The 144,179-nt window shown below is 48.8% G+C and overlaps 1 protein-coding gene across 1 annotated transcript; it reads right to left on the reverse strand.

The window, feature by feature from the left end:
- Positions 1-65,808: 65,808 nt before the first annotated feature.
- Positions 65,809-106,631, reverse strand: TMX2 (thioredoxin related transmembrane protein 2). The gene is made up of 8 exons (XM_078674093.1): positions 106,387-106,631; positions 99,063-99,123; positions 92,286-92,399; positions 87,621-87,697; positions 75,280-75,386; positions 72,368-72,433; positions 69,812-69,941; positions 65,809-67,358 (listed from the first exon to the last, which is right to left on the reverse strand). Exons 1-8 carry the CDS (start codon positions 106,573-106,575, stop codon positions 67,215-67,217), a joined length of 888 nt encoding a protein of 295 aa, XP_078530219.1. The 5' UTR covers positions 106,576-106,631; the 3' UTR covers positions 65,809-67,214.
- Positions 106,632-144,179: the final 37,548 nt, after the last annotated feature.

The following is a 144,179-nucleotide window of genomic DNA, read 5'->3' on the forward strand; positions in this document are numbered from 1 at the left end:
TGAAGTTAGGGCATGCAGGGGCGGAGACCCTTACCTCGGAATTCAGATAGTTCCTCCTTTAGTGGGGTTCCGTCGGCTCAAATCCGACCGACCAACCGTCGTAGGGGGCAGGTACCTTACTCTGTCTGGGTCATTTCACATTTAAATAGGAAGGCATTCCCGCGTCCGGTAATGGGAATCAGCGGTATTGCGGCTATCAACATAGATGACAGACACATATTCTGCAATAGACGGATGGGGGCCATCTTGGAACGGTGAATCGTAGTTTCATGGACATAAACAAGATATTTACATTCACTGTCTTGTTAGATCTTGTTATTATTTTTTTGAAAAAGGATTTTTTTCAAAAAATAAGGTGTCACGATAATTGCATGACGTTTATTAAAAGGCCTATGGGGTATGCCAATTTTTGTTTATTTCCAAGAGGGGAATTTAAGGCACAAGGCGGCCCCAGTGATTTTAATTACGAAAGCACCTTGGTGGAGGAGATATAAGAAGCGGGATAGCCGGAAATCCAATCATATATAAAGTACATGGTTGGATCTCTTCCAGAACCAAGGGGTGTCAGCCTCGTTGTTAATCCATTCAGTGAACCCCAACAAGGTATTGGAGATAAGTCCAATATCTGGATGTTACCTATCAAAGAGGTAGTTTACCCCCCCCCCAAAAAATGATTTTAGTTTCACAGCTCATGTTACTTAGGGTCGCTTTATAAGAATGCCTGGTGCCAAGGGCATTCTTCGTTCAATCCCTTCGTCACAGCATTAAAAAAAAAAAAGATCCAAAAGACCTCTCGTTTTTTCCGGAGGCCCACAAGGTCACTTCCTGGTGTGGCCTTTATTTTCTCCAGAATGAACCAGCGTAATTCAGATTCATTGTGATCTTTTTCCAACCAATGTGCTACAATGGGGGCTACGGTTTTCTTGTTTCTGATGTTAGACTTGTGCTCCCCTATTCGCACCAGACATTCTCTGCCTGTTTCCCCAACATAGGGGAGGTTACAAGGACAGAGTATCAGATAAATGATGTTACTGGTGCGTCAGTTGGTCATGGTTGCATTACGACGCACGGACACAGTGCGAGTGTTAGTACTGACATTTTCACCCACAATGGCTTGTGGGCAAGCATGGCAAGTCCCACATTTGTGGTTGCCATATATGGGTTCCAATTCGGTTAAGGAAGTTTGGGCATTTTCAGATATTTGGGGAGGCTTGCCTCTAACAGATGGTTTTTCATATTAGGGTTCTTTTTGAAAGCAAATATGAAAGAACTAACATCTTCAATGAAATGGCTCCTTTCTATGAGAACGTCAAGAATTGGAAGCGAAGCAGGAGCCTAGCTCGCGAGCGTAATGGTTGCCTTTTAGCTCGGCTCCCGCAGCCCTCCGGCCTGATCATGTATCCTGTATAATATCCTGTCTGGAGACGACACATTATCGGAGAATCGGAACTGGAACACCTCGCTTGTACTCACCATTTGGCCCGGAGGTTTCGACGTGCGGCGGCTCCGAAGTTGTGCCCTCCGCAAGACCGGGACCTCCGTGGAACCTAGACCGGGACCGAGCCTGTGGGGTCCGGCGGCTGTCGGCCCCGGTCGAGAGAGTGAACCAATGATGAGAGCCGTTGTGCGAGAATCCCGGCGATCCTGATTCGGGCCTGCCCTGGTGACCGCGCGGCCGATGTGGGTGAGATGCACCGGGGACTGATTCTGTGAAGGGGTCCTCCCCCCGCCGCTGCTCTGACCGGCGGCCCTGGACCTCTGCGCCCGGACTCTGCTTGTTGGGGGCGCCGGTGCTGGTGTAGGCGGAGACCCGCATTGGGCGGACATCCTTTCGGCACCAAGGCTGCCACTGCTGGGAACCCCCCGGAGCTCTGTGAAGTCCTACATTTTAGAACTGTTTTATTGGGGGTCGCGAAGGGCGGCGACTGGGCTGGCTTCGCGAAATGGCAGCCGACCCTCTGAAACATGAAGCGCCTTGTGGCGGCGGGCTTGGGTTGCCTAATTGCGCGGGGGTCCGGTCTGGTGAGCGTGAGCTTACGGTCAGAGATATCCTGGAAGCTCTGAGATCCCTGCGCGCATTCCTGGCCCCCGATGTCCCTGTGAGTCCGCCACGATCTGCCGCCATTTTGGGCGGCCGTTTCTTCTTGCCGCCCTCTTGTTTCAGTGACTCCATTGCCTCGCCCCCCTCGATTGCTGCAAGTGTTGCTGCCGCTGATCGAAGATCATTTTGTGTGCCGGTGACTTTGGAGCTCCCTGTTTTTCGAGGTTCTGACCCCGGGGACTTGGACATTGTGCCGCGGCCCTGTTCGGCTCGGATGCCTGGAAATATTGGTGGACTGCCGCCTGCACCTGCTCCGATGGCTTCGCCTTTGTCTGCTGCAGAGACCCCCTCGCCTTCCCAAGCGGCGAGGCTGACCTCCTGTTCTTCATCATCCGTACTGCGATTGCTGATGCATTTAAACTCTCTGCTCGGACTTTTGCTCACTTGCGGACCGATTTACCCCCCATGTCTACGTGGTAGTCAACATTTTTTTCGACTGTGTGCTGGTCTTGTATTGAGTATCTCATTTTACACTGTCATGTGGTGGGTGGAATTTGTGGTTCGGAAGGGATGGGGGTGATATACACGACTCCTGGTTGATTATGGGTATACGACTTAGTGGCGCAGTTGTTAGTACCCATAGAGCGGTGGGTGGTCCCCTCCTCTGTAAGTTTTATGGCGCTTGATGGGGTGTCGTCCTGGTCTGTTTTTGCTGCGATTGTCTGGGTGGGCGGAGGGCGGCGGCCGACCATATTGATTGCTGTTCTTATGCTCCTCCCTCCTGTTTTCTTTATTTCTGTTTTTGTTTCTTTTTGTCTCGTTCTTCTCTCTTTCCTTCTTGCTATATTTCGGGTTCTGGTTTAGGGCGACAGGCACGCTGTCTGAAGGGTAGGCCATAGCCTTCTACAGGGGTGCAGGGTGGGATGGGTGGGTTGGGTTCTATTTGTTGTTTGTTTTATGGTTCTATGGCCCTTTTGTATCTCTTTATAGTAATGCCGCGTCTGTCCCTGCCTCCCGTGGTGTGTTCGGGGTGGGGTGTGTGGCGTCGTTAACCCTCCTTTTATGGTTCGGTTGCTTTTCTTCTCGATTGCTGTACCCTCACTGGTGCTGATATTCCTGTTTTCTCCTGTACTCCCGCCACGGGACGCCTGTGTCGGCGTGTCTTCTTTCTTTCGTTATTGTATTTCATTTTTTTTTTTTCTCATTGTTCCGTCTTGTCCTTCTCCCCTCCCCCTCTTTCCCCCCTCTTCCCCCTCTTTTCCTCGCCCCCGTCCCCCTCCCTCCTTTTTTCTGGAGGTCACTATGACGGGTTAGTTTTGATGTAAGGTTTCTCCGATCCCTCTGTTCTGGCTTAGCTGTGGTTTGGGTGGTGGGCATTTAACGATGATAATGTTCAAGTGTCGATTATGTCTAAATTATCCCGATCTTCCTGTGTGAATTGTGTTGCCTCTCCTGTAATGCGGCCCCATACCCCCTTATTGTCGCTGAGGCTGGTTCTGGGACTTCGGACATCTCTATATTGAAAGTGAGCCTGTCGTACACCTTATCCCCATATTATAAAATTAACCTTTTTTGCTCCTGTGTCATGGCCCTCTGGTTCCTAGGTATATTCCCCCTTTTTATGATTGTATTGCCTCTGCTTTTTGTTGATTGATTCTGTAATGTTTGCCTTGGAACTTCTGATTGCTTTACGTATTGCGGCCGGCCGATTTGGTTGTAGGCCTAGACTTGTATATCCTTTTGACGCTAATAAAGGTTTAAAAAAAAATAAATAAAAAATAAATAAAAAGAATTGGAAGCGATTCATTGATGATGTTGTTTTCATTTGGAAGGGCACACAGGAGCTGATACTCTGTCCTTGTAACCTCCCCTATGTTGGGGAAACAGGCAGAGAATGTCGGGTGCGAATAGGGGAGCACAAGTCTAACATCAGAAACAAGAAAACCGTAGCCCCCATTGTAGCACATTGGTTGGAAAAAGATCACAATGAATCTGAATTACGCTGGTTCATTCTGGAGAAAATAAAGGCCACACCAGGAAGTGACCTTGTGGGCCTCCGGAAAAAACGAGAGGTCTTTTGGATCTTTTTTTTTAATGCTGTGACGATGGGATTGAACGAAGAATGCCCTTGGCACCAGGCATTCTTATAAAGCGACCCTAAGTAACATGAGCTGTGAAACTAAAATCATTTTTTGGGGGGGGGTAAACTACCTCTTTGATAGGTAACATCCAGATATTGGACTTATCTCCAATACCTTGTTGGGGTTCACTGAATGGATTAACAACGAGGCTGACACCCCTTGGTTCTGGAAGAGATCCAACCATGTACTTTATATATGATTGGATTTCCGGCTATTCCGCTTCTTATATCTCCTCCACCAAGGTGCTTTCGTAATTAAAATCACTGGGGCCGCCTTGTGCCTTAAATTCCCCTCTTGGAAATAAACAAAAATTGGCATACCCCTAGGCCTTTTAATAAACGTCATGCAATTATCGTGACACCTTATTTTTTGAAAAAAATCCTTTTTCAAAAAAATAATAACAAGATCTAACAAGACAGTGAATGTAAATATCTTGTTTATGTCCATGAAACTACGATTCACCGTTCCAAGATGGCCCCCATCCGTCTATTGCAGAATATGTGTCTGTCATCTATGTTGATAGCCGCAATACAGCTGATTCCCATTACCGGACGCGGGAATGCCTTCCTATTTAAATGTGAAATGACCCAGACAGAGTAAGGTACCTGCCCCCTACGACGGTTGGTCGGTCGGATTTGAGCCGACGGAACCCCACTAAAGGAGGAACTATCTGAATTCCGAGGTAAGGGTCTCCGCCCCTGCATGCCCTAACTTCAGCCCTCAGAGGTAGCTTACGCGACTAGCAAAACCGTATGTAAAACCAGCTTTCCTGCTTTATAATAGGAACCCCTGCAGACAAGAACGATCGGGACCCATGGTACCGCTATTACCGCACTTCGCCGATGGATAGCAGTCTGCAATCGTGCTCCGGTAAGCGACCAGTTGCTCAGCCGGCCTTTTTACCCATCTGGACTGCGGAACTCTAGATTAACCCACCCTACATCCAGATTAATGGCCATACAAACTAAAATTAGTTTTCTTCTCACCCGCTAGGAACCCCTGCTTGCGGCAATGAATACTATTTATGAAAATTTAAAAGCCATCTCTTACCCCCGGAAAACAGCTTGAAATCTTCCTGGGTAAGCAGCCAATCGTGTTGTGAAATAATTATTTGACAGTATAGGACCTCGGGTCATTAGACCGACCCTGATTTCAATAAAAATTAAAATAAGATTGTGGAATCTTCCTGTAAAAATCCAGCTACATGCTTAAATGGAGGGTTATACGGAAGCCTTAGTTCCCCCTCACTATGAATACAGAAATAAGTGCCCTAATGTACACTGGTGATTCGTCATTTATCTATGCACTTTATCAGCATTTAATGAGAAGGATAGTATGTGATAGCTCAATATACTATGTTTCCTCACTTCTAGCAGCCCACCTGAGTAGAGAGTGAAGTTCCTCACTAATCGTGCGAATAACCAACATGTTCTGACTAACACCATGTAAGTACTACGCTAGCAGTAAAACTTGGTTCTCTCAATAGATTAAAACTACCACAGATATTAGATAGGGTCAATTAAGTCATGTATAACTGGACATCTAAGAATGAACCCCCTGACCGCCAGAATAATGGGAAAGAGAATTTGATATGTTATTTCCTAATAGGTAAATCGAATCTATGCGCTCTAGAATGATTGTGTGTATGTTTGAGTGACGTTTAATTAGCCGCAATATGTGAAAAGTGATGTACCCAATGGTTCGCCTACATAAGGCTATCTAGTTGCCTTTCTTAGACCTCACCGAACGGGAAGTCTTCTCCAGGGAGTGCTTATAGGCAGTCCAGCTCTGCACAGTCACAAGAAGTTAACTATAGACCCATCCACTTAGAAATAATGTTTGGTTAAAAGCAGAAAGTAAAAAGGACATTTTTAATGTTATTGATATTCGCTAAATAAACAGAAAATGTATATATGTATGTTTTGAACCTGTACTTTGAATGAAGATCTAAGACACTGTTTTTATCTCTAGATGTCATGCCTGTCCCCCTCCCAGCTAACAACTTCTAGCCCTGACGAAGGTGTGGCCCCCCGGCCTATCACCGAAACGCGCGTCGGCTTGTGTTTCCAGGAAAACTACACACTAATCCACATTCATCAGGATCTCTTTATGTCGTCTGTTCCCTGGAAAAATACCCTGACCTATGCAACAAACTTAAACATCTTTATGTTGCAAGCACCAGGTCCATATTAGTGAATGAAAGTTGAATGAAAGAACACTAGAGTGATTGAACTGGAATGAGTGAATATAAGAGAATGAATGCTGTGTGGTATGTTACTGGGTAGGCCTTGCTACAGGTGTAGGACCATTCCTGTCTACTTTATCTTTTTGATACCTATCATGTGTATTGTATGCTGTATATATAATGTGGATTTAAACAATGTAAACTATACTTGCACCGTTTGATACAAAAAAAACTTCAAGAAAAAGAATAAATAAATTTATGTATTTAAAAAGAATATATTCTCTCTGAGTATATCTAGACTGAATTGACTCTTGTTTCGTGCAGTGCTGGCTCCTAGATAAACCACCCCTTTAAAATGTGTTGGATCCCCTCTGGGACCATTATATCATATGGGCAGGGTTGTTCTTTCCTGTTCTATTTACAAAATATGCATTTATGTCAGAGTGCAAGATGTCGACAACGTTTCGATCCCTTTAACTAAATGCTGGGATCACCTTCAGGACAAAACAAATAGGTGCCTGAGGCGATTAACCGTCAAACGAGGTTCTGGAAGGAGGGAGGAAAAAGAAAAGCAAAAGAGGGGGAGAGAAGGGGAAAAAAGAGGGGGGTTAAAAGACGGCGATTTGGAGCTTATCAATGAGTAAATTGCACATGGATAGTAAGGCATGCTGCAGTGAGGACTGTGTCTATTCAATTGTTACATATCTGTGCATGCGGTGGTTCAGGGGGGTGATATGTACTTAGAATTCAATTGGGGTCCATGCATTAATGCAGGAAAGGGGTGTTAATAAATTGACAGTTACCGGGGACTCTGAACTGAGTCAGAAAGGGATGCTAGGCCCAAGTAGATCTAAGAATGAGTCGCATGATGAGGCGCTGTGGAGGAGAAAATGTATTGATTTAGAATCACTAAGAGTGGGTGTGATTGGGGTAGAGGGGAGTGGTAAATGAATACGAACCGGGATATTTCTGCGGAGATGTGTGCAACAACCCGCAAGCAAGATTATAGCCATGGGCATGTCCACCGGTAATGAGGGAAATCCATGGATCTTTCCGACGAGCCGACCAGCCTGTCGCTGGTGGTGGGGCTGTGGGAGAAGAACCGTATTGTAAGTACCCAGCTCCAAACTTGCTCCTCTAAGGGCCTCTAGACTTATCACTGGCTCAAAAAGATACAACCACGTCATCATGGATCTCAAATCACTCAACTGGCTCCCTTACGAAGCAAGAATCCAGCTAAAAATTGCCTGCATTCATTTTTTTTTCATTAAACTTTATTCGGTTCTCAAAATAAAAACCATAAAAGTTACATTTTATCATTATAAAAACAAAGCGGAAGAAATATACACGATCAGAGGAGTACAATTGACCCGTAGATCAATCAGAAGTTTAAAGGAATGGTATACATCACATTATAATAAAATCCATTCTTAAAAATACACAGCATCCAGGTCAGTTATAAATCCAGACATTTCCTGTACCTTAAGGAGCATTTTAAAAATCAACAGTAAGCGGAATATGTTCAGGCTTTAAAAGTTGCAAATAGAAAAGAGTTGGGCGAACCTGCGAAAAGTTTAGCTTTTTTAAAAGGGATTTTAAAAACAACCTCCGGGGGGCTTCATAAAAATTACAAAAAAAGACAAAGTGTAGCAGGTCCTGCGGAGACACATTGTCGCAGCCACAGGGTGCTAACACCTGGCCTTTGTGGCTCCCCTTAGGTATTGCTAATAAAAGGTGGAAGTAATCCAGTCTAAACCTGACCAGCAGGAATCTCTCATGCATTGACAAAGGCCACATGAGATATGGCTCCATTGCGAGAGAAGTTTTAAGCATTAGATGTTTACGGACACCATTTTTCAACCGTTCCTGCTCCTCGCGTTTGATCAGCTTGCGCGTTGTGAAAGATTCCTTCACAAGGGCCACGTCTGCCTTGGTAATGCGGTCAGGTGTTAAAAAGAGGTCCAAACTAAAACACCCCTTTAGGTAATTAAGCCATGGTATTGCAGACATGTGGTCCAAGCTCAAGGACTCTTTCAATATTTTATGAGTAAGGACAAGATCTTTATTTAGCCAGCTTTTCAGCCAGAAAAGCAATGGGTGCAAACCCAGGGTGTCACTGATGTATGTAAGACCGGTTTCTTCATGAACGGAGAGGTTCGCTGCCCCTTGCGGGACCGCCAGCAACTGTTTTAAAAAACTGTTTTCGGTCACCAGGATCCCTTCCACTCTGGTGTATCCCCACAGCTCGCTCCCATAAGTGGCTATGGATACACTCCTGGATTGGTAGATTTTTAGCATTGCAGCCACGGGGCAGTTGCCCATTTTCGCTGAGAATCGCTGCGTTACACCTAGACACCTCCCCTCTCTTCTTCTTAATTAGGGCATCCCAGTTAAGACGATCATCCATTAGGACACCAAGGTAAGGCTCGCTCTGCCATAAACCCTCGAAATGAATCAAGCAGGATTTGCAGGCTTTTGGGGATACGCGCCAGGAGAACTGCGTCGTCTGCGTATAGCAAGACGGGCAGTCCCCTGCATCCCACGTACGGGAAATCAGCCCCAGTTTCCTGCAGGGTCCGGTCCAGATCATTAATGTATAAGTTAAAAAGAAAGGGGGCTAAGATACACCCCTGGCGTACCCCCCTTTCTGTATTAAAATCCCTTGTGACCCTTAGGTCTTGAGCGTACCTAATATTTGCCCTGGTGTCCCTGTGTAGATCCCTCAGAAAGTACACCAAGTTAACTTCAACCCCCATGGCCTCCATGGACTGCCACAGCCTTACCCGATTAACACAATCGAAGGCACAGGACAGGTCCATGATGGCCATGTAGATTGTTCCCTGGCAGGCAATGGTGTACTTTCCGAGGGTGAGGTAGAGATTGACACATTGTGCCACAGTTGAGAATCCTGGGCGAAACCCAAACTGCACGTCCGATATGATCTTATTCTCTTCCGCCCAGGTGCTCAATCTGTTCAGCACTACTCTTCCCACAACTTTTACCACAGAATCAATGAGGGAGATTGGTCTATAATTCGTGGTGCAGTTGCGATCTCCCTTCTTAAAAACTCGTACTATTGTGGACGTTTCCCAAGATTCCGGGCGCCCAACCTTTGCGGCCGCGTTCAACACAGCCAATAATACTGACGCCCACAGCGAGGGGTTAGATTTAAAAAGATCAGGAGGGACACCATCAGGGCCTGGAGCCTTCTCGCAGATAAGGTTAGTGATACCGTCCGCCACTTCTTGTGCAGTAAATACAATTTCGTTCCCGTACTGTGGGCTTGGCTGCAGCTCGGCCTCAGGTGTTAAACTTTTAAAAATGGCGCTAAAATGGGCCACCCATTCCTCCTCTGTTATGTTTGTACCTAAGTCCACAGGCTTATCTGTTAAAAAAAAGTGGACTATTAATAATGTTCCAGAATCTGGAACTGCTAGATAAGGTCAAAGGGCCCGATTCACTGAATGAACTTAAGATTCAATCCTACACTTACTACTATTTTGGTATTCACAGAATGCACTTACTATTTTTGGCATTCACAGAATGAACTTACTACTTTTGGTATTCACAGAATGAACTTAATACTTTTGGTATTCACAGAATGCACTTACTATTTTTGGCATTCACAGAATGCACTTACTATTTTTGGCATTCACAGAATGAACTTACTACTTTTGGTATTCACAGAATGCACTTACTACTTTTGGTATTCACAGAAGTTAGGATTTTGTCTTAAGTCTGTCTTAAGTCTGTCTTAAGTTTGTCTTAAGACAAACTTAAGACAAAATCCTAACTTCTGTGAAAACCACAAGTATTAAGTGCATTCTGTGAATACTAAAATAGTAGTAAGTTTAGGATTGAGTCTTAAGTTCATTCTGTGAATCGGGCCCAATGGGTCTAGAAGCTCTCGCCAGGTATCCTCCTTAAATTCCCTTTTGCGGATACTTATCTGCATTTTATAATTGGCACGTGTGGAGCGGATCAAGGCATTGTCCCTGGGAGTGGTTTTTAAAGCGGCCTTAAGTACTCTGGCTTGCCAGTAATCTTGCTCTGACCTGGGACAGATAACAGGGGCCCTACTTTGGCAATTATTCCTTTAAAGGCATTCATTATGCCCGGGGCTGTAGAGTCTGGGTTCAGGCAGTAAAATAATTCAGCCTTACAGGATTCTTGTAAATTTTTGTAGAAAAGAGATGGTGTTACCTGAGTCCATTTAAGGTGTCGCCTACCACTGGTAGTCTTAAGAGTTCCCACCACTTGTACAGACTCCTTCCTTTTTAATAAGTTCTCACCTAATCTAACACATACAGGGTTATGGTCACTAAAAGAGCTTTCCATGATTGTATAACCCAATACGTGGATATGGAAGTTTGTAGAAGTTAGGATGTGGTCTATAAAGGATCCACCATTACGCCCTTTAAAGGTCAGTATGTTTTGTGTGCTCAAAGGGGGTAGCAAGCTCATAGTTAAGAAAAGATCAAATTAATTGAGCATATCGTTTAGGGCATCCCCTTGTGTGGAGTGCTCAAAGTGTAGCCCCTTCAACCTCGGGCAGCCCATTTCACACAATTTGGAAAGTCCTGGGTCACCACATGGATGGACATTAAAGTCCCCCACAATCATTATGCTATTTCTTTGGGGACCACAGTGCCACTTAACGAATTTATCCAGCTCAGCTATCTTGCAGCCCTCTTCTCTATTAACCGCATTATAAAAATTGATCAGGCATAGGCTGAGATTTCCTCGTTCAATAACGATGGCCTGTAGGTCTCTATTTGTAGAGGAGAGGGACTTAATCCTACAATTCAGAGACAGTGAGGTAAAGATGACCAAGCCCCCCTTTGCTCTCCCTCTAGCTGCAGGGATTGAGGGAACAAAGAAGGCTTTATACCCCTCTAAGAAGAGATTACACTCAACCAGCCAAGTCTCCTGGAGGCATATAACGGAAAAATTACGTATAAACTGAACCCAAACTGGGTCTGAAAATTTGTCGGCAAATCCAACTATGTTCCACTATAGTACATTAAAATTATGGATCTTGCAAGGGGCTACTAAGGTATCTATATTTATGTCCTGGAGTGATGTAGTCATAAAAATTCCTGGCAGTTCACAGGCTGTTGCCCCTTTAACCAATGGTGGATCTGTTGGTGTTACACTAATTGGTTCCGCTAAAATTGTGAACGGGAACTCAGTACCCGACAGAGCTGTAAAAGTGTTTACAAATGGCTGGGTTAACTGGACTGGGTGGGCCCTGCTCTTACATAGTCAGTCACAATCATTTAATCGTGATAGGGCGTCAAATCTATTCTGTCCCTGGGTAAAAACACCCCAAGAGTTAGCCCTATCTCTCCAGTGGCTGGGTTTGCTCGGCCCAGCCTGTACCGCTAAGTTAGAGGACCCAAATTGATTTTCGGTGTTCTGGTAATAAACCCTGCTCTTCTCTACCCTATAAAAATATCCAAGGGGTAGTACTTGTATTCCTTGATCGTTATATAAAGGGCCAGCCGTGGCCTCCCCAAGAATTCTCTTGGCACAAGCAGGATTGCTGAAGTTCACCACTATGCAGACCCCCCTACCCAGTTTCCTGGAGCCTAGTACCCAGGCAACTCGTCGAACCATGATGATGTTATGAGCGATGTTAGGACCCACAGATGTGTTCCGATTCAGCCAATGCATTACTTTGTTTTTTAGCTGGTCATGTTCTTCTATTGCCCCGTTCATGAGTGGCGGGTCGTTTACCAGGATTACCACCAGTGGGGTCGATTGGGGGGGGGGCAGGTCAATGGTTACTAATTTATCAGGGACAGCGTTGACTTGTACCTGGTGCAAAACTCCTACCTTTTCCACAACTTTGGTCTTTGTTCCCGCCCTCTCTGCTAAGTCTATTTGTCGACCCCCCGGGGGTTTGTCCCTCAGCTCTGCTTCTTTATTACTTCTACTGTGATCCTGGACACAAGTAATTTGTCTGCTTAAGTCCTCATCCCGCCTCGTAGCAGGCTCCCTCAAGGCATCTGCGGCAGACGATACAGCTGCAGCTATACCTCCCGGTTGAAACGAGGATTGTATATATTTATGCTGAGCGGCTATAATCTGTTCAATGTTATGAATCTTCGTGAAAATTGGGCCTAGTTTCTCCTCTATTATACTGGTAAGTGTGGATTTAAAAACTTCTATTATTGAGGAGTCTGGCACTGTCTGTGCTACCCCACCTGAACATGACACATTGATTTTAGATTTTTTTAGCTTGACTACCCATTTCCTTACCCTTCCTTTTGGTGCCAGCAGCAGAGCGCCGGACCCCCCCCCCCCAAATGTTGTGGTGAGTTGTGCCTGGTAATAGCCCTGGTGTTACTACGGGTATTAATTACGGAACTTGTCCCCCCGTCCTTATTTACCGGGATAGGTTGGGTCGGTTGAGCAGCCCCTTGTTTGTTGGATATAATACCAACGGGGATTAAGGGAGTTGGTGTAAAACCCATCTCTGGCTCCACGCCTGGGGAAAGCACCACCATATTAGGGGAGCCGTTTACAGTGCCATGCGTGGAGGTAGGGTTTTCTGGTTCCCCCGTACAGATGGTGGGGTGAGCCAACTCTCCCTCTATTAGCAACCCTGTACATGTGGGTGGAGATCTTGATAGCCGCCTTTTAACCAATTCTATCTCCCTATTTATAACTGTGGCTGCCCTGGACAGGTATGCGTCAAGCGTGGTCTCAGAAGTTTTAATATTTCCCACTGCATCGTCCCGGTTTGCCTGTGTTTTACGCCTCACCATCTTTTCACGTTTGGCTTGTCAGGCGCCTCTACAATACAAAACGAACCCCCCTTGAGAAAGACAAACTTAACAAGTATCTATCTTAGGGGAGAGGGGTTGGCCTAACGGCTAAGGCGCTCGACCTCGGAATCTGGGTATGAGTCTCGGTAACGACGCCAAAACCTCCTGTGATTCTGTGCAAATCACGTAATCTCCCCGTGCCTACAAATGAAAGTGTGTGTCCTCATGTAAACCGTAACTTGTAACACGTGCAATGTAAAGCGCTCTGATACCCGGTTCGGGTCTAGTTCGCGCTATATAAAACTCTGCAAAAAAAAATAAGACAGTGCGTGAATACTATACAGTGCTACCCCGATACGGCACACCTAGGTTCCAGTTCCAGTTCTAGATCAAAATCAAACCCAGGTTAAAATTTCAGAAAGAGAAGTCCACAGTCACTGACCCACGATGATTTTGCTTCCTCTTTCAATTGGTCAAGGGGGTGGCCCAGCCCAGCCGCTGACGGGCGCAGACGGGCCCGCCCTTAGCCCGGGCACGCACGCGCCGCGGGAGGCGCAGAGTTGTCTTAAGCACCTCCGGGCGCTTCACGATGACAACGGTGGTGTGCGCCCCTCAGGGGACTCTGGGAGATGTAGTCTCGGGGCAGCACACGGGACCCAAAGCCTCCTTTATCCGACGAGAATGGGAGCGGGAGCTGGGTCACACAGTCATGGTATTTTCTTCCTGCTCCGCATAAAACTCACTTGAGAAACACCTTCTTTGCCTTTTTATTATTATCTGCGCCCCTTTAGTCTCACAAATCTGTGGTATAAGAAGCAGAAACTTTTCTATCTCCTCCTTTTTTTTTTCCTCTTACGCCTTGGAGGACCAATACCAGAGTGTTCACCAACTCAATTTAAAAAGGTGCAGCTTAACAGTTCTCGCCCCACTCTCCTTAAAAGAGAAACCATCAACAGTTACTGGCAGTGTACTCACATTAAGGTCTCCTGCCTCATGTTCGTGCAATTCCTTCTCCTTATCTTTCCTCTCAAACGTCCGACCAAATGATTAAGAGGCAGGCTTCGAACTTTTACTGCCTTCACCTGCTCAGCAAACAAGGGACCGGCAGAGTTGGGGTACAAAAGGCAGACTTTTAACCTTGCTGCCCTTTATCAAGCTGTCACGATTTCCTCAGGTCTCCGGTCGATTTGGGTCCATTTCGTTAAAAAACGGGACCGAACAGCATAATGTTTTGCCGCGACGAAAGGAAAAACCTGCAGTGTCCCAGCTCAGCGTCTCAGCGTCCCCGCACACCTGAAGCTCTGCCTGCACGACTCATAAAGCCCTCCATCACAATACCCCGAACTATCTCGCTCAGAAGCTCGAGCTCTCTGGTGGTTTCAGAACATCAAGAAGTTCCAACACCTTTCTTAAGAAACCTCAAAGATTCCACAAGAAGAAAACCTATAACTGTGCCTGCTCTGGGATCTGTGCCAAGGATCTGGAACTCACTACTTCCCAAAATCAGAACGAATCCCTTAATCATATCACTCAAGAAAAAAGCCAAGGAAGTCCTTATGAACAAGCTTCTTCCCTAGATCCCATGACTCTAGTCTCCTCGGACACTCTCATGATTACTGTAGGAAGGTGGATACCTGACTATGGTTACCCCAGATTTTTTTGCCTTGTGTTTAGCTGGTTTTCGACTTAGTTGGCCTGGGATCCTGCTAAATCAGGGCCCCAGGCTATCTGCTCTCTCTGTAAAATGGACTCCATGTACCCTAGATACATAACTAATTGGATATTGAGTCACCTTATCAGCCCCTGTATAGTGTACTATAGGTACCCAGGGCATAGGTGCACCCAAGGCTTACCAGAGGCTGCAGCATATCTTTTGCCACCCCTGGCTGGCCATCCAAACTGACAAAACTGGCTGATCACTCAGCTGGGGCAAGGTTGTGTAATCACCCCTTGCTTAGATATAGTATACCTATGTCTAACCTTATATCTGGACACATATGCACCTATATGTCACTCCTATGGCAGGCCTTAACAATCCTGAAGGCAGAGTGCTTGGTTTTATGTGAGATGGTGCTCTAGCATGAGCTGAACCTGTCTGCAGCTTTCGGAACCATGTCCTTATAGCTGTTCCAGGATATTGCCATACCATATACTCTTAAGTGCATTATATTCCTCGCGGTTATTGCTAACTTTAGTTTGGCTTTATCAAAACATGTCGTGTAAGGTGTCATACGCTTTGGAATACTACCCCCTCGCCAGTTCTGGCGACGGGGGTAGCATTCCACCCTTCTAGAGGGAGAAGGCATGTTACTTCCATTAATCCCGGTTAAAGTTAACCAGAGCCTCAGCATCACAAAATGGATGCTGCTGCCACAGACACAAGTCTGACCTCCTGCTGCTGGGAGCCCTTCCAGCGAGGGAGGCTGGACAATAGGTTTCCTGTCACAGGGAGGTGCTAGCACCACCCCAGACAGGAGATAGTGGATTGGGGCAGGGAGGGCTGAATGAAATGAGACACTGCCAGGGGCACACAAGGTGTCCCATGCATAGTCCAGTTCAAACCGGTGCTGGGGCACTCCAGCCCCAGCTCTGGTGCGAAACTGGACAAAGGGAAAGGGCTGTAACCACCCCTTCCTGGGCCCCACCCATAGGAGGGACCTAGCAGGTAATCCAGCCCCTTGATTTGGAATAAAGGTAGGAGCTGTGTCCTTAGACTTTAGATAATCTTGACTGAAACTCTGATATGAAACTCTGGACCCTTCGACATCCTACTTGACGCAGAAGACTGAAGAATCTCCCTTGTGGTCAAGGAGTGACCACCCTGTGCAAACAGGCACCATCAAGCGCTCAACGGTTTGCTTTATCGTTGCTCCCGCCGGAGCTCGAACGACAGAGCCTGACAAGAACCGGACTTCCAGACATCCAACAGCCTGATCCATAGCCACAGCAAAGCTGAGACCTGTGGAGGCGACGTGAGAAGTGGGACCGGCCATCTTGGAAAGCCCGCGAATTGCTTTCCGTGCAACTTCTGAGGCACCCTCGAAGTTGTGCATTGGGGATTGAGAAGTCCCAGCCCCAAGCATCCTTTGCACCGAAGATCACCTCTCCACACTCACCGAGTGCTGCGTGGGGCCCTTTTGCATTTTCCTGCTCGACGCGTCTGTCCGGTCACTTGCCCGTTGGCTCGTGGCCTCTGTGACGACGAACCTTTGAATTTTCAACGCTGGTCTGGTTGCTCCAGACTGGCCCTTGCTCCCCTGAAATGGAGCACCTGCTCAGACCTTGCTGGTCCGAGTGTTAAGCCATCTTCGAATCCTGCGTGGGTTGCATTTGCCAAGGCCTGTTGATTCCGAATCGAGAACCGACACCGCCATCAGCGAGAACCTTTGTGGGACAGTCCGTGCCCAGCTCCTGGTCGTCGTGGCAGCGGAGACCAGCTTCACGACATCACCTGATTGCAACCCGACATCGCCTGGTTCCTTCCTGGTCACTGGCTAGTGACCCAGACTCTGTCCCCTCTGCTTTCAGCTACTCTACATTTTCGATCCACCCTTGGATCCAACCGGACTCTTCTCTCCTGGTCGCCTGCAGCATCTTTTCTCCAAGGCTCCATAGAACTCCACGATGAAACCCGACGCACTTTGACACCTATGTACCCGCTTCCTGTGGGTGAGGTAACGCGAGTACTCCGGTGCTCCTGTGTAGGTATACTCTCCTAGTATCCTAGTTTCAAGTGGTTTAGTTCTAGTCCAGTCGGAAGACTCCTAACTCTTTAACTTTCTAACTTTACGCACCCATTGACTTCTATAGGTGCACGCGTGTGCATTTAGACACTGCACCCGGATCCTGTGGGCCTCCCACGTCCTAACTGCTGTTAGTCCAGTGTAGCCCCAGCGATTCCCAAGGCCCTAGGCCTTACCATTGTTCGTGACGTGGTACTTATACCACTATTTTAGTATATGGTTTTACGGGCCACCAGGGCCTATCCATATTTGTGCAACTTTTGTATGTTATATTAAGTTACTTGTTATACGTTATACTTCCACCTGGAGAAAAACAAGGACCGCAACACCACCGCCCTGCTGGAAAACCTCGCCAACCTCGGACTCAAGCAACTGGTCAACACCCCCACCCACTACGCCGGCCACACGCTTGATCCCGTCTTCTCTTCCAGCAAGTACATCACCTTCAGCCACGCCACCGGACTCCACTGGACCGACCACAGCTGCGTCCACTTCAGCTTCAAAAGAACCACGACCCACCACCACCCGCAACAGGTACCTCACAGGAATTGGAGCAAGATCACCGCAGACCAGCTCACCACCTCCCTCAGCCAGAGCCCACCCGCCAACACAACGGACCCCAACGAAGCAGCCCGCAACTTCACACAGTGGCTGACCGCCTGCGCCGACGACTTCGCGCCACTAAAGAACCCTCCCAGCAGACCCAGAAGCAAGAAGGCATCCTGGTTCACCGACGACCTCAAGGACTCCAAGAAGACCTGCCGCACCCTCGAGAAAGCCTGGCTCCTCGACCGGACCACCGACAACATGACCGCCCTCAAACACGCTACCCGCAAGCACCACCAGCTCATCCGCACCACCAAGAAGAAATCCCCGAAGGAACGACTGGACAACAACGCCCACGACAGCAAAGAGCTCTTCACTATCGTCAAGGAGTTCTCCAACCCCAGCACCGGCACCAACGACATCACTCCGTCACAAGACCTCTGCGACTCCCTCGCCTCGTTCTTCCACCGCAAGATCGCCGACATCCACAACAGCTTCGGCGCCCCACCCACGCACCCAACCGTCGAACCAACGCCCCCCACCGCCACCCTTCGCACCTGGACCACGGTGACCACCGAAGACACAACCCGCACGATGAACGCCATCCACTCCGGATCACTACTGTGTGTATATATATAATATATATATAATGTATATAATCTGTGGTATAAGAAGCAGAAACTTTTCTATCTCCTCCTTTTTTTTTCCTCTTACGCCTTGGAGGACCAATACCAGAGTGTTCACCAACTCAATTTAAAAGGTGCAGCTTAACAGTTCTCGCCCCACACTCGCCCCACTCTCCTTAAAAGAGAAACCATCAACAGTTACTGGCAGTGTACTCACATTAAGGTCTCCTGCCTCATGTTCGTGCAATTCCTTCTCCTTGTCTTTCCTCTCAAACGTCCGACCAAATGATTAAGAGGCAGGCTTCGAACTTTTACTGCCTTCACCTGCTCAGCAAACAAGGGACCGGCAGAGTTGGGGTAAAAAAGGCAGACTTTTAACCTTGCTGCCCTTTATCAAGCTGTCACGATTTCCTCAGGTCTCCGGTCGATTTGGGTCCATTTCATTAAAAAACGGGACCGAACAGCATAATGTTTTGCCGCGACGAAAGGAAAAACCTGCAGCGTCCCAGCTCAGCGTCTCAGCGTCCCCGCACACCTGAAGCTCTGCCTGCACGACTCATAAAGCCCTCCATCACAATACCCCGAACTATCTCGCTCAGAAGCTCGAGCTCTCTGGTGGTTTCAGAACATCAAGGAGTTCCAACACCTTTCTTCTGAAACCTCAAAGATTCCACAAGAAGAAAACCTATAACTGTGTCTGCTCTGGGATCTGTGCCAAGGATCTGGAACTCACTACTTCCCAAAATCAGAACGAATGTATGTATGTAAATGTATTGCGACTTATATAGCGCACGTATCACCCGAAGGCATCAAGGCGCTTGCTTAGGGAACCCGTCCTGGTATTCCCCTGTGAGATACCCCGGCAGGGTATCCACAAGGTGAAAGCCAGGCATCCCGCCGCGAGGGGCCGTAGTGGAGATTAAGCAAGCTATTGCCCAGAGTCGCAGAGTGTGACCCCGTGAGTCGAGTAGGCACCGGAGCGAGAATTGTCGAGTCCGTGGAATTTTTGAGCCCGAGTCCCGCCGAAGCGGGGAATCGAACCCTGGTCCACGGCCGATCTCAGCTTCCGGGTCTGCCGCCTCTAACCACTGAGCCACGCTTCTCCTTCCCTTAATCATATCACTCAAGAAAAAATACAAGGAAGTCCTTATGAACAAGCTTCTTCCCTAGATCCCATGACTCTAGTCTCCTCGGACACTCTCATGATTACTGTAGGAAGGTGGATACCTGACTATGGTTACCCCAGATTTTTTGCCTTGTGTTTAGCTGGTTTTCGACTTAGTTGGCCTGGGATCCTGCTAAATCAGGGCCCCAGGCTATCTGCTCTCTCTGTAAAATGGACTCCATGTACCCTAGGTACATAACTAATTGGATATTGAGTCACCTTATCAGCCCCTGTATAGTGTACTATAGGTACCCAGGGCATAGGTGCACCCAAGGCTTACCAGAGGCTGCAGCATATCTTTTGCCACCCCTGGCTGGCCATCCAAACTGACAAAACTGGCTGATCACTCAGCTGGGGCACGGTTGTGTAATCACCCCTTGCTTAGATATAGTATACCTATGTCTAACCTTATATCTGGAGACATATGCACCTATAAGTCACTCCTATGGCAGGCCTTAACAATCCTGAAGGCAGAGTGCTTGGTTTTATGTGAGATGGTGCTCTAGCATGAGCTGAACCTGTCTGCAGCTTTCGGAACCATGTCCTTATAGCTGTTCCAGGATATTGCCATACCATATACTCTTAAGTGCATTATATTCCTCGCGGTTATTGCTAACTTTGGTTTGGCTTTATCAAAACATGTCGTGTAAGGTGTCATACGCTTTGGAATACTACCCCCTCGCCAGTTCTGGCGACGGGGGTAGCATTCCACCCTTCTAGAGGGAGAAGGCATGTTACTTCCATTAATCCCGGTTAAAGTTAACCAGAGCCTCAGCATCACAAAATGGATGCTGCTGCCACAGACACAAGTCTGACCTCCTGCTGCTGGGAGCCCTTCCAGCGAGGGAGGCTTGGACAATAGGTTTCCTGTCACAGGGAGGTGCTAGCACCACCCCAGACAGGAGATAGTGGATTGGGGCAGGGAGGGCTGAATGAAATGAGACACTGCCCGGGGCACACAAGGTGTCCCATGCATAGTCCAGTTCAAACCGGTGCTGGGGCACTCCAGCCCCAGCTCTGGTGCGAAACTGGACAAAGGGAAAGGGCTGTAACCACCCCTTCCTGGGCCCCACCCATAGGAGGGACCTAGCAGGTAATCCAGCCCCTTGATTTGGAATAAAGGTAGGAGCTGTGTCCTTAGACTTTAGATAATCTTGACTGAAACTCTGATATGAAACTCTGGACCCTTCGACATCCTACTTGACGTAGAAGACTGAAGAATCTCCCTTGTGGTCAAGGAGTGATCACCCTGTGCAAACAGGCACCATCAAGCGCTCAACGGTTTGCTTTATCGTTGCTCCCGCCGGAGCTCGAACGACAGAGCCTGACAAGAACCGGACTTCCAGACATCCAACAGCCTGATCCATAGCCACAGCAAAGCTGAGACCTGTGGAGGCGACGTGAGAAGTGGGACCGGCCATCTTGGAAAGCCCGCGAATTGCTTTCCGTGCAACTTCTGAGGCACCCTCGAAGTTGTGCATTGGGGATTGAGAAGTCCCAGCCCCAAGCATCCTTTGCACCGAAGATCACCTCTCCACACTCACCGAGTGCTGCGTGGGGCCCTTTTGCATTTTCCTGCTCGACGCGTCTGTCCGGTCACTTGCCCGTTGGCTCGTGGCCTCTGTGACGACGAACCTTTGAATTTTCAACGCTGGTCTGGTTGCTCCAGACTGGCCCTTGCTCCCCTGAAATGGAGCACCCGCTCAGACCTTGCTGGTCCGAGTGTTAAGCCATCTTCGAATCCTGCGTGGGTTGCATTTGCCAAGGCCTGTTGATTCCGAATCGAGAACCGACACCGCCATCAGCGAGAACCTTTGTGGGACAGTTCGTGCCCAGCTCCTGGTCGTCGTGGCAGCGGAGACAAGCTTCACAACATCACCTGATTGCAACCAGACATCGCCTGGTTCCTTCCTGGTCACTGGCTAGTGACCCAGACTCTGTCCCCTCTGCTTTCAGCTACTCTACATTTTCGATCCACCCTTGGATCCAACCCGACTCTTCTCTCCTGGTCGCCTGCAGCATCTTTTCTCCAAGGCTCCATAGAACTCCACGACGAAACCCGACGCACTTTGACACCTATGTACCCGCTTCCTGTGGGTGAGGTAACGCGAGTACTCCGGTGCTCCTGTGTAGGTATACTCTCCTAGTATCCTAGTTTCAAGTGGTTTAGTTCTAGTCCAGTCGGAAGACTCCTAACTCTTTAACTTTCTAACTGTACGCACCCATTGACTTCTATAGGTGCACGCGTGTGCATTTAGACACTGCACCCGGATCCTGTGGGCCTCCCACGTCCTAACTGCTGTTAGTCCAGTGTAGCCCCAGCGATTCCCAAGGCCCTAGGCCTTACCATTTTTCGTGACGTGGTACTTATACCACTATTTTAGTATATGGTTTTACGGGCCACCAGGGCCTATCCATATTTGTGCAACTTTTGTATGTTATATTAAGTTACTTGTTATACGTTATACTTCCACCTGGAGAACAACAAGGACCGCAACACCACCGCCCTGCTGGAAAACCTCGCCAACCTCGGACTCAAGCAACTGGTCAACACCCCCACCCACTACGCCGGCCACACGCTTGATCCCGTCTTCTCTTCCAGCAAGTACATCACCTTCAGCCACGCCACCGGACTCCACTGGACCGACCACAGCTGCGTCCACTTCAGCTTCAAAAGATCCACGACCCACCACCACCCGCAACAGGTACCTCACAGGAATTGGAGCAAGATCACCGCAGACCAGCTCACCACCTCCCTCAGCCAGAGCCCACCCGCCAACACAACGGACCCCAACGAAGCAGCCCGCAACTTCACACAGTGGCTGACCGCCTGCGCCGACGACTTCGCGCCACTAAAGAACCCTCCCAGCAGACCCAGAAGCAAGAAGGCATCCTGGTTCACCGACGACCTCAAGGACTCCAAGAAGACCTGCCGCACCCTCGAGAAAGCCTGGCTCCTCGACCGGACCACCGACAACATGACCGCCCTCAAACACGCTACCCGCAAGCACCACCAGCTCATCCGCACCACCAAGAAGAAATCCCCGAAGGAACGACTGGACAACAACGCCCACGACAGCAAAGAGCTCTTCACTATCGTCAAGGAGTTCTCCAACCCCAGCACCGGCACCAACGACATCACTCCGTCACAAGACCTCTGCGACTCCCTCGCCTCGTTCTTCCACCGCAAGATCGCCGACATCCACAACAGCTTCGGCGCCCCACCCACGCACCCAACCGTCGAACCAACGCCCCCCACCGCCACCCTTCGCACCTGGACCACGGTGACCACCGAAGACACAACCCGCACGATGAACACCATCCACTCCGGATCACCGACCGACCCCTGCCCACACCACGTCTTCAACAAGGCCGACTCCACCATCGCACCCCAACTCCGGAACATCATCAACGCCTCCTTCAACACCGCCACCTTCCCGGAGAGCTGGAAGCACGCCGAGATCAGCGCCCTCCTGAAGAAACCTACAGCGGACCCCACCGACCTCAAAAACTTCCGCCCCATCTCGCTCCTCCCTTTTCCTGCTAAAGTCATCGAGAAGATCGTCAACAGACAGCTGACCGCCTTCCTCGAGACTAACGGATCCCTCGACCCCTCGCAGTCCGGCTTCAGAGCCAACCACAGCACCGAGACCGCCCTCATCGCAGCCACCGACGACATCCGGACCCTGCTCGACAAGGGGGAAACAGTGGCCCTCATCCTCCTGGACCTCTCCGCTGCGTTCGACATGGTCTGCCACCGCACCCTAGTCCAGCGCCTCAGCAACATCGGTATCCAAGAGAAGGCACTGGAGTGGATCATCTCGTTCCTCGCCGGAAGAACACAAAGAGTCCGCCTCCCCCCGTTTCGCTCCGAGGCCACCGAAGTCATCTGCGGCGTCCCGCAAGGATCTGCACTCAGCCCCACCCTCTTCAAAATCTACATGAAACCTCTCGCAGCCATCGCACGCCAGCACAACCTCAACATCATCTCTTACGCCGACGACACCCAGCTGATCCTCTCCCTCACCAGAGACCCCGACACCGCCAGAACCTGCCTACACGAAGGGATGAAAGACGTCGCCGAGTGGATGAAGGACAGCCGCCTGAAACTGAACTCGGACAAGACGGAAGTCCTCATCCTGGGATCTTCGCCCTCCGCCTGGGACGACTCCTGGTGGCCCCCAGCCCTGGGCACCGCACCCAAGCCAACCGACCACGCATGCAACCTGGGCTTCATCCTGGACCCCTCCCTCTCGATGACCAGACAAGTCAACGCCGTCTCCTCATCGTGCTTCAACACCCTGCGTATGCTTCGCAAGATCTTCCGCTGGATCCCGACCGAGGCCAGGAAGACTGTCACCCAGGCACTCGTCACCAGCCGACTGGACTACGGAAACGCCCTCTACGCCGGAACCACAGCCAAGCTACAGAAAAGACTCCAGCGCATCCAGAACGCCTCCGCCCGACTCATCCTGGATGTCCCCCGACGCAGCCACATCTCCAGCCACCTGAGGAACCTGCACTGGCTCCCCGTCGACAAGAGGATCACGTTCCGGCTCCTCACCCACGCACACAAGTCTCTCCACGACCTGGGCCCCAAGTACCTCAACGACCGCCTTACCTTCTACACGCCCACCCGCCAGCTACGGTCCACCAGCCTCGCCCTCGCAGCCGTACCACGCATCCGAATAGCCACCGCCGGAGGAAGATCCTTCTCTTACCTGGCTGCCAAGACTTGGAACTCCCTCCCCACCCACCTTCGGCTGACCCAGGACCATCTCGCCTTCAGGAAACAACTCAAGACCTGGCTGTTCGAGCCGTAGCATACCCCTCCCCCCAAGCGCCTTGAGACCCTCCCGGGTGAGTAGTGCGCTATACAAATGGCATGATTGATTGATTGATACGCTTGTGCCCCTGTGCTCATAAAGATTTAAGGGGATCTATTTAGAAATAAATACATATATATTTTGAATATATAACCTGTGTGGTGTCCTTTCATTTGGTATTAAAAGGTTTGCATATGGTAAAAAAGCTGGCTTCACATGCCCTCTTGAGTTTAGCCTAAGACTGCTTTTGTCCATGCTACCACTAGGCTAGCTGGTCTATAAGGTTGACTTTACAACCATCACACTGCCTGGTATTTTCAGTGGTCTGAACTATGACAATATGTTGTTTTTAATGACGGAACTATGATACTTGGTTGTTAGTGAATTTAGAATTTTTACTGAATATATTACTGTTTTAGTACTCTGCTAGATGACACTCTGTAAAGCATTTGATACCCGGAAGGGTCATGTTCGTGCTATAGAAAACTACTAAAGTAAATACATATAATAGGTGGTAAGGCATGGGGTGGGTGCTGGAAGGTCCTGTGCATGTGTGGTATGTCTTATCATGAAGATGAAATTAAGCGGTACCATCCAGTCCACTTGGGGAGAAGGAGGTGTTGCGGGGTGACCGCACTGGAGCCTACGAACCTGGAAGAGCGGGAAGGAAACTAGATAAAAGAGTGGTGGCTGGGGGCAACAGCGTGAAGTCTCAAATGGATGGACGAGGTGACGCGATGTCAAGCCTGGTATGATAGAAGCAGAATAAAGATAGAGGAGGGTGGCCATTTTGGAGTGGTGTATGAAGAGGTATTACCAGATTCAGCTGTATTATTTATAGACCGATATTTGACATTGCAAACAAGAGAATCAGATCTAAGAGTCATGTGCAAGGTACACATGATCTCGGATGAATAGTACATATTATTAGACAGCTGATCCACACATATTATTTGACATTAAACAATGTCGATCAAGACCATCAATTCATTCTGTTAACTGTATAATTAGCTTCACAAGGCTTGGTGGCTCAATATCCTTTTGTGTCTTCCTCTTAACCCCTTCGGCGCTGATGACGAGCTCAGCTCGTCATCAGTTGCGCCGCTCGCACGCTGATGATGAGCTGAGCTCGTCATGTAACGCGGCTTTTGAAAAAAAGCCGCGCAGCACGAAAATCGCCGCAGCGCGCATGCGGTTAATGTATCTCGCCCATTGAAGTAGGTGTCCAAATCTCTTGCTTCTCTTTTTCTTCTTCTTTTCTTCCTCCTTACTACTTTCTTCTCTCTTTTTCCTTTATTTTGTTAATTGATTTATTCAAGCAATACAACTGATATTTTTGAATTGTTTCTTTGCCTTTTAACATATTTTGATTGATATATAGATGTTATTCATGGCATTGATTTTATTTATAATGTTGATTGCCTATTCATTTATTGTTAAAAATGTTAAGCCGTATTGCATAATATGGTATTTTAATAATTTTTACTCCTTTTCTTAAAATATTAAAGATATTAGAACAAAAAACGGTATAATTAGAGAATGGCTCAGGTTCTTATTAGTACGGCCACTCATGATTTGCAAACATAAACAATTGGTCGACACATGATTTAACATTATATAAGGTTGATCAGAAACATAAATGCATTCTGTTAACTGTATAAGTAGACATTAATATAAGTTCCTATTGTTAGCGCCAAACTGGTGCATGGGATAGCTTACTTTGTAGAGGTGCATACTACGAACGGTTCGGTGTACTGTATTAACTCATTTACGGTAGGAAACCATTAGCGTGTACATGATCTGTAACAGGTTAAATAAGAGCAGTCCAGTCCTCCATTCGGTTTAGGCCAGTGTATAGAACCTCCGTTCGAAGAATCCATTTCAGTTCCTCCTTATTCAAGATTTGTTTAATGTCTGTTCCTCTGGGTGGTGGTTTAACCACATCGATAACTTGTCATTTTAGGGCAAAGTGGTCCACAAGGGGGGCCCCTTGAACCTTGCACCGAATGCGACTCCGGTGTTGGCAGATGCGGATCCTTACTTTTTGGGTTGTTTGGCCAATGTAGATCATGTTACACGGGCACAAGACAGCATAAATCACATTTGGAGTGTTACAATTGGAAAAACGTTCAAGCGAGATTATGATAGCATCAAACACAAATTCTTTCCTCTCAAGGGTGTACTGGCATGTAACACAGATCCCACATTTTGAGTGGCCCGTAAGGGGAGGACGAGCCCAAAGATCATTTAGTGTCTGTGTAGTTTTTGGGGGAGGGAGTGGCTAGCTCTGATAAGGTGGTCTTTAATGTTTTTATTTTTGCGAAATGCAAAAAGTGGGTGTTCCAAATTATAATCTCCGGCATTTAGTACTGGCCAGTGTTTGAGAATGCTTTTCGTCACTTTATTGGATATAGGGGAGAAAGCTTCCTCATCCTGTTAAGCATCTCCTCTACATCATCTCGCTGTTCGATGTGACCTGGGTCCTCCATGACCGCTTGTGCTGCGAAGTGTCTCTGCGCTGCGGTCGCATCGCTATGCAGGGCTGTCTCCAGACCCTGCAATAGTGTGTGCCGGATCAGGTCGCTGGTGCAGACTGTCCCTGAATCCCCTTTTTATTTTCTATCCTTTTCATCAATGGTTTCCAGAATAAACACCCACATGTGGCAACCTTCGTAAAGTTTGCATACGGTCCAATTCCTGTAGGTCTTGACTCTAAGGGACTAGTGTATGGTGCTTGTAGTCTGTTTCTCCATTATAAAGCTGTTAAATGTGAAGGTGGTACTTGCTCAATGAAGACAGCAGGGGAGGATTTGATTTATGTAGCGCGCCTTTACATTTTCAGAGTACGGCTCATAAGCGTGACCATGTGATACTGGTACCCCAGTGGAGAGACTTGTACACGCAGACAGGTGCCAAGTTGGTGTGCCTCCCCTTTAAGGGAGCTTGCCTTGTTGTGTAGGTTTTAGGACCCTAGTGTAATTGTCCCGATTCATGCCCTTATATAGGTATAAAATACTGTATCCTTATATAGGCATAGAAATCATAACCATATTAAGACATAGCCCAAGTAGCCCTAATACGGCATGGCTACTTCCACCAGTTCCGAAAATCTACAACGATTTCTTGGGAAAAACTGCCTTCAGCAGTCAGGGACTTCCCCCTGCATGAATATTAATTTATCCAAGAAATCATGGAGTTTTCAGAGAATTAAGTCTCCAGCTGACACACTGAGAGACGCTGTACTTTCTCCTGCCGAGAAATCCAGCTCCAGTGTTTCCAGGCTACCCTTGCGGGTTGCTGGGAAATCGAGTCCTGAGAGAGAGATACAAGACCTCCTACATTCTAAAACCAAGGTACGGAGCTGATTAGACCCTAAGAGAATTTATGGAATAGATTCTTGGCAAATAATACTGAAACTAAGCTACACCTCACTTACTTGTTCCCCTGTACTAGACCTAGGTTACGTACACCGGGGTAGGCGTATTTTAGAAGCACCAGTCGAGTACTTTTAGTCATTATTTATCACTATGTATTTTATGCATTTTAGGTATCTTATGGCTTAGAAACCATATCATGCTTTTACAGTATTATTTTATAATACTATTCGTATTATATGCTCTGTACTTTACAGCAAGTATTACGATTGCAGCAGTTAATTTCTTATGCTTGAGAAAGAAGACTGTTCAATAAATACCCTTTTATTGAAAACGCCCGTCTCTCTTTGTCTCTGCACCTCTGGTGAAACGAAGCATGCACAATTGACTGAGTGAAATAACTATCTATTGTTTCTGCGACTCTAGAGATATATTTCTTATTCTTGGGGAACAAAGTTGTCACGTTTTAAGCGGTTGTCAGAAACTAATCCCTTCTTGTTTATTCAAGAAAGTTTCTAGTGACCTCTGAGCTAGCTGGCACTCACAATTAAGTTTAATATATTCGATAGAGACCTAGTCGACTTCAGTCCTACGTCTAAACTACAGGATACACTATTCCAATGCGCAGAGCCTATTGGGAATATAGGAGCTACACTACAGCCTCCCTCTAGTGGGTGGGGCCTCGTAACTTACTCCGAAGGTCTTAGCAGTCTACAGTTGCTGGAACACCTCCGGCCGCAGGTGAAAAAGGACGTGGAGGCACTGGTGGTCTCTGGATGGCCGGGCTCTTCGCAGGCGGCAGAATCGCATCGCTGGCTGTACAGCGGTCCCTGCTGATGCTGCTGTCTGGGCCGTGGCAGTGTTATGGGGCAGCAACAGCTCCTTAACCTGCTGGAGAGTCCAGTCACTGCAGGCCCAGCTGTCCTCTGCTCAGCTCCCCTGGTGTGTGGTATACTTGTGTCGCTGAAAAACAGCATGCCCCTGCCTGTGCAGATCCCCCAAGCTGTGGTGGTGACAAAGTCGCGTCGCTGCACAGAACAGTGGTCCTTTGTCTGCACAGCTCCCCAGCCGTGGTGGTGACTATTAGCCTTGCCTCGCAATTGCTGGAGGTGCCCTGGGAATGCTTAGAGCCGACTGCAGCAGTTCTCCAGTGCTTCCCGAAGCCACAGCAGTGATCCCTGGATGGAGATTCAGTTGAGAGATATGGCGAGTCTTCCTGGTGCAATCGTGAAAGCTTGAAGTCCTGTGTGCTATTCTCCATATTCTTTACAATGTGACCCGGCGAGGGGGACAGAGTGCCTTTTAACCCGGGTCTGGTGGCTCAGTGGACTAATGTGTCTACTGCAGGGGTCTGTGTTCGACCTCATGGTCACAGGTTCAAATCCCGGCGGGTCCACTCCGGCTTTCATTTATCTGAGGTCGATAAACTGAGTACCGTTGGGTAACAAAAAACATCTGTTATTCAGCGCCAAGAGACCCGTAGTGGTGAATGTACCAGCCTGTCTCGTGCAGCATCGGTCGCTCCCCCTGGCTCCCTGCACACTGGGTATCGTAGCGCTTCAACCGCATTTGCCACCAGCAGTGTCTATGATCTGCATTTCTGTAGCGCTATTCAGCTGATCTGTTAGCCCACACCGCGCGAGTGTTAATTTTACCTGTAGCGCGAGTCTAAACAAATTTGCCTGCTGCGCTTAGCACATTTGTTGGTTCTGCCTGCTTGTAAGCCTTTATGTGCCTCTGCTCACTTTTGTAAGTTAATTGCCTACTTGTGCCGATCTCGCCGTGTCTGCGCTGTGATTTGCGGCCATTTTGTTTGTTGTTGTGCCTGCCAGCCCGCCCCTCCACCCCGATCACACCTCCCTGCGGCCCCTCCCTCGCCCCTCCCCCTCCACTATCCATAAATGCCAGATGCCTCAACGCGCAGCGTCCACGCGCTGCGGCCTCGCCGAAGGTGCGCCAAAAGTAAGCCCGTCTTCGCCTGTCCGCGCCTGGACCGCGCCCGTCCCCCTGCTCTATGCCGCTCCCAACCCCCCAGAGTAACTTATGATGCCGCTACTCTCCTCGCCCTCAACCCCGGACGCACCCCACTTTGCTGCGCAGCAACCCCAGGACGTACCCACGGCCCTTTCTCTTGCCTCTCCTGTAAGTTCAACTGCGTCAGGACCCTCACCAAACACACTTCCTCCACACACAGATCCGAACCCAACGACTTGAAATGCATCCTACTGAACACCCGCTCGGTCCACAAACATGCAACCGAACTCTGGGACCTAATCGACACCACGTCACCTGACATCGCCTTCCTAACTGAAACATGGATGAATGCATCTTCTGCCCCCGACATCGCCATAGCCATACCGAACACTTACAAGATCATTCGAAAAGACCGCACCATTAAAAATACTGGAGGAGGCATCGCCATCGTCCATAGAAACACCATCAAAATTACAACCAGCGAGGAGCCAAGATGGCGGCGGAGACGGACGTGTAGTCGCCCGGCTCCCCGAGCCTGTGATTCCTGCACAAATATCCTGACCTCGCTCCTGCCATAGCGCTACTGCGGGAGGACGAGTGAAACGCGCTGTTGCCGGGGGTGTTTCTCCGGTGCCCCTATCTGCCCGCCAGCCAGTAACATCGAGGTGCTGGCTCGATCGCCATTGCCGAGCCCTGGCACCGGACCCCGTGTTGGTCTCGTTCGGCCGGAGACGGCTTGCTCTCCTGTGGGCTGACCATCGAATAACTCTGCTATCCCTTCCCCGCCAACCTGGTGGCTGAGACGGCACCTGCATTAGCCCCCCCCACTGGACGGTGTGCGTTGACCGATTGTGGGTTTACATTGCCGTCCCTTCTCAGTGCGGCGCCGAGGTGAGTCGCGCTTCTCCTCTCCTGGCTGGCGCGGACCTGGCTGCTCGGCTCGCTTCTGTGCTTCTTCCTGTTGGAGCCCGCGCGAAGGGGACTCCTGTGTGTTATCGCTCGCCGGTGGCTGGCCCGAGTTACACTGAACACACGTCTACACTGTCCAGGAAGGGATTCGCTGAGGGGAACAGTGAGCTCATTGTGGTGCTTAACATGGCGGCCGCTCCATTTACGGAACTGGCGGACGGCGTCTAGTGCCCCGCACTGCCTCGCGAGGACTGTGGAACAAGTTGGTGCGCCCAGGATTATGGATGTGATAGATCACCAGCCCGAGTTCACCTATGCCTCCGTTGTTGCCGCGCTTTCTGACCTGAGGGCGGACTGGCACGAGTTTTTTCAAGCGCTTGGAGCGAAGCTGGATGAAGCCGTTATCGGATTGGGGGGTGCATTGGCTGTCGGCTCTTCTTGTTGCGCCTATCAGCCCCTTATTTGCATTGAAAGCGATACATTGTTTCCGCGGAACTGTGTAATGGGACAGCTTTCTCGCAGTGACTACTCAAACGGTCCGTCGCCAGCTTATCCGGTTGAGGTTACATTGTTTCCCATCCTGCCACAGCTTACGCAGTCGGATACTGTAACTCTGAGATTGTGCAAGACTCCGCTGGCACTGCAACTGCTCTCGCTGACTGTGAATGTCACGCATGATCCGCCCTCAGTTTCTTATTTTTTGCAACAACGGGCTGAACTTGGTACAGTGTATTTTTGGTTTGCCATCGATGTATGGGTCAGGCGGGGTCCATTTTATGCTTGGAGATCTTTGACTTGCAGAGGGCGGCCATCTTCCCATTTTGTCTATGCAGGGGCGGGACCTTCTCCGGGGCCATGTTCAGGGGGACGATTGAGATCGGGGGGGCTCCTGAGATCGGGACAGGGTTAGACGGGTTCCTGGTTGTAATACTTTCTTGCCAGGTGGGGATTTGGGTTGGAATGTTGTACGTACTGGCTGCTTGTATTGTATGTATGGTGTAGCTTGTTTTCCCCCATCTGTCTATATTATTGCTAGTGGTAGTTCTGTTCTACAATCATGGCGTCCTCCGAGATATTGTGACCTTTGTTACTGGCACAGTCGGCACCATATACTGGCTACCCTGATAAATGTGGGCTATCGGCTCCGCCACGTTCTCTTTGGTTCCTGTCTCCTGATCATGGAAGTTTATTGTGCCATGGGGGCTGTTTGTTTAGGGTAGCGTCCATTTTGCTCTCCTTTGTCTACGTTCTCACTAAGGCGGCCATCTTGTCCTTTTGTTCCGACTGGGGCGGGCTTCTGCTGGGCGTCATGGTGTAGTGGTCGCTTGCGACCTGATTTGCGCTGGAGATCTCCGGGGGTTCACTTTTGTTAGACTAGCTGGTACGATTTTGAACTGTACTGCCTCTCTGGCGTGTGTAATGATTATAGCTCCCCCCACATCTGTTCTGCTAATGGTGTCTATCCTGGTATTTTTGCACATGGGGTGGGACTGTGCTTATCCTGCTATTGCCCTTATGGACGGGGTGATCATTCCGGTACTGACTCGGGGACCCGGATGTTTCTGATTCACTTCTCCTTTTGGTAGTGTATTTCTCAATATTCTTGTTTCATTCGGTAAAGGGGGCTTTATATGGCTGGGGGACCGGGTGTCTTGTTAGTGATAGGGCTCCTCCCCCGTTTCCTTTCCTTTCTCTTTTGGGAGGGGTGGAATAGCTTGCTCTTTTCTTCCTCCCGATACTTCAAGTGTGAACATCTTTCTTTTCTTATCTTTTCTCCTTTCTCTCTTCTTCTTATTCTATATTTCGGGTTCTTTACTGGGCGACAGGCACTTTGCCGGGGGGGGGTAGGCCGTAGCCTCCGGATTGTTGTAGGGTGGGGGGGTAGATTTAGTTTTCCTCTTTTAGTTTCTATGGGCCTTATTTCTCTAATTTCTGTGCTTTCTTGTTCTGTTTTCTGTCCTGAGTCTGCAATAGGGGTTGGTAGGGAGCGGGTGGCGCTGAGGGTGGTGCGTAAAAGTGGACTGCATCTACTGTTGTTTTGTATGGTACTGCCATATTGACGGGGTGTTTTTCCTAATGTTGTTCTTATTGATGCCGCCTGCTCATGTTATGAAGCTACTGTCCGGACTCGGTTCTCCTTGACTCTATTCTTTATTGATTTATAATTCAATCGAAACTTTAGAAATTTAACCTTCAATGCTCCTTCTCCTTGGCGGCATAACTCCATTCAATGTACCTGTTACTAATTGCTGCTATCTTGCCTGATGCCGCTGTAGAACCACATTGCTCGCACCTGTGCTTAAAAATGCCCCGTGGCCGGCCTGATGGTTGTAGGCCCGTATATGTTCTCTTTTCGTGCACAATAAAGGTTTTCAAAAAAAAAAAAAAAAAAAAAAAAAAAAAAAAAAAATTACAACCAGCTCTGACGTCAATCTTGCAACCGCCGAACACCTCCACTTTCAGATCCACACCGACCCCAGGACCACACTTAGAGGAACCCTCATTTACAGGCCCCCAGGCACCCGATCTCAATTCGCCTCCGAGAACTACATTCTTCTAGGAGACCTCAACTGCCACCTTGACAACATTCTCGACAACAACACCACCACCCTTCTGGACAACCTGTCCAATCTCGGACTCAAACAACTTGTTGACACCCCCACTCACATAGCCGGACACACGCTCAACCCTATCTTCACCTCCAGCAAGCACATCTCCTTCGATCATACTACAGCCCTCCACTGGACGGATCATAGCTGTGTCCACTTCAGCTACAAAACAACCCTGGCCAACAACAGTCCACAACCCATTCCCCGAAGAAAATGGAACAAAATCACCACCGAACAACTCCTCACATCACTCAGCCAAAACACTCCCACCCTGACAACGGACCCAGACCTAGCGGCCACCAACCTCAGGCAATGGATTACCTACAGTGCGGACGAACTAGCACCCCTGAAAAAACACCAGTCAAAATCATCCAGCAAAAAAGCTCCCTGGCTCAAAGACATGCCGCACCCTAGAGAAGAATTGGAGAAAAGAACCAACCTCAGACAACATGGCCTCCCTCAAGACAGCCACCCGCAATCACCACCAACTAATCCGATCCGCCAAGAAATCAGCACTTAAGGACCTTCTCGACAACAATTCTCACAACAGCAAAGAACTCTTCAATATCGTCAAAGAATTCACCAACCCACCCGCAGCATCCAACGACATCACTAACTCCCAAGACCTCTGCGATGCGCTATCCTCCTTCTTCTACAACAAAATTGCCGACATCCACAACAGCTTCAAGAATACTCCCAATGACCAACTCACCCCACCCCCTTCAGATCCCACCCCTCCAACTAACTACCTCAACTCCTGGAACCCAATCACCATTGAAGACACCATTCGGCTCATGAACTCAATCCACTCTGGCTCACCTTCGGACCCCTGCCCCCACTACATCTTCAACAAAGCTGACTCCATCATCGTTCCCCAACTCCGCGATGTCATCAACTGCTCTTTCGACACCGCCACCTTTCCAGAAATATGGAAACACGCCGAACTCAGCGCCCTTCTGAAAAAACCAACAGCAGACCCCTCAAATCTGAAAAACTACCGACCCATTTCCCTCCTCCCTTTCCCGGCCAAAGTCATCGAGAAAGCCGTCAATAGCCAACTAGCAGCCTTCCTTGAATCCAACAACTCCCTGGATCCCTCACAAAACGGCTTTCGAGCCAAACACAGCACCGAAACCGCCCTCATTGCGGCGACCGACGACATCCGAGCACTTCTGGACAACGGTGAAACAGTGGCCCTCATTCTACTCGACCTCTCCGCCGCCTTCGACACTGTCTGTCACAACACCCTCATACAACGCCTCAACAAAATCGGCATACAAGGAAAAGCCTTAGACTGGATCATCTCATTCCTAGCCGGGAGAACACAGAGAGTCCGACTCCCCCCATTCCACTCAGAGCCCACCGAAGTCATCTGCGGCGTACCTCAAGGCTCCTCACTCAGTCCCACCCTCTTCAACGTCTACATGAGTCCCCTCGCCTCCATCGCACGCCAACACAACCTCAACATCATCTCCTACGCCGACGACACCCAACTAATCCTTTCCCTCACCAAAGACCCCAACACCGCCAAAAACAACCTTCACGAAGGCATGAAAGAAGTAGCCGAATGGATGTTACAGAGCCGCTTAAAACTCAACTCAGACAAGACGGAGGTGCTCATCCTAGGATCCTCCCCCTCAGCTTGGGACGACTCCTGGTGGCCTTCCGCTTTGGGATCTGCGCCCACACCCACAGACCATGCACGTAACCTTGGCTTCATTCTAGACTCCTCCCTCTCAATGTCCAGACAAGTCAACGCCGTATCGTCCTCCTGCTTCAACGTCCTTCGCATTCTCAAAAAGATCTTCCGCTGGATTCCCATCGAAACTAGAAAGACTGTCACCCATGCACTGGTCACGAGTCGACTGGACTATGGCAACACACTCTACGCCGGAATTACAACAAAATTGCAGAAAAAGCTCCAGCGCATCCAAAACGCATCAGCGAGACTCATATTAGACATCCCGCGCCAAGAGCACATCACCGGTCACTTAAAAAACCTCCACTGGCTTCCCGTCAACAAAAGAATTACTTTCCGCCTTCTTACCCACGCACACAAGGCCCTTTATAATCTAGGACCCGATTGCCTCAACACCCGATTGTCCTTCTACTATCCCACCCGCCAACTAAGATCATCCAATCAAGCCCTCGCCGCAGTCCCGCGCATACGAAAAACCACCATGGGCGGCAGATCCTTCTCCTTCCTGGCTGCCAGGACCTGGAATTCACTCCCCACCCACCTCCGCCTTACTCAGAACCACATCTCCTTCAGAAAAGAACTGAAAACATGGCTATTCGATAAAAAGTAAACCCCTCCCTCCAGCGCCTTGAGACCCTCTGGGTGAGTAGTGCGCTTTATAAATGCATGAACTTGAACTTGAACTTGAATGTGCGCTTTACAAATACACGTGTTATGTTATGTTAACCCCCTGATGCTTTTTTGGGGTGCGATGCAACCTATTGGGGGGTTCAAACCATCACCTGTGCCGCCACTGGTCCGTTATCTTTGCGCCAAACCAGGTGCGCTTTTGACCTTGCATTTGGAAAGCGGGAATACTTCCCATTTGATGTGGCCACCAGGCAGCGACCTTAACTGGGCAAACTGGACCTTATGGGTCCATGACAGCTGTTAATACGCCGGCCTCGATGCCCCCTTTGGGGGTGGCCTCTGCGATGAGGGCATCCCTGGCACCCAGACCTCAGATCTCGACTGACTTGTAAGACGGACTGCCCTGCTGTGCCAAGAGCCCAGCAAAGAAACGCCGTACCATCGAGGACTGCACTTACTGCACCGAGGGACCAGCAAAGAGAGGCTATACCATCGAGGACTGCACCTGCTGTACTTGGTGGCTAGCGAACTGCAGGACTGTGTCCGTCAAGTCCTGGTGTGAGAGATGCTGTCATCAGAGCCCAGTCAAGCCAAGAAACTCCAAGGGCCAGCTGACTGGCCTCCTGTTTGCAGCACTGGAACACAACAGGTGAGGAAGCCTGCGATGGCAAATTGGTACCCTAAAGTCTTCAACCTACTACCACCGCCAGCGTGCCGCACCAAAGACCAAGACCTGACGCACAGAGTTGCACTTGACCTGGGAATGCTGTTGGAGAGTTGCTGGGACCCTCGGAAGGGAATTTATTGACCCAGGAAGGATTAGCCTGTGACAGTGGGCAACTGGTAGTCCAGTGACGAGTAGAGTTCAGCCAAACCGGAGAGGACTTCGTAGGATGTCAACCCTGCAACAAGAACACCCTCACCATCTTCGGGGTCCGAGGAATCCCTGCAGAAAGACTCCTGTGGACTGCATCGCATCCCCAGCATCCTTCATCCCTTGCATCAGGACCACTCCATAGGGACCCATTGCGACGTGAAATCAGTGTCTGGAACTGGTGGAGGACTGCTTCTTCTGTGAAGGTAACTGTTCTTGAGGACCTTGCTGGTCCCCCTGACTAGCTCCCTGCCGGAGTTGGTCGCCCCAAGAACTTCTAACTGACCCCATTGACACTTACCTACGTTTTCTTGGAAGGCGTTTTTAAATGTCCAATCCGTTGAGTTTTCTGAGGCTTGTTCCCCGTTGAGTGATTTATTTTTGCTTGAAAAATCATTATCTCCGGAACCCTACAGTGGATCTTTTTTGTTCGATTGTCTATATTGTTATAAACATACAGTCTATTTTTTATAAATTGGTGTCGGATTTCAAGAGAGTCGATTTCTTCTTTAATTCTTTTGGTGTCGTTTAAATGCTTTACACTTGTTCCTTTATGTACGCTGTGTCGCTCAGTGCCACAGCTACAGAGGAGTGAGCTGGGGGATTGAAGACAAAACTTACTGGATCTAAATGTGTTGATAAGTGTATTACACGGTGAGATTGCACAACCACACCATATAATACACTTCATTCCCTTACAATACATTCATTTAGCTTTGAGTACCAAGTCGGGCTTAATGCATCAAATTGTTTGATACCTTGGAATGCCCACTTTGGTCACACTGTTCCACAGTTAGCACAAAAGAGGGGTCAGCATGTAAGTCTGCACGTGCCAATTGGGTAACCTAGTCTTTCCACAGTAAAAAACTATAACATTTTTACTGTCATAACATAAATTATTGGATCTGCCCGTGAAATATGCAGCACCCTGGCTTACGACTCGGTAGGCCCACCATTGGGGTGACGTACACATACACCAGGGGGAAGGCTGGCTTTGCCGTAGCTTTAAATGGAAAATTTGGGCCAGCAGTTTAAAACTGCTCTTCCAGTCTGCCGTGGCGGATCGGGAGACTCGTTTTACGTGTCACAACCAAGGGGTGCAACCAGTGCTGCAGTCCCTAGGGTGACCCTCTACCATAACCATACATGCCCGGGGGAACCCGGGGCACCATATACTAGGGACTTATAGGTAAGTTAGTTTATGCCAATTGGGTATCAGCAAATTCAAAAGACATGTTTTAGGGTCAAGGCACTGACACGGAGGCCTGGTTAGCAGGATTCAGTTCACTCTGAGGCGAAATACCTGTGCATCAATCCAAAAACGAATGGGTAACCATACAAAAAGAGGTATTTCCTTACATAGCCCCCCATCCAGATGAAAGGTGATAGGCAACTAACCTCTATCCTGGTAGTTATCATCTAACTGGAACAACTTGTAAAGACCATCTGCATTGGCATGGTCAGTCCCAGATCGGTGTTCCACTGTAAAGTCTGTAACCTGTAGGGAAATGGACAACCTCAAGAACTTGGGGTGCTTTTCTCTCACCTCCATCAGCCATCTAGATGTCTGGGGTCAGTTTGAACTCTGAAGTGAGTCCCAAACAAGTAGGTGCTCAGCTTCTTCAGGGACCAAAACACAGCAAAGGCTTCCCTCTGCTGCTCTCTGGGGAGGAGCCGCCTGCTTATGAAGGCAACTGGTTGATCCTGACCCTAATCATTCAGCCATGACAACATTGCCCCAATCCCACGTTCAGAGGCTCTGGTCTGAACAATAAATTTCTTACTGAAGTCAGGTGCCTTCAGGACAGGTGCTGAGCACAGAGCTTCCTTGAGGATGTCAAAAGCCTTTTGACACTGCTCAGTGCAGACCGGATTGTTTCTTGAAGGCAAGTTCAGCTAGTGGCACCACTATGGTACTACATTTCCCTTCACTAATCTCTGGTAATACATAGTCAGGCCAAAAAAAGGCCCCTACTTGGGTCTTATGAGCCATGAATCTAAGTTTGAATTCTTGAAATTCTGAAGGTGCTGAGCTGGCTTCAGCCCAGACTGCATGATCAGAGCTTCCTTTGTTCTCTCATAGTTCATTTCTGCTCAGTAACAGACATTGTCAATGACCGCTGGTCCTTCTGTGAGCATCGACTCATTAAAGTGGCTGTGTTAGAGACATTATTCAAAGCCTTGCTCTACAAGCGATTTCAAAACTCCCAAACTATTAAAAAATATCCTGGTCTTTTCCACATACATGTGCCTACGCTCTATTAGACCTTGGCAGGTACGTCTGCAGAATCAGAGGTAAACGGGTCGTCTCTCATGCCCTCGTTTCTTTTTTTTTTTTAAACACATTTTTATTGTTTTTCCATACATCCAAAAAAAAAAAAAAAACAGGGGGTGGGATGGGGGTTCAGTTACATACCCCAGACAGATAGCACTGTCACAGTGATTAATCAGGTTACCTGAGGCACCGGACAGGCACCGCCGAATGTCCATGCCAACCTTTCGGACACATTATACAAACACTCCAATAATCCTTCTCATTCATTGTTATGTTATAAGAGACTTATAACGCGCACAACTACTCTGGAGTATCCTGGCGCGAAACGGACTCAGACGTGTGAATTTCCTACCCCAACTAACCCCCCCCTCGCTTCTGCCTTCCCCACCCCACAGGCGTGTCACTTAGATGTGGGCTGCAAGAGGTCAGTAGGACTGCTATCTCAGTGGTTCAACGTATCGGAGTGGGGGTAGCTTCAGCTGGGTGTTGTCCGGTTTGCTGGTCTAGCGCCACCTCAGGACGCGAGGCTAGAGCACCTGATTGTCACAGAGCTACCCAAGTATTAGTCCGTGGCCACTACAGGGCCATCTATAGAGGCATCATCTGCTTCCTCTTCGGGGGATTTGAGTGTTACAACAAGCGCTTCCCAAGCTCTCGCCCTTTCCAGGGCCTTTTCATTCCCCGTTCGAGTCGCCAGTTGTACCCTAATCACTCCTTCACACTCGGCCCATGTTATGAATTCTGCTTTCCACCTTGGTAAGCTGGGGCCCTGTTCAGCCTTCCAATGTGTGGTAATGTTTCTTTTGGCCAGTATCAGACCCAAATCTAAGAATTTACTAGTGATTTTATTCTGTGATGTGTGGGGGAACCAGTGTAAGACGCAGTGTGCTAGGGTCGGTTCAAGCTCTCGGTCAGTGAGGTCTGATAGTTTTGTCGTGAACTCTTCCCAATAACTGTTGAGGAGCGGGCATTCTCAGAGCATGTGCTTAAAATCTGCCCTTTCTGCATTACATCTCGGGTCGGCTGCTGATTGGGCTGGGAAATATGTGTGTAGTTTTGCAGGGGTGATGAATGCTCTGTGTAAAATATGAAAGTGCACCAAGTGGAACCGTGCATTCCTGGTACCCTTTCAGGCCCTTTCCACTAGCTCTTCCACGTCTTGTCCGGGACGACCTCCCCTATATCAGCCTCCCATTTGAGTTTCAGGGCAGTCAGTGGGAGGAGGGATTCTACCGTTGTTAAAATAAAAGTTTGAGTCGGGGACAATCGATATTTGCCCGGCGGTATTGCCTCTGTGACCCTCTAGGTATTTAATCAATGAAGAGGCAGGCGCTGGAGACTGGAAAGCAGGAAACAAGGGTTTTATTCTCTCCGGAGGAGAACACGGCAAAACGGACAGCAGGTATCGTTCTGAGGTGCTCTAGCTACATTTCTGAGGCCTGGCCTCTTATACACTGTTTTATGACTTTATTGCAGATTACATATTCATGTTAAAGCTTTGATGTATGGAAAGACATTCCCGGAACTCCCCTTTGGGCCCGTTCCCACACACATTTACAGTTGAAGTCCCCACCCTAGTCACAACAGGTGATGAGTATCGCGCAGCTGGATATTCCGCCGATTCACGGAATGTGGGGGGTTTGATCGGATCTCATGGAGTGGGGGCTTTGATCAACCCGGGGATCCTTTGATGGGGGAAGCTTTCTATTGTGCGGGGAGGGGCAAGGAATAGTATCGGCAGAGCTGGGTGTCGGTCTGGGAACGGGGAAGACAAACGGGCACACGGGGAAAAAGGGGGGTTTGCATCTAAGGGCCGGGGATCATGAAAGGGAAGAAGGGAGGTGTCGCGCTGGGAACAGGATGAGGGCCTGGGGCAGAGCAGCGCCGAAGAGGGGTTTATGATTCAAGGCAGGTGCAAACAGGGGGGTTGGTCAGCGTGCAGGCTTAGTGAGGGCGAAGGGCTATGTCAGGGGCCAGCGGCATGCAAAAAGGGTTCGTTCTGATCAGGGCATCTTAAAATGGCGGGTGCGCACGACAAAAGTGTGGCATCAGGGGAAGAGGCAAGATGGCGCAGATAATGTTCACCAAACCGTACTAATTTTCAACAGTCCTCCCTTTAACATATTCAAGACATCTTGCTGGTTCATTTTCTACTCGGTTCTATTGTGGTGGGCATGAGAAAGAAAACGGTAGGAACCCTAGAAAAAGAGTTGTAAACAATACATTTTAAGATTTCTAGTTTTAGGAGGTGGACCTATTTGATAAACTTTGATAAACTTGTTCAGCAGGAAAGTCATAGTAATGCAATACAAAAACGATTCTGTAGCGTGAGCAGCGAGTACATTTCGTAATGTGAACTGGTAGGTTATTACATATATCGGATTCGGATTGGAGCATAATCAATACAATGGCGGCTGGGAGAGAAATGAGGCATAGCAGAAACGGTGATTGAGGACGTCAAATGTTCGAAGTTAACGAGTTCTCATTATTCTTTGTTGTCTTTCGTTGGCGCTGTGGAGCACCGGCGGTGGAGCTACAAGTCCAGCTCTATTCTAAGTTCTGCGTTGCAGGGCACGACCCCTTTCCTCGCGTTTCTGGTCAGAAAAAGGGTCTTTCTCGCCTGGCGTCCTTTTGGGATCAATAGTCAAAAGTTCAGGTGGAAGAAGAGTGTACAAACGAGTCCATAGGGTAGGTCGGAGGAAAAGGGGGATGGAGCAAGGCCAAATTAGGAACAAACTAGGGGAACGAGAGACTTCAGATAGGCGGGCGTGTGACCGAATTCAGAGAGCGGGGACTTGTCGGCAAACACTGGACATCGAGCAGGGGCATCAGGTCGGCCCTTTCTTCTCATGTTGTCGAAAACAGTGCCTCGTCCTGCAGCTCTTTTCTGTCGTGGTCTCGCCTTGGCTAATGTCGCAGGTGTTCCATAGTCTGCAGTCAGGCCTCGTGCTCCCACATCCGGTCCTTCTCTCCTCCAACAGCCGTACCTTTAAAGGAGTTTGGAAAGACAGTTTTTAGAGAATTTGCAGAGGAAGGTAGTCACAAAAGTCTATTTCTCTCCCAGCTCCAGGCAGAAACGAAAAATGTCCGTTATATTAGGGTTCACAATTAACATATAAATGACCGATGACGGGCCTGTTGGGTTTACTATGACTTTCCTTCACAATTATTTATTACAGTTTCGACAGTTCATCTGATGGAGACCCACCATTGTAAGACGAGCTTGACAAAGATATGCCGTTCTCTAGGGTTTTATATTTACCAAGGGTACTGTGTGCTATCGACATGGTACTAAACAGGTATTTTGCTGAGGGACGAACAGAGGCTAAACATTTCTTTTTATCAATGCGTCCTGTTTTTCAACTAAACATTTTTCACTTTCGGCAGGGTTCATTTCAACGATTTCTTCACTTTGGTCTAGCCTTTTAACCTTGTAAAACATCATTCTGGTTCCTACGTAGCTTCCTACGGCCTGATTACTTAATCAGAAAAGACAGGGGTTTTATGGGAAACAACTAGGGACATAGAAAACTTATGGTAAGGGCGTAAATCGACCCATCTCTCACAACCGGGAATGAGGGGTAGTTTCATAACTCCAGTTTGGAGCGGCTGATACAGGGGATGTAACAGGGGTGATCATTTTTCCTGCTTGGGTATTGCGACAATTCGGGGCGGGGAAGGTCGCGTATTCTGAGGTCCTTTTTTTTTACCATAGGAGCCGTTGACATGTAGTTCCCTTATTACGGGCCAGATTAGGGAACCTCTGTCGTCTTACCTGTCCTTTCCCTTACGGCCCAACCTCGGTTCATTGACTTCTAGCGGAAAAGGAGAGGTAATGACACGGTCTCAGGGTGATTGCATTAAAGACAAGTTTTTGTGCAAATACTGACGGTATTTGAAGCCAATTAGGTGGTGTGCTAGGGGTGGCAGTCTGCCAATTTCGGGGCTAATCGCTCGGAAGAGTGGGAGTGCAAAAATAGAGGGAGAGAGAGAGAGAGAGAGAGAGAGAGAGAGTGCAACGGCAGGCTAAATAGTACACGTGCAACAGAGAGGGTGGCAGTGTATTCAAGAAAGGCTATTTAGTGCATTACACAGTAAAGGACATTCACGGGTCTGCGTTAGAATCTTGTAATCATGTAGTTTGAGCATTAGTCAGGGTAGAGGGGACGTGCCTTGAGAAAAAGGAAAGAAGAAAGGAGGTACCATTTTGTCGCACTTTCTCGCATTCTCGGTCCTTCGACCAGTTGGGTCAACGCCTCAGTCACACACACACATTCTCTCATAGTTTCGCATCATACGTGACATGGGTTCATTCGTGTGGTCTGGTTTAAGGATGATCACTTTTTATCAGGTCATACTAATTTTACGGGTTTGTTCGATACGTGAGTAGTTAGTAGGCGTGCTTAGGCACCACCTTGCAGCGCTAGTCTGCTTCGTATATTAGACACGGCAAGGCTTCAGGTCTTCGCCACACCTCGGCTGTAATCTCTGATGTAACCTGCAGAGGGAGGGAAAAAGGGGGAGGGGAGGGAACAGCATTCGCGCATATTCAAATACATGGATTCAAGAGTCCTTTCCTTACCTCTTACTCGTCTTTCCTCCTCGGGGCAGAGTCCCCGGGGATATGGTTTCTGGAGTCGGGGGGGGGCAGTGTGTCCATATAGGTCGTGTGCGGGAAAACGTAAAAAGGAAACCAGAGGTGCCTAGTGCGAGGTATCTAGTCAAAAGATGTATCTCACTATCGGGATCCTTAAACCTCCTTCAACGCTGTGGCGTTCTAAGGTTCTTCGGTTCTTGGGTCAGCTCCGTTCCCTAATACCTTGGAACGTCGTACTTTATAACATTTACATCATTTCATTTCACCCTTCTTTTACATTCCCTCATTTACACCGTTCGTTTTACCCATCCTTGGAAGTCAAGGTCTTCCTCCACGCGAGAGTTCATGAGTCAGTCGCGTACTTTGAAGGCAGAGTGTCGTGTTGTCGATCCGACCTCCAGGGCTGGGCAACCATCTTCTTTCAACCTTAAAGAGAGAGCAGAGTAGGGTGCACAGAAAAGAACTTTCCCACCGATCCCACATTGTTAAAATAAAGCATGCAATACCCGTCCATAGTTTCGAAAACCTTTATTATTTAAAATCATTTCAGCACGTGGATTATGAGGGTGCGGTCGTATTTGGCCGGACGTGGCAATGGCTAAAGTGCGTACAGTGGGGGGGGTGTCGTTTGCAGCAATAAAAACATTGGAAAGTTTTATTCATTCATTTGTAAGAAACTAAAACGTCTATTAATTGGCTGGGGGTTCGGGGGCATTTATTTCATAATTTAGAAGCATAATCAGAATAGTTGCAATCAGATTTCCTATATGCATACCGTATGTGTGTGTCATAAATGGGGTTATACATCAGCTATAAAAATATAATACACCGTACATTTGTAATCAACATTTTTAACGGGATCCTTTCACACTGTTCGTCGAGTGAGCTCTCCTTGTCTTTTCTAGCCAAGTGTACAAAGGATCATATAAAGTCTCAGAACATCAAGTTTGTATTAGTGCGAAGGAACACCACGAGGTGTTCGCAAGTCCCTCTTGATACCGGCGCCATTTTGGGCGGGGCCGGCTCAGTCCGGAAGTAGCATCAGGGGGAAATGTTTCCTATTACTGGCAGTTGGACCAGAGTCCTTTTCGGCAGTTCTAGAATTCATGCTAACAGAAGGAGTGGCAATGTCATGTTTATTTCGTTGGCGATCAAGGCAGCCGTCCCTTACCGGAAGCCTGCAGAGGCCGAAGGCTCCGCCGGGGACCTTTGTAGAATCTTCAAGGCTGCGGAGATGCTGTCGGAGATGGGGGCTCGTGCCCCAGTGGGCAAGTGTCCGAGTTATATTGCTGGTCAAAGTTACTCTAGCGGCCGGGGCCCGCCTTCCAGCGGACCCAGACGCCATTTTGAGGCCCTACAGGGGCCACTCTCGTCGAGTTTGCAAGAGTGGAAGAGATCCTTCGGAGTGAAAGGAAGAGGTCTCTGTTTTGTGAAGGCGGGACGTTCGGCTGGGGTGCAGCTGTGATGCCCCCACCTGGGGGGGCGAGGGAGACTCGTTCGCGCCGTCTCCTTCTCCCGGTGCACTCCATGCTGCTCTTTTTCATCGCCCGCATGAAGGTCTCTCCACATCCGGTGTTCCCCAAGTCTTGTGCTCAGTGCTGTGGGAGTATGGCCACCTGTGGCGCGCATTCGGCGCGGCACGAGTATCGGTGCAGTCATTGCAGGTTCGGTGTTCCGAAAATATGGCCACCATTGCACGTTCGGTGCTGCGCAAGTATTGGGGCACCATCGCCTGACTGGGGGTGTTCGGCGTTGGGCCGGGGGCTGGGAGACCTCCTATCCGTGGAGGTGGCAGAGGCTCGTCCGCGTCGCCTCTCCCTCCCAGCCCAACTTGGACAAATTGTTGTGGAGGTACGTGCAGGACATCCCGCCGTCCAGAGCTGCTGCGGCTGTTACGGAAGGGAAAAGAAAGAGGTGCCTCGTTCTTCTCTGGACATGTGGCGGGACTACTTAAGTCTATTCAGGCCCGTTGCGGCTGGGCCGAGGAGACATGTGGCGGGACTACCTACAACTGCCCAGGCTGCTGGCTCCTGCCTCTCCTCCGGCTCCCCCCATACGTTAAGATTTCCTGACCAAGAGTTGGCAGCAGGGCCCGCCTTATATGGGTTGCCGCCGGTTGGGCGTAGCCGTAACCCTACCCTCCTTTGGAAGGTTCCAGAAGGTGGGGGGGGGGGTGAATGTTCTATTGACTTCCATGTTCTACAGTTTACCGTTCTTGTTTTTCTAGCGTTATTGTGTTTTTCCTTGTTTGTTATGTTAAAATAAAAGTTCGTGTTTATCAGTGGCTTACTGATTTCGTTTCCCATTTCTTTCTTTCCAGGTTGTTTCATGCTAAAATTTCTATTAACATAGTTTATGTAACATGGAAGCACGTGCAGGGAGATGACGCAGATTTACGTACACACAAACTCAGACGGGGAGGGTAGTAGAAAAGTATGGCACACAAGATCCATTGGATCCATCCAATAACCTCACGGACCCCCTTCCTGCTAACGCTGTCAAAGTCCTTACCCCGTCGCTCCTTCCACTCTGGACCAAAATTATCAACAGCTCACTTCAACAAGGGATCATTCCCGACTCCCTCAAAGTTGGACAAGTAACACCCCTGTTAAAGAAACCTACAGCCGACCCCTCTGACCTAAACAACTACCGTCCCATTACCAACATTCCGACTCTGGCCAAACTGCTGGAAAAATGCGCACAAATACAACTGACTAAACACATTACTCAATTTGATCTCCTCAACTCTCATCAATCAGGCTTCCGAGCTAATCACAGTACGGAAACTGCCATGATTCACATAATCGACGACGCCCTCCAAATCCTAGATCATAACGATACCTGCCTCCTCATCCTCCTTGATCTCTCCTCCGCATTTGACACCGTCAAACATGAGAGCTTACTCGAACTATTAAACACAAGAATGGGCCTATCTGGAACTGTGCTCAAATGGTTCACTTCCTTTTTGCAAAACAGGTCGCAGAAATTCAAGAGCAAGAACCTGATGTCCGCACCAAGACCCGTATCGCTAGGCGTACCACAAGGATCCTCCCTATCCCCAACTTTGTTCAACCTAGTTATGGAACCTCTCACCACCCTGCTGAAAGAATCCAATGTACACTTCCACATGTATGCTGATGACACCCAACTTTATCTCAAACTACAATCACCCAAAGACATCACGCTCTTGAACTCAACGATCAGAAGCACCCAATCTTGGTTGGCCGCTAATCATCTCAAACTCAATGCCCTAAAAACAGAGTTCCTTCTGATCTCACCTCCAGCGAAGATCACTACTGCACAAATGTGGCTTAAAGACCTAACGGCGCTCAATGTCCAACCCACCATCGTGGATTCAGCGAAATCTTTGGGCATAACACTTGACACCAATCTCAGCATGCAGGAACACATCAACAAAGCAACTAAGGGAGCAAACTACCAAATCAACACCCTTAGGAAACTTAAACCTTTCCTTCCAGCCAAAGACTTCCAGACGGCGGTACAATCACTAGTCATACCTCGAATAGAATACGGCAGCACCGCCCTCTGCGGTCTCCCCCTAGCTACTACGGCACCCATAAGAGCCTCTCTAAACGCCGCAGCGAGACTTATCACTGGATCAAAAAAACACTCACACATTTCCCCTGACTTCAAATCATTGAACTGGCTGCCGTTTGAAGCCAGAATACACCTGAAAATAGCTTGTTTGACCCACAAGGCTGTCCACCTGAGCTCACCTAGATACCTCGTTTAGAAGCTGACGATTTCTGGAGGCTCCAGAAACACTAGAGGCACAAACAACCTTTTGCTAAAGCCTAAAAGATTCCGCAAGGAAAAAACCTTTAAACGCTCTTTCTCAGGAATGGCTCCCAGGATTTGGAACTCGCTCCCCCCTGAAACAAGGCTTATCACCTCTACCATACTTTTCAAGAGAGAAGTGAAAGCGATCCTCATGGCTAAATACACTTGAACGACTACTGAGGAAAAACTACAAAGACTCGATACTCATCTGTACTACTTGTTCGAACCCTTGTACTTTTATTTTTGACTTTGAAATTGACTTACTTGACTGTTTTATGATATCACTTCAATGTACTGTTAACATGATTGATGTATCTGCGTATACATGCTCCCCTCCTCTGTAAAGCGCTCTGATATCTGCGAAGATCTTGTTCGCGCTATATAAAACTTTCAAAATAAATAAATAAATAAATAAGATCCAAAGACAAACATAAAACAGTGATTATTTGGCCAAAATTATCTTTTTCCGTCTGTCAATTTAGAGCTAGGCTGGGTTCCCGTTTTTATATTGTCCGACCTAGGAAAACTCGAACATGCCGCTGAAATCGTTCTGGCGGAACCTGTGCCATCGGGCATAATCAAACGTGGTGGTTCTATCTGGTCTGTCCGTGCGAGTCGGATTTTTCTTTGTCTCGCGCTTTTTCTCATTCTGCTGGCCTGTCATTCCTGTCGGCCCTTTGCCTTTACTCACGCTCAGTAGAGTCGGGCATTGGGCTTTCCAGTGTCCGACATATCTACAAAAAGCGCATTGGTCTGGCCCTAAGTCTGGCCGTCTTTTGCGTAGTGTCGGGGGATAACTTTTGGGTAGCGGTGTCCCGGGGTTGTCCTGTCGGTATATTTCTCTACCTGGTTTGTCTTCGTCTTTTCTCTGTCGTTGCATAGCCTCTCTGCGCCACATACCGAGACTGTCGAGCATAATAGGCGTTGTCTTATTATTGCGAAGGGCTATTTCCAACGTTTCTATTTTATCAAGGTCAAAGGATCCTGCCAGTGGCCACTGTTTGTCTTGGCTTTCTTTGGTGTACCTGTGCCACAATTTATTATAGGCTATGGTAACTAATCCATAGTTTATGAACATGTCCTTATTAGGGGTGCCTTCTAGTGGAGCTATATGGTCCACCTCTAATACACGGTCCGGGCTGAACCAGTTATCAATCAATGGGGAGAAGACAGACATGACGGCTCGTAACGAGGGACTAAAAAGTCAGCACTGCCTATCTTATCACTAGGTGCAAAGACTAGACAGAATATTCCTATTCTACGTTGTTTGCAGGCAGTGAATACCTCATGAACAAAAATAAAAAAGAGTAACCAATAACGAGGAACAATCAAACAATCAAATAAATAAATAAGATAGAGAAAGGACAATGGGGAGAGTAAGTAGGGCGCAAAAGTCTGCGTCCTCTACCCTTTCACTAACCGCAAAGAGGAAGCTGTTGTTTCCGGTTTGCAGACAGAGAATCTCCAGAAGACGATCTGCGAACAGTAGTTCGGGGTTAAAGAACCCGGTTAATCAGTGAGGGAGAGGGGAGTCTCCCAAAAACCGTTAAGAAATAATAGAGTCAGTGGGGGAGAAAGATAGGCGCGACGGTTACGTTACCTATCCTTCACCGTTTGCAAAAGAGAAGGAGCCTACTGTTTCTCCGCGTGCAGACAGTGAATCTCCAAAATAAGTTAACAAAGAGTAATACTAGTATATATTGTAAACAATCAAGCAATCAATTATTTTCGCATTCTGTCGTGTTTACACGACCTTACCCGGACCGTGTGGACAGTTTCTTGTCTTCCGAATCCAGCGCCCGTTCATCCTCTTTTTCTCGTGTTTCTCACGGCACTCCTAATGGTCCCCAGTCAGGACCGTAGATCACTCGAGAGAGGTCTGTTCGGAACTAGTGAAGTTCGGATGATCGGCTGCCAGACGAGGGTCTATTGGGCAAGAGCTCTCCCGATCGTTGCAGTCGTTCACTCTGTCGTCGGGACCTCTCCCACTGGATCCACGAGTCGCTGATGGGCCCCACGCTTGGGACGCCAATTGTTAAAATAAAAGTTTGAGTCGGGGACAATCGATATTTGCCCGGCGGTATTGCCTCTGTGACCCTCTAGGTATTTAATCAATGAAGAGGCAGGCGCTGGAGACTGGAAAGCAGGAAACAAGGGTTTTATTCTCTCCGGAGGAGAACACGGCAAAACGGACAGCAGGTATCGTTCTGAGGTGCTCTAGCTACATTTCTGAGGCCTGGCCTCTTATACACTGTTTTATGACTTTATTGCAGATTACATATTCATGTTAAAGCTTTGATGTATGGAAAGACATTCCCGGAACTCCCCTTTGGGCCCGTTCCCACACACATTTACAGTTGAAGTCCCCACCCTAGTCACCACAGGTGATGAGTATCGCGCAGCTGGATATTCCGCCGATTCACGGAATGTGGGGGGTTTGATCGGATCTCATGGAGTGGGGGCTTTGATCAACCCGGGGATCCTTTGATGGGGGAAGCTTTCTAATGTGCGGGGAGGGGCAAGGAATAGTATCGGCAGAGCTGGGTGTCGGTCTGGGAACGGGGAAGACAAACGGGCACACGGGGAAAAAGGGGGGTTTGCATCTAAGGGCCGGGGATCATGAAAGGGAAGAAGGGAGGTGTCGCGCTGGGAACAGGATGAGGGCCTGGGGCAGAGCAGCGCCGAAGAGGGGTTTATGATTCAAGGCAGGTGCAAACAGGGGGGTTGGTCAGCGTGCAGGCTTAGTGAGGGCGAAGGGCTATGTCAGGGGCCAGCGGCATGCAAAAAGGGTTCGTTCTGATCAGGGCATCTTAAAATGGCGGGTGCGCACGACAAAAGTGTGGCATCAGGGGAAGAGGCAAGATGGCGCAGATAATGTTCACCAAACCGTACTAATTTTCAACACCGTCATGCGTCTGTAGAGGCACGTCACTGCTTTAAATGCCCTCTTGATGTTTTCTTTCTGTAAGGCTACCCTCTGTCTCTCCAATTCTTTTGCTTGCCTTTTGTTTTCTCTTTTTCTCTTACCCTTCTTCATTCTTCTCAGGTCCATTCCTCGAGTCTCCTTTCCTCTGGTTTGTGGCAAGCTAATCTCGACTTCTCCCTCTTGGACTCCCTGGCTGTCTCCTCTTTTTCAGCCTTAGCTTCCTGTAGCACCAACTGCAAGTTCAAGGTCTCAGTCAGACTTAACCCTCCCAAGAGAATGATTCATGGAGTTGGAGACAGTGGTATTCTTGAAATCCAAGAGGAAATCGCCTCGGGAAACACTGGAAAGCAGATGTGGGGGCTACACTTTAGGTGTGTCTAGGGAAAAACCTGAGCTAAGGGACTAAGAGAGCCTGAACCCCCGGCACTCCTATACTTGGGTTTCTATGAAGTACCCTCCATAGAGTCCAACAGTTTCTTCCTTACCACCCACTATCTCTAAATCATCTTTTACAAAACCCACAAGGATTTCCAGAGTCTTGTTTGTGGGAGCCCTGTACCATCTCTTCAAACACAGAATCCTCAAGAGTGTTAAGAATAGGGTGTCAAGGTCTACTCCCGCCAACCAAATATCTGCCATTCAGCTGTGCAGGTAACATTTTTTGTGGATCATCCACAATGTTATGTCATAGCAGATTTGATGCGGTGTCCTGCACGGAAACCAGAATGAAATTAGTCAAATAGATGGAAATGATCGATGTGATTACAGAGTTGAATGTGAACACATTTTTCAAGGAGTTTCGCCACTGTAGGGCTATTGGAAATAGGTTGGAAGTTGTTAAGGTCAGTTTGGTCCACTTTTGCTTTTTTCAGCATGGGGGTAACTTGACCAGATTTGAGGCAGTCAGGGATGGATCCTTGAAGGAGGGAGGCGTTAACAATCTTGGTCCAGATAGTGTTGCAGGAATGATTGCCTCGAAGAATTTGGAGGGAAGAGGATCATTGAAATGTTTTGAGGGTTTCAGCCTAATTAGCATTTTGAGAATGGTGTCTTCATCAAAGGTTACAAAAGAGTTCCATGAGGCATTGTTTTGGGGAAAAAGGCTCGGCAATCACACTGGAACAGGAAGCTTGGGAGGAGAGGGGCAGGGTTGAGGGGGAATAAGATATTGTTTCAATGCCATCTGCAGGTAGATTCGCTTAGGGTCTGCCTTCTGCAGAAAGAAAGAGGCAAATTTGTCACAATTTGGTAGCGAATTGGGTCCAACCAGTGATTGAATGGGTGTGCAGTTTGATTGTGCTTTTGAGCTCAAACAGTTTTTGGGGTCAGTTACTGGCTATATCTAGTTGATTTCAGAAGAAATTAGCTTTAGAGGTTCAGGTGTTTTTTTGTATTATCTGCTCCTCAATGATCTCATGTGTTTGAGGTGATCAATGGACGGGTCAGATCTCCACTGATGTTCTGCTATTCTCACGATCTGTCTTTCTGTGCCGATACTACCATGGTACCGAGATTTTAGTGGAGGTTCTTTTTAGTTCACATGGAGCGACTGAGTCAAGAACAGACTCCATGGATCGAGTGTAGTGATTTGTGAGATCAAGGACATCTGTGATTTCTTCAGGGGGAGTCAGGATGTTGTGACTGTTTTATGAGGATGCTCTTAGAACTGCCTGGAAACCTCTTAGATTTTGAGTCACATTCACCAAAATCTGTGCAGGAGGAAAGATCATTTGGCTCAGTATTTTCCATATATTTCTTTAGGGCATACTTCTGAATTTTTCTTGTGAGAAATGGGCTAGTTTATTGCCATTCGGCAAGTGGTTCCAAGTGAAGGAAAATGCTACTTACCAGTATGCATCTGCTCTTGGCATGTAGGGCTGGAGAGCCACACACTAGTAAATAGATCGCCATCTGGTGGTGGGCCCGGATGATTACACTTTGTTGTTGTCTTGGAAGAGTCTTTGTCTGTTAGATGACGACTCCTGTAGATCGTAGTGCGCATGGGCATCATCTTCAGATTGTTTTTCGCCATTGGGAAAATGATGGAGTTGTATGAGTACAGAAAAAGACGTCCAAGTGTTGTGTATCTAATTAAGACATTACTGGAACAGATATAGGTAGCCGGGTGGGCGTGTGTGGCTCTGCAGCCCTACATGCCAAGAACAGATGCATACTGGTAAGTAGCATTTTCGGTTCGAGGACCACACACTAGTGCATTGATTGCATAGCAGTTTTCTCCCTTAGTGGCGACCACCGGTATCTGTTGCAGTAGTTTGAATTAATGTCTTGAGTACAGCTTGGCCCACACTAGCTTGTTGTTTTGCCTGCGCATCTACACAGTAGTGTTTTGTAAATGTGTGCGGTGTAGACCATGTAGCTGCTTTACAGATATCATCTAGGGGTATATTTCCTAGGAATGCCATGGATGCCCCTAATTTACGGGTGGAATGAGCCCTAGGGGGAATGGATAGAGTGTGTTTCGCTTTTTGGTAACACATTTGAATGCATTTAACAATCCACCTTTCAATCCCAGATTTTGAAATGGGATTACCTTTATGTAGAGGAGAAAATGACACAAACAATTGTTTTGTTTTATGAAATGGTTTTGTCCTATCAATGTTGTAGAGGAGCGCTCCCTTTACATCTAATGTATGTAGAGCTCTTTCCGCAACTGTTTGTGGTTGAGAAAAGAATACTGGCAACTCAATAGATTGGTTGAGGTGGAACGGTGAAATGACTTTTGGGTTTGTTTTAAGAACCACTTTGTTGTGATGGAGTTGTATGAATGGTTCTTGAATTGTTAATGCCTGGATCTCACTTACTCTTCTGATTGAGGTAATAGCAACTAAAAAAGCAACTTTCCATGTAAGGAACTATAATTCACACTTATGCAAGGGTTCAAATGGAGGACCCATAAGTCTAGTTAGAACAATATTTAAATTCCATACCGGAGAGGGGGGTATCCTGGGAGGAATTATTCTTTTGATTCCTTCCATAAACGCTTTGATGGCAGGTACTCTAAATAATGACAAATGTTGTCTGTTTTGAAGGTAGGCTGCTATAGCAGCAAGATGTAACCTGATTGAGGAGTACGCTAAGCTACATCTTAGTAGATGGAGCAGGTAACATCTGATGTTTTGTATAGAAACATCTAATGGGTTAATGTTGTTATTTGTGCAATACACAACAAACCTTTTCCACTTGGCTGCATAGCATGCTCTAGTGGTGGGACGTCTCGCTTCTTTTATGACATTCATGCAATCTGGTGAATGATTGAGGTATCCAAATTCAAAGACCTCAGGAGCCAAATCACCAGGTTGAGCTGCATTGGGTCTGGATGCATGATCTCTCCATGGTTCTGTGTCAGTAGATGTGGAGAGAGTTCATTTTTGATGTGGTACTACTGAGAGTTCTAGTAGTGTGGTGTACCACGATTGTCTTGCCCACGTTGGTGCTATGAGAATCAATGTGAGGGAATGTTGCTGTAGCTTGCGTACCACTAACTTAATTAGTAGGAGAGGCGTACGCAAATTTGTTTGACCAACTCATCCATATGGCATTGCCTTTGGACAATGGGTGTGGATATCTGGCGGCGAAGCTTGGGCATTTGGAGTTGCGGTGTGTGGCGAACAGATCTAACTCTAGTTGCCCCCACTTGTGAAAGAAAGGTTGAAAAACTTGAGGATGAAGTTCCCACTTGTGTATCTGTTGTCTTTGACGACTTAACAGATCTGCAACTTGATTTTTTTTTTTTGTAAAATTTTTATTTTGATTTGCAAAAAAAAAGAATAAACAGACAAACATCGGGCTGCGGAGGAACCGCACATTACTCCAGAACAGGGCAAATCATTGTGCATGCATCAGCAGTGACCCAGACTATATTACAAGCATATCCAGGCCAGGAGCGAGACCACATAGTAATTAGGACCACAGTACCAGTGGCCTACAAGCCTAGCAGTAGGCCAGGCCATCCAGGATAACCAGAGCTGCAATAAGCTGGGCCCCAAACCTCCAGGTTCCATACAAGCGGTGCAAATAAGCAGCCCGCGGACCCTCCACAGCCCATAAACCATGACAACCAACTGCCCCATCCCACCCCCACCCTCCCCCCTGGTAGTGACGCCATTCACTCATCATTCATTCCACATCCATATTACACTTGAAAGAGGTGCATCGATCTCAATGAAGCCGGACATACCGCCGAGGGTAACCCCTTAGAGAGAAAGTCCACCAGGGGACCCCACTGATATCGGAAGTTCTTATACTGGCCAAGGAAGATGTCCGCCACTCTTTCCAAACTGAGCAACCTCCAAAGTCGTGCATGCCATAGTGACACTGCCGGGGCATCCTTCTTTTTCCAGGCCGCAGCCAGCGTGAGTTTCGCAGCACCTAGGCATAGCCACAAAATCTTCTTATCGGCCCTGGTCTGATAGACAAGGCCAGGGTCACGCAGCCCTAGCAGAACACAAGCCATAGACTCATCAATGGGATAAGTCAGCACTTCCTTTATATGTGAGAGGATTTCCTCCCAGTACGGACGGATCACCGGGCAGTCCCACCAGATGTGGCGGAAGTCCCCCAAAAGCCCGCAGCCCCTCCAGCACTTATCCGAGGTCGCCGGGAAAATGCGGTGAAGCCTAGTCGGGCACATATACCATTGCATGACCGTCTTGAGGTGGGCTTCCCTCAGGTGCAAGGAATGGTTAAAGGTCGTCAGGTCTCGCCAAAGCGCCGACCATTCCACATCCGAGATATCGCGCCCCAGCATTTCTTCCCATTGCCCCATATAACGAGGTCGGGGAGCTACCGTCGATTTGAGCAACAACCGGTATATGAAGGAAATGGCCCCCTTCATGGCGGATGTGCGTAATATAAAGGTTTCAAAAGGAGTCGGCGGTCTCGTAGCCGCCTCCATCACCCCAGGTGACGTGGCCCAGTGAAGCAGCTGAACATGCCGGAATCGTTCAGTCTGGGGGACCCCATAATCTCTCACACAGTTAGCGAAAGTTAGGGTGTCCAGGCCGTGGAACAAATGGGTCAACGCCCGACACCCCCCCTCCCTCCACACCGCAAACGGCCCTTCATGAAGCGCCGGAGGGAAGGCCGGGTTGTAATGCAAGGGCGTAAAGGGCGAAGGGAACGTGGTCCAACGGTCGTCCGCCGCTAGTGAGTCCCACACCTTCAACACTGTGCTCGTAGGAGTGCATATATATGCGTTGAGAGGTCGGTCCTTCTTCGGTTTCCAGGCTAAGTCCCAGATCGACCTGCCGGCAACGCATCGGTCCATATGGAGCCAATGTTTCTCGGAGGTCTGTTGCGACCACTCCACCAACACTCGCAGTTGCGCCGCTTTGTAATATAACTGCAGGTCAGGGAGCCCGACTCCACCCTCAGGTCTCGGCCGACGGAGAACCGCATAGGAGACCCGTGCCTGACCCCCTTGCCAAATGAAGCGCAGTACTTGAGTCTTGAGCCGTCGAAAGAAATCGCTGTCTATGGGGATAGGCAATGCCTGGAACAAATATAAGAATTTAGGGAGGAGAACCATTTTCACGGCATGAATTCTGCCCAGCCATGACAGAAATTTCGGTTTCCACCTGTCCAATTCCGTCCGGGTCTTCGCCAACAAAGATGGGAAATTGGCCTGGAACAGCCCGCCCACTGTCGGAGTCAGATGGACCCCTAGGTAGACGATCGAACCAGTGGCCCAGGCCAGCGGAGTCAGCGGCCGTACCCGGTCCCTCTCGGCCTCCGAAAGGTTAAGATTCAGGATGTAGGACTTGCTATAGTTGACCTTAAAACCGGCCACGGCCTCAAACTCCAGTAAGACCTCCCTGATGAACTGCAGCGAGGTTTCCGGATCAGTAATAGAGAACAAGATGTCGTCTGCAAAGAGCGAAATCTTGTGCTGTTCCCCCGCGAACGGCAGACCTCTGATCCCGACGTGCTCCCGCACCGCTACCGCCAGCGGCTCGATGCTCAGCGCGAACAGCAGGGGGGACAGCGGACAACCCTGTCTAGTACCCCGAGCGTGAGTAAAGAACGCCGACGTATGACCATTCACCGCCACCCGGGACCGGGGGCAGCAGAAATTAGCCTTCACCATAGTGATGAAAGCCTCCGAGAAACCAAAGGCAGTCATGGTATTAAACAGAAACCCCCAGTCCACCCTATCGAAGGCCTTCTCGGCATCCAGGCCCACTAGGACCGCCGGAATACGAAATCTTTCTGCCTTTTCTATTAGATGCACCACCCGACGAGTGTTATCATGCGTCTGGCGCCCCTTGATGAAGCCAGACTGGTCTGGATGGATTAGCGCCGGCATAAGGTCTTGTAGCCTACGCGCCAGGATCGCCGAGTATAGTTTGGCGTCCAAATTAAGAAGCGCTATCGGGCGAAAGGAGGCGCATTGCGCTGGATCCTTCCCCGGCTTCGGCAAGACCGTAATCATCGCCTCCGCCAAGGAGCCAGCAGAGGAACCGGAGGAGGCCATGTCATTAAAAAGGGTGACTAAGAAGTCGCAGATCTCGGAAGCGTAGGATTTATAAAACACAGCGGTGTAACCGTCTGGGCCAGGTGCTTTGTGAAGCTTCAAGTTCGCAATAGCATCTAACACCTCCTCCCTGGTGATCGGGGCCCCTAAAAGCTCGTTCCATTCCCTGGACACCTGCGGAAGGTGCATACGCCCCAGGTACTCCCTCTGGGCAGCTGCTCCCAGCCTTTCCCCCCCGTATAGATCCGAGTAAAAGCGTCCGAAAATGGCCGCCTTTGTTTCGTCCCGGTGCTGCAACTGACCCACAGAGTCGCGGATCCCCCCAATGTACTCACGTTCCCGCCTGTCGCGAAGCTGTCGGGCCAGGTGCCTCCCCACCTTGTTACCACAAGAGTAGGACTGTCGGCCCAATCTCAGTAGCGTGAACTCCGCCCTGTTATTGTAGTGCGCCCTCAACTTCCCCCGTACCGCCGTGAGAGGCCGGAGGGTCACCCTCGAGGGGTTAAGTTTATGCGCCCGCTCGAGAGATGCCAGTTCAGCCTCCAGTGCCTCCCGATCCTTGCGGCGCAACCTGTTGAGGTGTGCGTTAAGGCTCAAGCACGTGCCCCTAACGGACGCCTTAAAGGCATCCCACGTGTTGGATACAGAGGTATCGGATGGCGGATTGAGGGTAAAGAACTCCCTAATGGCCACCCGCAGCGCCTTGTTAGACTCCTCGTCCCGAAGTACCGAAGCTGGGAAATACCATTTCCGTTGCCCGGTATCTGCCGACGACCAGCGCAGCGTAAGCACTAGCATGCTGTGGTCCGAGACCGAGATGGGCAGGATGGTGGAGTCAAGAACATCTCCTCTAAGAGCCTGGCTGAGGAATACATGATCCAATCGTGAATATGAGTGGTGTACATGAGAGAGAAATGTGTAATCTCTTGACGTTGGATGCATAAACCGCCACCCATCAACCAACCCCATTTCCGTAATCTTTTGCCGTGACAGCTCAGAGAACACACCAGTATCCGCCCTGCGAGCGCCTGAACAATCCAGCGCCCTGTCCCACACCAAATTACAGTCCCCCATGAGGAACAACCGCCCTTCCACAAAATCACTCACTTTATGCAGCAGGTCTTGCAAGAACTTATTCTGGCCAGTGTTAGGAACATACGTCACAACAAAAGTACAAAGCCTCCCCTGCACCAGCCCTTTCACCATCAACCAACGGCCCTCCCTATCCGTGCGTACCGCCACCGGTTGAAAAAGTAGCGAAGTATGGAAGAGGAGGGCCACCCCCTTATGCTTTGTGGACGCAGAGGATCTGTATATTAGGGGATATGCCTTATGCTTAAGACGCAGCTCATCTTTGCGTGCAAGGTGAGTCTCCTGAAGTCCCACTATGTCCAACTGGTGGTCAGTTATATACTTCCACACCTTTTGCCTCTTCTGCGGGGAGTTCAGCCCCTTAACATTCCAGGTCCCTAAGCTAACAGGCATCGTGAGACACCAAACTAGACTCCTCTATGACTCTGGAACCCGCCCACCACCCCCGCCAGAAGGAACCCTGGTCACAGCACATAAGAAAAGCATACTCCCGCCAACCCTCCTCCCCACATTCCCAACCTCGAACCCCACACCAAATCACCCCGCAACTCTCAAACCAACGGCGCCTCCCATCCACCCTCTCACCACCACATGATACAAGCCACAACACGTCCGCGTCACCACCAGAACCCCCCCACATCCCCAACCCCAACACCCCAAACAGCCCCCCCAAGACCCTCCCCCCCCCGGAAACCCCCACACACCCCATCCAAAGTCCACAAAAGTCCTCCCAGGGCTGGCGAGGAGACAGCAGCCGAAGTCCCCTGTAGGCCGAAGGAAAGGGAAACAGTGAAAGTGGAAACAAAACAGAAACAGAGAAGAAAATACTCATCAGTCCCAGTGGTCCACAGGTCACGAAGTTACGACCACGTCTGGGACCGGTCGGGAAGACCATCTCGGTTCCTCCCAAGGTCACGGTCTGGGGAGTCTTCTTCGAAAGTACATCCATTCACCCAGACCGGGGGGGTCCATGCCCCTCCAGCGCCGATCCGTAGTTTCAAGTCACCGTCACGCCGCTCCAGAGCTGGCCTGTGACGCCGGCACCGTCGCTGAAACCACTGATGCCACTGCACTTCCCCTCTCCTGCTGGCTGGCATCGCGGTCCGGGCGCCCCCTCGCCGGAGAGGACCCTACTCTATGCCACGAGGAGGACCGACGTCGCCTCCGAGATGGGGATGCATTCGACCCCTGGGACGGGGCAACCTCCTCCAAACCCAAGAGCTCCTTTGCCTCCCGAAGGGAGCGCATCTGCATCAGCCGATTCTGCCACCTGAAGATGATCCTGAACGGGTGCCCCCAAGAGTAGGCGATGTTGCGTTCCCGCAAAAAGGAAGTCACCGGCCGAAAATCCCTCCTCTTCTGAAGTGTAGACGCTGCAAGGTCCTGGAAAAGCTGAGGATGATGGCCCCTAAAGTGCAGCGAATCGATGGCCCTAGCCTTCCGGAGGATGCGCTCCTTCAATTGAAAGTCATGTACACAGACAAGGATGTCAGGGGGCGGCCCCCCCCCTCTCCTGGGCAAACCAACGCGATGAACTCTATCCATCTGGATATTCTTCACATCGTCCTCATCCAGAATCTGCAGCAACAGCTCCTGCACATAGCCTCGCAGGTCTCCCGACTCACCATCCCACGGTACCGCTTTAATGCGAATGTTATTCCGCCGGGAGCGGTTCTCAAGATCTTCCATGTGTGCCTGCAGGTCCAAGTTCTGCTCCGTGAGGCGAATGACATCTTGCTGGAGTAAATGGACATCATTGGCCGTGCTCAAATCATGGTCCTCAAGAGTCGCCACCCTTTCTCCAATCCCATCAACATCTCGCCGTACTTCCCGGAGATCAGAGGCCAGTTGCGCCCGCAGCTCAGAGATGTCCTCCTTAATGGAAGCAAAAAGTTCGGTCATAAAAGCCTTAGTGGCCGGGGCCTCGTCATCGGACATCCCGGCCGACCCACCTGCTCCGGGGGATGCCGGCTGCTGCGACGATCTAGCTGCGCCGTCCTTCAGCACGCGTCCCTTGCGGGCCTGGTTAGCCATAATGAATGCCGGGCGCCTTGCACCAGAGCAAACGCTCCACTGATCACCACCAGAACCAAGCAGCACCCAGATCCGGGCCTGCAGACGCAGCAGTTGGCCCCGGCGGGCAGTCCCACTCTGTGTCCGCCACACAGCTCCTGGCCAGAGGCTCCCAGCGAATCCCCGGCGCCCAGACACCAGGAAGTAGGGGTGCGCAAAGCCCAGTGGTCAAGAGGCCCCCAGTCAGCTACGAAAGCCCTAGAGAGGCGGTACACGAAGGCAATCCAGACAGCAAAAGTCCATGAGCGAGCGCCATGCACTCAAACAGCCGACTGAGCCAGGCAAAATGGCGGCGCCACGCTCCTCGACCAGAGCACCTCCGGGCCTCCAGGTATGCACCCCCAACAGCACCCCTAGTCCGCACCAGCTCGCAGCGTAGGACCGGAGCCTCCCCTGGAAGTCCTGGCACAGGCAATGGAGTCCAGCAGCTCTTGACCTGGCAAATGCGGCCTCTGGGAAGCGCCCGGGGCCTCTACCACACCTCCTGGCCGGTGCTCCCGGGCCCCCACACTTCTCGCCAGTCAGGACCTTCCGCCGCGCGGGTACACCCCCACAGCCAAGCGGCGCCGTGTCAGTCCATAGAAGGCCTCCAGGGCATGCACCACCCCAGGGGCAGTCACTAGGTCGCCGCCACACCAGGAGCCGGCAGCTCCCCCGACATGTCCCTCGATGGGCCCCTTCGGCCGGCCGGGCTCCCTCCGCACCTCCCCCGTCCAGAGCGGGGGGTCACTCACCAGGACTAGGTTTCCTGGGGTCCTCGCGGAGCCCGGTCCTCGCTGCTCCACAGGTGCACCTCCGGACCCCGGCGGGCTCAGCGGCGCCTCCCCACACCGAGGCCTCCGGGACCTCTCTGCTCTCCAGGTCGCCACTCGCCGGCACCCTCAGGCCCCACCGGAGATCGCAGCTGCCCCTCGCCGCCTCCGCCGACAGCCCGCAGCCCAGGCGGTCCGATGTCAGATGACCCAGGGCGGGGCGGGGCGCAAAATGGACCTCCTCCGTCGCGGTAGGCCCCGCGACTCGCCGGGCCGGCCTCCGCAAATCGAGACCGGGGATCCACAGGCCGCAGAGCTCCGCCGGTCCCGCAGCCTCCCTGAGCGATCTCTCTCCTCGCCGACGGCACCGCGCTCCACCGCAGTGTACCGGCGACCCCCGCCACCGATTAGGGGCCGAGCTGGGCACCAGGTGCCGCGCTATTAGCTGCTTTGCCGGATCGGCGCCGGAGAGACAGGGAAAAAGCGTCCTACTCCGACGCCATCTTGGCCACGCCCCCCTGCAACTTGATTTTGAACTCCTGTTAGATGTTCTGCTAACAGAAATATTTTTTGAGGAATGGCCCACCTCTATAAGCTCTGCGCCAGCCGGAAGAGCTGTAGAGAGTGTGTTCCTCCCTGTTTTTGGATGTAATACATGGCTGTCATATTGTCGGTACGGACTAGTACAGCCTTGCGTGATAGGTAATGTTGAAACGATTTTAAAGCTAGTAACTCCAGATGATTTATGTGGAGTAGCTTTAGTTGCGGTGTCCATGTGCCCTGTACTGTGTGTTCTTCCAAATGTGCTCCCCATCCTGTGAGAGATGAGTCTGTGGTTAGTACCACTTGTGGGACAGGCTCAACGAACGGCCGGCCCTTGGAAAGGTTTTTGGTGTTCCACCACTGTAGAGAGCGAGATCTGTTATTTGTTGTTGAGCCGGATTCCACTGACTTGCCAAGCACTCTTGTATGGGATGCATTTGGAGTCTTGCGTGTGGCACTATGAAGATGCAAGATGCCATCATTCCGATTAATTGCATGAACACTCGAGCTGGTAGTGAGTGTTGCGGCTGGAAGGGAGCTTGCATACTTTGTATCCTTGTTGGATTGGGGGATGCAATTGCGTATGAGGTATCTATTGTGGCACCCAGATAATGTTGAGACAGGGATCGTTGGAGATGTGACTTTTTTGATTTACTGTGATTCCTAGCTTGAGTAACAGGTAGATGGCCTGATGCGTGTGCTGTACACATTGGTGGTATGACTTGGATTTTATTAACCAGTCGTCTAGGTATGGGAAGACATGAATGTTGTCCCTTCTTAAGTGTGCTGCTACTACTGCTAGACACTGTGTGAAAACTTGAGGTGCTGTAGTTACTCCGAAAGGGAGTACTTTTAACTGGTAAAGATGACCGTCTAGTACGAACCTAAAGTACTTTCTGTGAGCTTGATGGATAGGAATGTGGAAGTAGGTGTCCTTGAGATCTAATGTGGCAAGGAAGTCGCTTTGTTTTAACAGAGGCAGAACCTGCTGTAATATGACCATATGGAAGTGGTCGGACTGTAGGTAAAGGTTTAGAGGCCTTAGATCTAGTATTGGTCTGAGGGAACCGTCCTTTTTGGGTATGAGAAAGTATAGGGAGTAAACTCCTGTGTTTTGATGGTGTTTTGGGACTGGTTCTATTACATTCTTTTTCAGTAGAGATGCAACCTCTTGTTTTAGGAGTGTCGGATGCTCCTGTGAAATGGGACGTTGTCTGGGTGGTATTGTTGGAGGAGTGGAAGTGAGCTCCAGGCAATAACTTGACTGAACTATTTGTCTTACCCACCTGTCTGTGGTGATGTAGTTCAAGACAGGTAGGAACTGTTGTAATCTCCCCCCGACAGGAGTGGAATAGTCTGGGGGGATGGGAGGGAAGTCACTGTTTGGGAGTAGAGGCCTTACGGTTGTTGTTGCCTCTGCCTCTACCTTTATTGTTGGTACCTCTATATCCTCCTCTGTAATAACATCTAATGGGCGAGGTTTGGGTGGGTGCTTTATAAGAAGAGGAAGTGTTGTCAGGTTGAAAACCTTTAGCGGCGCCCCTGTAAGAGGAGCGACGAAAGGACGCTCAGTGGGTCTGAGTTTGTAAGGCTCCCATGGATTTTGCCATATCAGTATCTTTTTTCATTTTCTCTAGTGCACTATGAACTGTTGGACCAAAAAGATGTTGCTGGTCAAAGGATTGATTTATACTGGCCTGTACTTCTGGCTTGAACCCAGAGATGTGTAACCAGGCATGCCTACGTAACAGTACTCCTGTATTTATTGCTCTAGCGGCTGTGTCAGCAGCATCTAACGCACATCGGATTGAGGTATTGGTAATAACCTTGCCTTCTTGTATTAGGTCAGAAGCCCTGGCTTTATATTGTTCTGGTAAATGTTGCATAAGTGTTTCTAACTCATCATAATGAGCTCGATCATATCTTGCAAACAAAGCTCGAGTGTTAGAAATTCTCCAGACATTGGCTGCTTGTGAGATGGTGCTTTTTCCTAAAGCATCTAAAAGCTTGGACTCCTTATCAGGGGGTGGAGAATCCCCTGTTGTCTGCGAGTTAGCTGTTTTCCTCACCGGTTGAGACTACTAATGAGTCTAATGGCAGCTGACCTTTGATGTATGCGGGTCATTGGAGCCGCTTTATACTTTTTTTCCAGTCTGGGATTAATTACCCTGGCTCTGACGGGGTCCTTAAATACCTCTGGTGCATGTTTTTACCACTCCATTAAGTATTGGTAGTGTGGTTGTGGTTTTATGTGACAACAGTAATGTATCCATAAGGAAGTCTTCTTCCACTGGATCTGTATGCAAGTCTACTGCATGAAAAGTAGCTTCTCTATGAATGAGCTGTGTAAACCCAATAGTGTCATCTGGGGGAGATGGTTAGAAGGGTATGCGTCATCTCATCTTGTGGCAGATCTGGTGCATTATAATCTTCCCAGGGATCATCGGATGGCCTAGGAACATTGTCTTGGTCATCTGTGTCATCTATGTGTTGCTCACTTTCTACCCTATGTGAATAATTGTCTTCATCGTCATCATCCTGTGGTGTAGGGCTATGTGTGATGGATGGTGAGTGTGCAGGAGAAATGTCTATTGGTATCTCTAGCAATGGTGAAGGAATTCTTATGGGGGAAGTTTGAGCATGTTTTTTAAGATGAACTGGAGGTGGCTTGGGAGAGTCCATTTTCCACTTTTCGGGCACTGTAAATACATGTCCAGTCTTTGGATGAATGCAAAGAGTCTTGTTTTGGATCTGGGTGGAAAAGCTCTTCTGCGGAAGTATCCTTTTTCAATGTTGATTTGTCTTGCTTGGGACTGAATTGCTTAGGAGGTTTTACAGTGTCTATTGCGGTCTGGAGCAGATCTTGGTTTCGGTTCTGAAGACTTGGGGGGTCATTAGGATGGCGGGCGGACTTTGTCCGGGACCGCCCGCTATAAGAGCGGGGGTCCAGTGGGGGCAATTAGGATGTTCCCCCCATAGTGGCAGGCGCATCCTGCATTCCTCGCATTGTGGCGGGCGGTGCACTCAGCAACGCCCGCCACAATGCCAGGAAGGCATGTTGTGCACTTCCATGCACAACATGGCAGGCATCGTGCGGTGCCTGCCATGTTGTGCATGGAAATGCTGGGGGGTACCATAGGTACCCCCATGTGCGACCCCACCACCCAGAGTACCTGGGGGCCCGCAACGGGCCCCCGTAGTGCATTCCAGCATGCCTTTCCGTAGCGGAAATGCCACCACGGAAAGGCATCTTTCCGCACGCATAGTAATATGGCTGGCTGTACACTGCCACCCTATTAAACCCTTTTCCGCCCGGTCAACTCGATAACCGGGCAGAAAAGCGTCGGACAGTCTTTCCGTCCGCCGCGGTCCCCCCCCCCCGCCATACTAATATTGCGGGGGGAAATGGGTGGCGGGCGGGTCGGATCACGGGCGGATCGCCACCGCCATGCGAGCGGTGGCGATCCGCCCGTGATCCCAATGGGCCCCTAGGTGTCATGTTTCTTTTTCGGATCAGAGCTTTTTAGATCCGGAATTACTGGTCCCGAAGCGCGTTTGGGATCATCGACCTTCGGAGCCGAAGTGTGTTTCGGTGCCGAGGTGGGCTTTGGGTCGACTTTTTGCGGAACCGGAGTGGTCTTCGGTTCGATCGACTTGAGAACCGCTTTCGGTGCCGAGCTTGTTTTCGGCTCGACTGGTTTCGGTACTGAGGGCTGCTTCGGTGCCTGTGTTAGTTTTGGTTTGAGGACCTTCTGCTTGTCGGGACCGACAGACTGACTCGAGCCAGAGTCAACTGGAGGCTTTTTTGGATTCTTCGTTGCCGAGCCAGAAGGTGGGGCGTCGGAAGTTTTTGGTTGGTGTACACCTGGACCCGGAGGTGGAGGTGGAGCTGAAGCCTGTCCCGGTATGGGGGGGGGTGGGGTGAACAGGGTCGACGCTTGCACTCACGACCTGTTGACCAGCTGGAAGAAGATCGTCGTCTTCTGATTGTCCCTCGGCTCCGGAAGCTGAATCCTCTGCTTCGGAAACTATGTCGTCCTGCTGTTGTTCTTCGGACTCTAGCTCGATCGGAGCCTCGTCAATGATGAGGTCTGGTGTCGATGAAGAGGACTGTGCCAGACTCTTCGAGCTCGACGGTCTCTGATGGTTTTCTTGGACCAGAACGAAGAGCAGGCCAGGCAATCTCGACTCTCGTGCTCTGGGGACAAGCACAGATTGCAAACCTCATGAAGATCAGTGTGGGGAAATTTGTGTCCACACTAAGGGCACTTCATGAAGGGTGTTCTTTCCATGAGCCAAAGGCCCAATGGCGCAGTTGGGCCCAACAGCCCTGACGAACGCTGGAATCGAGAAGCGCAAGCCTTTCTTCGATGCAGGTAACTGGAATTACTATCGAAGACGATACCGATGGTATGATGTAGGACTGGAAGTCGAAAGGAGATTGGTAACGGGACCGAACGATAAACAACCCGATGACGGAGAAAAACAATCTGACGATGGAGTCGATGCCCATGAGCACTACGATCTACTGGAGGAGTCATCTAACAGACAAAGACTCTTCCAAGACAACAACAAAGTGTAATCACCCGGGCCCACCACCAGATGGCGATCTATGCACTAGTGTGTGGTCTGCAGCCCACATGCCTCGAACAATTACTTTTGACAATCCCCTTGTGTTGCTGCCCATCTGGCCCTGTGGAATTTATGTGAGTTTTTTCTTTTTAAGAAATAGTAGAGAGGGTTACTTTAGTTCCATTGTTTACTTCAATGTGGTTACTAATTCTAAATGGCTTAATTTTGAAAAGAAAAAAAGGCACTTCACTGATATCACCCTCAGATAAGCACTTTAAAGAAGGGCTGTGCCCTCGGATCCCAGACAAGCCGAGATATTTGATGTTTATGACAATCAATGAAGATCCCAAGAGTCAGACGTACCTCAAACATCTAACTGTTCCCCCTTTTATATCCTCAGCAAACGCTTCATCTCACCGGTCAGCTGTTTGAGGCTCCACTGGCACGAGAGCTGAAGTGGAGCTGCACAGCTACATTCGGTCAGTGGTGAAGACCTGAAGCTACAATCTTCATTCTACAAGGAGGAAATCAGGACGCACTGAGAGAAAGAAAGGATTCCAGAGACTTAAGACATTCATCCATGATTTAATGAACTCCTCTGAAGGGAGCAGTGTGACAGGAGGCAGACATATTATTGCTTCTACATGAAACCATCTCGGTATCACACGCATTCAGCTCTCCCTTCCATTCTTCAACAGTGCTGTGATCAAAACCTGTGGTACAGCAGCACCGATCCCATCAGAGCCAGGGGGATACTGCGGCTCATCAGAAGTAACAGCACAATAACGTCCATGGCAGCTCTGAAGGATAGAGACGAGAGTGCAAGGCCATAAGAGGTGAACAAGTCACAGTCGCAAGCACTTCATTAAACTCCTCACCAATGGTGGCCAGCCTGGCAGACAGCCCTCACAGTCCAAGCAGCCCAAACAACCTGTCCAAAGGTGCAAGACTCACAATTCTGTTGAGCATTCCTCCTGGCAGCAAGGAAGGAGGACTAGGGGAGGGAACCCCCATACTGCAAAGTACCCTAGGGCGTGCTCCTAGGTAGAGGTGAAGCAAGGAAGGCTAAGCAAGGTCCAATAAATAAAACATACAAAGGTGGCAGAGCAAGACAACGCTTTAGGAGAGGTAGCCAGTAGAGGGCAGATAACTGGAAAAAGACACAGGAAAGTAGGGAATTTCCATCAGCCGGGTACATTTTTTCTTGCATTTGTAAGCTTCTCCGTAGGATTTCACATTTGTAATTTGTTTCCTGTCTTCCATTTGCTCTAAACCTCACTGCCTTCTTCATTCACAATGGGACAAATAAGGAATTAGCATCTTTCCCAGAGTAGCACGGGGCAGCTCATGGGACAGGCCACCCACCCAGTCCAGCAAAAGAATTTTAACAACAAAAACTATATTTACAGGCACCTGGGGCCCACAGATTGAGAGGGCTAAAAGAGAATCTAAAATACAAAAAAACTAACTTCTGACCGGGCTGCCACCGACTCGAACATACTGTACCCTAACCCCGCTGCCCCACCCAATACATACTCATTTCCCTACTACACATACGCCAGGCTCTGGGAGAAAAAAACATTTACAATGTAGACCCAATCCTATTTCAGGTGGAGAAATGAACCGTTCAGTAAGGAGGATACGGAAAAGGAGAATGCCACGTCACTCAGAAGGGGGCGTAAAACAGAGGGCTCACGGACATGTGTAAAGACTCATGAGGGAAACCATGTGCGCCTTGCTATGTGAACGTTAGTCTTGTAGGGATGGGGCAGAGGCCGGACAGACATCTGTTCAAATCAACAGGTGAAGAAACAGAACATAAATAGACCAAAACAAGTAATCTATCCCACCACCAGGCAGTGCAATAATCAGCAGACCACCTCGCCTCACCCGCCAGGGAGGGAGGGAGGGCCCACCATGATACTGAAAGAGGTGACGAGCTATGGAGAGGAAGGGGATGGTCCAGTTGGAAGCATCACTTGTCTTTCTTGCTTTCATCGGAGGGGTTCTCGCCAGGTTGGCACTCGGGCTCCTCCTCTTCCATAATCTCCCGTTGCTTGGGCAGTTTCTTGTATTTCTGGTACAACTCGTTCAGGTTGAATTCCCGGATCACGTTCTCCTAGTGACAGAGTACAGCACAAGCAGTCAACCATATACAGCAATAATTCATCTTCATAACATTATGTAATGCACTGTAATATAATGCATCTCCTGCCTACTCTGGACATACCCTGCACCCCAATCATGCTCACCCGTTGCCACCAATGTGTTAGCGTCATCTCCAACAACCTCCTCTCACTGCCCCCAAACTGGCCCTGGCTGAGTCAGCATTTCCACTACCCGCCCATTAAGCCCCACTATCGGACCTGCTCAGCGTCTTACAATTTCCAGTCAGCACCTCCACCTTTCCATGTCAGCGCTAGCCAATCCCAGTAAACATCTCTAAGTAGCTTTTCAAACGCAGCGGACCTCTCCCTTTCCTATAAAGCATCTTCGTCTCCCAGTCCCACAGTTCATTCAATAGTTTCCCCTATGTGCACATCATACAGCACATACAGATGTCTGGGCTGTTTTCCCCTATACGCACATACAGATGTCTGGGGAGTTTCCCTCATAAGCGCATAAAGATGAATGGGGTGTTTTCCCTATACGCACATACAGATATCTGGCTTGATTCGCTCATACACACATACAGATGTCTGGCTTGATTCGCTCATACACACATACAGATGTCTGGCTTGATTCGCTCATACACACATACAGATGTCTGGCTTGATTCACTCATACACACATACAGATGTCTGGCTTGATTCACTCATACACACATACAGATGCCTGGCTTGATTCACTCATACACACATACAGATGTCTGGCTTGATTCCCTCATACACACATACAGATGTCTGGGGTGTTTTCCTCACTGGGAGGGATGGGATGTTTCACATGTTTCTCTAAGTGGAGTCGTTTCCTGTCCCAAAAGGGAGAATGAGGGACAGGACCTTTAGAGGAAAGGAAAGCTCCCAGCACACATTTTTCAGTTTCTTTCCAAACCCCAGAGTGCAGCCTGTACCATCTGCTGGGGGACCAGGGAAGCTCAGCGTGCTGCTGCTGCTGCTGCTGCTGCTGCTGCTGTGAACCATCTTGGACTAAGTCCTCTTTGTTGTGCTTGAGCTCGGCACTATGGATTGGTGTGCCGCTGCCAGAGCACAGGGGCTGAGAAGAGAGGTCGAAGGGGCACTACTGTAAGACCCAGCATGTGTTGACTGATGGCGGAACACTACTGGACAAAGTTAGCCAGATCAAGCAAATACCAAGCCATGGATTCCACCAGAAGGTGGACAGAAATGAAATGATTGATTGAAAAAGGTTACGCACTTGTATAGCGCACGACTACCCGTAGGCATCTCGGCGCTTGTACGAATACCGCCGAGGAATCCTTCCTGGCCTTTCCCTGTGAGGAGCCCACTCCTGGGCACCCCCAAGGTGAAGTCAGGCATCCTCAGCGTTGTTGGGGCCGTTGTAGAGATTAAGCAAGCTATTGCCCAGAGTTGCAGAGTGGGACTCATGATTAGAATAGGCACCGAGGCAAGAATTATCAGGTCCGAGGAAATTGAGCCCGAGACCCGCCGAGGCGGGAATTGAACCCTGGTCCCGGGCTAGACCTCTGCATCAGGGTCTGCCGCTCTAACCATTGAACCACACTTCTCTACTAGGACAGGGCAAAGTCTCTTGGAGACTTTCCAGGCACAACATGTCCACATCCAAACCTACAACGTGTTCCAGTAACAGATTCCGTACAAAGAGGAAAGGAGCTAGTGGCTGCAGCTCCTGTAGAGTAAACCTGTAACCGTTGCCCAGAGAACATTAGTCAAAAGTTCTATGTTCATGAAAGTCGGATAACTTTAGCCACTTACTGCACCACCTATCCTACAGGTGAGGAGGGCAAGCTGTGCAAGACTTCAAAGAAGATACCTACGATTCTGGGTTCCCACACAAGTTCTTGGTAGTACTCGACTTGGTCGCCTCACCTCTGAAACACTTAATGGTCCAGTCAACACCACTGGTCTCCCTTATTTCGAGAGGAGCCTTCGATGCCTGTAGAGCCTGGCAGCACCGAGAATGGTGCTCCAGCTCGTGGTAGCAAATCATAAGCAAATGTAATCCCACGGTGTATTACTTATCAATCTTTCTATTAGTAGGGCCTGCGGTTTCTGATATACATCAAGGCACCAGAACAGTGGGGCTGGCACATGGTTCCATAAGGGCTCGACTGCCACAGATTCTGAATGAGTGACATGACATGCTGAGTGTGCTGCTGTCCCTGCTGCCTTGTCAGCCTTCTGAATCATCTGCCCAATCAATGAAGGCTTTGGCAGAGTCCTGTCTTTCAGAGGGTACTGACACCTTGTCATGAGGGCTGCTCTAGTCACCTGTTCATGCTAAAATGCCACAGTGATGATAAAACACTCTTCAGAAACATCAAAAAGAACCAAGAGAAACTAAAATCCATCCACAGAGTGTGTTCCAGTCTTTGCCTAATGCTTCCACCACCTGAAGGTATCACCCTCTTACCTCAGAGAAGCTCCAAGATACAGCCCTTCCCTTCTTGTCGACTTGTGGCCTCCGCAGCACCTCCTTCCCACCCTGGAATAAAATCAGCGAGGGAAGCTGCTTTGTGAGAGGAGACGTGCTGACATTGTACCTGAAAAACCAAAAGACAGAGGGAGACTCAGACAAGAGAAAGCGACTCGGGACAGAAGGTGACAAGACTTATGAGAAAGAAAAGGCAGAGGAAACGGGAAGAATGAGCTGGAAATAGAGGAGATGGGAACGAGTAATACTGTGGAATGTGAACCAAAGAAAGGGGTTGAGACAATGGAGCCTGGATGAATGTGTGCACACTGGCAGAGTGACTGTGCGAGTGAATGCGTGCTGGCTCCTACTCTCTTTTGCTTCTATATAAATGGGCTTGTCAAATATCTTTTAGCCACAAAGGATACAGACGCCCCAAAATTGGCCACAGGAAGAGTGCCCGGTCTAATGTTTGCGGATGACACTCTACTGCTGTCTCGAACAGCTACTGGCATCCAACGTATCCTTGATGGTTTCGCAGATTTCTGCGCTTTAAGTGGATTAGAAATCAATTTGAACAAAACAAAATTTATGATTTTTAATCCCCCAAGGCAAACACAACCAAATCCTGCCCTGAACGGTATACCTCGAGAGAGTAAAGACGTTTGATTATTTAGGTATTACCCTCGAGGAAGACCTGGGGTGGGATGCACAATTAATGAAATCCTCACTGAAACTGACGCAGACTGTGGGTGGGCTATCCAAAAAGAATAGAACATCTGCATTTAAGCCGGCTGCCCCTGTCATCGAAATATACAGGGTACAAGCTAGATTATTATACGGGGCAGAATTATGGGGACATTGTCGGCCAAAAAGTTTGGAAAGGGTCGAACATATATTTATAAGAGAGTTGTTTGCCCTACCCGTCAGTACCCCATTGGTCCCACTAAGATTTGACCTTGGATTACTCCCAGTGGAAGAGGAGGTTACCCTGAGGCCTTTAACCTATTTGAGATGATTTTGGTCGGTCCCAGAGCTCGCTCCGTATCGTGCAGAGTTTAAGGAGGTATGGGTGGCACTGAGGTTAAAAAATATTAATTGGCTATCGCATATCAAGGGTTTGTGCGTACGGCTCGGTGTCCCTGGGCTATGGGAAACTCCCGAGTCAGCTTCTCTGGCTATAGCCAGAACAGACCTGGTAAAAAGGTTTAGGTCAAATAATTTGCTGGCCTTGCATGCAAGTATGGCAGCAGGGAGAATGACCAGAGAATTCCTCAACATAAAAACAGAATACAAGAAGGAGGAATTCATTGACATGATCTACCCTGCCCAAGCTAGGAAGCTGTATTTACAATTAAGAATGGGTAGCCTGCCATTAAGGTCATTGACCAACAAATGGGATGTAAACAAAAGTACAGAGTGCCCGGCGTGTGAATACCCATTAGAAAATGAAAGCCATGTATTTTTCTTTTGTCCAGCATATTGGCTGTCTCGAAACAGGTGGATTAAACCTATTTGTAGGAATATGGGGTTCCGTGAATGTGAACACGCGCTTAGAGTACTTAAATACGATACCCACCCACCGGTTGTTTTTGCTGTTTCCCGTTTTTTACATGGCATGTCGATTCAGCGCAGAACTTTTATAATGATTTGATTGTAGACTTAAGGCTTTTTATACTCTTGAATCACTTTGATAACTACTTAGATGGTTTAATTCTATTTGTTAAATAAGACCATTTTTAATGTAAATGATGTGTATGTATATATGAAATGTGTTCTTAACTTAATCTCTAAATGGATTTTAAATGTCTCATTCTGTATTTTATTATGTACTTTTATGGCCCACTGTGGCCGAAATAAAGTTATCAATGAATGTGTGTATGGGGGCTTCTACAAGCTGGTGATTAGAGGCTGAGTGTCTGCAGGAAGTGTCTGTTGCTGCTTGAGGTAGAGATGGGGTCGGTTGGGTCCTGAATAATTTAGCTTGGATAAAGACTGTCCCACCTCTCATATCCACTTCAGTGCTTTGAGGCTACCTCAGGGTGGCATAACATGCTATAGGATTTACACAACAAAGCAGGAGACACAATGAAGGCAGGACAGGTAGGAGGTACAACTAAGAGGATATTAAGAAAAGAGGAAAGAGAAAACATGAAAAGAGGAGAGTTTAGGATAGGACAGTAAAGGACAAACTGGTGGAGAAACAAAGAAGAGATAAGACGACAGATGAGTTAGCAAAGTTTTACAGAAGATGCGGATAAGAAAAGAAGATAATGAGAAGATGATAGAAACCACACTAGCAATCAGACACAAGATGAGAGGGAAGAAGTACAGAAGATATAGGTAACGAAGGAGACACCAAACCGGAAACACAAACAGCATAGGAGATGGGAAGAGATAGTGAAAAGACTTCAGTGGGGGAAATGAAAGAGAAGAATTTGAGGCTACAGGTAGAGACCTGGGCAAAAATAAGAGAGAGTGAAGGAGGCCTGAGAAGAGAGAGGAAGAGAGGAGAAAAAATATGGGAAAAAAACACAGAGCAGCACGACCCATTACCTGGTGCTGACATCCGAGTAGCGACCAATGTCCACTTTCCCGAATTTCAGGCCAGCACAGTTGTACCTGATGAGAAGAAGACATTGCTGACGTTGGGCCTGGTTCCTCCTCCCCTTTCCACAAACACTGCAATGGGGCTTCATAACATGCTAAATGCAATATTCCACGTGTAGACAAGGAACAGATTCCAGAAACTTGGAACACTTTTGTCCCAAGAAATCATAGAACCACCAGTGACGTGCTATAAACGATACAACATGCTTACAATAGAGAAGACGTTTAAGAGTCAAAGAGTATGGAATCCCAGACACCATCTTACTATCATTCTACAACAAACAGCTGACATGGCTACAATTATTATATCTCCGCAGGGCAAAGAGACTGCGGAGACACATTCTCCCATCCAGCCAAGAAGGATGGCAACGAGTTTGCAAAAAAGCCTCTTCCATACATTGATAGACCCTGTTCTATCAGGGCTCAGAGTGATGAGCTGTCGGCTCCATACAGATGTGTAGAGGGGTGTCTGACCCAGCTGGATCCTGTGATACCCTGGGATGTGAAGAGGCAAGAGGGGCAGGTATGAGGTGTCTGGGGCAGGTGTGATGTTTAGTATGATAGGTTCACACACTGGGCTGAGAGGGCTCAGAGCGATGAGCTGTCGGCTCCATACAGATGTGTGGAGGGGGTCTGACCCTGTAAGATCCTGTGATAGCCTGGGATGTGAAGAGGCAAGAGGGGCAGGTGTGAGGTGTCTGGGGCAGGTGTGATGTATAGTATGATAGGTTCACACACTGGGCTGAGAGGGCTCAGAGCGATGAGCTGTCGGCTCCATACAGATGTGTGGAGGAGGCGTGACCCAGCTGGATCCTGTGATAGCCTGGGATGTGAAAAGGCAAGAGGGGCAGGTATGAGGTGTCTGGGGCAGGTGTTATGTATAGTATGATAGTCTGACACACTGGGCTGAGGGGTTGTATGACATTACAACGCATGCTAATACATCGCATGCCATTACATCGCGGTTTTTACAACGCAAGTCGTTACAACGACTTGCGCTGGAGGGCGCTGGACTTAGGAGTAGTATAATTTACTATTCCAACTCCAGTCTACGTACAGTAGGGAAGGTGTCGGATAGTAAATTATAATACTCCTAAGTCCAGCGCCATCCAGCGTAAGTCGTTGTAACGACTTGTGTTCTAAAAACCGCGTTGTAATGGCATTGCGATGTAACGACCGCGTTGTAAACGACGTTTCCCGACTGAGGAGACAGCACTAGGTTAGGACAGTTGTAAGCTGCACCTAGAGCTCTCACGCAGGCCGGCTGCCCTGAGACTGGCTGTCAGCCGGTGGTGAAGGGGGCGTCACAGCAGTCTGCATACGGTACATCATGTGTTCTATGTAGAACGTCTGGGTTTTCTCTGGAGTCTAATCCAAACCTCAGAGCGGATTGCTCTAAAGCTAGATATCTGCTAGACTAGGTCAACTCTACTGTATTTAATAAGGGACATATTTAAATGCCTTTACAATCCATTCTTCTTTCCCCGTAACTGCAGTTTTGTCATTATTCCCTCTTAGATGGAGGGAGTCTTGAGCGAGGAAGACATTCTTCAATGTGAACAAAAAGAAGAGACTTAACACTCCCAATCAAACTTGGGAGAAAGAGAGCCCTTCACACAAAGTGGAAGTGACATCAGATGACCGCATCGCCTCGAACCCCAGGGAGGAAGAGACCTAACAGCATAAGACACTCCTCTAGCCGGATGGAAGTATAGACCCTGCAGAACAACAACGCAAATAAACAGAGATCAAGGAAGATCACGGGAGCAAACACCCCTCCGGGACAAGATAGAAGAGACTCTGGAGGACAACACATCTTTCCCATCCAAGGAAAGACGTGAGATCACAGGACACCTGCCCCCCGTCTGAAGGAAGAAGTGACACTCCAGGGCAGCAATTCCCCCAGAGAGGAAAGGTGGTACAAAAGGGGGTGGTGATGGATGGAGCATCTGAACCAATCAAACACTCACACCCAGTTCAGACATGGCCATATGCAAATCAGTCTGACCCTGTGCCTCATGGGAACAGTCCAGCCCGAACTGCCAAGCCATGCCTTCCCTGGACCGGAAACAAGCTTCCGAGGACCGGTTTCTGGCATTACAGCTGGGTATGCTCAGATGTGAGTCCCTTGCTCACTTTGCCACTGGATTCAAGCAAGCCGGGCTGAAGACGGCTGGAATGCCAGAAACCGGTCCTCGGAAGCTTGTTTCCGGTCCATGGAAGACATGGCTTGGCAGTTCCGGCTGTACAGTTCCCATGAGGCACAAGGTCAGACTGATTTGCATATAGACATGTCTGAACTGGGGTGGCAGAGTGGGCTAAAGAACGGTGATGGATCAAATCCAGATCTGTTGACTGGGTGTGAGTGTTTGATTGGTTCAGATGCTCCGTCCATCACCACCCCCTTTTGTACCCAAGAGAGGAAAGGGGCATCTGAAGGCAGCTGTGCCAACAGAGGGAAAAAGTGGCATCACAGGGCAGCACTGCCACTAAAGGGGGAGGGGGACATCAGAAGACTGCACTCTGCAGGCTGAGGCAGAAAAGTACATGATGATACAGGCCTAACCTGAGGGATATGGAAAGCCAGGACACCACTGATTGAGGTGGAGAGAGGAATTGACATCACATCCTTCTGTCAGAGGGACAAAGCCAAATCTCACAATAGATTCTCACTACTCAATCAGGAGGAATCCAGGCAGAAATTCCCTCTCGAGAGGAGGGTGACGCAAGCCTTGTTTCAGATGACAATGTGACATCAATCTTTAAAGGAGGGAAAGTGACTTTACAGGACAGCACATGCCACAGGGTAAGGGAGTCAGAGGCAGCACACACGTGTCCCACACAAGCAGCAGACTTACTTTAGGGAGAGGTCCGCATACACAGGCGCGAAGGACTGACATTCCGAGGACCAGTTGGCGAAGAACTCCACGAGCCAGGTCACCCGCCGGTCTTTATCGATCTCCTCCTGCCACAGGGAGAACAAACGAAGGACATGCAGATCACCACTGACCACTGTTCACAAGACAACACTGTGTAAGTGTTGAAAATTAGTACGGTTTGGTGAACATTATCTGCGCCATCTTGCCTCTTCCCCTGATGCCACACTTTTTGTCGTGCGCACCCGCCATTTTAGAATGCCCTGATCAGAACGAACCCTTTTGCATGCCGCTGGCCCCTGACATAGCCCTTCGCCTTCACTAAGCCTGCACGCTGACCACCCCCCCTGCTTGCACCTGCCTTGAATAATAAACCCCTCTTCGGCGCTGCTCTGCCCCAGGCCCTCATCCTGTTCCCAGCGCAACACCTCCCTTCTTCCCATTTATGATCCCCGGCCCTTTGATACAAACCCCTTTTCCCCGTGTGCCCGTTTGTCTTCCCCGTTCCCAGGCCGACACCCAGCTCTGCCGATACCAATCCTTGCCCCTCCCCGTACAATAGAAAGTCTCCCCCCAGCAAGGGATCCCCGGGTTGATCAAAGCCCCCCGCCCTACGAGATCCGATCGAACCCCACACACTCCGTGAATCGGCGGAATATCCAGCTGCGCGATGATCATCACCTGTTGTGAACGGGGCAGGGACTTCCACTGTAACGTTGCGTGGGAACGGGCTGGGAAGGGGGATTCTGAGGATGTCTTTCCGTACATCAAAGTATCGACGAGAATGTGTTACATGCAATAAAGAGATAAACCTGTGTATAAGAGGCCAGGCCTCAGGGATGCAGTTAGAGCACCTCAGAACGATACCTTCTGTCCGTTTTGCTGTGTTCTCCTCCGGAGAGAATAAAAACCTTGTTTCCTGCTTTCCAGTCTCCAGCGCCTGCCTCTTCATTGATTAAATAACTAGAGGGTCACAGAGGCAATACCGCCGGGCAAATATCGATTGTCCCCGACCCGACGCAGGTTTCAACAATTGGCGTCCCAAGCGTGGGGCCCATCAGCGACTCGTGGATCCAGTGGGAGAGGTCCCGACGACAGAGTGAACGACTGCAACGATCGGGAGAGCTCTTGCCCAATAGACCCTCGTCTGGCAGCCGATCATCCGAACTTCACTAGTTCCGAACAGACCTCTCTCGAGTGATCTACGGTCCTGACTGGGGACCATCAGGAGTGCCGTGAGAAATACGAGAAAAAGAGGACGATCGGGCGCTGGATTCGGAAGACAAGAAACTGTCCACATGGTCCGGGTAAGGTCGTGTAATCACGACAAGTTGCGAAATGATTGCTTGATTGTTTGATTGCTTGATTGCTTAAAAATACTAGTATTGCTCTTTATTTATTTGGAGATTCACTGTCTACAAACGGAGAAACAACGGGCTCTCTCTTTGCAAGCAGTGGAGGATAGGTAGGGCAGCAGCCGTGCTTATTTTTTTCTCCCCCACTCAATAATTACTTGAAACTGAACTGTTGTTCGCAAAACTATTGTTTCCTGGAGATTCCCTGTCTGCAAACAGGGAAGAGACCACCCTTTTTGCAGATAGTGAAAAGGGTAGGTAACGCAGATCTTTGCGGACCTACTCATTCTCCCCATTGTTATTTATTGGTCTTTTTGTTATTTTTTGATCCATGAGGTATTCACTGCCTGCAAACAACGTAGAATAGAAATATTCTGTCTAGTCTTTGCACACAGTGATAAGATAGGCAGTGCTGACTTTTTAGTCCCTCGTTACGAGCCGTCATGTCTGTCTTCTCCCCACTGATTAATAGCCTGTTTAGCCCGGACCGTGTATTAGAGGTGGACCATATAGCTCCACTAGAAGGCAACCCTAATAAGGACATGTTCATAAACTATGGATTAGTCACCATAGCCTATAATAAATTGTGGCACAGGTATACCGAAGAAAGTCAAGACAAACAGTGGCCACTGGCAGGATCCTTCGACCTTGATAAAATAGAAACGTTAGAAATAGCCCTTCGAAATAATAAGACAACGCCAATTATGCTCGACAGTCTCGGTATGTGGCGCAGAGAGGCTATGCAACGACAGAGAAAAGACGAGGACAAACCAAGTAGAGAAATATACCGACAGGACAACCCCAGGACACCGCTACCCACAACTTATCCCCCGACACTATGCAAAAGACGACCAGACTTAGGGCCAGACCAATGCGCTTTTTGTAGGTATGTCGGACACTGGAAAGCCCAATGCCCGACTCTACTGAGCGTGAGCAAAGGCAAAGGGCCGACAGGAACGACAGACCGGCAGTACGAGAAAAAGCGCGAGACAAAGAAGAACCCGACTTACATAGACAGACCAGATAGAACCACCACGTTTGATTATGCCCGATGGCACAGATTTCGCCAGGACACTTTCAGCGGCATGCTCAAGTTCTCCTAGGTCGGGCAACGTCAAGACGGGAACCCAGCCTCGTTTTAAATTCACAGACGGAAAGAGATAATTATGACCAATAACTGTTTTATATTCGTCTTGGGTCTTTGTATGTCGTACTTGTACTGTCCCCCGTCTGAGTTTGTGTGTATGTAATGTACGAATCTGCGTCATCCCTCTACACGTGTTTCCGTGTTACTCAACCTCTGTTAGCAGAAACTTAGCATAAAAGCAACCTGGAAAGAAAGAAATGGTAAAACAAAATCCGTAGACCATTAATGAACTTGAACTTTTAATTTAGCACAACAAACAAGGAATAATAACGGTAAACTGTAGAAAATGAAAGTCAAACAGAACATTCGCCCCCCCCCCCCCATTCTGGAACCTTCCAAAGTAGGGCAGGGTTACGGCTACGCCCAACCAACGGCAACCCATATAAGGCGGGCCCGGCCGCCAACTCTTGGTCAGGAAATCTTAACGTATGGGGGAGCCGGAGGAGAGGCAGGAGCCAGCAGCCTGGGCAGTTGTAGGTAGTCCCGCCACATGTCTCCTCAGCCAGCCGCAACGGGCCTGGATAGACTTAAGTAGTCCCGCCACATGTCCAGAGAAGAACGAGGCACCTCTTTCTTTTCCCTTCCGTAACAGCCGCAGCAGCTCTGGACGGCGAGATGTCCTGCACGTACCTCCACAACAATTTGTCCAAGTTGGGCTGGGAGGGAGAGGCGACGCGGACGAGCCTCTCCCACCTCCACCGATAGGAGGTCTCCCAGCCCCCGGCCCGACGCCGAACACCCCCAGTCAGGCGATGGTGCCAATACTTCCACAGCACCGAACACACCATGGTGGCACCCCAGTACTTGCGCAGCACCGAACGTGCAATGGTGGCCATATTTTCGGAACACCGAACCAGCAATGACTGCACTGATACTCGTGCCGCGCCGAATGCGCGCCACAGGTGGCCATACTCCCACAGCACTGAGCACAAGACTTGGGGAACACCGGATGTGGAGAGACCTTCATGCGGGGCGATGAAAAAGAACAGCATGGAGTGCACCGGGAGAAGGAGACGGCGCGAACGAGTCTCCCTCGCCCCCCCCCAGGTGGGGGCATCACAGCTGCACCCCAGCTGAACGTCCCGCTTTCACACAACAGGGACCTCTTCCTTTCACTCCGAAGGATCTCTCCCACTCTTGCAAAACTCGACGAGAGTGGCCCCTGTAGGGCCTCAAAATGGCGTCTGGGTCCGCTGGAAGGCGGGCCCCGGCCACTAGAGTAACTTTGACCAGCAATATAACTCGAACATTTGCCCACTGGAGCACGAGCCCCCATCTCCGACAGCATCTCCGCAGCCTTGAAGATCCTACAAAGGTCCCCGGCGGAACCTTCGGCCTTTGCAGGCTTCCGGTAAGGGACGGCTGCCTTGATCGCCAACGAAACAAACATGACATTGCCACTCCTTCTGTTAGCATGAATTCTAGAACTGCCGAAAAGGACTCTGGTCCAAACTGCCAGTAATGGGAAACATTTCCCCCTGATGCTGCTTCCGGACTGAGCCGGCCCCGCCCAAAATGGCGCTGGTATCAATCGGAACTTACGAACACCTCGTGGTGTTCCTTCGCACTAATATAAACTTGATGTTCTGAGACTTTATATGATCCTTTGTACACTTGGCTAGAAAAGACAAGGAGAACTCACTCGACGAACAGTATGAAAGGATCCCCGTTACAAATGTTGATTACAAATGTACAATGTATTATATTCTTATAACTGATGTAAACCTCATTTACGACGCACACGTACGGTATGCATATAGGAAATCTGATTACAACTATTATGATTATGCTTCTAAATTATGAAAATAAATGCCCCCGAACCCCCAGCCAATTAATAGACGTTTTAGTTTCTTACAAATGAATGAGTAAAACTTTCCGATGTTTTTATTGCTGCAAACGACACCCCCCACTGTACGCACTTTAGCCATTGCCACGACCGGCCAAAAACGACCGCACCCTCATAATCCACGTGCTGAAATGATTTTGCAAAATAAAGTTTTTTTGAAACTATGGACGGGTATTGCATGCTTTATTTTAAAAATGTGGGATCGGTGGGAAAGTTCTTTTCTGTGCACCCCACTCTGCTCTCTCTTTAAGGTTAAAAGAAGATGGTTGCCCAGCCCTGGAGGACGGATCGGATCGACAACACGACACTCCGCCTTCAAAGTACGCGACTGACCCATGAACTCTCGCGTAGAGGAAGACCTTGACTTCCAAGGATGGGTAAAACGAACGGTGTAAATGAGGGAATGTAAAAGGAGGGTGAAATGAAATAATGTAAATGTTATAAAGTACAACGTTCCAAAGTATCAGGGAACGGAGCTGACCCAAGAACCGAAGAACCTTAGAACGTCACAGCGTTGAAAGAGGTTTAAGGATCCCGATAGTGAGATACATCCTTTGACTAGATACCTCGCACTAAGCACCTCTGGTTTCCTTTTCACGTTTCCCCGCACACGACCTATATGGACACACTACCCCCCTCGACTCCAGAAACCATATCCCCGGGGACCCTGCCCCGAGGAGGAAAGACGAGTAAGAGGTAAGTAAAGGACTTATGAATCCATGTATTTGAATATGCGCGAATGCTGTTCCCTCCCCTCCCCCTTTTTCCCTCCCTCTGCAGGTTACATCAGAGATTACAGCCGAGGTGTGGCGAAGACCTGAAGCCTTGCCGTGTCTAATATACGAAGCAGACTAGCGCTGCAAGGTGGTGCCTAAGCACGCCTACTAACTACTCACGTATCGAACAAACCCGAAAAATTAGCACAACCTGATAAAAAGTGATCACCCTTAAACCAGACCGGACGAATGAACCCATGTCACGTATGATGCGAAACTATGAGAGAATGTGTGTGTGTGACTGAGGCGTTGACCCAACTGGTCGAAGGACCGAGAATGCGAGAAAGTGCGACAAAATGGTACCTCCTTTCTTCTTTCTTTTTTCTCAAGGCACGTCCCCTCTACCCTGTCTAATGCTCAAACTGCATGATTACAAGATTCTAACGCAGACCCGTGAATGCCCTTTACTGTGTAATGCACTAAATAGCCTTTCTTGAATACACCGCCACCCTCTCTGTTGCACGTGTACTATTTAGCCTGCCGTTGCGCTCTCTCTCTCTCTCTCTCTCTCTCTCTCTCTCTCTCTCTCTCCCCTCCCCCCCCTCTCTCTCTCTCTCTCTCTCTCTCTCTCTCTCTCTCTCCCTCTATTTTTGCACTCCCACTCTTCCGAGTGATTAGCCCCGAAATTGGCAGACTGCCACCCCTAGTACACCACCTAATTGGCTTCAAATACCGTCAGTATTTGCACAAAAACTTGTCTTTAATACAATCACCCTGAGACCGTGTCATTACCTCTCCTTTTCCGCTAGAAGTCAATGAACCGAGGTTGGGCCGTAAGGGAAAGGACAGGTAAGACGACAGAGGTTCCCTAATCTAGCCCGAAATAAGGGAACTATATGTCAACGGCTCCTATGGTATAAGAAAGGACCTCAGAATACGCGACCCTCCCCACCCCGACTTGTCGCAATACCCAAACAGGAAAAATGATCACCCCTGTTACATCCCCTGTATCAGCCGCCCAAAAACGGGAGTTATGAAACTACCCCTCATTTCCGGTTGTGAGAGATGAGTCGATTTACGCCCTTACCACAAGTTTCTATGTCCCTAGTCGTCTCCCACAAAACCCCTGTCTTTTCTGATTAAGTACTCAGGCCGTAGGAAGTTACGTAGGACCCAGAATGATGTTTTACAAGGTTAACTGACTAGTCCAAGGTGAATCATCGAAATGAACCCCGTAGTAGTTGAAAAGCAGGATGCATCGATAGAAAAGAAATGTTTAGCCATGTTCGTCTCTCAGCAAAATGCCTGTGTAGTACCATGTTGACAACTCACAGTACCCTTTGTAAATGTAAAACTCTGGAGAACGGCATATCTTTGCCAGGTTCGTCTCACGAAGGTGGGTCACCATCAGATGAACTGTCGTGACTGTAATAAATAATTGTGAAGGAAAGTCATAGTAGATCCAACAGGCCCGTCACCGGTCATTCATATGCCAGTTGTGAACACTAATAACGGGCATTTTCATTCTTTGCCTGGAGCTGGGAGAGAAATAGACTTTTTGATTATCTTCATCTGCAAATTCTCTAAAGACTGTCTTTTCAAACTTGTTTAAGGGTACTGCTGTTGGAGGAGAGAAGGACCGGATGTGGGAGCACGAGGCCTGACTGCAGACTAAGGAACACCTGCGACATTAGCCAAGGCGAGACCACGACAGAAAAGAGCTGCAGGACGAGGCACTGTTTTCGACAACATGAGAAGAAAGGGTCGACCTGATGCCCCTGCTCGATGTCCAGTGTTTGTCGACAAGTCCCCGCTCTCTGAATTCCGTCACACGCCCGCCTATCTGAAGTCTCTCGTTCCCTTAGTTTGTTCCTAATTTGGCCTTGCTCCATCCCCCTTTTCCTCCGACCTACCCTATGGACTCTTTTGTACGCTCTTCTTCCATCTGAACTTTCTGACAATCACCTCAAAGGACACAGGGCGAAAGGGACCTTTCCGACCAGAAACGCGAGGAAAGGGTCGTGCCCTGCAACGCAGAACTTAGAGTAGAGCTGGACCCGTAGCTCCATCGCCGGTGCTCCACAGCGCCAACGAAAGACCACAAAGAATAATGAGAACTCGTTAACTTCGAACATTTGACATCCTCAATCACCGTTTCTGCTATGCCTCATTTCTCTCCCAGCCGCCATTGTATTGATCCTGCTCCAATCCGAATCTGAGATATGTAATAACCTGCCAGTTCACGTTATGATATGTACTTGCTGCTCTCGCTACAGAACGGTTTTTTGTATTACATTCCTATGACTTTCCTGCTGAACAAGTTTATCAAAGTTTATCAAATAGGTCCACCTCCTAAACCTAGAAATGTTAAAATGTATTGTTTACAACTCTTTTTTCATCTAGGGTTCCTACCGTTTTCTTTCTCATGCCCACCACAATAGAACCGAGTAGAAAATGAACCAGCAAGATGTCTTGAATATGTTAAAGGGAGGACTGTTGAAAATTAGTACGGTTTGGTGAACATTATCTGCGCCATCTTGCCTCTTCCCCTGATGCCACACTTTTTGTCGTGCGCACCCGCCATTTTAGAATGCCCTGATCAGAACGAACCCTTTTGCATGCCGCTGGCCCCTGACATAGCCCTTCGCCTTCACTAAGCCTGCACGCTGACCACCCCCCCTGCTTGCACCTGCCTTGAATAATAAACCCCTCTTCGGCGCTGCTCTGCCCCAGGCCCTCATCCTGTTCCCAGCGCAACACCTCCCTTCTTCCCATTTATGATCCCCGGCCCTTTGATACAAACCCCTTTTCCCCGTGTGCCCGTTTGTCTTCCCCGTTCCCAGGCCGACACCCAGCTCTGCCGATACCAATCCTTGCCCCTCCCCGTACAATAGAAAGTCTCCCCCCAGCAAGGGATCCCCGGGTTGATCAAAGCCCCCCGCCCTACGAGATCCGATCGAACCCCACACACTCCGTGAATCGGCGGAATATCCAGCTGCGCGATGATCATCACCTGTTGTGAACGGGGCAGGGACTTCCACTGTAACGTTGCGTGGGAACGGGCTGGGAAGGGGGATTCTGAGGATGTCTTTCCGTACATCAAAGTATCGACGAGAATGTGTTACATGCAATAAAGAGATAAACCTGTGTATAAGAGGCCAGGCCTCAGGGATGCAGTTAGAGCACCTCAGAACGATACCTTCTGTCCGTTTTGCTGTGTTCTCCTCCGGAGCGAATAAAAACCTTGTTTCCTGCTTTCCAGTCTCCAGCGCCTGCCTCTTCATTGATTAAATAACTAGAGGGTCACAGAGGCAATACCGCCGGGCAAATATCGATTGTCCCCGACCCGACGCAGGTTTCAACATAAGGTACTGAGGTATGCAGAAACATTTCACAATGGATAAAGAGAGCCGGTAACAATTACAGTGAAGTAACTGGAAAGAGGTGGAAAAGGATCAGTCCTTGGAGGGGGGGGGGGGAGGGGGGAGAGGGAGACAGATGAGGCGGTTCTTGATGCCACTCCTGAATGGAAGAGGAACAGAGCAAGTCTACAGTGTAATGAAAGGCCATCCCACAGGCTTGGGCCAAATGAAGATAAGGCCGGCCCTTCAGGAGTTACAAGCTGTAAGACGGTCATCGTAGACGGTGATTTTAGGAGTGAGGTAGTCCGTTTTTTATGAGTGGACTTTTCCTAAGATCATATTGCGGGCTGTGGACGGGGATTTGTGTTGGAAGAGGGAGCCATTGCAGATGCTTGATGGCTGAGTATGTTTAAGGTTGTTTGGAACTTCCATTGGTTCCTCACAAACTATGTGGTTAAGTACAGATTTACTATTCTTAACTCCAAAGCTACATCTCGTAAGCGTATGTACCGCCAAGGAGCATCTACGTGAAGGTAACAATATTAAATCTATACTTACCTTCATGATATCACAGTGTCGATATTTAGAGCAGAATACTTTGGTAGCTCATATTAACCTCTTCGACACTGATGACGGAACCGCTCCGTCATCAGCCGCGGTGGCGCTGTGCTGATGACTGAGCGGTTCCGTCATGGACCGCCCGACGCGCCGCGTTCTATTGAGCAGGCGGGGCCATGACGGAACCGCACCGTCATCAGCACAGCTAACCCGAGGCTGGTGACGGAGCGGTTCCGTCACCAGCGTGTGAGTGCCACACGCCCCGCCGCCCCTTTAGCGCTGCGGCGGAATAGCCGCCGCAGCGAAGGTGTTAAGAGCTCAATATACTGGTAGAAAACCTACCATGCTGCTGCATGAAGTACCGCCTTTAAAGGGGTGAGGGGACGCTCCTGGAGTCGAGTTGAACAATTGCTGCCCCATCAGTGTAAGCTAGGACAAGGCCTGTGAGCAGAAATTGTGTTGGAATACAGAAAAGCTTGATATCACTGTTGTTGCCGGTAGATCTATCTTTATGCAGAGCTGCACAATACATACAGAATCAGTATGAAGCCATGAGATCTACCGCAGGGGATGGACCCTCACCATTTCATGTTATTGTGCCATTCCTGTGCCCGAGTTTAGGGGGCTACAGCTGAGGTAGTCAGACTCATTCTTTGTGGAGTTCACTTTAAGCGATATGGTAGATGGTAGACATCCATGTTGATTGGTGGCCAGGCTAGAGCTACATTTGTGGACACTATAGATAAGGCCCTTTGCAGAATCTGTTAAGAAAAGTCAGTTTAGAAAGTGTCCTCTTCAGAACTAGTTCAGAATAGAAACCAGATCATCTTTACCACCAGCTCAAATTGAGTCAGGAATTCACATCTTATCTCTAGAACCAACTGCGAACTAGCAAACAAATCTGACCTCTGTGGGAACTAAATCATGCGATGGCATGATTTAGTTCCCACAGACCTGTGACCTGTTAAGACAAGCATTGCCATAGCCAATAGGCCTCGCATTACTAAAGAGATATCCTTGCCCTAACTTACAGGTGTCGGTTTACATGATTTGGGGGAACTGGGTTATTTTACCCAAAATGTAGTCTGTTGTAAGTATTGAAATTGTAAAAATACTCAGAAACACACCATTTTAAATGTGAAAGAATGGACGCGTTTATTTTTGCCACACAGTTTACTTTGTCGGCTGACTGCAGCCGAACAAACAAACAAAACCTTTCAAGCTGCAAGGAAGAATGTTTGTTTGATTTTACCTTTCAGATGCCTGCGTTCTTGTTACACTTGGGAGCCGGGGTTAGCTTTTGATTTTAGCGGCCTGCTCTTGAACATTCTCTTTCTTGTCTGGGGTGGTAGGGACAAGGATCAGGTTGGAAGCGCTTCCAAATCCTCTTTTGTTCGTTCACTTCATTTTTGGACTCCTGTACGTGGACTGATTAGGAACCGGCAGAAGACCGCGTCTGGCTTCTGGTTTTCCCCTTGGCATGGACATTTAGGAGTAAAGTGACCCAAGAGCAACATTAAGCAATTTCCTTGTGGTTGCCCAGGACAGAGTTTTAATGCAGACATGCTTGATAAATGTTGGTGCCAAAGGTTTAATTTATTTTAGAAGCGGAGAGCTGAACTTGGCATCCAAGGACTTTTGGTGATGGTAGTAGTTTCTTTCAGGTCCATGTGGTACACCTTTCTTCTGAATTTTACGTGTTTTGAGGTTGAAAGTTGGAAACCCTACAATGCTTGCACTAAGTGTTTTTTGTGATCCCATGGGAGACTCACATTACACATTCCATGTAAATCTGGCAGCAGGTATCAACGGCCATACTATGGGCAGAACCCAAAGGCTGTTCAGTCCAGAACTTAAATTAAAAGACATGGTCAAAAAGCAGAACGAAAGCCTTGTTTTGAGGTCACTGTAGAAAACCTTAATTTACATATGTGCAGACTCTATGGAAAAGAAATACTGTAGTGTCGGTCTCAATCTTCAGCATCTTTTCGATCTCCGATGCCATTAGATGTTCTATGAAGCGGTTTTTATTCATCGGTCTGGAAATGTTGTATATCAATGTGTCCTCACTAATGTTCATGACATCTCAAACCAGAGGAGAAAGTCCCAATGAACCCAAGGTTACAGATGGTGATTACATAGGGGAGCTGTTGGTTTACAGTCGTCATCATCATGAGACAGAGACACCATCTACGGTCAACATCCAACAACGATGGTGAAATAATGCACAGCATGTTCATTTATTTTATTTCTTTTAAGAGTTTTATATAGCGCTGGCTAGACCCGGAGGTATCAGAGCGCTTTACATGAGGTTCCACAAAATTACAAGATTACATCAGTTCCAATTTACATCAGTTGCTAGACAAACAATTACAAGAGCATAGAAAACGAGATAAGTGAAGTGTAGAGGGGAAGGGGGTAAGGGGGTAAGGATAAAGGGGTGGGGGGGAGATACGGCAGAAAGACGAAGGAAAGTCTGCCCAAAGTCCGGCTGGGTAGGTGACGGTCGAGGGGGAAGTCCCAAAACCCATCTCCTCTATAGCTATCAGGTAGCTCCACCCGGCTTTGGCCAAATAGCTCGGTCTCAATGGGAAACATTTAAAGAACATGGAGGGCAAAATAAATGGAGCGTAGAGGGGAGGGGACAGGGAAGGTGAGAAAGGGAGGATAGGGGAAGAGACAACAAGGAGAGACGAAATGAAGTCTGTCTAAAGGCCGACTGGGTAGGTGACGACCAAGGAGGGAGTCCATGGCCCATCTCCCTTGCTAAATGCACTTCCACGTCTTTATTTTTTGTTTCGCTCAGCCATATTATAAGAACTGAGAAGAAATCATTAGACCCACACAGAGAAATTAACAATAACCTGCCACGGCAACTATTCCACAGATTAGCCTGCTAAGAAGAGCGCTGTGCAGGGGAATAAAGCAAGGAGGGGGCAAAACAAACAACATCACCTCAGACTACTGATTACTTTTTTTTGCCTGTTTTAACTAGTGGCGTTGACTGAGTTTATAGAAAGTTAGTCTGTTTTCTAATGGCCTTGGGAGCCTGGCCATGTTTTACTGGACAGCTCTACCAGGCTTGTTCACAGCCAGGTACAATGATGGTTTGAGCTTATGCCAGACTGGAGTAACCATCAGAGCTTACATGAATCGCTTCTGGACCTGGAGCCCATCTCATGATGGAGGGAGCAAAGGGCACTGGTGAAAACCTGGTCATTCAAAACATTCTGAAGTCTCACAGTTAGTGGATCAATGCACAGATTCACTGCATAAGGCACCAAGAAAGGTGCAGCACAGGCAAGACTTCCTCAGCTAGAGGCACAAGGAGGCACTTACGTCGATGGTCTTGTCGTTGAAATATTTGATATATTCTGGTCCCATGTAGAGAGGGGGTGTACAGGTCATCAAGAACACTATAGGCAGGAAGAAAAACACAATGTTTAGTAGAAAGAAAGCACTGGTATAAAGACTATTCAGCACTCAAGGCTAGTGGGATTAGAAGGATTAGGAACAGAAGGCTCACACTTCAGTTCGCATATGCAATAAACAAATCCCTTCAAAGAGTCAATCAACACAGAGCAGGAGGGGTGAAGCCGTCAAACAGGACCTGAGAATGAACATTCACAGAATAAAGAGAGGAGCGGAGTTCTCACAGACTCTTACTGAATACAAGAGCGACCGTGGTCGTTATCTGCACTTCGGAGACTTGACTATCACTGAATACAAGAGCGACTGTGGTCGTTATCTGCACTTCGGAGACTTGACTATCGCTGAATACAAGAGCGACTGTGGTCGTCAACTGCACTTCGGAGATGTGACTATCACTGAATACAAGAGCGACTGTGGTCGTCAACTGCACTTCAGAGACTTGACTATCACTGAATACAAGAGCGACTGTGGTCGTTATCTGCACTTCGGAGACTTGACTATCACTGAATACAAGAGCGACTGTGGTCGTCAACTGCACTTCAGATACTTGACTATCACTGAATGCAAGAGCGACTGTGGTCGTCATCTGCACTTCGGAGACCTGACTATCACTGAATACAAGAGCGACTGTGGTCGTTATCTGCACTTCGGAGACTTGACTATCTCTGAATACAAGAGCGACTGTGGTCGTTATCTGCACTTCGGAGACTTGACTATCACTGAATACAAGAGCGACTGTGGTCGTCAACTGCACTTCAGATACTTGACTATCACTGAATGCAAGAGCGACTGTGGTCGTCATCTGCACTTCGGAGACCTGACTATCACTGAATACAAGAGCAACTGTGGTCGTCAACTGCACTTCGGAGACTTGACTATCACTGAATACAAGAGCGACTGTGGTCGTCAACTGCACTTCAGAGACTCGACTATCACTGAATACAAGAGCGACTGTGGTCGTCAACTGCACTTCGGAGACTTGACTATCACTGAATGCAAGGGGGAGACCGGAAACCTTTAGAAAATGCCCTAACTGACTGCACTATGATAGAACGCAAGGACCGGGACGAAGCATGGGTGAGTCTGACACACTCAACATGGACCTCACACATTGAACCATGAAGGAATACAAACCAGCAGGGGTTTTCAAAACACACCCAACAGTTGAAAGCTTCAAAAAGGGTGTAACACACTGAATGCGAGGTCAATAGCATGAATGCTGAACCATAACTAAATCATCACTGAATGCAGGAGGTGGTTAGTGCCTTTAAAAAGGGTATTACAGACTGGTCTATTGCTGAAGGAAGAGGGTGACGTCTAGAAGGACCACCTTTCATACCACTGAAGAGGGGAGCCAGCCCTTGGGAACAAAGGCCTCACACACTGATAGGGACCACCGGCCTTCAACAAAATCATTCATTCAATAGAATAGAAGGGGGCGAGGGGACACCACGACTGTAAAAGTGTCTCCGGGAGAATGAACCATCGACTAACTACACAAGGACCTCACACGCTCAACCACGAATGCATAAAAGCAAGGTGGAAATTTACAAACCAGATATAACAGGCCAAACTATCATCACAGAATACAAAATGGAACCAATGCCTTATAAAATGTTTATGGCGGGCTGAATACAAGCCAGGCTGAGACTTGAAAGTGCACTTGGAGGCTCAACCATCAATGAATGCAAAATAAGGAGGGGTGAGGCCTTTGAAAAGGGTATAACAGACTGAACCATCACTGAATGCAAAAGATTAGTTTGCAAAAATAATATTCTAGACTAAAACATAACCGACTAGAGGGGAGTCGAGGCCATGAATAAGGAAGCACCACAAATTGAACTATGGAACCGAGGACTCCACCAACATCCCCAGAGACTCAAACGTCACTAGGTACAAGAGAGGCTGAGAACTTCAACGGGGACCCCTGAACCCGAACCACTTCAGAATACAAGAGAAGAGGTCTTAAATGAGTACATCACACATTTGAGTGAATTCTTTAACAAGGCGGTCAGTGGCTGAATAATCACAAAACACAAGAGAGGTTGGTTCCTATAGTTCCCCCCCTTTGAGTACACCATCACTGAACATTGGAGAGGATAAAGCTTTCTACAGTTACACTACAAACAAAACCATTATGTAATATGGAGGGTGGCGGCTCGGGCAATTAAAACATGACTCTCACCATGGACTGAACCATCAGTGAATAGCAGAGGTGAGCTAAGGTCTTCAATAACAACCGTCACATAATAATACAGCGGAAGGATGCAGAGACCGTCAACAAGGTCAGAAAAGGACCGATCTCCGAAAATGAGAAAAACACCCACCTACCCTATTAATTTGAAGGGTTGCAAAAATCAAAAACTCAATACATTGTAATACATATTCAAGATAAATACACATAATTCAGTTAATTTCTTATTATTAATTTTTTTAAAACATTATCTTCTCAATCAATAATTTTTTCCCATTTATATTTTTCACTCCAATTCAGTCCTGGAGATTAGTTATACTGGCACACATAGTTAACTGTCTAGTAAACTCATTAGATTCACATACTGTCCCAAAGTTGATTTATTGACACGATTACGAGTGACCTGCCTCATCTACGTCCTTCCTTCATCATGTTAAAAATCATTTGAAAATAAAGACCAACTCATAAGGCTATATATATATATATATATATATATATATATATATATATATATATATATATATATATATATATATATATTCGGGACTTCGGCGGTGTAGGGGCTTTAAATAAGCCTAACGTTGGGTGAGGTGTTGATGTCAGCCTCACTCCCGCCCACAGCAATCCCGGTGACATCAGGGTGAAGCGGTATGGGGTAAATGGAGACGGCGTGATCCCACACGCATGGGTTAAGAAGGACGCCCCACAGCAATGATGTTCATCCGCTCCGCGCAACAACCTTCCGGATAACAAACATGAATAAAGCATGCTGGGACTGGTAGGCGGTTGTTCTATTCACGACCTACCCAAGGCTGCATGCGCAAGGTATATACCTTTAAGGAGCGGGGCTCAAAGCAACCTATCAGGTGGGGGCAGGTATTTTACCTAAGAAGCACGACCCTCCCTGAACAATTCATTACCCTGGCGCTGAAGAAGGCAGACAACGTGCCGAAATGCATTCGCCTATTGCGGGTTTATGGGACTGTTACTCGCCTATGCAAGTGGATTAAAAGCTGTTTTCCATACCTACCCTGCTGTTGGTCTCTTCACTGGATCTTTGGATATAGTGTGGAATGGTGATATATATATATATATACACACATATACACATAAACACAGACACATACACGCATATATATGTGCACACACATATACAGGATAGTACAGAAAAACTTTTGAAAGATTGTCACTTCATCACCACTACTATTACTCCTACCCTTCTCCAAATTAACCCAAAGATGTTCCACTAACATTGCGAAGTCATACTACAGTCACTCTTATTAACATATATTCTACAAACAGACGCCAATTATAACCAACATCCCTCCACATTAAAAACAACGGGGGGACACAGCAAGAGAACTAGGCATGATATGTATGAACATGTACATAATATTTTCATGGAATAACTCCAATGTAAATATGACTTCTACTGAGATACACACTACTATGTTATATCTTTAGTATGTAATAAATGCTTTCATATTTTTTACTCCATTCATAACATTATGGAAACATTACTGGTCTTCAAAGCCCAAATATATAGGATGTTCCTTTTTGTTGTATGTATTCCAAATTTCGTACTATCTTCAGATTCCCCAATATATTTTCAATGCATGTTTCAGTACCAGACAAGAGTGCGGCCATGCACCTTCTTCAGGGCGCTCATAAATGCATATTCTAATAAAGGTGGGAAAAAGCAGATGGCAGCCAAGGGGACGATAACACAAAAGTGGCCACGATCCTAAGATCACTTCTGAAATGTGGCAAGGAAAAAATATTTACCACTACTATAAAAGGAGATAGTGTTTCATATAATCCATAGCAATGAATTGCTAATCAGCTGACGAATGTGAACATAGGTATTTGAAAAATAGATATCTTATCCATCCGCATGGTGTCGACAAAGTAGGGCGCACTGGTTGTTTCGGTTTTCCAATCACTGGTAAGAATGCACGCTCTTAAACTGTTAAATCCACATACGCTGTCCACACGCTGCCAATCACGAGCCCGAAATTCTATAGAACACTAGCTCCATCTATAGTAGTGGAAAAACATTTTTCACCCAAGCTAAGCATGAGGGGTAGTCCTACCTAGATACGGGTGATAGAGGATGATTCTTACCCTGGCTACGCATGAGACAGAGCGATCCTTCCAGAAGACGGTGAAACAAAAGACGATTACCAAGGTACAAAGTGATCTAGAAGGAGCACGCCCTGCCTACACTTGAAGGTGCAAAATGAGGGTTCTTTACCTGGGCACGGAGTGAAACAAAGGGCGAAACCATTGTCAGGCACGGTGAGATACAAGTAAACCATTCAACAAGGCAGAGTGGGCTCAAGTTGTGAAAGAGGAACCTAGAGTGGAGGAGGTCTTACCTAGGCACAGGGTGAGATAGAGCAGTCCCATCCGGATGTCCAGGCGGAAGAAAAGAATTGCATTGGCCACTTTACTGAACATGAAGATGTTCCCCATGTGTTGCTCAATGGTGACTGTAAAGACAAAAAATATCGAGGTGATGACCACGAGAGCAAACCAAAAGGGAGACAAGAGGAAGGATGAAGCACAAACAGGGAGAGAAAATGAAAACAAGAGAAATGAGAAAGAAAGAGGAGGATATGAACATTAGAGTGCGTTATCATAAAAATACAACAGAAAGAGGAGGGTGAGGAAGGACAACAGCAGCAGAAATGGAAGTATGAGGAAACAACACTCGACACAGTGAGACAACGGAGAAAGAGGGAATACCACAAATCACATGGCAAGAATCAAAGGACAAAACTGGAAGGGGCGAAAGGAGGAAGGACATCAGAGATCATAAAGTGAAAATATGAAAACTCTATCACAAGAAAAACAAGAGTGAAAACCACAATTGTCATAGTGAGGCCATGCCACAAGGACAACATGAAAAAAAGAGGCAGGGCCTTTCATCTCAGGGAGAGACTAGGAGGCCTCAAGGAGGAGAGGTGAAGAGAGGAAGAACAACAATGACAGGACCATGAGCACAGAATAGAGACATTGGAGAAGAGCACAGCAAACACCTCAGAGGAAGACATGAGCACACATGAGAAGACAGTACTGACAGGCCATGAAAACGTTATGAGTGGGTGAGAAAGAAAAGGCAGTCAACAGCAGAATGTGAATCCATGGGTGTGATAGGTGCCACTGCTAAGATCCAAGGTATGAGGCCACAGGAACACAAAGCAAGGGAGATAGAGAAACACATGAGGATAAAAACAGAGATGAAAAACAACAAGAGAACATGCTAGATACATCTGAACGGTGAAAGGACGAAGACGAAAAACACTTGGCATGATATAAGATCATAACAGGAGGGTGGGAAAGGTGGCATCTCAAACTACAAAAGGGTGAGCTGTGATCATTGTGTGAGGCAGAGAAAGAAACAATCTAAAGGTAGACAGGTGGAGCCCTGAGACCTGACAAGGGAAGGTGGAGAGAGGACACAAAGAGAGGCTCAGTAAATCATGGACAATGGCAGCAGCTGCGTTTTGTTAAAAAGAGATTTTTAAAAAAGCACACCAGAACCTTCTTGGTATAGGGCATTTCTTGTCGATGAATTCATGCCGCCTTTCCACATTTAATTTTTCCTCCCAAATTTTACAGTAGTGTTTTGAGATTAGGCTTCAATGTAATTTTTTTTTTAATAGTTTTGCAAAATCGAATGAAAACGGTGAATGATTTGGATTTGACTCCACATGCAGAATAAAAGGTCACTGGTAAAACCGACAGAGCGGTCTGTTTTAGAAGTCAAAGACAGTCTTCTTTGCTTGACAAGTCTGTGTGCATGGGATGTATGACGTTACAACGCAGGCTATTACAAAGCCTGCCTTTACAACGCGGTTTTTACATCGCATACCATTACAACACATAGCGCTTTTGGGTGCTGGATAGTGAATAGTTTAATTTACTATTCCAACTCCAGTCCCCGTGGACACTAGGGAAGGTGTTGGATAGTAAATTAAACTTATTCCCTATCCTAGAGCGCCCCCCAGCGCAATGCGTTGTAATAGTTTGCGGTGTAATGACCGCGTTGTAATGGTAGTGCGTTGTAAAAGTTTCGTTGTAAGTGATGTTTACCGTGTGCATGGATGGGTGGGCAGGTGAATGCAAGAATTCGTCAACAGTTGGAAATGAGTGACTGTGTGGACTGTTGACAGAATCAGTGTATGAATTAATGGAGGATTAAGGAGTGAGTGAGGGCATGGATGGATGAATCTGCACCAAAGAATGGCTGTATATGTAAGTGCATAGATGAATGGCTGAGTGAATGGGGGAGTGCATTAATGAATTGCCACCATTATACATGTTCATATTTGTACCGTCACTCATTACTTCTAACCGAGTGTACAGGTTTGCCGGATCACTCGGGTATCCTCAGTGCACCTCACTCAATCTTGAATGCAAATTCAGTAATCTTGCTCTTTGGATGAGAAGGAGATGCACGATAAACCACCCCCCTCCTCCCCCAGCGCCTTGAGACCCTCAAGGGTGAGAAGCGCGCTTCACAAATCCCCGATTGATTTATTGAATGACTACCCAGATTTGCACCATTATGTACAAATCTTGTCAGTGTGACTACATTTGCACATTCGCGTAATAATTCGTGCAGCATGTTCAAGCTTGCGCCATCACTCAGTAACGCAGTGCTTCTTCAGATCGCTTACCATCCTCTACAGATAATCAGATGTTCGATGTGCCAATCCGAATGTGCAAAACTTCCTAGGCAATCACAATAAGGGAACTAATGCAAGGAGGGACGGACAACTAGGTAAATGCACATACATACATGTATTATTTATTTATCAAACAGAATTTTATACACAATTAAAAATTACAATTTATATATCACAATTGCATACAGAATAAAAAGAAATTTAAAATGATGATGAATCACCAACATTAAGGGAAAAACAACAATTAATATTTTAATGAAAAATGTGGCAACCAACACTCCGAAATCTTGCCTGGATGCCAGGGTTGTACCATCACTCATTAATCCCGAGTGCTTCTTCGGATTTGCCAGCCGCTCAGTAATGCTTGGTGCATGTAGATATTTTCTACGTCACTCTGCCACAACTATGCCATACTCGGTTACCACACATTCTAGATTTGCACTATCGGTCAGCAGCACTCGGGTCATGTTGATATTAGCACCACACAGAAATCTTGAGCGCATGCAGAACCTCGAGGTTTCCTCACACGAGTTCAACTTTGTCTTATCACGAGGATCCCATAAGGTGGGCGAGGCCTGTATTGCAGTATTACAGGCACTAGTGGGCTCGAGATTAGACTACGGAAATGTCCTATACTTAGGAGTTACAAAAAGTACCTTAAACCGACTCAAAGTCATTCAAAATTCCACGGCGAGATTGCTTCTCAATCTCCCAGGATGCACGAGCATGGCAGAACACCTTAAGAAGTTACACTGGCTGAGGATCGCTCACAGAGTAAAATTCAAGGCACTATGCTACATGTTTAAGATTAGCTCAGGGGAAGCTCCAGAATATTTATGTAAGATCGCCCAGAAATATCTACCCTCCCGTAACCTCAGATCCATGTGTCAGGCCAAATTCACTGTTCCTAGATTCAAGTGGGCACGGTTGGGCGGACGTTCATTTGCCCATCTAGCCCCAGTATCACTCCCGCTCAAACTACGCTTGGAACCCTGCTACCTCCAATTCCGGAAGGGAGTTAAAACTTGGCTGTTTAATCAATAGAGTCCACTCTTTGCTTTTTGAGTAATTACAGATCCAAGGCGCCGGGAAACCCGCAGGGTAGCTGTTGCGCCATATAAATGCAAAAAAAAAAATAAAATAATATTGCAGTCTGCACATGGAGTTCATTTGTCCTGGCCATAGGAAGAGACACAGCCACATTCTGATTGAGGGGAGCGCTCCTCCTGCTGTTAGCTCCATGTGATGGTCCTGCACGCGGCTCTGCACCCTCTCTCAAGGTTCCCTCCCTGGTGGCTCCTGAGCTATGCAGTCATCCGGTACAGACCTGTGTTAGGCATGTCCACACCAGATGCCTGTGCACTGCAGTCACGTCGACTGAAAGTACCTGGTAGCTGCTGATGCAACGAGGGCATGGCAGCTGGGCACCAGTTTGGTGATACCGAAACAAGCGTCTTATGCACCTCTTGATTTCCGTAGGTTATAAACTTTGGAGGCTTTGCAAATTTATTACGATTTGTTTAGTATCTTAATATCTTTAGCTTCTGCTATTATGTGCTGGCAGACCTAGGTGTAATCTTGCACGTTGTTGAAATGCTTTCAAGTTTCGTTACTTTTCATTTTTTACTTATAATCTCCACAATCATTTAAGGTCACTGAAGGTGCTTTATGATGTTTTTGGTTTTGCCCGCCATCTGATCTATGCTCTGCTGCCATGGGGACAGCTAACGTTTAACCCCTGAGTGAGGATATCTGCAAACTTCTCAACCGAGGCTTTGGCGTGATGGTGGCTACGTGTTATAGCGGACGGGGCACCGGCTTTCGACCTGTACCCCAGTGGACGAATATCGCCTGCTCTCCCCAGTAAGGTTTCTTCAGTTCCTTTAAAGAGTTGATTGTACTCTTTAAGGACAAGACACGTATGACAGATCTGCGTTACATGCACGTGAGAGGTGCGATTCACAGGTGGCCTGATGAACTGCGTGGTCCATTGGGCCCCAATATACACGGTGCACAAAGCGGTGCTATCCTTTCTGTGAGCTGACAGAGTCCATCTTGGGCACACCCGGCTGCATATACGTGCTTCTTGCCCCCATGCTTGAAACCGTAGGTCCTGGTGGGTGGGCAGATATCCAGCTCACTCTATCTGTCCAGAATAGGTCTCACCTATCCGGCATGACCATTGTCGAGTCTGCGTCCCACAGCAACAGGAAAAGCTGCAGGGCTCAGTCTGAAGCGAAAACTAACGTAAACGTAAACTAGGCTTCCTGTGGAATCTGGGTTCATTAGTCTGTGATATCAGGCCTGGAAGACAGGCATGATGCTTCTACAGGACTGCACGAGCCAAACAGCTTTCAAATGCTGCAGACATCTGAGGCATTCCATCATGGGCACCAGACAGGCATGACATCAGGATACCGAGAAGGCCTGCACACCAGTGGAGGGAAAGAGAGCAGGTCTAGCACTGGACACTCTCCAAAGCTGACACTCTTCCAGCAATCTGGGGCGAAGTCTTCGAACCAGCCTTGCTGTGACCCGAGAAGAGGACAGCGTGCCTGCCTGCACAGGGAGCGCCCTGCCCTTCTAGCAGACGCTGGACTGATCCACGGGGAGACCTGCACAAGGCCCTGCTGGTTAAAAAACACACTTGAGGACAGCTGGACAGACAGACATTGCCCAAGAGCCAGGAGACTGCCATAGCCCAGCAAGAAATAAAAACCTACAGAAAAGCACCACCCGGGTCAAGTGCTGCAGCATCAATTGTTGTTGATTTGAGGAGTGCTATGGTCTGACTGTCCCATGCCCATAAGGTGGCTGCATTCGCCTTCATCCGGCCCCAGAAGACCTAGGAGGCTGTTGGTATTCACACCATCAGCAAAAGGCCAGTAATGTCGGCTTTCGGTGACCCCGACTCTGTTGGAATTATCGTTGTGGCCATTACGGCTCTGAAGATAATCAATATTTATAGTGACAGTCAGGGCCGACCCATAAAGATCGGTCCTGGGCGGACTAATGACCCCCTTGGCTGTTACCATCTCTGGAAAATCTGGACTGTAGTTGTTGAGTTACAGAAACCTAAAAAGACCAAGCATTGGCAAAGCCAATAGGTTTTGCCTAGGCAAGATCTATTGGTTTTGTCAATGGCCAGCAATGACCACGTCATGCTGCCTTTTTTCCCTTAAAGCTATGTTGCTGCAGTGCAATAAGTGTAAAAACAGCGTAGAGGGTTCGTGAAGGGGCAAACAATACGAGGAGGGAGAGCGGTTGGTGGGGAAACAAACAACGGACAGTAGGAGGGTGATGGGGTGGGTGGGGAGCAACAGAAGTGTCCTGCGGATGAGGCAAGAGGAAGAAACGCCAAAGGACAGCGAGGGAAGAGTGCGGGGAGGGCTGTACAGTGGGGTGCGCTCATATAGACAGTGACAGAGTACATGACAAAAAGCAAAAAATAATGTTGAAAAAAATAACTAGAGCAGCGTGTGGCCATCGGGATGGACACTGGCCACAAACCGGAAACTGCGATAAGTCCATGCTCCACAGAAGGGACAGACGCCCCGGGAAGAATGCAGGAGGAGGTGGCAGCAGGCAGGAAGCAGGAGGCGTGACCAGTAAAAAGCAAGGAAACGCGAGTGACATGGAAGCCAACCAATGGCAAGTAATTGGTGGGTTCCAAGCCCGGATACGAGTTGTTTGTTAACAGCTTTTGCGGACTACTGTAGCCCAGTGGTAAACTACAGTGCTCAGATCACACAGTGCTCAGTAACCGCTGACTGCCCTGAGCCTTGCACCGAACATGCACTGGTTTTAAATGAGAGGGTGCAGGGGGTCCCAGCTCTGTCTGTATCTGTGGCCGAAAAAGAAGACGTGAAAGTAGGAAGGAATAGGACATTGATAATCCGTGCCCATACTTGCATCCGATCTCATGGACTGAGAAGTGGACAGCTCACAGATGAGAGAGGCAAACCACAGAGAAGAGCAAAAAACACAGTTGATGGACAGAATGTAGAACAATGTCATACATTCACCCCAGTACAAGGATCTGGGCCTAAATCCATCGTTTTTTTGCACTCCACACCACCCTGGGTTAGACACTGGCTATATGCAAATCAGCTCTGACCCTGTGCCTCATGGGAACAGTCCAGTCCGAACTACCAAGCCATGTCTTTCCCAGACCGGAATCAAGCATCCAAGGACCGGTTTCTGGCTAAGAGAAGAGACAAAAAATGGAAGTGACATAGAAAACAGGTAAGAGGGAGAAGGATGGAGGGGGAAGAGAGAAAATGTGATGGGTAATGGGGACAAGGAAAGCAGATGGAGAGAAATGCTCAATCAGCATGTGACATACTGGGAGAAAACTTCCAGAAAAAGACTGGGATGTTAAAGCACACCACACACAGCAGAAAATGAGTATGTGCTCCCACTAAATAAACAGATGTCTTGGAGAACATGCACTGGGCTTACTGGAGCGCCGGTTCTTCATCATGACGATGGCGCTGAGGAACATCAGGATCTCCACCTCCCTCTGAAAGAGATGGAGAAGCAGTCACAGGAAGGCAGCCATTAGAAGCGGAAGCAGGAGTGGGGGTAGGAGAGAACAGGACCCCCTTTGACAGAGAAGGTGATGACACAAAGCCAGACAGAGCAAGTTACACAGTGAATAATGGTGGTTTATGTGACGACAAGAAGAGCAGTCGAGAATCAGCCGTGCCCTTTACGCTTACCACTCAAACCTGTTGCACATGAAGGAGAGAACCTGTGTTCAAGTCTTACAGTTTCACTATTGATCACATATATTTTACACTGGATTGTCAGATTTGTTGGCAACTTACCTCATAATTACACCTTACATTGGGTCAGCCTGGATAATTTCCCCTCATTCCCAGCGCGCAGTTGTGGCGAAGGACATCATGTCTTATATTCAAGTTATATTTTTTAGGAGAAACATTTGTAGGCTTCGTGGATGTTTTTACTTTTAATGTATAGATGTGTTATTTAGTTCTGTGAACTTGTTTTATTGTTTCAGGGGTATTCTGCTTCTGTGTTGATCACTATGGCTCTTAACTTACAACAATGACATTGACTGCAGTAAAATGGTGCACAGATCACCAGTGTACGCAGAGTGGGCTCTGAGGCAGGAGTACAGCAGCAGGTACCACGGGGGGTGCGCGGCAGGTGAAAGACTACCCCAAGAGCGCTTCTTAGAGATAGGGGTACAGTGGCACAGGTCACGGATTGTGCGCGGCAGGTGAAAGACTGCTTCTTAGAGATAGGGGTATGGTGGCACAGGTCACTGGTTGTGCGCGGCAGGTGAAAGACTGCCCCAAGAGTGCTTCTTAGAGATAGGTGTATGGCTGCACAGGTTTGGGAACCCTTTTAAAAATAAAGTTCTGTGAAACAGGGCCGAACAGTAAATGTCAGAGCTCCCTTGAGAGCGTAGAGTTGTCGAGCGTATCCATCTACCCCCTCCATGAGTAGGGGTGGGAGACCAGCCCCAGCAGAGCAGGCAGATCAAAGGCCTTTCCTTGGTGATGCTTGGAGTCAGGGCTTGCTCAAGAGCAAAGGAACTAAAGCCTGGAAGGCATATGTGTTAGTGGGTTGTGCAAAGGATGGACGAAAGGCTACATACCAAACTATAGTCTATCGAGCAATGTGTTGCACTGAAACATTGAAGTGAGCAAGAGTTATTAAATGCTGAAGAACCGTAAGCATCTCCGACCACAGCAGCCCTCAAAGAGTCTGTTTCAATGTTCAAGTGACATGTTTCACTGCTTGTTGACCCGTGGTGTTTTTAAGTGTGGAACCCCAAAGCTTTTTAAAGAAACAGCTCTCCCGAGGTGTCCTTCTTCAGGTTTCATCAATGCGAGACACAGCGGACGTGTGACTCCTACATTTCACGTTAGATACTTCTCTTTCTAAAAGTGTGTAACTAACTCACTACCAATGATACAGCACACACACAAAATATTGACTTGATGTGAATGGCAACCCGTCTGATATTTGCAAATAATTGTACAGAATGTGGTGCAATCTGCAACGTGTGAATGGCTCTCTTATGAAGGTTATTTAAGAAGGAATCTGCAGAAACCAGTGCCCATTACACTGCTTGAGGTGAAATGTCATACACCCATCTACTGTGGTTCTGTCGCTAGAATACATTATTTCTTGTTGAGATGCTTTTGCAAATATGTGTGGTCACCATGACTTTATTAGCATATAGGTCACCAAGTGTGAGCAACAGATACATGATTTCAACAGTGTACTCGATCACTGATTACATGAGGTCTTAACGAGTCACTGCGAGGAGAATTCAGAGCCATCAACAAGTGGAATCGACAAGAGTCACAGTCATAGGCAACAAACGTAAACAGGGTCCACTGCTAGGGGTCGAAGGAGACATCAGCGTGCCTTTGCTTTTATTAGCCCCACGTCACATTCTGCGGATCCTGTTTTGCTTTAAATTACTGGTATACTCGTATAATGTTAAACTTCTCTGCATAAAACCTGAGCCTGCTTTGGATGAACGTACGATTGCAAGATTGGTCAATGCCGTCAGGACACAGTGTTTCCAGCACTGGGGCTTTTACGCGCCAATTCATCCTCCCTGGATTTGTTATCACGACCATGCACTGTGTTATCAAAGGCCACTGTGCAGTGTTTTTGTTCTAGGTCGTTCGCAAATTTCCCTGGAAATGCCTGCTGCGCATAGTTGAGGCATGATAGTAGTTTCGCCCTCAGTACTCTTCGAATGGCCGTTGTTGTTGGACTATCTAGGGTGGCGTGTAATTTGCAGAAGGCGTAGGTGACCTTTTTCCCTTTCTGCTGCAGTTTGTGGAGATGGACCCGTGGGCGGCCCGTTTCGATCTTAAAGTGGAAACTTTCAGATTAAATCCATGTCACAGGAACTAGAGTAGAGAAGAAAAGGCAAAGTCGCACCAATGGTGAAAGACTCACAATGTTTAGAATAACATTTTGAGGTGGCTGGACATCTGGATTCCTGCACCAATTGCGCTTGATGCTCAGGGATCCCAGTTTTATACCGTGACATCTCGACCGCCAGACAGATACAGAAAGCTTTGCTACAGGAAGACACCATGGTGTGCGTAGAGAACAAGGGGAGAGAGAAATTCCCACTGAAGAGCTACAACTGCAGCTTTTACCAGCGCAAACCAGGATCGGTGAGGCCAGTAAGGGAGCCCCGTTATCATTTCTGCTGCTTCTTCCTGAATTCTGGAAAGCATCTGAGAGATAAGAGGCAATGGAAGAAAAGCAGAGATGAGTTGATGAGGACATGGTTGTGATCATGGTTGTGATTGCGCGCCCGCTTCCAGATATGCTGGTATAGGAAAGTGTGAGAAAAACCTCAGCAGGCCAGTGTCTCTTTGGGAGGCAAACAGATCTATAAAATGTATCCCGAACCTAAGGCAGGTTAGGGAGAACACCCGTGTAGAGAGGGATACGTGTTGAGATGAGAGGAACAATATGTTGTATTCTCCTTCCCTCTGATGTGAAATGGCCCTTAAAGACAGTAGATGACCTTCTGCACAAAATACTGTATGTTGAAACACCAGGTTAACAGGACCAGAACTCAATCCCCCGTCTGATTACATAAGACATGGCTGTATATGAATTTAGGACCCTAGTGTAATCACCCTATCCTTATACAGGCATAAAGAATCATAACCATATTTAGACTTAGCCTATGCAGTCCAAAAACGGCATGGTTACTTCCGAAAATCCAAAACGATTTCTGGGAAAAACCCGCCTTCAGCAGTCAGGGACTTCCCCTTGCTTGAGTATTGATTTATCCAAGAACTCATGGAGTTTTCAAAGAACTGAGTCTTTGATGACGTTATTATGTCCAACCTTACGTCAACCATGGCACCTTCAAGGTATAAATATGCCCACACTTGCCCAGGCAAACACACAGTGGTTTGGAGCAGTTCGACTATCTACCTACACAGCACAGCTCGCCGCAGCAAGTGCCGAAGGAAGCCGACCCTCCAGCAGAAGCACTGAGAGAGACTATGTCTTTTCTATAGCCGAGAAATCCAGCTCCAGTGTTTCCAAGCTACCATTGCGGGTTGTTGGGAAATCAAGTCCTGAGAGAGAGATTCCACACCTCCTTCATGCTAAACCAAGGTACGGAGCTGATTAGACCCTTAGAGAATTCATGGGTTAGATTCTTGGCAAAAAATACTAAACTTAAGCTACACCTTATTTACTCCTTTCCTCGTACTAAGACCTAGGTTAGGTACACCGGGGCATGCGTATTTTAGAAGCACCAGTTGAGTACTTTTAGTCTTTATTTATTAAATGCATGTATTCTATGTATTTTATGGCTTAGAAACCATATCATGCTTTTACAGTATTATTTTATAATACTCTTCGTACTGTACGTATTGTATTTCGCAACCACTATTACGATTGTAGCGGTTCATTTCCTCTGCATGAGAAAGAAGACTGTTCAATAAATACTTTTATTGAAAACGCCCGTCTCTCTATTTCTCTGCACCCCTGGTGAAACGAAGCATGCACGATTGACTGAGTGAAATAACTATCTATTGTTTCCACGACTCTAGAGATACATTTCTTATTCTTGGGAAACAAAGTTGTCATGTTTATGCGGTTGTCAGAAACTAATCCCTTCTTGTGAATTCGAGAAAGTTTCTAGTGACCTATGAGCTAGCTGGCACTCACAATTAAGTCTAATATATTCGATAGAGACCTAGTCGACCTAAGCCCTACGTCCCATCTATAGGATATATTATTCCAATGCGCAGAGCCTATTGGGAATATAGGAACTACACTACAGTGTGGCCTAGCATGATTAGCATAGGATGGTTGCAAATGATTTCCTGAAAGTGCAACAATGCCCTGTAAATAGCTGATATATCCCTCTAGTTGGAAGACTTGAATTTTTCTGAACCGGCCATCTTCGGTGAACACCTGTTGCACCCCACCCCTCCTTTCTGGCATCTGTCGTTATTATCAAAGGGCATGGTAGCTATAAAGGAAAGGCCCTCCTCAGAATCTCCTAGACAAATGTGCGCATGCCATCAGCACGATAAACACTAGAGCATGCATGTATCCAGCACAAAATATCCAGAGAAGCAAACAGCATAACCTAAGGTTGGCCAATGGACACCTTCCTCCATACCTGTCTCAGCAATGAGACAGCAATAAGACAGAAGGGAAAAAAACAGAAGTGACCCAGGGGAAGCATCCTGGGTGGGAGAGACTTAGTTTACTTTTTGTTGCTTTCTCCAGTGATAACTGGGGCGAGGAGGAGGGGCAATGCTGCCCATGCTGTCAGGACACTGCATTTTGAACTCTATGGCTTTTATGCAGCAATTAATTCTCCTTATATTTGTTATACCAACCACGCAAGCATTAGGTTATCAAGTGCCCATTGAGTACTGGACTCATGGTGTCCCTATGACACAGCATGAGGTAGGAATTCTAAATTAATGCCTCGTGCATGAAATTGATCCAAATGGCAGTTACACATGGGATTGTGAATAATCCGGCAATAAAGTGGTGAGACCAAGATCACAAGGAGTCGGTCACCAACATGAGTGAGGCTATCAATGATCACCATCGGGAGGAAAGGGGTCATCATACGTCACAGCTATGGCATAGCAGGGAAGTGTGATCAACCGGGGTCATAAGCATGGGTGTAGTCACCAGGTATCATATGTGCATGTGGTGTCACTGTGGGGGGAAAGACTAGTCCGGGGTCCCTGCCATGGTATGTGAAGCTGACAGGTGTTACTGCAATGGATACGAGAGGTCATTCAAGGTTAGGAAGGCTATCCTAGGCCATCATCACAGCATGTATGTTCTGATGTCACCATAACACCTTCTTCATACTTTAAGATCTCTTTTGACGGACCAGCACACCATGGGACTTGCAGTCTCACTTCAAATGAACTGATACAGCTAGAAACAATGAATGGTGAAAGGGACCCCCAGGACTGGAAGAACGGTATCCAGAGTGGAGTCATCTGGTAAACCCAATAATAAGGTAATCTGCTAACTCGAATTATAAGGAGTCACAAGCAGGTGTCATCTGGTAACCCTGTTTATAAGGGGTCATAAACAAGTGCCATCTGGTAACCCTGGTTATAAGGAGTCATAAAATCGGTGCCAACTGGTAACCCTGGTTATGAGGGGTCGCAAACAGCGGTCATCTGGTAACCCTAGTTATGAAGGGTCACAAACAGGTGCCATCTGGTAACCCTAGTTATGAGGGGTCACAAACAGGTGCCATCTGGTAACCATGGTAATAAGGTGTCACAAACAGGGGCAATCTGGTAACCCTAGTTATGAGGGGTCACAAGCAGGTGTCATAAGGTAACTCTGGTTAGGTGTTACAAATAGGTGACATCAGGTAACCCTAGTTATAAGGGGTCATAAACAGCTGTCTTCTGGTAAACGTAGTTAGGAGTCAAAAATAGCTGTCATACGGTAACCCTGGTTATAAGGTCATCTGCTAACTCTAGTTATGAGGGGTCACAAACAAGTGTCATTGGTAACCCTAGTTATGAGGGATCAAAACAGGTGTCTGCTTGTAAACCTAGTTAGGAGGAGTCAAAAACAGCTGTCATATGGTAACCCTGGTTATAAGGTCATCTTCTAACTCTAGTTATGAGGGGTCTCAAATAACTGTCTTTTGGTAACCCTAGTTATAAGGTCATCTGCTAACTCTAGTTATGAGGGGTCATAAACAGGTGTCATTGGTAACCCTAGTTATGAGGGATCAAAACAGGTGTCTGCTTGTAAACCTAGTTAGGAGGAGTCAAAAACAGCTGTCATATGGTAACCCTGGTTATAAGGTCATCTTCTAACTCTAGTTATGAGGGGTCTCAAACAACTGTCTTTTGGTAACCCTAGTTATAAGGTCATCTGCTAACTCTAGTTATGAGGGGTCATAAACAGGTGTCATTGGTAACCCTAGTTATGAGGGATCAAAACAGGTGTCTTCTTGTAAACCTAGTTATGAAGGGTCACAAACAGCGGTCATATGGTAACCCTGGTTATGAGGTCATCTGGTAACTCTAGTTATGAGGTCATCAGGGGTGCATGAGGTCATCAGAGGGGTGCATGGGGTCATCAGAGGGGTGCATGAGGTCATCAGAGGGGTGCATGAGGTCATCAGAGGGGTGCATGAGGTCATCAGAGGGGTGCATGAGGTCATCAGAGGGGTGCATGAGGTCATCAGAGGGGTGCATGAGGTCATCAGAGGGGTGCATGGGGACATCAGGGGGGTGCATGGGGACATCAGGGGGGTGCATGAGGTCATCAGGGGGTGCATGAGGTCATCAGGGGGTGCATGAGGTCATCAGAGGGGTGCATGGGGACATCAGAGGGGTGCATGGGGACATCAGAGGGGTGCATGAGGTCATCAGAGGGGTGCATGGGGACATCAGAGGGGTGCATGAGGTCGTCAGGGGGTCGCATGAGGTCATCAAAGGTGTGCAAGGTCATCAGTGGGTCGCATGAAGTCATCCTGGGGTCGCATGAGGTCATCAAAGGGGTGCATGAGGTCATCAGGGGGTCGCATGGAGGTCATCAGGGGTGGCATGGAGATCATCAGGGGGTCGCATGAGATCATCAGGGGGTCGCATGAGGTCATCAAAGGGGTGCATGAGGTCATCAGGGGGTCTCATGAGGTCATGCACCCCCCCCCAGCCCTGCAGCGCCCCGGGGCCGCCGGCAGGGGGCGCTCAAGGTCAGCCGCAGGCGGCGCTGGCCCTTTAAGAGCCGTGACGTCACGGGCGCTCACCCAGTCGAAGTCGCAGGAGTTGCCGTCCTCGCGCTGGGTGGGCAGCCCCAGGCACAGCGGCGGCGCCTTCCGCACCAGCGGGAAGGCGAGCGACAGCAGAGCCGAGAAGAGGTAGTAGGGCCGCGCCAGCCAGCGCGTGAGCCGCGGGGCCGAGTAGAGCAGGGCGAGCAGGGGCGCCAGGACCGCCATGGTTCAGGGTTACTGGACTGGAGCAGGTGTCGACGTCATCACGCAGGGGGCAGCCAATCAGACGCTGCGGTGGCAGATCTAAACAACCCTGAGACGCAACGTCAGACGCCATCATGGAACTGGATCCTTACGAGCAACGACTAGACCGCCTCCTTGAACATATGTATGTCTTCCTAGTGCCCGGGGCTCGACGGCCATCTTGAAACGGGCTAGGGTCCGCTTAGTGCTGGAAGGACGGTCATCTTGGACAGGGATCCATGCCGAATTGTGCGAGGACTCTGATAACTTTGTTTGCGCGTGACATTTGTGTGCAGCAACCGCCCCTCCTCACATACTTTCAAAGCAGCAGAAGTTGAATTGCCCTGCCTAGCACCCTTTTAATGTCTCAGCTAGCCAGCACATGAGCTGTCTCAGAGACATGTTGTATGTACTTTGTGGGCTTCAGCCCGCCCCTCGGCTTCCCATTTGCTGGCTCCATCCTCACTCTCATATTCTTCCTACCCATTTGTCCATAGCTTGCACACGTCATACCTCTTCGTGTGTTTAGCCCTCCTCATTGCACATCACCAAGTAAAGTGTTCAGATTTTTTTTAACCTCTTAATTTTTTTTTTCATCACGCAGATGTACAAAACAACTGAAATATATTTTGAAATGTTTGTAAAGTTGTCTTATAAGCTATTTAAATATGTGTTAAGAAAAACCTGATACCATACAGCCTTTCATTTCAAATGTCATACAGCAGGTCAGACAGTTCACTTTACAAAATCCTGGAACTTTGCAGTTACAGAAGGAATAATAATAAACAATTTTCCAGCATTTTCAACAATAATTTTCAATTTGATTAATGACATGGAGGCGAGGATTATGCTTCTTTTTCTCTGCTTTTTCTTTTTCAGCAGCCAATCAACTAAAAACTTTAATAAACACTACAGGGCAGATTTACAAGCCCCTTGCGCCACTTTTGCGTCACTTTTCCCATGTTAAAATTGACGCAAATGTGGTGCAAGGGGCTTGTAAATCTGCCCCTACATTTCAGTTGACCACACCTGTCACATGACCTACCATAGAGACCCAGCCTTATATAACCTTCTCACCACCACACAGCGTTCTCCTTCTTTGCTCAAGTCCAATGCAACAATTAAACAGGCCAAGATCCTCCGATGACAGGATCTTACATTAACTGGAAAAAATTATACATCAACCCCAACAGGAGCCCAACTTGACAAACTCAGTTCCAAGGACCCCAAATATCTCCAGCTGCAACAGTGAGGAGAAGATGATCATCTGACGAACTCAGGAAACAGCAATGCACATTCCCAAACTTCTATAATGCTGTCGAAAGACAAATCACTTTTTCTCATTTCATAAAGAGTGCGTAAAAACACCAAAGGCGTAAACAGTGGCCTGTAATGGACATATCAGAATAAAAGTATAACATAATTTGGGGGGACAACATCAAGACACATGAACCAATCAAATACTTATGTAAGCACATCTGTATGCATGAAAATGGGTGGGATAATCCTCACCCGAGTGTTCTTCATAGAACTGAAAATTCTTGTTGCATCTGCTAGAATTTTTTTCTCTATGTTTTGGCCGGAGGATCCGATTATGCTTGTTTATATCTGAGCTCCCTCCACAGAAGCAACATCCACAAAAGGCTTATAATAAAATGATTTAAACATAGATTCTGATTACCAATCTGCCGCCCTTAGAATATGATCTAAGATAGAACCCAAAGTAAAAGATTTGAAAGCCATTGCCCCTCTAGTGGAGTGGGTGCCAAACACAGAGTTATGAAACCTGGCTTCACTGAGAAGCCAGCACATCCATCTGGCCCGAGTGGCATTACATTTGGTCCGTTGCAAAATAGAAAAAGTTATCTCTCAGCATCGAAGACTCTCCCAGCCAGATCCATAGCTTTTACGTCAGACACACGCTTACATGAGATCAGACTCCGAAGCATGGCCAATTTGGCTTGGCTGACAGCTGTTTCAGAGTGAGATACTTATTCTCAGGCCAAGAATCCAAAATCCGTAGGACTACATTAATGTCCCATAAAACAGAACATTTTGTCTGAGGTGGGTTAGCCATTTGAATACCTCTCAACAATTTACATGAAATGGGATGCTCACCAATGGGTTTACAATCCACCGGTAAACGAACTACCAAAATAGCGGACCGAAAATTGGTCACAGAGTGGTAGGTCATTCCCGCAGAAGTCACGGAGGACAAAAAACAGTTATGACTAAACTACAATCTGCTCTAACAGGATCTGCATCTCATTCGCAGCACCAATTACACCAGCTTCTCCATGCCGATGTATAGCAATTGTGTGTGCCCTAGGACCAGGCTCGACAGATGAAAGCTTTAGCGAAAGGCCCAGGAGACTCCATCTTTCCAAGAAATTCTCCAAGCCACCAGAGAGAGGTGATCTGACAGGATCAGTGAATGTGGAAGGTTCACTGGATCTAGAAGGAGGTTCCAACAAGAGGGGTCCAGAAATGGACAGCTACATACCATTCCCAGAATTACTAGAAACCACCCTTGCGCTCTCCAGAGAGGAGTCATTAAGATCAGCCCTGCTCCAGTCGCATCAACTGCACCAAAACCCTGGGGTTCATTGTGAATGGGGAAAGGCATAACCGAGGTAGGGTGTCCAGTCCTAGAGAAATGCATCGGTAGCCTGAGCATCTGGACGCCAACTGAAGAAAGTCAGGAGCTGCCGGTTGAGGCGAGGTGCAAAAAGGTCCACCATTAAGGGCCCCAAAAATGTTGAAGTGCATGGAATACCTTTGAATGAAGTCTCCAATCTCTAAAGTCACTCAAATGGCAGGACTGCCAGTCCGCCACAGGATTGCTCTGGCTCGGGAGGTACTCCTCTACCACAGATATTGATGTTGGAGACAAAAGTGGCAAAAATACAAGAAGGTGTGATTTCATCCCTCCCAAGTTGTTTACATAAAACACATCACCAAGATGTTGTTCATATGAAAAAGTATGCAAATATCGGAATTCTCCGGGGAGAGACTCTGAATCACATATGAACCCACAAGGAGCTCCAAGCAGTTTCTATGGAGATCCAGCTCTGCTTTGGACCAACAATCCTTTGTGGATATTGGGTCACAACGTGCTTCCCAACCCCTGACATCAGATTCGATTATTATCACCGGGGTCGACCCAAAAATTGCCAGGCCATTCCAGGCCTCCATGTGGTCCAACCACCAAGACGTTTCCGTCCTCGTCTCCTCTGAAAGAAGAATCTGCTCCAAGTAACTAGGATCCTTTTGGCAATTATGAATTTTGAGTCCTTGAAGAGCGCAATAGTGGAGGGGAGCAGGGAGTATGGCCTGGATCGATGAGGCCAATAGGCCCACAATGCGGGTTATCGAATTGCTTGATCAACGTTGCCATCAATTCTTTTTTTATGTTTTAGACTTTCTGGGGAGGCAGAACTAGTTGGGACAAAAGGGAGTCTACTCAGAAACCCAAGAACCCCACTTGTTGGGAAGGAGTAAGGATCAGCTTCTGAGCATGTATGACAAAACCTAGATCCTGAAGAAAGAGAATCGTCCACTCCAAATGGGTTAGGGCCAATTGAGGACACTTGGCCATATAATGATGTTGTCTAGATATACAATCAGACAAACCTCTTGTGCTCTCAAGGACTCCACCACTGGCCACATAATTTTTGTGAAGCACCATGGGGCAGATGATATGCTGAAAGGGAGGACTTTGTACTTGTAACAACATCCTTGCCAGAGGAACTGAAGAAAGCGCAGATGAAATGTAAAAATAGGGACGGTTAAATAAGCATCTTTTAAATCCAAACTTACCATTCAATCTCCTTCCTGAAGAAAATCCATTGTGAGTTGGGTATCTTCCATCTTGAAATGGCGGTAAATGATCCACCCATTGAAGCCCTTCAGATTCAGTGCCAAGCGAGACCCACCTCCCTTCTTTTCTACTAAGAATATGCAACTGAGAAACCCGTCTGGATGAGGTTAGGACTCCTGTGTAGCTCCTTTCCGCAGTAGGGCTTGAACCTTTGAGGAGATGAAATCTTGTTCTTGTTGGGAAAAAACATTGTGGAAGAGGGAAAGGTCTGCACTGGTGAGTGGCAAAACTCCAGCTTGTAACCCTGCACTGTCTAGAGAACCCAAGGGTCCTGTGTCACCCTCTGCCAGTTTTGTAGAAATAACATGGTCCTACCCCTCCCCCATTACCCCTCTGAAATTGGAATTATTCCCACCTGTGGAACCAGACTCCTGGAAACAGCGTACTGCGACCTTCTGTATTGTTGCTTCTGGAAATGGTTTCTGTTGGTTATGGGGTGAAAAGGGTAGAAGGTGAGATTGTAAGTGGAATCTTGGGTTCCCATCTATCTTGCTGATAGAATCCTCATTGTGGGCCTTGGTGATACCCAAGGCTGAATGCTTGTGCCCTAAAGCTTCTGGCCCTACCAAAAAGGGAATGGAAGCTTAAGAGACCCCTTTGCCTTTTCCAAATTGCTGTAAGTCATCCCAAACTTTGACAACTCCTTCAAAAAGGGTTTCAAAATAACAGTCCTTGTGCTATGGGGCCTGATTTCGATGATGCTAGATTCGAGAGCTACGGGTTACGTTTGAGAAGGATGGACCGGCGCCGTTTGCTGGATCTGCCGCAGTTTGCGTTTCCCAGCTGGCAAATGGCTCTTTGGGTCCAGCCAACGAGGACACCAGGGTCAGTGGGACCTGCTGATTCTTTAGCGTGAAAACCTAATTCCAGAATTTTAGTAAGGGGGCCTGATACATCCAGCAAGTTATCTTGATCAATTCCTTTCTGTGGGTCTTTAGAATATTTTTTCCAGCTATGTCACTAAGGTGGGGTCTACTTCTGGGGTGTATGTGACCTTTGTTCACAAAAAGAGGACAAAGTTCCTATACCAGGGTGCAAAAGTCACCCACGTATCTGAGTGCAAATAGTCACCCATACATTAAAAACAGGGAAGAATGGGGAAAAGTAATCCTAGGCTGTTATTTAAACACAGAGTGCCCATGAAGAGGGGCAGACAAGCCCGAAACGCGTTGGTAGCAGAATATTAAGGGGCAAAATACTTTGTGAAGCTTCTTGTACCTGAACAATCTGTGCAGTATCATTCTTGATAGCATTGATTTTTGTGCTAAATTCCGGAAACTATTGGCTGGCCTTGTTTGACAATTTTGCTGGATCCATCCCCTTACTTATCATTGCTTTTTGTGAAATGGTCGGAGTTGTCTACATTTATGGAATAGACAGATTTAATGATGACATCAAATTCATGATTGGTCACAAACCTAATATATTCTGGCAGGCCACATGGAGGATCATCAGTCCCCTCGTTATGTTAGTCATATTTCTATTTTATTTTGTGGTGAAAGTGAAAGAGGAACTGCTCTACATAATTTGGGATCCTGATTACGTATCATCCAGGAGCAGCTTCAATGTAACAGCTACAACCACATAGTGGGGACACAGGTCTCCTGATCCGCCCTGGATGAGATAAGAGGGTTCTCATTTTAACTTTTATGTATTTTACTCACGTGCACTTCACTTTGTTTTTGGTCCTGACGAAGCGCCAATGACCTACGGGCGATAGAGGCGCGAAACATGTTGACCTTGACTAGTGACACCCAGGCATAGTGGGCCTTGTGGGGTCAGTCATTTTTAAGCAGTACTTTTAACTGCCAAGGGTTACCTAGACAATCTTGTCGCTGCTTCCATACCCTTGATTTTATCACACTATCATGTTTGCACGTAATTGATTTACCCTCCCTTACCCTTCCCCACACACCTGCATGCAACATCCGGCTAATCCTCTAAAAGATCTCCGATAAAGTGACCCTTCGGGGACCCGTGGGGAATTGCAGCGCCGGCCCTACGAGGAGCAAAATTGCCCGATGATGAAGCATGACATCCTCCGGGGTGTGTGAGGGCAGCAGAGGATGTAGTATGTCTTTCCCTCTCCCATCAGGGTATTTTTTACCTAGGATTACTTTTCCCCATTCTTCCCTGTTTTTAATGTATGGGTGACTATTTGCACTCAGATACGTGGGTGACTTTTGCACCCTGGTATAGGAACTTTGTCCTCTTTTTGTGAACAGATTTGGTTTAGGAGCATGGACACTGGACCTTTATTGGCTCCTTGGTCCCCCCTCTCTTTTGTTGAATAGTGTATGTGACCTTGCCTGGAAGGTCCAGTCTGGGACACATGTATCGCAGGCGAGCCCTTACATTCTGTCAAGTTCCGCAGCCTCCACAAACGATAGTCATCAGACAGGAGATAGGTCGCGGCGTACAGCCGATAAAAGAACCAAGGAACTACAACAACGGCCGCCGAGGGAACTACAAATCACGTGAGCCCAGGCGCAGCGCATGCGCGAACATCAGTGACGAATAAAACAGTGGCGGCGCCGGGAAAACACATCGGATATTGACGAACGCCGGAGAAGAGACGCCGGGAAGGTAAGGGGCTCGCATTCCTTGTTCTCCGTGTCAGCCGATAGCAGAACCGTAGTGAGACCTTGAACTTCGTAGTGCGTCAGCGTTTGGCACAGCTCGGGGAGGATATTGACTAGCTTAAGGCTCGCGCAGAAACTCTGTCACTAGCGCGCTAGTTCTCCTTCCGAAAGACACGCATCAGAGAATACAAAGCAGAGACTCGAAACCACAGCGCATCCCAGGACACTACAACCCCAGAGAGGGTGAGACTAGCTCGTGATAGTGCTCCTAGGTATTCCAACAACAACCAAGCATTGGCTAGGACAAAGACCGGACGTTACTCAGTCTGAAGGGAGTAAAAAATCTCCTTAAGCCTGAACATTAGACAGTCCTTGGTGCTACTTAACCAGGACGTACTGTACCCCACGTTGGAAGGTGCTGGGACCAGCATCACTGCGGGGGACGGTTTTTGAGCTAACAGTGAAAGTTCGAGGGGTCGAGTGGCATTGTTGGCCACTACTTAGCACAGTGCCCTCCGTTGGGGAGTGTCAGGACGACACTCATGCGGAGGACGGTACAGACACAAACTTACTGTCCATGAGTGGTATAACTCATAGTTTCACTGCATATGTTGTACAGTTCTGTGAGAGAGTATAAACAGGACTCAATACAAAACTTCTTAGACTGTGTCTGTGTGCTTTCTGCTGTGGCAAGACTAGTAGCGCTGCGTCACCATCCAATCCTGAGGGCAATTACGGGTTACAAAATATCCGATCATATTCCATAACCTGCCTCCCGGTTGGGTTGTGACTCATGGCCGACATGGACGACGTGTTAGCAGCTTTGCAGGCTGTGCAGAACGAGCTGGCAGCATGCAGGCTGGAAACCGCAGATATAAGAGCCAGAATGGAGCATCTCCAGAGGAATCCCTTCAATGCCGGACAACCCCCGGTTACTCAACAAACCGCAGTAACGGTAGAGAAGCAGGTATCCATACCGCTTGCCACGCAGGAGAGGTATAGCGGTGATCCAAGCACTGTTCAAGTATTCTTGACTCAAGTAGCCCTACACTTTACGTGCAAACCCCGCTCCTTCCCCACCAACCAGGCGAGAGTCGCCTTTCTAATATCCTATCTAGCGGGAAACGCAGCCCAGTGGGCCGTTCCCTTGGTAAGCAGAGACGACCCGCTTATACACGACTGGGACTCCTTCCAAGAAGAGTTCATAAAGGTATTCGACCGGAGGGCTGATTCCTACACAGCGGACAGAGAACTGCTTGAACTAAGACAAGGCAGCTCAGGACTGGTCCACTATATGAATGCCTTCAGACGGTTGGTATCGGAAACAAAGTGGCCTACCGAGAAGAGAGCGGCTCTCTTCCATCAAGGGCTTAGTGAGGAATTAAAAGATGTGGTGGCACAGATCGACCCACAACCAGCCACCTGTGAAGACCTCATTGGCTTGGTCCTTTGCCTAGACCATAGACTGGGAGAACGTAAGGGAGACCACAAGAAAAAAGACAAACCCACACCAGTGCAAGGCCCGGCTGGGGCCTCCGATGTAACGTCAGCCTCACGCACTGAGCCCATGGATGTTGGAGCTATTCGAGCCAGCCTGACATCAGTGGAAAAGGAATCAAGACGCAAACAAGGGCTTTGCCTATACTGCAGGAAGAAAGGACATTTCGTGAGGGAATGTCCGGCCAAACCAAAAACCAGTCGGTTTCGGTCAGCACGGGTGATAACCGCCGCCGTTGACGGAGAGGCGGGAAACTAGAGGACTCCAGGAAGAAAGAAGGGGATTCTAGCAGTCGTTGTTTTGTCCCTTCCATGCACACGAGGATGCCTCTAACACAGAAACATTTATTCATTCACATCTGCCTCAAGGTGAAGGACACTTGGGTCTCGGTGGATGCTATGGTGGACTCAGGGGCCACAGGGCTCTTCATGGATATTGCAAAGGCCAGGGAGCTGCGCATGGTCCTCACTGAGAAAGAAAATCCAGAGAACGTGTACGCTGTGGACGGGCGCATCTTGGCCTCAGGACCCATCCGACAACACACCGGAGGGGTACTGGCAAGATACAGAACGGAACACGTTGAAACAATCGACTTCAACATCATACAGGCACCTCAGTATGGGATCATCCTAGGGCTACCGTGGCTACAGAAACACAACCCTACAATAGACTGGAAAAAACAAGAGATCAACATGAATTCAGCCTATTGTATCGCTCATTGCGGTGTGACCATCAAGCAGTCTGTCAATTCGTGGAGCGGACCATACACAGTAGCCACAGCAGCAGAAAAAGAGGTGACACTCCCTGAAGTGTACCAGTCTTATGCCGATGTGTTTGATGACACACAGGCCGAAGTACTGCCCCCACATCGGGTGTACGACTGTCAAATCGACCTGGTCCCGGGGGCGAGCGTGCCGAGTGGAAGGCTGTATGCGCTATCGGAGCCCGAGAACGTACATCTGCGCTCTTATCTGGACAACATGCTGCATTTAGGTTTCATTCGCCCGTCCAAGTCCCCTGCAGCTTCTCCCCTGTTTTTCATCCCTAAGGCCAATGGGGAACTCCGCGCTTGTGTGGACTTCAGAGCGCTCAACGCCATCACTGTAAAGAACAGGTACCCACTGCCCCTCATCAACGTATTGTTAGAGCAGGTAAAAACAGCTAAGATATACACCAAGCTGGACCTTAAAGGAGCGTACCACCTGGTGCGTATGAGGTCGGGGGACGAGTGGAAGACCGCGTTTAAGACGCGGTTCGGGTTATACGAATATACAGTGATGCCCTTTGGGCTCTGCAACGCCCCTGCGGTGATCCAGTTCTTCTTGAACGACGTGTTGCACGAGCTCCTGGACGTCTTTGTCGTGGTATACATTGACGACATCTTGGTGTATTCGGACAGCGTAACAGAACACGTAAGCCATGTGTCCACCGTCTTGCGTATTCTCAGGGAAAATAGGCTATATTGCAAGCTCAGCAAGTGCGACTTCCACGTTACATCTGTGGAGTTTCTAGGAGTCATGTTGAGCCCGGATGGCCAGACGATGGCCGACAGAAAAGTCAAGGCTATACAAGAGTGGCAGCCCCCTCGAAACATCAAGGAGGTGCAGAGCTTCATCGACTTTGCCAATTTCTATCGCCGCTTTATCGAAGGGTTTTCAGGATTGGTGGCCCCTATAACACATCTGCTGCAGAAATCACAGCCGTTTGCTTGGACCGAAGAGGCGGGTGAGGCCTTCTCTGCCTTGAAAAGAGCGTTCGGCTCCGCTCCGGTGCTGGCTCCCCCGAACCCGGACTTGCCTTTCGTGGTCGAAGCGGACGCCTCAGACGTGGCAATTGGGGCCATTCTGTTGCAGAGAGACGAGGGTACTAGAGTGCTGCATCCAGTGGCTTTTATGTCCAGGAAGCTGACGGAGGCAGAGAGGAACTACCACATAGCCGAAAAGGAGCTGCTAGCGATCAAGGACGCCTTCTTAGAGTGGAGGCATCTCCTGATGGAGGCTAGGCACGTGGTTTCTGTGTTCACGGATCATCGAAACCTCCAATTCATGACCGCGGCACGACACCTCTCACCAAGGCAAATGAGGTGGATGCTGTTCTTTTCAGGGTTTGATTTCATTATAACCTATAGACCCGGAGCCGAGAATCGCAAAGCGGATGCTCTCTCTAGGCAAACCTCTGGCTCTACAGTTCACCATGCACCAGTGGCCTCTATCATTCACCCGGAGAAAGTGATCGGGGCTATACAACCTGGCAACTTCATGAAGCGGGTACAGGAGGGGGTACGGACCTATGAATGGAAAGCCTGGCTTCGTCACCACCTGGAGTGGCGCGTTACGGAGGGCATTCCCGTCAAGGGAACTGCCATGTTGTTGCCAGCTCTGCTGTTGAGGAAGCAGGCGTTTCGATGGTGTCACGAGTCGCCCAGCGCGGGTCACGTGGGGACGGAAAAGACACAGGAATACGTAGCGAGGCAGTTCTGGTGGCCAAGCATGCGAAGAGATGTGGCAGAATGGGTCGCTTCGTGCGAAGTATGCGCTGCCATGAAGTCAGATCACTGCAAACCACAGGGAATGCTGCAACCCCTTCCCACGCCTTCACGGCCATGGGAAAACATCTCCTTAGATTTCGTGGTTGGGTTGCCCCCTGACCAAGGGAACACGGTGATTCTAGTGGTGGTCGACTACCTCACCAAGATGGGGCACTTCATAGCCTGCAAAAGACTACCATCGGCAGGGAAGATGGCTTCGGTGTTGCTGCGAGAGGTAGTGCGTCTTCACGGCCTGCCCAACGTGATAGTGTCCGACAGGGGTTCACAGTTCACGGCTCAATTCTGGAGAACCTGGTGCTCTTCTTTGCACGTCAAGTCAGCCCTGTCCACGAGCTACCACCCGCAAACGGACGGCCAAACCGAGAGGCTCAACCAAACCCTGAAACAGTATCTGCGTTGTTTCATCGACCAGGGTAAGGAGGAATGGGTGGAGCACCTCTGGCTTGCAGAGATAGCATACAACAATGCCTCACACAGCTCAACCAAGGTGTCACCGTTCTACGCCAACTTCGGGCACCATCCAAGATTCCTGCCTTTGGGGCACCCCGCTGGGATAAGGACTGTGCCAGAAACAACAAGGAGAACCGCTCACATCAGGGATCTGCTGGTGCGTACTCAAAGGTGCCTGGTGGAGGCAAAGGCCAGGTACAATATCCAAGCTGATAAGCACCGGAGACCGGGGCCGCTGTACAAGGTCGGGGATTTAGTGTGGGTGTCATCCCGCAATATGCGTTTCAGAAAACGCAGCCTATTCCACCCTAAGTACATCGGCCCATTTCGCATTATGAAATGCATCAGCCCGGTTACCGTGAAGCTCGCGTTACCCTCAACCATGCGGATCCATCCTGTATTCCACATTTCTCTGCTGAAGCCCTCCGGAGCCCGGACGCACACATCCCTGGTTGATGTGCAGGTTGAGGCTGAACGAGAATACGAAATCGAGGGAATCCGTGATTCCAAATGGAGACGGGGCAAACTGTGGTATCTGGTAGCGTGGAAAGGGTATGGCCCTGAGGAACAGTCGTGGGAGCCGGTGGCAGGCATAACGGCTTCAGGGATGCTGGAGGCGTTTCACAGAAAACATCCGGGCAAACCCGGCCCTTCTTGGAGACCGGTATGAAGGGGTTGTACTGTCAAGTTCCGCAGCTTCCACAAACGATAGTCATCAGACAGGAGATAGGTCGCGGTGTACAGCCGATAAAGGAACCAAGGAACTACAACAATGGCTGCCGAGGGAACTACAAATCCCGTGAGCCCAGGCGCAGCGCATGCGCGAACATCAGTGACGAATAAAACAGTGGCGGCGCCGGGAAAACACATCGGATATTGACGAACGCCGGAGAAGAGATGCCGGGAAGGTAAGGGGCTCGCATTCCTTGTTCTCCGTGTCAGCCGATAGCAGAACCGTAGTGAGACCTTGAACTTCGTAGTGCGTCAGCGTTTGGCACAGCTCGGGGAGGATATTGACTAGCGTAAGGCTCGCGCAGAAACTCTGTCACTAGCCCGCTAGTTCTCCTTCCGAAAGACACGCATCAGAGAATACAAAGCAGAGACTCGAAACCACAGCGCATCCCAGGACACTACAACCCCAGAGAGGGTGAGACTAGCTCGTGATAGTGCTCCTAGGTATTCCAACAACAACCAAGCATTGGCTAGGACAAAGACCGGACGTTACTCAGTCTGAAGGGAGTAAGAAATCTCCTTAAGCCTGAACATTAGACAGTCCTTGGTGCTACTTAACCAGGACGTACTGTACCCCACGTTGGAAGGTGCTGGGACCAGCATCACTGCGGGGGACGGTTCTTGAGCTAACAGTGAAAGTTCGAGGGGTCGAGTGGCATTGTCGGCCACTACTTAGCACAGTGCCCTCCGTTGGGGAGTGTCAGGACGACACTCATGCGGAGGACGGTACAGACACAAACTTACTGTCCATGAGTGGTATAACTCATAGTTTCACTGCATATGTTGTACAGTTCTGTGAGAGAGTATAAACAGGACTCAATACAAAACTTCTTAGACTGTGTCTGTGTGCTTTCTGCTGTGGCAAGACTAGTAGCGCTGCGTCACCATCCAATCCTGAGGGCAATTACGGGTTACACATTCTTGTCGAACCTTTGCTGAACATGTCCTTGTACATAATCCGCTACTTCTTGAGGTGGAAGCCATACGGCGGATCTCGGGTGGATGATCTTAGTAGGCTCAAAGTTAAGTACCTTAGGTTGCTTCTCTACGGTAGCCTGGCATGTCTTTCGTTTGCGCTGGTTAGGGCTGGGGTCGTCTCCTTGATCAGAGCTCTGCGAGGAAGTAGAGCTTGTGTCATCTTGCGTCTGAGTGGTTGTCGCGGGCCAAGTTGAGCGCTATATTTGTGATCCTTCACCAGCAACTCCGCTAACCTCTCAAAGTCTGCAGTGTGGGGATCCTTAGGGGTCTTTGCGATGGGCCTGGCTTGGGTTGCTGACGGGCTACCCCCAATCTGCAACGGGGGTTGGAATCCTACAGGTGTCGTTCCAGGGGTTCAGTGGTCGTAACAAAGACTTTATTCAATCCTCCCACTGGAGCAAACCAGGGGGAGTGAACAGATAATACCAAAAAGCAGGTCAAGTCTTGCCACATTTTGGGGCTCAATCGAAATAAAACGTGAAGGGATTACCTGCTGACACTCCAGGCAGAATCTATGCACAATTTTCCAACCCTGGGGGAGTAGACCAACCCACCAGGGCATAAACTGGGGAGCACGATGAAAGGCTGAGGCACAAGATTGACACACACATCTCACTGCGTCTATAAACCTGCCATAAGCACCAGAATCAGCAGGCTGGCTTTGTGCATGCGCGCAGGTGCCCAATCATCAGAAATGGAAAGAGGACAGCACGTATCTGGTGTGCTTCCACACTCCCTCGCACATCTATTACCTCTTTGATTCTCTGGAGGTCAGCATGACATCTTAACGAATGTGTGACTACAGGGTCCACCTACCCTCAGAGTGTCCAGATCGAAAGGAAATACCGCACTATAAATAATCACACAGAGTGATAGAAGAAATCGTAAGTTATGAACTACTATAACTGTGCCGCACTCTTAGCATGCCTGTGGTCACCAATTAGGAATTACACACTAGTGACTCGGTCCTGAAGAAAGCCATACTGACCCTGTGGGCACTTTATTAGATGGCTGAAACATGTAGACCTAGGATGTGGGATATCATCACCATCTCATATCCCGTCCACCTAACAAGTTTTCTGTTATTAAAATTACCTTGAGCGGTGGGTAACCTTGAAGTAATTTTAATCATCGGAATCCTGAAAAACTGAAAAAAACCTGGTCTGCTGTAATTCAGGCATCGCAGTACACCCAGACGCGCAAGGCTTCTTGGGTGGAAACCTATGATGAAGCATGCCACTTACTAGTGTTAGTGGGTAAGGGTTCTTTTAAAAAAGGGTTTCCCAACTCACGTGAGTGAGGGGCATCTCAAGATGTTTTGAACATTGGTAGTGAGCTTGTTTTCATTGGTTTGTTAGGAATTTCTGCCAGCCAGGCCTGGTGCAATGTTACACAGTATAGTAAAATGTAACATTTCAAATGCACATCCCAGGGTAAGCTAGAGAGAGAGAGAGAATATTACCCATTGTATTTATTCTGTGTCCTAAATATCCAGAATAAGTATTGTATCAATGCTTAAGTGCTTACAAATAAAATAAACTCATCCTGCCTTAACATTGTTTCACAGAATAGTTATGCATAGAACACACTTTGACAACCAAGACCTCAACTTCTGGAGTGGCTCTCAAGTTATCGCCAAGAGACCTTGGTGTCATGCCCCGAGATTCCCGACGTACTGTCCCTTTAAGGGATACCACTATAAATGTTACCAGAACCCTCAGAGCGACGCTTTACGTTCTTGCGTCTAGCTCCGTTGTTAGCAGTTCCGTCCTGTTCCTGTGTGCCTGATTTCCTGTTGGTCCTTCCGGTTTTGTTTGAAGTCGGTAGACCACCGTCCTTCGTGCTTTGCGCGTTTCACGGCTCCCCTTCTGTCCCGCTACTTGTGCTCTGTTTCTTGATTTAGTTCATACTGTTGCTCCGCCCGACGGCCGGGCTTGGTCTCCGCCGTCCGGAAGGGCAGTGTATCCCTGCAACCTTCCCTTTCACGTTTCTGCTCCGCCCGACGCCGGGCTTGGTCTCCGCCGTCCGGCCGGGCAGTGTATCCCTGCAACCTTCCCTTTCACTTTTCTACTCCGCCCGACGGCCGGGCTTGGTCTCCGCCGTCCGGCCGGGTAGTGTGTTGTCCCTTTTAGGTTTCATTTTCCTTTGTATACCGCCCGGCTTCCGGGCTTGTTCTCCGCCATCCGGCGGTGACCCATTGGTTTTCCCTTTATTCAGTTAATTGGCTGTAATACGGCTAGCCCCATCATCATTCATTCCTGGGCCAGCCTCAATTTCGTGTTTGGGGATACTTGCGTGGACTCGATTGGGGTGCAGACTTCCATCTTCACATCTAAGAATCACGGTAACAGCGCTGTGCGCTGCATACTTGTTTTTATTGTGATAGAAGATTATAGAATTCTAAACATGTGTTTTGTATCATAGATTTCCTTGCACAGCATTGGTGTTGGCGTCGGATTATTGTCAAGTTCATTTGATTACCACATGCATCCAGAAGTCTTATACATCAAACTGAGTGAGAGCTTTGCACTTTAGGCCATTAGTAATACATGTTCATAGTAATAGGAGAGTTGTCACTATTCTTTGTTTTGTCACTCCAGTAATAGCTCAAGCAGAACTCCTACAACTCCTACACATCTGTTATGCGGCCTAGACAAAACATTTGTGGTATGTAATGGTCATGTACAGAATATAAGAGACATTTATATGTGTATTGTAAACTGTTGTTAGATAGCTTGTAGATTTCTTTTCAGCCCCACGTCTACCAGAAACCCTTACAGTGTTGTTACACCTTCACGCAGAAGATTACAGTCAAGCCTTTTTCTTCCCAACCTTTCCTTGTTTTGTCTCCCTGTTTTCCCCTGGCGAGCCTCTCGATACTCTAGTGTTTGATAGAGTCAGAAGGCCGTAGGGGAAGGCTGTGGATTACTCTTCGGATTCCTGACGCTCCTGCGGAACCTGCCTGGAAATCATTACACTTGGGTGTACGTGCGCTCAACAAATTCTCTATAACATAACAAGACCTTCTCACCGCCCCTGCTCCGACCCCCAGCGATGACACCCAACGTACCCTGCTCACTTGGTCCCTGCTCACGACAGAAGACACCCTAAAGACCATGAAGAGCATCCACTCCCGAGCACCCTCAGACCCCTGCCCACCCCACATCTTTGACAGAGCAGCCACGGCCATCGCACCGGAACTACGCCGGATGATTAACTGCTCCCTCAAAACCTCCAAATTCCCTAATGTCTGGAAACACACCAAAGCTAACCCCTCCTGAAGAAACCCTCTGCAGACCTGACTGACCTCAAGAATTTCAGGCCGATCTCCCTGCTTCCATTCGCAGCCAAGGTCATTGAAAAGGCCGTCAACACTCAGCTAGAAAACTTCACTGAAGCCAGCAACGTTCTGGACATTTCCTAATACAGATTCCGCAGAAACCACAGCACTGAGACCGCCCTTTATGCCGCCACTGACAAAATCTGCTCCCTCCTCAACCAGGTCCAAACAGCAGCCCTCATCCTTCTGGACCTCTCTGCTGCCTTCAACACCGTCTCCCACGGCACACCAGCCACCAGACTCCACAACCCCGGCATCTGCGGAAAGGCCCTTGACTGGATATGCTCATTTCTCACAGGCAGAACCCAGAGAGTCAGACACCCGCCCTACCTCTCGGAACCAACAGAGACCAGATATGGAGTGCCCCAGGTATCCTTCCTCAGCCCCACCCTCTACAACATCTACATGGCCCTCTTCACAACTATCATCAAAAACCACAGGCTCAACATTGTCTCCTATGCTGACGACACCCAGCTCTTCCTCTCCCTCACCAAAGAACCCAACATCACCAGGCACAACTTCCAAAAAGAGATGAAATCCGGCACCCCCTGGATAAAGAGCTGCCTGAAACTCAACTCAGAGAAAACAGATGTCCTCATACTTGACTCCGCCCCCTTACCATGGGACGACACCTGGTGGTCCCCCGCCCTTAGAACCCACCCCACCCTGACGGACCATGTACGAAACCTCGGCATCATACTTGACTCATCACTCACGATGAACCACCAGATCAACACCGTATCCTCAGCCTGCTTCAACACCCTACGCAAACTCAGAAAAATGTTCAGATGGATCCCATCCGAATCCAGAAAAGCGGTCATGCACAGCCTCATCGGTGGCAGACTGGACTACGGCAATGCCCTCTATGCTGGAATCAACAAGAAACTACTTTGTAAACTCCAGACCATCCAGAACGGCAAAGCTAGACTGATCCTAGACGTCCCACGGGACAGCCACATCACCCAACACCTCTGTAACCTCCACTGGCTCCCCATCGAAAGAAGAATAAACTTCAAGCGCCTCACGCATACAAGGTCCTGCACAACACCGGACCTGCATACCTAAACAATCGCTTCTCCTTCCACGCACCCAAGAGACACCTTTGATCAGCTGACCTCTCTCTAACCACCAGCCCACGCATCTACAAGACCAGAATGGGAGGAAAGTCCTTCTCCCACCTCGCAGTCAAGGCCTAGAACGACCTTCCCCTCCACCTCCGGCAAGTCCCTACAGTGCTCCAGATCAGGAAGGGCTTCAAGACATGGCTCCTCGGATGACCCAAGCACTCAATGGAGTGAGCGGGTGAGTAGCTGTGCTTTACCAACCATGATTGATTGATAGGGACATGGAAGATTGATTTGGCAACCCCTCCCCTATAATTCTGTCACATTCTAGGCACTCATGTGCTACTTAGATACACAGAGATAGAGATGTGTAGTGTAGAGATGGCAGTTTCACTTCTGAAAGTTTGTCGAGAAGTTGGCAAGTAGGTCTTACAGGTCTCTACGAGAGGCTATCCATTCTGTATAAGACGTACACTCACAAGCTGACATCTCTTAGAGTTTCCTAGGGCAAGTGCCCAATCAGTCAGATGTCAAACCAGCACCTCTGACTAATTGATGGTGCGCAAGGCTCATGGTGCAATCAGTCACATCTGCTCAGATCTATATAGTACCAATTCAATGACTTAATGACTATGTGACCCCATCTGGGCTATGGGCCCGCTTACTCTAACTTCTTGGGCCCCCACGAGGTACTTCACTCCCACTGCCGATCTGCCAGAACTGATCCGCTTCCCAGCCCCCTGTTTCCTCACCCCTCCCCCATTCGCTCTATTCCTCTATTTGAGGCTTGTTCTTCTGTGTTTGTCTATGCAACTGTAACTAATGTAACCATGAAAAACTGTTTTTCTTGTTATCCCTGACCGCTGAGACCTGAGGAACATGACTGACACCCGGTGGAGCTGATAGACAGCTATAGAGGAGATCGGCCCTGGTTCACCCCCTCGGCCGTCACCGGGGCACAGTTCTCTCCGTCTCCCCGCCGTATCTCCTTCCTCCCCCTCCCTTCGACGAATTACCATAACCTTGGTTTTTGCCTGTGTTTTACTATGCTCTGGTAATGGAAGTAATTTGTAACTTGTAACTCAACGATCCTCATGTAAAGCGCTCTGACACCTACGGGTCTAGCCAGCGCTATATAAAACTCTTCAAATAAATAAATACAAATAATTCCGAATTCCAAACCTTCTAAGTCTTTGCCTCTTCTTTGACCCACCCTTTAAATCTGCCCGACCATAGGCTAAACATGTTAAGTCTCTGCCACATTTCAAGCAGATTCATCAAACTGTGCCCAGCTTATTAGAAAATCAAAACATTTTCACCTCCCCACTTCAATCTTGCTCCCATCACCAAATGCATCTACACAAAAATAGAAGTACCTGCAGTGGGTGTTACTTGCTAATTGCTTGCCAAGTTTGATGCAGATTCACCAAACAGCAGTACACTTATAAGCAAATGAACATTTTATTTAAATTCCCCCTTTGATGAATGGCCCAAAACTAGACGTACCAACAGAAAAGTAACCCTTCCAAGCTTTTGCCAAATTTTAAGTTGATTCGTAACATAGTAGAGTAGAGAGTAGTAAATGAATTAGCAAATGAACACTTTTTTGGCCCCTCCATTTTTAACTGGGCCCCACTTGGGAGATCTGATCAAATATGAACACACCAAGAGGTCATCTCAGCATACTAAGCGTCAACCAAGTTTCATGCATATTTATCCAATGGTGCAAAAGGTAAGCAAATCAACAAAGGACAAGATAAACAAACGTGTTCATTGTTTCAAGCCCATAGGCACATTTTTCAAATTTGAGAAACTAAACTACTGAATGGATTTACACAAAACCATGAAAGTATCATTTCTGAGTAAAGTTCCACTTTCCTGCTAAGCTTGGGGTAAATCCGTTTAGCAATTGTTTGCTGTACCTGCAGCAAAATACCCTGTCGGAGCTAAAATGGGGAAATCTCTTTTTCATCCACCACTGCTTTTAACTTTTTTCCTGTGCATGGAACTGCCTGAATACTGGCATGCTCGACATTAATGGCATAGGCTGAGCAGACCCAAGCTTAGTGGAGATCAGTTCATGCCAACTGTTCCTATCTCTACTGAAGTAGGGGGTCAGAATTACTGAATCAGAAATGAAGTTTAAAAGGTTTCTTATCAATGCTAGATCTTTCGTAAAACAGGGTGGAATTTGTTGGTTTTCTTGTGTCGCATGACCCAGATTGTGTTTTTGTAACAAATTAAGCAAAGTTTAAAAACTTTGCTTAATCACGTAGCGTAGCAAATAAATCAACAATCATAGGCCAATGAAGTCTATGGCCCAGATTTAGTTGATGCAATCCTACCAGTGTATTCCATCTCAAGAGTGGATAGAGTTATAAGGAACCCGTCGGCGGGGGGGATAAGCCAACATGTGTCGTCTTCCTTTTCAGGGAGAAGGGGTATCCGACAGGTTTGTCCTCTCTCTCTGCTTCTCCTTGCCCTGGTGATGAAGCCCTTAGACCAGCAGCTCTGCCAGGGCAGAGGGGGATGAGGTATCCTCTGAATGAGGAAGTCCACTTGGTTTTGATGTATGCAGATGACGTTCTCCTCTATATACATGTGACATCCGAATGAGAATTCTCGAGATTTCAGGAATTCTAGTAGAATCTCGGAGAGTATCGGGACTAGGGGTCAATCGGCTAAAGTCCTGTGTTTTCCCTCTTCCTGCTGATTGCCCCCCACAAGAGATACCTGTAGGCCAGTGGTTCCCAAACTTTTTTGACCTGCGGCTCCCTTGACCTATTGGCCATTGGCCGCGGCTCCCCATTATGTCACTTATTTTCGGGTGGGAGTGATGTAAGCCCGGACTCAGAAGTAATTTATTTTCATTTTCATCCATGAAAATAATTTGTATGAAGCCGATGAACATATTATAATTATATTTGTAACAAAATTAAAATGAAAACAGTCGTTTATAATAAACTTTAAGTATGAAGTGACTGTAAGTGCATAGAAACATTCCTGCATCTTCAGGTGCCTGTGTTAATCTCACTGTGCCTGTGCCGTGATCTTCTTGACTCTGTTAGTGCTTCTATTCACCTCCTTTTCCCTCCGTCTGTTTTGGTGCATCTCTCTGTTTGTACGTATGGGTTGGTATTTTTGGAGCAGAGACTTAGCTGGAGCACAACGGAGCTCTGAAGTGTGGACTTACCCTCGTGCCTAAGATGTTTTGATTCAGCTCAATGTCCATGAACATGCTTAGGGGCCCATCACTCTTGTAAAGCCGCCTAGATGCTCCATTTTATCCCTAAAGTTGCTTAGATGCACCACCATGGTCCATAAGGAAATGGTTAAAGTACTCACTGTCTTTGATTTGAAATAGCTTGAATGCACGGCTACTCTGTCCCAGAATAAATTTGAATTTAATTAGTGGAGTTTATCAAGGTCGTAGGTGAACAGGGCCTGTGAAATTCTGGTATGGTAGCTGATCTCAGCATTCCATCAGGGGGAAACAGAAAATTATTATTATTATTTATTTGTGTATTTTATAAAGCGCGCAGCGGCCCCAACGGGGCATCCCGGCGCTGAAAACTCTGACAACAGGAGGAACAGGATCGGGGTACCAGACTAGGAGGAAAAGAGATGGGTTTTCAGGGATTTGCGAAATGCTGGTTCTGCTTGGCAGTTGCATAGAGCTAACGGGAGCTTGTTCCAGTGTTGAGTGGCACAGACCTCAAAGGTTTTTCCGCCTGCCCGGGATCGTTTAAAACGGGGAGTTTCTAGGAAAAGTAGGGAGTTGGAGCGTAGTGCCCTGGATTTAACGTATATGGACGTAGGGTGTTTTTCAGATTGGCCGATCCGTTGCCTTTAGATGCACGGAAAGCCAACGTCATTGCTTTGAAAACGCATCTCTTCGCGATGGGTAGCCAGTGCAGTTTACGGAGATGAGGAGAGATGTGATGTCTGGCAGGGATTCTCTCCACCAGCCGGGCGGCGGCATTTTGGACTGTCTGTAGTTTGCGACACAGGCCAGCCGTGATGCCAAGGTAGAGGGCATTGGCATAATCAAGATGGGATATGATTAATGCCTGGATCACAGTCTTACGGCAGTCCTCCGGCAGATAATTAATGAGCCGTTTGATTGTTCTGATTTTAGCGAAGCAGGAGGCTGCGACTGTTTGTACCTGGGTGCTGAAACTGAGATGGTTGTCCCAGCGTACTCCCAGATTTCTCACCGAGTCTTTAGGCGTGGGGGCTTGGCAAGGTCCTCTGGCCACCAAAGGCTAGAGTCCAGGGGAGAAGGTGAGTTAAAAAACAGGATCTCCGTTTTACCTGCATTGAGACGGAGGGAGTTGGCATCCATCCAGTCAGAGATAGCTCTAAGGCAGGATTTCAGCGGATCGAAAGCAGAGGCGGAGGGGGTGTCGAATGTAAAAAGTAGCTGAATGTCATCGGCGTAGGATGTGGATTTGATCCCAGTCTGAGCAATCAGCTTGGCCAGGGGGGTGAAATAAACATTAAACAAAAGCGGGCTTAGGGAGGAGCCTTGTGGGACTCCCCATTTGAGTGGTCTGGCTGAGGAGGTGAAAGGAGGGGTGAAAACTTGTTGTGTGCGGTCAGACAGATAGGATGACAGCCATTTCAGCACAGAGCCGCCCAGCCCTAAGTCCTCCAGCCTTCCCAGCAAGATTTTATGAGAGACGGTGTCGAATGCTGCTGAAAGATCCAGCAGCACTAACACCGCCCTCGACCCTCGGTCAAGCGTCCACCTCACAGAGTCGGCCATTTCAATAAGGGCCGACTCCGTGCTGTGGCCCGACCTAAAGCCATGCTGGGAGTCATGGAGAAGCCCATTGGACTCGATGAAGTTCGCCAATTGAGAGTGAACCAGCTTTTCCAAGATCTTAGCTGGGGCGGGCAGAAGGGAGATGGGCCTGTAGTTGCTGGGAAGGTCGGGGTCCAAGTTGGGCTTCTTCAAGATGGGGACTAAGGAGGCATGTTTCCATTTGGTAGGGAAGCTTCCTGTTCGAAGGGAGTCATTCCAGATGTGATTTAGGTAGGGGTTAAGTAGGGGTGCCAGTTTTTTGTATTCCTTGGCGGCCAAGGGTCGTTTGGTGAACCTGATTTACATTTAAGTAGTTCTGTCAAAGATTCGGCTTCCGATATCACTGCAAATTCAGACAGGAGGGACGGCGGTGGTGTAGGAGAAATGGATCGCTCTCACCTCCTTCACTAATGGAGGGGGGAAAGGATGAGTAAATGGTCTCAATTTTGTCCTCGAAAAATTGAGAAAGTTTATTGCATAGCGCCTGTGAGGCGGGCTGAGATCGGGTCAATGCGGTAGGATCTGTGAAGCATCTAACAATGTTGAAGATCTCCCTGGCGCCATTGCTAGCGAGTTTGACTCTGGAGGCCAGAAAATCCCGTTTATGCTCCTCTATCATTCTCCGATATTGTTTGAGAGCAGTTTCATAAATGGTTTTGCTATCTGGAGAATAATTCTGTCTCCAATGGCGTTCAAGAGATTTACATAAAGCCTTTTTCTGCCGAAGTTCGTCGGAGTACCAGGGGGCTGATGGTGCCGCCCTGTGGGTTTTAATCGGTTTAATGGGGGCTAGGGCGTCCAAGGCCTGGCCGATCCATGTGTCCAGATGGTTGATAGCTAGGTCAGGGTCAGACGACGGGCAAGGTTGGGAGTTGTTGAGGTGTTTCTGGAGCGCATCCAGGGTAATGCGACTCCAGTTTCTGCCTGAGGATTTAGGAGTGATAAAAGGTCTGGTGGGACGGGGGATGTCGATCTCAAAAGAGATAAAGAAGTGGTCCGACCAAGTGACCGGAATGGGAGGGGCCGCCCGGATGAAGGGGAGATTGGAACAGATTAGGTCCAGTGTGTGACCCGCTTTATGCGTGGGTAGGGTTATTATTTGGACTAGGTTGCAGGCCGCTAGCGTGGAGATGAAGTGGCTGCTGTGCGGACAGGATTCGTTGTTAACATGAAGATTAAAATCTCCTAAGGCGGTGAAGTTGGCATAACGAGTGCTAAGCTAAATAATATAGTCCGTCAAAGCCGGTAAGTGCGATAAATTGGAATGAGGGGGACGATAGATGAGTATTCCCGAACAGGAGGAGGACGGGGAAGTTTGAATGCTGAAAGGCAAGCCTTCTATACAGTCAATATGGTCGAATGGGGGAAAGGTAGCCGTCCATATGGATTTATGAATTAGGGCAACACCGCCTCCCAATTTACCATTGGGTCTATAAGCGCAGCTAATACTGTAGCCCTCCGGTAGGGCAAGGGAGATGGCAGGGTTCGTGGTGTCATTCAGCCATGTTTCCGTTAGGAAAAGCAAATCCCAGTTGTTGTCTCGGAGGGACTGCCAGATGTCGAAGGCATGTGTGGTCAGTGATCTGCAGTTGATAAGCGCAGATCTGAGGGTCAGGGCGGGGTGAGCACCTGAAGTAGTGGCCGGGGTTGGAGCGAGAATTGGACGGGTTGTAAGGCCTGAGGATGAGAAGGTGAAGTGACAGAGTGTGCAGACATAGTTCTGGCTCTGGGCGTCCAAGAGAGAGCACGAATGGGTCGCGCAGAGGGGGGGTCTTAAGGACAGCAGATCTGTCCGAGTATAAGAATCGGTATTGTGGCTGGAGGATCGGGCAGGGGGACCGGCCCCGGTCGCGTCCTGATCGCGGACGAGCGCAGACGAGCTTGCCTTATGCGCGCCTTCGGCGCGCAATCGTCGCGCTCGTCCGCTGCGCTTCCGGTTCATGCACATTTTTGTAGTGGGAGGACGATGGAGGGGGGCGTGGCCTCTGAGTGGGCGTGTCCCCGTCAGGGCGTGGGGAATGGCGGTGGCAAGCTCGGCGATTTCGCCCTTGCCAGTGCTCGTTTTTGGTCAAAGAGGAGTGCCTGCACACAGCAGTAGTGAGACCAAGTAAGTGAGGGATCGATTTAAAAATACAAGTTTTCAAGTTCTTAAAAACACAAAGAATACAATTTATCAAGCTGCTCCCGGCTGTGCCTCAGGAGTTGTTCAAAGTATGTCAGCGCGCTTGCTATTCAGCGCGCCTTTTATGACACTAGCGGGGGGCGTGGCCTCTGAGTGGGCGTGTCCCCATCAGGGCGTGGGGAATGGCGGTGGCAAGCTCGGCGATTTCGCCCTTGCCAGCGCTCGTTTTTGGTCAAAGAGGAGTGCCTGCACACAGCAGTAGTGAGACCAAGTAAGTGAGGGATCGATTTAAAAATACAAGTTTTCAAGTTCTTAAAAACACAAAATGAAACTCTGCAGAGCATTCAGGCTCATAAGCTTCCTAAACTGAGCTCTCACTTTGGGCTTCATAATGCCTTCTGTGCCAGCAGCTTTGTGCCACCTCTTTTGGTAGTTTGCATGCAAACCCTGCTCCGTCGGTACAGCTAGTGGCCCCCTGTAAGTCAGATCTCTTAACACTTGCGTAATAGCATATGGTCATCTTCATTGTATCAACTATTTGTTCCATGTAGGAAGAATCACTTACAACTAGTCTCCCATTTTAAATCAATTGAGTCGAATCATTTGCCGTACAAGCGTTTTGAGGATTTTGGGATGTTTTCATGGTCTCCATTACAAACTCCTCCCAAATGGCACATTTATATTGAAAGGACGTTTGAGGCTGTGATTTTTCAAGGCTTTCCTATTCTTCCTTTGTGAAGTCCATGACATCTTGGCGTTTTTTAATATAGGGGAGCTCCAAGAGGATAAAACTAGTGCATGCCTGCTAGACTTTTTTGGAGAGTGAAGTGCCTCGACCAAGAACTGTCTTCCTTTCTGGGCCACCAGTTTATTTAATACTGCCTTTTGGTTAGTACCAAAGAATTCTAGCATCCTGTCTGTTTGTGGATGGGAATCGCTAGTACAAAAGACTATGATTTTCAGGATGTAGGAAGGGGGAGTCTCTGGTTGGCGCAGTGCAGCACTGGCGACAATCAGGGCCTCTCTCTTCCTCGTCAGGGCTGAGGGTTACCTTCAAGACAACCTCTGCTTACCCTCTAGGTAGTGTGGCTTAAGCAGTCTTAGGCTAATCTCTGGGGCATGTAAGGTTAAACATTTGCAATATTACACCGTCACAACCAACCCACCACACAATGACACCAAACTGTATTTGTAAAAATATATTCTCTTTATATAAATTTCAAGCAGGCTTGTAAATACAGTCTTGGTTATTTCAAATGCAGGTTCCAGTTACTCTTTAGGTTAAGTTGCCACAGTTCTTTCTCAGTAATAAGCAATCTTTGTTTAGTGTTATTCCCAAACAGTTCTTTCAGTGTTCTTTCCTTTCAAAGAGAAAGCCTCTCTCTGTTCTGGGGCTTTGGGACCCTCCCCGGCCTTCGGAGCGCCTTGCAGCGCCTCTCCTGCCTTCAAGGGTGAAACTGACTCGCATCTCGCGGTAGGCTTGGAATGGACACCAGAGAGGGGCTTGAAAAACCCTGGGCCTTTTCCAGAGGTGGGGGCTGAGCTCGGAGCAGAGCAGCAAGCAGGCGATCAGAGGAGCCCCGGACCTTTTCCAGAGGTGGGGGCTCCCGGCTGCAGTGAGGAGCAGGGAGGGGTGAGAGGAGCCTCTGGGGCCAAGGCACCTTCAGGGATGCTTTCTTTCAGGAATTGTCAGTGCAGAGGGGTCCCTTCTGACAGCGGAGATCTCCGGGAGGCAAGGCACCCTTCACAGTGCGGGGTGCGGCCTCTCCTGGGGGGGCAGAGCAAGGCAGGGCAGCCGGGTGCAATCAGATGCCCGGGCACAGGCTGCTCGAGTCCCCGGATTCCGGCGGGAGGGGCTGAAGTCTCCTCAAGGGCTCCTTGAAGCAGGCAGGGGTAGAGGAGCAGCCGGCCTTAGCCCTGGGGCAGAGAGCGACTCCGGGTGGAGCGAGTCTCTCAAGGGCAAGAGGGCAGGCTGGCTCCCGAGTACCACGGCCCTAGGAGGGGGCTAGAGGGGGCAGACTTCACCTCCGGCGGGAGGAAATACTCGGCCTCAGGCAGGGGACGAGCCAAAGCACAGGAGAACCCACTGGTCCTGGGGTTCAGTTCAGGGGGCAAGCTCAATCAAGCCCTTGGAGAATGTTTAGAGCACAAAGCAGCAAAGTCTTTAAAGCAAGTCTTCTTCCTCTCCTTTCTCAGCAAGGCAAGCAGCAGGCCAGTCCTTCCAGCGTCTCTTCTCCTTCTAGTCGGGCAGAGGTCCTTTGTGGTAAAACAGGATTCTGATTTACAAGGAGCAGGGCTCCTACTTTTATACACAGTTTCTTTTGTTCTCACTGGCCAGGGGGGCCTTTGCATAACTGCTCCAGTCCCTGAGCACTTGCGGTGGGTACTTCTGCTTCTGCATTCAGTGTGAGGGCAGGCACATCAGCCGCTCCCCAGGGGGGCGGAGCCGGCATTGTGAGGACAGGGGCAGCCTGAGCACTTTGTTGACAAGCTTCGGTCCTTCCTGGGCCAGGTGCAGGCTGAGTCATCAGTCGCTCCCCAGGAGGGCGGAGCCAGCATTGTGGGGGCAGAGCACAGCCTGATGCATCATTCAGGGGAAACTCCCACCACCCACTAAGGTGTCATCCTGCTATTCACAACCTGTCAACTCCCAGCCCTGTCACTCACACAACTCAGACAGTCAGATACACACAAAAGCAGAGGCGGGCTGAAATGGTTAGGCAAGCAAATGCTAGCTTTCTAAAAGTAGCATTTGCAAACACAGGATATTAAAATAAACTTTACTAAAAGAAGTATTTTATTATTCTGAGTTCAGGCATACTAAACATTAATTTCTACCATGTCCCCTGAGCCTGCTGGGATTATAGAGTGTAATAATTCCAGCAGCCCATCTGGCCTAGAAGGGAACTGGTAGCCTTACAATAGTGAAAAACGAATTTGGCAGTAATTCACTATTAGAACATGCCACACACATCAGGGCATGTCCTACCTTACACTTACAATGCACCCTGCCCTCAGGCCTACCATAGGGGTGACTAATATGAAGTTAAGGGAAGGTTTAGGGGCTGGCAAGTGTGTGCACTTGCCCAGCCAGTGTGACAGTACCAGACTGCACGCAGGATCTGCAATGGCAGACCCTAGACACATTTTAAGGCTGCTTCTGTGGGTGGCGCAACCAGCGCTGCAGGCCCACTAGCAGTGTTGGCATTCACAAGCCCTGGCACTCCTGGTGCACTTTACTAGGGACTAACAGTAAATCCAATGAACCAATCAGGGACATCAATCACAGGTACACTTTACAGTAGGGAGCACTTGCACTGCGGCACGGGTTGGCCGTGGCGCAGTGCCCTGAGTAGCAGACACCAGCAAAACATTTGAGGCACAACAGCAAAAAGTGGAAGGGAAACTCACGCCAAGGTGCCAGGTCTAACACGTGTCCCCTCCAGCTGAAATGTGGGGGGAACTACCCTTCCCCAGGGAGTTCCACATCACTAAGGCGGAAAAATCTGGACAGACCATCAGCGTTGGCGTGATCTGTGCCAGGGCGGTGTTCCACCGTGAAGTCCATGCCCTGTAGGGAGATGGACCACCTCAACAGTTTTGGGTTCTCACCCCTCATTTGCATCAACCATCTGAGGGGCCTGTGGTCCGTCTGAACCCGGAAGTGAGACCCAAACAAGTAGGGTCTTAGCTTCTTCAGCGCCCAGACCACAGCAAATGCTTCTCGCTCTATTGCACTCCACCTACTTTCCCGTGGAAGTAACCTCCTACTGATGAAGGCTACGGGTTGGTCCCAGCCCTCCTCAGTCATCTGTGAGAGAACAGCCCCTACACCATGCTCTGAAGCGTCTGTTTGCACTATGAATTCCTTGGAGAAATCAGGAGCCAGGAGCACGGGCGCCGTGCACATGGCAGTCTTCAGGGTGTCAAAAGCCTTCTGACAGGTGTCAGTCCAAATCACATTCCTGGGCTGCTTCTTAGAAGTCAGCTCTGTCAAGGGGGTCACAATAGTGCCATAGCCCTTGACAAACCTCCTGTAATACCCAGTGAGCCCCAGGAAGGCTCTCACTGCCGTCTGGGTCTTGGGGGGTTCCCAAGCCAGGATGGTCTCAATTTTGGGTTGCAAGGGTGCCACCTTGCCACTCCCCACTTGGTGTCCCAAGTACACCACTGAACCCTGCCCAATCTGGCACTTGCTTGCCTTGATTGTGAGGCCTGCCTTGCGCAGCGCCATCAACACTTCCCAGAGGTGCCGCAGGTGTTCTGGCCAGGTACCACTGAACACTGCGATGTCATCCAGGTAGGCGGCACTGAACTCATCCAGCCCAACCAACACCTGGTTGACCAACCTCTGGAAGGTGGCAGGGGCATTCTTCATCCCAAATGGCATAACCCGGAACTGGAAATGCCCATCTGGTGTGGAGAATGCTGACCTCTCCTTTGCCCCATCGGTCAAGGCGATCTGCCAGTACCCAGACGTTAAATCAAACGTGCTGAGGAACCGGGCAGCCCCTAGCCGATCAATGAGCTCATCAGCTCTGGGGATAGGGTGCGCGTCAGTCTTGGTGACTGAATTGAGTCCTCTGTAGTCCACACAGAACCGGAGTTCAGGTGTGGCTCCCGGCGCAGCAGCCTTTGGGACCAAGACCACGGGGCTGGACCAAGGACTGCTGGAAGACTCAACCACCCTAAGAGCAAGCATCTTGGAGACCTCCTCCTTGATGCAGGCCCTGACCCTGTCAGTCACTCTGTAAGCCTTATGCTTCACAGGTAAGCTGTCTCCTGTGTCCACATCATGGACGCACCAATCTGTGACACTAGGAACCAGGGAGAACAGATCTGGAAACTGCCCCAGCAATTGGCGGCAGTCTTCCTGTTGCTCAGGGGTCAGGGTGGGTGAGAGGTTAACTCCATCCACTGACCCATCTTTCTCACAGGCCACTAAGAGGTCAGGAAGAGGCTCTGACTCCTCTTCCATTCCATCATCAGTGGCCAACAGCATGCCCACTTCGGACCTTTTCAAGTGGGGCTTGAGGCGGTTGACATGTAAGACCCTTAAAGGATTCCTGGGCGTCTTCATGTCCACCAAGTATGTCACTGAGCTCTTGCGCTCCACAACCTCAAATGGGCCTGTCCACTTATCCTGAAGTGCACAGGGTTCCACTGGGGCCAAGACATACACCTCCTGTCCAGGCTGAAGCTCTACCAGAGTGGCATTCTGGTCGTACCACCGCTTCATCTCCTCCTGGCTAGCTTCCAGATTTGCCTCAGCAAGTTGTCTGAAGCGCCTGGTTTGGTTTCTGAAGGCCAGCATGTAGCTATATACATTATGGGGAGGTTTCCTGGGAGATTGCTCCCAGCCTTCCTTTACCAAACTCAGTGGTCCTCTCACGGGGTGACCATACAGCAGCTCAAAGGGGCTGAACCCTAGAGACTTCTGTGGCACCTCGCGGTATGCAAAGAGCAGGCATGGTAAGAGGACGTCCCACTTACGCCTCATTGGACCTTCCAGGCCCATGATCATGCCCTTCAGGGTTCGGTTGAATCTTTCAACCAACCCATTTCCTTGGGGATGGTAAGGTGTGGTGAACTTGTAGGTTACACCACACTCTTGCCAAAGGGACTTCATATACTTGGATATGAAGTTGGTCCCCCTGTCACTCACCACCTCTAGAGGGAATCCCACTCTGGAGAAAATTCCCATCAGTGCACGGCCCACCACGGGGGCCGTCACTGTCCTCAGAGGGATGGCTTCAGGGTACCGGGTGGCATGATCCACCAAGACCAGGATGAACCTGTTGCCCATGGCTGTCTTGGGGTCCAGAGGCCCAACAATGTCAATACCCACTCGTTGGAATGGCGTACTGACCACAGGGAAGGGTTGGAGGGGAGCCTTGTTCTTCCCTCCGCTCTTCCCACTTGCCTGGCAAGTTGGACAGGTCCTACAATGAGCATCTGAGCTCTTGTGCATTTGGGGCCAGTAGAAGTGGGTGACAAGCCTGTCATAGGTCTTGTCCATCCCCAAATGTCCTGCTAAAGGCACATCATGAGCCAGTCCCAGTAGGAAGGCTCTGAACTTCTGGGGTACCACCAGCACACGGGCTGACCCAGGTTCAGCAGCCTTGGGCTCTGAGTACAGGAGGTCATTCTCCCAGTACACATAATGTGTTTTGGCCTGAACACCATTGGCCTGGTCTGCAGCCTGCTGCCGCATACCCACGAGAGAAGGGCATTCTTTCTGCTCCCTGCAGAATTCCTCCCTGGAGGGGCCTCCTTCTTGCTGCCAATGGGTCAGCTCAGGCAGGTCCCCCAGTTCGGCAATCTGTTCCCCAGTAGGCTCCAGGGCATCCCCCTCAAGGTCTGCTTCCTCCTGGACCGTGGGAACTTCAGGGGCCGGTTTCCCGCGCACCCTGCGCCTTCTCCCTAAGGCCGGTTCCTGGGCCTCTCCTTCAGGCCCCAGGACCTCTTGATCACCCCTACTGGCTGCCATTGACCGGGTGGTCACGCACGCCCAGTCAGGTAGACCCACCATCTTCAGGTGAGTCGTTTTCTCCACCTTTTCCCAAGGGGAGTCCTCCAAGTCATTCCCTAGCAAACAGTCAACAGGCATGGCTTTCCTCACACAGACCTGCAGAGTACCAGAGACCCCCCCCCACTCGAAGGGAACTTGAGCCATCGGACACTGACTCTCTGAATTGTCAGCGTTGACAACCCTACAGTAGGCATGGGGTACAACCTGCTCTTGAGACACCAGGTGATGCCTCACTGCAGTCACACTGGCTCCTGTGTCTCTAAGAGCCTCAGCTTTCTTACCATTGATGGTAACCACCTGCCCATATTTTTTAGTGTTAGAGGGCAGGTAGCTTGTAGGGACCATCTCACTGTCTCCTAGTGAGACTAGGGTCATCTGAACAGGATCTCCACCCCCCGGGACCATCACTTCTCCTCCTAAGTGAACACTGGTCACTTGTCGGGGCGGAGCACCAGTGGGTGCTGGTTTTCCAAACAGGCGACACTTGGGGTCACTGGCTATGTGCCCCGGGTCACCACATTTGTAACAATTGAAGGGCCCCTTTGGAACAGGTCTACCTGTCGGGGCCCCATTCTGCTTTGGGGGTGGGGGAGGCTGAGAACCTTTCTGCTGGTCCCCTTGGGGATTACTTTGGGGGCCTTTTTGGAACCCTTTCTGTTTTCCCTTGTCCCCCCCACTCTTCTGCTGGGGACCCTGCCCACCCTTGGCGGAGTCTCCCACTGGACCCTTGTGGACCCTGGTGCTGAGCCAGCGGTCCGCCTCCTCAGCAAGCTTCCTCGGGTTGGACAACTTGCTATCAATCAGGTGCTGGCGTAACTCAGGAAAACATTGTTCAGACAAGTGCTCCCATGCAATTAAATCAAAGAGACCCTGAAAATCATTCACTTTGTTACCCTTCACCCAACCATCCAGTGCTCTGCAAAAAAAAGTCACAAACTCCACATATGTATTCCCAGGCTGCTTATTACACCCCCTAAACTTCTGCCTATACATTTCAGGGGTAAGCCCATACCTGGTCATTAAAGCTTCTTTCATATGGGGATAGGATCTCTGGTCTTCAGTGGGCAAATCTAGCAGGGTGTCCCGCCCTTCGCTAAGGAACCTTCCCCATAACCCCGCTCCCCAATCCTTCTCAGGGACCCGGTGGGAAAACATGGCTACCTCATATGCCCTAAACCATTGTCCTATGTCATCCCCCTTAAAGAACTCTTTAACTACATCTTTGGGGATGTGCACTCTTGACTCTACCTGCACCGGCATTGCGCTGCCACCAGAGGGAGGATGATCCAAGGTTTTCTCTTTTAGACTCATCTCCCTCATCTTCACATCATACTCCAACTGGAGTTTTCGCTCTTCCAGAGCCATCCTTTTGCTTTCAAGCTCCATTTGGCCCTTTAAATTCAATTCTGCCAGTTTTATCTCATGATCCCTGGTTGCCTGTCTGTCTGCCAGCTCCTCTGGCGACAGGCCTCTGCCAAAGCTAAGAACGCTGTCTGGTTTTTCCAGACTCACAGGATCCACAGGTGCACCCTGATCCTCAGGTGCCTTCCTAGATTCAATCCAGGCTCTCATGGCCTTGTAGAACTCGGGTTTGTTCTTGCATCCTGCGTGTGAAACCTTGAGTTTCCTGCAAAAATAACTCAACTGCTTCTTTGTGTAGTCATCCAGCTTTGATGCATCCCATTCCAGCTCCTGCGCACCAGAGGCTATGGACTCTCCTCCATCAATGCTGTTTGTGCCAGGCATGTTTGCAACACTAGGGATCTTCTTCTTTAGCAAAATTAAAAATCAAAAAGTCTGTGGCTAAGATACTGGACTGTAATCACTATGCAATGGTCAGTAGCTAAGGTAAAATACTGCAAATGTAAATTCGCGAATCCTCACCGCTGCGTCCAATGTAGGAAGGGGGAGTCTCTGGTTGGCGCAGTGCAGCACTGGCGACAATCAGGGCCTCTCTCTTCCTCGTCAGGGCTGAGGGCTACCTTCAAGACAACCTCTGCTTACCCTCTAGGTAGTGTGGCTTAAGCAGTCTTAGGCTAATCTCTGGGGCATGTAAGGTTAAACATTTGCAATATTACACCGTCACAACCAACCCACCACACAATGACACCAAACTGTATTTGTAAAAATATATTCTCTTTATATAAATTTCAAGCAGGCTTGTAAATACAGTCTTGGTTATTTCAAATGCAGGTTCCAGTTACTCTTTAGGTTAAGTTGCCACAGTTCTTTCTCAGTAATAAGCAATCTTTGTTTAGTGTTATTCCCAAACAGTTCTTTCAGTGTTCTTTCCTTTCAAAGAGAAAGCCTCTCTCTGTTCTGGGGCTTTGGGACCCTCCCGGCCTTCGGAGCGCCTTGCAGCGCCTCTCCTGCCTTCAAGGGTGAAACTGACTCGGCCCCTACCAACTCTCACGCATCTCGCGGTAGGCTTGGAATGGACACCAGAGAGGGGCTTGAAAAACCCTGGGCCTTTTCCAGAGGTGGGGGCTGAGCTCGGAGCAGAGCAGCAAGCAGGCGATCAGAGGAGCCCCGGACCTTTTCCAGAGGTGGGGGCTCCCGGCTGCAGTGAGGAGCAGGGAGGGGGGAGAGGAGCCTCTGGGGCCAAGGCACCTTCAGGAATGCTTTCTTTCAGGAATTGTCAGTGCAGAGGGGTCCCCGGGAGGCAAGGCACCCTTCACAGTGCGGGGTGCGGCCTCTCCTGGGGGGGCAGAGCAAGGCAGGGCAGCCGGGTGCAATCAGATGCACGGGGTCCAGGCTGCTCGAGTCCCCGGGATTCCGGCGGGAGGGGCTGAAGTCTCCTCAAGGGCTCCGTGAAGCAGGCAGGGGTAGAGGAGCGGCCGACCTTAGCCCTGGGGCAGAGAGCGACTCCGGTGGAGCGAGGCTCTCAAGGGCAAGAGGGCAGGCTGGCTCCCGAGTACCACGGCCCTAGGAGGGGGCTAGAGGGGGCAGACTTCACCTCCGGCGGGAGGAAATACTCGGCCTCAGGCAGGGGACGAGCCAAAGCACAGGAGAACCCACTGGTCCTGGGGTTCAGTTCAGGGGGCAAGCTCAATCAAGCCCTTGGAGAAAAGTCTCAAGCACAAGTCAGCAAAGTCTTTTAGCAAAGTCTTCTCCTCTCCTTCCTCAGCAAGGCAAGCAGCAGGCCAGTCCTTCCAGCGTCTTCTTCTCCTTCTATTCGGGCAGAGGTTCTTTGTGGTAAAACAGGATTCTGATTTACAAGGAGCAGGGCTCCTACTTTTATACACAGTTTCTTTTGTTCTCACTGGCCAGGGGGGCCTCTGCATAACTGCTCTCAGCTCCTGAGCACTTGTGGTGGGTACTTCTGCTTCTGCATTCAGTGTGAGGGCAGGCACATCAGCCGCTCCCCAGGGGGGCGGAGCCGGCATTGTGAGGACAGGGGCAGCCTGAGCACTTTGTTGACAAGCTTCGGTCCTTCCTGGGCCAGGTGCAGGCTGAGTCATCAGTCGCTCCCCAGGAGGGCGGAGCCAGCATTGTGGGGGCAGAGCACAGCCTGATGCATCATTCAGGGGAAACTCCCACCACCCACTAAGGTGTCATCCTGCTATTCACAACCTGTCAACTCCCAGCCCTGTCACTCACACAACTCAGACAGTCAGATACACACAAAAGCAGAGGCGGGCTGAAATGGTTAGGCAAGCAAATGCTAGCTTTCTAAAAGTAGCATTTGCAAACACAGGATATTAAAATAAACTTTACTAAAAGAAGTATTTTATTATTCTGAGTTCAGGCATACTAAACATTAATTTCTACCATGTCCCCTGAGCCTGCTGGGATTATAGAGTGTAATAATTCCAGCAGCCCATCTGGCCTAGAAGGGAACTGGTAGCCTTACAATAGTGAAAAACGAATTTGGCAGTAATTCACTATTAGAACATGCCACACACATCAGGGCATGTCCTACCTTACACTTACAATGCACCCTGCCCTCAGGCCTACCATAGGGGTGACTAATATGAAGTTAAGGGAAGGTTTAGGGGCTGGCAAGTGTGTGCACTTGCCCAGCCAATGTGACAGTACCAGACTGCACGCAGGATCTGCAATGGCAGACCCTAGACACATTTTAAGGCTGCTTCTGTGGGTGGCGCAACCAGCGCTGCAGGCCCACTAGCAGTGTTGGCATTCACAAGCCCTGGCACTCCTGGTGCACTTTACTAGGGACTAACAGTAAATCCAATGAACCAATCAGGGACATCAATCACAGGTACACTTTACAGTAGGGAGCACTTGCACTGCGGCACGGGTTGGCCGTGGCGCAGTGCCCTGAGTAGCAGACACCAGCAAAACATTTGAGGCACAACAGCAAAAAGTGGAAGGGAAACTCACGCCAAGGTGCCAGGTCTAACACAGGACTAACAGGATCTTCCTCAGGGCTTCTGAAACAAATGGGGTGCTTGGTACATTAAGATTTTATTGGTGAATTGCTGCTTGAATATGTAATGTATACTAAGTATATTTATTAGGCTAACTATGCCAGACAACTGTGTAATTCCTACCCCATGCTCTCGGGCACATTTTTGAGAAAGACAGACCATATCTTGTACGTTTGTAACCTTGTGAGAGAGACTACAAAAAGGAAAGACCATCTGGCAATAAGAAGAGAGGGGGATGCTTTATTGTGAAGCCTATAAGCATGCAGCTTATGGACACTCCTGGGCTTCTCCCGGAATGGTTATTTCCAATTTACCACAGACATGCAGCTCTGGTACCACACATTCTCATTATGGCAGGTTTGTAGGGAGATGCCTTTAGGCTACTTAACTGCTTGTATAATGGTTATCATATTCATTTTGTATAACTGTTTACTACTTGCGATTGGCAATGTAACCCTGATCACTGCTATCATTTAGCTCCACTTGCACCATACTGGATTAGTATATAATACAGACATGTAAAAACTTCACACCGTCCGTGTGCTAAGTCTGGCGCTGGCTAATGGTCCAACCTCCAAATCCTAACATGGTCTCTGGCAGAAAACTGCCGCTAAAGTGGCGATAATGGGCTTGATAATAGGCTCTATGGAATTCCAATCGAAGGTCATGTTAGATGTCCTTCACATCTAACATGGGCTTCAATTGGAATTCCATAGAGCATATTATCAAGCCCATTATCGCCACTTTAGCGGCAATTTCCTGCCGCTAAAGCGGCGATAATTTTATCGCCCAGGCTTGATAATATGGCCCATCGTGTCTTCCGTCTGGTACAATTTGAGGGGGGAAGCATGGGACATCTTTGCATTACCTCTTCTGTATGACCCCTTTTAATGTTCAGCAACTCTTGGGAGCATGCATGCGAAATTAATGGAATGAGTGATTACAAAGAATGTGGTGCCTAAGTCATTTAGACATCTGATATCACTGGGGCTATTTCATCAGGGCAATTAGAGGTCTGAGGAGTGGCCAAGGTCAAGCTGTAACGCAATAATGAGATAAAGAAAGTGAACACATGGCTCAGCTGTAGCCCCTCTGACACTTTAATCTGGACCGCCGCAGCTAGGGGGCCTGGGGACAACACAGGGGGCCTCAGGCCTGGAAGTACGGGGAGGTTTCAGACTGTGGTGCACTTCTCTGGGGAAGAAAGTATCCGGCATTCAGGAGCACTGTGGCTTGCTGCTTGTTATATTATTGGAGGGCTGGGGAGGGTGGGTGGTGCAGTGTAAGCCTACTGGGAGGCAGCCGCCGTGGAGCTGCAGTGTTTGTGTGTGAATGGGACACGGGGCAGTGCTTTTCACACTCATTCATGGCTCAATAGTGCCTGCTGGGAGGCGGACTCACCAGAGCTGTGTGTGAGTGAGATGCTGACAGGGGGGCTTTCTTAACTCCCCCATGACAGTCCCAAATGGGTTATTCGGCGCCACAAACACAATTGACAAACTTTTAACCTGCAACCTTTTCCACTTTCCCAAGCTGTGCGTGGCACCCCTGGCTACTTCTAACCGCGCACCAGGGTGCCACGGCGCACAGTTTGGGAACCACAGCTGTAGGCGATCAATTAGTGAGATGAGAACCACACATGTTCCAATATTTAGGGGTCAACATTTATAACAATACACAGGACATCATTGACGAGAACCTCATCCTCCCGCCGCCCACAGATGGCATTTGGGGGGGGGCACCCTACCACTTACAGTGGAAGGGCCAGTATCCCTTTCTAAAATGGTGATGCTCCACTGGCTTCTATACTATTTTCACAATCTGCCAGCACCCATCCAGAGCCTCACCTTTACGCCCTGGCACGCAATGCAGGGATGGTTTGTCTGGAATAGGGGCAGAAGGCGGGTGGCGCTCTGTAAATTGCAGCTGCCATTTGACCAAGGAGGCCTAGGAGCACCAAACTGCGAACACTAATGATTGGCACAGCGGTAGTGGCCCACGAGATGGCTGGCAGGGAGACAGATTGATGAGGTGGGCATAGCGCCAGTGACCAGGGCGCAGGAGATGGTGGGGGTGACACTGCTGCCCAAGGCAAGGATTCTTCTTGAGGCAAATAATCTAGTGCGGATAGCCTGTCAAAGTTACCAGAGAGGCTTACGTCCTATGGCAAGGATAATGCCATACTCCTGGGCAATAAGTATAAACATCATAGCGCTATTCCATGAACTCATAGGAAGGGAGGGCCTCAAGGCATGGAGGGAGGCAGGAATAACTTCCATTGGAGCCCTGTTCAGGGATGGGGCGTTAATGCCCTTTGGTCAACTACAGGAGTACGAGTTGCTAGCAGGGCACTTCTTGACCCATGGTAGATTTCTAGAAGAGATGGGTCGTTTATGGAATGTCATGGACACTGAACCAGAGCGACACCCACCGACACATGCCCTACATATCATGGGGAGTGGCCGATGGCTAATTACTTGGGGCCATATTATCAAGAACGGCGATAACATTATCGCCGTTTTAGCGGCAGGAAACTCACGCTTAAGTGGCGAAAAGGGGCTTGATAATATGCCCTTGTTAATTCCCAGAGAAGCCCAGGTTTGGTGCCCCATAACACATCTCCGAGGGTCAAGATCCCCACGAGGTACCACCCCCGGAACCC

Source organism: Lissotriton helveticus, chromosome 1_1 (genome assembly GCF_964261635.1).
Source record: "Lissotriton helveticus chromosome 1_1, aLisHel1.1, whole genome shotgun sequence".
Classification (NCBI taxonomy): domain Eukaryota; kingdom Metazoa; phylum Chordata; class Amphibia; order Caudata; family Salamandridae; genus Lissotriton; species Lissotriton helveticus.

What these genes read in the sequence shown, in the direction of transcription:
- TMX2 (XM_078674093.1), bottom strand. Translation starts at nt 106,575, where the DNA reads ATGGCGGTCCTGGCGCCCCTGCTCGCCCTGCTCTACTCGGCCCCGCGG. An exon ending in TCAACGACAAGACCATCGAC is followed by an intron (nt 75,387 to 87,620) that starts GTAAGTGCCTCC and finishes TCCCTGTGGCAG; the next exon opens with GAGGAGATCGATAAAGACCG. An exon ending in TATCTTGGAGCTTCTCTGAG is followed by an intron (nt 67,359 to 69,811) that starts GTAAGAGGGTGA and finishes CTCTGTCACTAG; the next exon opens with GAGAACGTGATCCGGGAATT.